The following is a 144179-nucleotide window of genomic DNA, read 5'->3' as shown; positions in this document are numbered from 1 at the left end:
CTAGCTGGCCTGTCAGTGACCCTTAGTGACCCTCGCGGCCCTGCCATCTACAGTGCACCATCTGTGTGTGGCTGAGTCTGACTGACTCACTGTGTGCCACTGCCGCCTACTGTGTGTGTGTGCCAGCTGTCTACTCTGTGTGTGCACACGGCCTGGGGCCAGAGCCAGATTAAGGTCTAAATGGGCCTGGAGCTGAAAATTATCAAGGGCCTATTATGCGCAATAATAGGGGTTGTGGCCAGCACCTAATAATGTGGGGGGCGTGGCCAGTGTTCTGGTTGGGTGGTCTGCTCATGGGTGTGTCTCTATTTGTGTAACTACTTTCAACTAATTACATATGCCTGGAAAAGGCAGGGGGCTGGCATAGGAAAAATGCAGGGAGATATATTGGTGGGTGCCCTCCAAAGGTGCACCCGCAGGATGCTGATGTCCTAAGATCCTAAGATACTTGCGGGGTGAGTCGGCACTCCAGTCATAAAAAAAATACTGAAAGCCAAAACTTGGTAGACAACATTTCAGCACCTTTTATGTGGTCACCCAAGTTTACCACACCATATAATATGTCGGCGGTCGGAATCCCGACGGTCGAAATACTGATGCAGGAATCCTGCCCGCCGCAATGCCAGCACTTTGTCCCTCTTTGGGTGTCCACGACACCCATAGAGGGAGAATAAAATAGTGTGCCGAGCACAGCGAGGCACCGGGCTTGCTGCGTGGCCAGCATAGTGTGCCTGCAAGGGGGAGCAATCCACAGCCCCTCCTTGTCGGCATTGCGGCTGCCAGGATTCCAGCGTCGATATTTCGACCGCATGGATTCCAACCACCGGCATATCATACCGGACCTCATATACTCCTTATACAAATCATGCAACAAATTAGTAACCCCTTTATACTGTTTATACGGCTCAGAGTCAAGATGTGGCATCACCGTTGCAGCTCAGAGTCAAGCTGTTACATCACCGTTGCGGCTTCGAGTCAAGCCATTGCATCACCCTTGCGGCTCTGGGTCAAGCCGTTGCAGCTCAGAGTCCAGCGTTTCATTGCCGTTGCAGCTCAGAGTCAAGCTGTTGCATCGCCGTTGCATCTCAGAGTCCAGCCGTTGATTCTCAGAGTCAAGCCGTTGAATCTCAGAGAAAAAACAATATAGTCACCGGTTTTCCTTTCTTCTTCCTTCTCCCTAACCCGGAGGGCAATCAACTAATGGCCACCACCGAGGTTCACCCCCACCCCCCATGCCTGTTGTTACTCTGTGTCACATGAATTTTCAAAGCTTATCTCCCCCTACCTCCACGTACTACCCGCCCTTCATATTCACCCCATAAAGATAGAGATATCACAACATCCTTAAGGAATCTCTTATTCAACATATCCCAATAGTGACAGATACACATATGACCTCAATAGTGCTGTCCGTGATGCCCATTATACATATGCCACACACATGTTGTCCATTATACATATGCCCCACATTATGATGCTCCATTATACATATGCCCCACACCGTGATGCTCCATTATACATATGCTACACAACGTGATGCTCCATTATCCATATGCCTCACACCGTGATGCTCCATTATACATATGTCACACACCCTGATGCCCATTATACATATGCCACACACCGTGATGCTCCATTATACATATGCCCACACCGTGATGTCCATTATACATATACCACACACCGTGATGCTCCATTATACATATGCCACACACCGTGATACTCCATTATACATATGCCACACACACCGTGATGCTCCATTATACATATGCTACACAACGTGATGCTCCATTATCCATATGCCTCACACCGTGATGCTCCATTATACATATGTCGCACACCCTGATGCCCATTATACATATGCCACACACCGTGATGCTCCATTATACATATGCTACACACCGTGATTCTCCATTATACATATGCCCCACACCGTGATGCTCCATTATACATATGTCACACACCCTGATGCCCATTATACATATGCCACACACACCGTGATGCCCATTATACATATGCCACACACCGTGATGCTCCATTATACATATGCTACACAACGTGATGCTCCATTATACATATGCCCCACACCGTGATGCTCCATTATACATATGTCACACACCCTGATGCCCATTATACATATGCCACACACACCCTGATGCCCATTATACATATGCCACACACACCGTGATGCCCATTATACATATGCTACACAACGTGATGCTCCATTATACATATGCCCCACACCGTGATGTTCCATTATAGATATGCCACACACCCTGATGCCCATTATACATATGCTGGACACTGTGATGCCCATTATACATATGCCACACACATGATGCTCCATTATACATATGCCCCACAACTTGATGCTCCATTGTACACGTGAGGTTACGGGGGTCCCTAATCACTCAGAAATGCAAGGGGGAGCAATCCACAGCCCCCCCTTGTCGGCATTGCGGCTGCCGGGATTCCAGCGTCGATATTTCGACCGCAAGGATTCCAACCACCGGCATATCATACCGGACCTCATATACTCCTTATACAAATCATGCAACAAATTAGTAACCCCTTTATACTGTACTTGCCTCTTACACATTATGCCACATGGAATGAGCAAAAATTCACACAGACTGAGCCGAAATTCACACTATGGCACACGGATTGAGTCAAAATTCACGTTATGCCACACAGATTAAGGCAAAATTCCCATTTTGCCACATGGATTGAGCCAAAATACACACTATACCAAACAGATTGAGCAATAATGCACAATATGCTTCATAAACAGGGGCATTGCGCGCCAAAGGTGCACATTCAAAATTTACACCATAATGCCCATTGCATGTTAAAACTACCCCCCCCCCCCCCAGCCCCTTTAAACAATTAGGTGTATCTTCGGAACCAACTGACCCATTTACAGGTGGGCTTCAAATGATTTTCATATTATTTTGGTCCTGTGAAACTGGGCCATTTGGTTCCAGAGAAATCTGTCCTCAAACAACACGAACAGCCATAAAATTACATTTCAGAAATGAAAAAATCGTTTTACCCGCAATATCTCTGGAACCAATGAACCCATATGGAGCAACCTGGTATCAGATTGAAGGTCCAGCAATTTGGGTTAGACAGAGATCAACCTCGAGCTTCTGTGATGCCGTTGGAACCAGATGGGGGTCGGAATTAGCAGGTCTCATGTTATCCTATGGGGGAAATGTTCCAGATTTGCCTGGCCGTATCTCCAGTTCCCAGGGGGCTAGCAACGTGTGACTGGGCTTGTTGGAAAGCCCTGACCCTCAGCTACAAAATGGGCCTATTTGGAAAGTGGGCCTGGAGCTGTAGCTCCATCAGGCCCATTGTTAATCCGGCCCTGCCTGGGGCCACAGATGCACAGCCATACTTGTCGCTGCTGTGGGCTCTGGCTCCTGTACTTTTACAGTGCATGCGTGGGTTATCTGTTTCGCACTCTGCGAACAACCTTCCTATCAGGGGCGGGCTGGGCCAGGGGGCAGGGTGCCATGTGTCCCCTGGGCCGCTCAATCTATTTGTGTGTGGGTCGCCTGTTTGCTTCTGAGGCTGCTGCTGCAGCCACGGCTGACCAGTCTCCGACTGGTCTTCAGAAACATGGCCGCCGGCCTTCTGCACTGAGGATGTCTAGTGCAGAAGGCTGCTACAGAGAGTGGGGCTGTGGACTCGCTCAGTCCTCTGTGGCTGTCAGCAGCTGATGCTCCTGTGTCACACTGCATTACAGGCAGCAGCACGGACAGCACAGAGGATCCCTCCCTGCTCCTGGTCAGCGTCGCTGCAGGGACCGAAAAAGGGGCGGGCTACACTGCTTTCTATTGGAAAAATAAGGAGAAGATGAGCTGCCAGCCTGAAGTGCCCTGAACCAGTTACTGTAAGTAAAATGTGAGTGTACTTTAACTGGTGTCAGCATGTGTACAAGCAGCGCTTTTAGTGTCGGCAACTGGTGTGGGCATATGTACAAGCAGCGGTACTAGTGTCGGCAACTGGTGGGGGCATATGTATAATCAGCGCTACTAGTGTCGGCAACTGGTGTGGACATATGTACAGGTAGCATTACTAGTGTCTGCAACTGGTGTGGGCATATGTATAATCAGCGCTACTAGTGTTGGCAACTGGTGTGGGCATATGTACATGCATCGCTACTAGTGTCGGCAACTGGTGTGGGCATGTGTACAGGCAGCGTTACTAGTGTCGGCAACTGGTGTGGACATATGTACAAGCAGCGCTACTAGCGTCGTCAACTGGTGTGAGCATATGTACAGGCAGCGCTACTAGCGTCGGCAACTGGTGTGGGCATGTGTACAAGCAGTGCTACTAGTGTAGGCAACTGGTGTGGGGATATGTACAGGCAGCGTTACTAGTGTCGGCAACTGGTGTCGACATATGCACAAGCAGCGCTACTAGTGTCGTCAACTGGTGTGGGTATATGTACAGGCAGCTTTACTAGTGTCGGCAACGGGTGTGGGCATATGTATAATCAGTGCTACTAGTGTCGGCAGCTGGTGTGGACATATGTTCAGGCAGCGTTACTAGTGTCGGCAACTGGTGTGGACATATGTACAGGCAGCGTTACTAGTGTCGGCAACTGGTGGGGGCATATGTATAATCAGCTGTCAGAAACTGGTGCGGGTGTTATGTATTGGCAACGCTACTATTGTCGGCAACTGGTGTGGGTGTTACGTATAAGCAGCGCTACTACTGTCAGCAACTGGTGTGGGGATTATGTATAAGTTGTGATACTACTACTGTCGGCAACTGATGTGGACGTTATGTACAGTATAAGTTGCCCTGCTACTGTCGGTAACTGTGTGCGTTATATATATATATATATATATATATCTTCAATGGCAGTTAGCACACTACATTCACATCATCCAGGGAAATGCTGAAGCCACATAAATGTGTTGTAATGGATAATTAGAGGCCAGCATAACAAAATGAAAATAGCAAAGGATAGAAAAAAAGCCAAAAGGCTGTGTTTAATCATAAAGGTGGACACACCAGCGTATCAAAAAAATTAGTCCATATACAAATTACCAAATCCAAATGACAGCATGGCAAGTACAGCATGGTGGTCCACCTAGAGAGTCACTGATGCCCGACGGCCGTTTCGGTGTGTTATCACCGTCCTCAGGAGCATAAGTGACCCTTCTAGGAGACCGGATATATGTAGCGTGTATCATTAGTAAAATACCTGACACCTGTGCAATCATCTGTCACTGATCCCCGGCAGCTACCCGTGTCCAGGCAACGCGTCAAACAACTTGGAGGTGCGGCCAGGAACTGACATGACGTTGTTTCCGGCTTTCGCCGTACACAGCGTCGTCTCTGTGGCAACCTCCTAACATACAGCAAGAGACACCGACGTCACAACCACGTCGTCGGGCTGGGTGGAAACCAGCCTCGGCGTCAGTCGTCATGGAAACGGGTCTCGCTAAGCTGTAAATGCATCACGCTGATGAAATGCAGGCGTCCCCAACTGAGAGCCGGGTAACGCTGCAATCACCAGCGGTGCAAAGAATATGTGCTGTCCACATGAGAAGCTTGGCAGGCTTGGAAGCCTGTTTAACCTCTCGTCAACGAGCACAGTATAAATGGACAATTTGGACAGAGCTGCGGGTTAGATCCAGATTTGCACTAAAAGTCATGAATGAAAATAATAATGAAACAAAAATAAATACACACAAAATATAATCCAAATCTAGCACCAAAAGGTATCAGAGGACACCATCATGTGAATAATCATAAAAATGTAGATTTTTATCAAAGAAAACAATGTAATGATTGTTCTTCATTCAGTCCATTGGGTGAAGTGCAACCAAGCAGATTAATCCAATAGCACTCTCTCCGAAGTAACAAATTGCCACGGTCCCCCCCCCTCCTCAACGGGGGTATGTGATCCAGAGGTTGAAAACGGAAGTCCTTTAAAGTATGTCCAAAATTATGAAAATGCTTTGCGACTGGTGGAGTACTGTTATCGATGGAACTCATAGCTTTCTTTATAGATGACCGATGCATACCAATTCTTTCTTTGGCAGTCCTGATAGTCTTGCCGATATAAATCATTTTACATGGACAAATTATCGCGTAAACCACAAATCGACTGTCACAGTCCAGATGGAAATGTATAGGATAAGTCCTGGATGTCTTAGGTTCTGTAAAGACAGGTGAGGTTATCATATGTTGACAATTGACGCATTTAGTACATCTGAAGCTACCATTCACCGGGCTAAGCCACCCAACTTTCTTGATGGGTAACAGATCAGATTTAGCAACAAGGTTTTTGACATTATTACTCTTCTTGTAACAAAACATAGGAAACTTGTCACAGAATTTACTCATGGTGTCATCAGCTTGTAAAATATGCCAATGATCATATATAACTTCTCTAATCTTTTTAGAGGCTATGGAATAAGTGCTTACAAAGGTAAGTCTATCATTAATATTGCTTTTAGTGGTAGACACCAGAGATTCATCCTGTGACAAGTTTTTACAATGAGCAATAGCATCCTGTATTTCATGTTCAGGGTAACCCCTGTTAATAAACCTGTCACCCATCTCATCAAAAGCTGCGGCTAGTGTACTGTCGTCTGATGTAATCCGTCTCACCCTAAGGAGTTGTGACAGTGGCAAACCCCTTTTCAATGGCATTGGATGAAAGCTATCTGCCATTAATAAAGTATTTTTATCTGTCGGTTTTCTGTAAACCTGAGTCGACAATTTACCACCTGTCAAGGTCACGCCAACGTCAAGAAAGCTAATGTACCGGTCGCTATAAGCCATAGTGAAACGTATAGTAGTCTCCAACGAGTTTAAGTAATCCACAAAGGACGTCAGGCGATCCTCACCACCAGTCCACACCATGAAGAGGTCATCAATATATCTCACATAAAAAAACACAAAAGGTGAAAATTGATCATGTGACATAATGTGTTGGTTCTCATACATGTGCATATACAGATTGGCATAGGCTGGGGCCATGTTCGACCCCATAGCCGTGCCCTGCAGCTGTAAAAAAAAATTATTTTCAAATAAAAAATAATTTTTGGTCAACACAATTTCCATGAGTAAAAGTAAAAAATTGATATTGGGACCCCCATAGTGTGGACTGGCGGTGATCAAGGCCCTAACAGCATCTAATCCTTCCTTATGTATAATATTAGTGTAAAGGCTGGATACGTCCAATGTCACTAACATGGCATTAGATGGTATATTTTTCAAATTTTTTAATTTTAATAAGAAATCCGTAGTATCGCGTAAATAATACGCGGTATTCTGGACCACTGGCTGAAGCCAAAAATCAATGTATTGGGACAACGGCTGGCAAATGGAACCACATGATGAGACTATAGGTCGGCCAGGAGGTTTGGTTAAGGTCTTGTGAATTTTAGGTAATATATACAGGATGGGGATGCGGGGATGGGTTTGAGTCAAAAAATACGCAGTGGTCTCATCCAACCAGTTGTTGCCTAAGCCCAAGGAGATTATAGAATCTATCTCTTTTTTATAGTTATACGTGGGATCGTAGGTCAAGCATTTATAGCAACTGGAATCTGATAACTGTCTTTGTATTTCTGATACATAATCACATCTATTTAAGATAACCACCCCGCCCCCCTTATCGGCAGGGCGGATGGTTATCTCCTGATTGGCACCTAGACTACGGAGAGCTAGATTTTGTTGTTTAGATAAATTGGAATATGAGATTTTTTGGTGACTAATATACTCAAGGGTATCCCTTTTAACTAAATTAATGAAGATCTCAATAGAGGGATTAGAATAGGGTGGCTCAAAGGTACTTTTAGACTTAAATTGATTGATGGATTTATCTGATGGGGGGGTTTTAGCAAAAAAGTTTTTTAATTTCAATAGTCTATGGAATCGATATAGTTCGACTTCGAAATCAAAGGGTCTCTGTTTAAAGGTCCTAACATAGGATAAACCTTTACCAAGTACTTCCAACTCGTCAGTGCTGGGAGTGTAGTTAGATAGATTAAAAACTACTGTTTCCCTTTGTTCCGTCCTTGCTGTCTTTTTCCTAAGCTTAACTCCTCCCCTCCTAGTAGTTCTCCTCCTTGGCCCTTGTACTTGGACCGGGTGACGCTGCCCTTTGGAAAAACCCGTTTCCCTGAGTCTGAGTCACTGGCAGAAGTATGTGTGTCTACATCCGTAAAATCCCTATCCTGGCGTCCTGTCCGTCTGCGTCTCGTCCTAAAGTATGATTTCGAAGTCGAACTATATCGATTCCATAGACTATTGAAATTAAAAAACTTTTTTGCTAAAACCCCCCCATCAGATAAATCCATCAATCAATTTAAGTCTAAAAGTACCTTTGAGCCACCCTATTCTAATCCCTCTATTGAGATCTTCATTAATTTAGTTAAAAGGGATACCCTTGAGTATATTAGTCACCAAAAAATCTCATATTCCAATTTATCTAAACAACAAAATCTAGCTCTCCGTAGTCTAGGTGCCAATCAGGAGATAACCATCCGCCCTGCCGATAAGGGGGGCGGGGTGGTTATCTTAAATAGATGTGATTATGTATCAGAAATACAAAGACAGTTATCAGATTCCAGTTGCTATAAATGCTTGACCTACGATCCCACGTATAACTATAAAAAAGAGATAGATTCTATAATCTCCTTGGGCTTAGGCAACAACTGGTTGGATGAGACCACTGCGTATTTTTTGACTCAAACCCATCCCCGCATCCCCATCCTGTATATATTACCTAAAATTCACAAGACCTTAACCAAACCTCCTGGCCGACCTATAGTCTCATCATGTGGTTCCATTTGCCAGCCGTTGTCCCAATACATTGATTTTTGGCTTCAGCCAGTGGTCCAGAATACCGCGTATTATTTACGCGATACTACGGATTTCTTATTAAAATTAAAAAATTTGAAAAATATACCATCTAATGCCATGTTAGTGACATTGGACGTATCCAGCCTTTACACTAATATTATACATAAGGAAGGATTAGATGCTGTTAGGGCCTTGATCACCGCCAGTCCACACTATGGGGGTCCCAATATCAATTTTTTACTTTTACTCATGGAAATTGTGTTGACCAAAAATTATTTTTTATTTGAAAATAAATTTTTTTTACAGCTGCAGGGCACGGCTATGGGGTCGAACATGGCCCCAGCCTATGCCAATCTGTATATGCACATGTATGAGAACCAACACATTATGTCACATGATCAATTTTCACCTTTTGTGTTTTTTTATGTGAGATATATTGATGACCTCTTCATGGTGTGGACTGGTGGTGAGGATCGCCTGACGTCCTTTGTGGATTACTTAAACTCGTTGGAGACTACTATACGTTTCACTATGGCTTATAGCGACCGGTACATTAGCTTTCTTGACGTTGGCGTGACCTTGACAGGTGGTAAATTGTCGACTCAGGTTTACAGAAAACCGACAGATAAAAATACTTTATTAATGGCAGATAGCTTTCATCCAATGCCATTGAAAAGGGGTTTGCCACTGTCACAACTCCTTAGGGTGAGACGGATTACATCAGACGACAGTACACTAGCCGCAGCTTTTGATGAGATGGGTGACAGGTTTATTAACAGGGGTTACCCTGAACATGAAATACAGGATGCTATTGCTCATTGTAAAAACTTGTCACAGGATGAATCTCTGGTGTCTACCACTAAAAGCAATATTAATGATAGACTTACCTTTGTAAGCACTTATTCCATAGCCTCTAAAAAGATTAGAGAAGTTATATATGATCATTGGCATATTTTACAAGCTGATGACACCATGAGTAAATTCTGTGACAAGTTTCCTATGTTTTGTTACAAGAAGAGTAATAATGTCAAAAACCTTGTTGCTAAATCTGATCTGTTACCCATCAAGAAAGTTGGGTGGCTTAGCCCGGTGAATGGTAGCTTCAGATGTACTAAATGCGTCAATTGTCAACATATGATAACCTCACCTGTCTTTACAGAACCTAAGACATCCAGGACTTATCCTATACATTTCCATCTGGACTGTGACAGTCGATTTGTGGTTTACGCGATAATTTGTCCATGTAAAATGATTTATATCGGCAAGACTATCAGGACTGCCAAAGAAAGAATTGGTATGCATCGGTCATCTATAAAGAAAGCTATGAGTTCCATCGATAACAGTACTCCACCAGTCGCAAAGCATTTTCATAATTTTGGACATACTTTAAAGGACTTCCGTTTTCAACCTCTGGATCACATACCCCCGTTGAGGAGGGGGGGGGACCGTGGCAATTTGTTACTTCGGAGAGAGTGCTATTGGATTAATCTGCTTGGTTGCACTTCACCCAATGGACTGAATGAAGAACAATCATTACATTGTTTTCTTTGATAAAAATCTACATTTTTATGATTATTCACATGATGGTGTCCTCTGATACCTTTTGGTGCTAGATTTGGATTATATTTTGTGTGTATTTATTTTTGTTTCATTATTATTTTCATTCATGACTTTTAGTGCAAATCTGGATCTAACCCGCAGCTCTGTCCAAATTGTCCATTTATACTGTGCTCGTTGACGAGAGGTTAAACAGGCTTCCAAGCCTGCCAAGCTTCTCATGTGGACAGCACATATTCTTTGCACCGCTGGTGATTGCAGCGTTACCCGGCTCTCAGTTGGGGACGCCTGCATTTCATCAGCGTGATGCATTTACAGCTTAGCGAGACCCGTTTCCATGACGACTGACGCCGAGGCTGGTTTCCACCCAGCCCGACGACGTGGTTGTGACGTCGGTGTCTCTTGCTGTATGTTAGGAGGTTGCCACAGAGACGACGCTGTGTACGGCGAAAGCCGGAAACAACGTCATGTCAGTTCCTGGCCGCACCTCCAAGTTGTTTGACGCGTTGCCTGGACACGGGTAGCTGCCGGGGATCAGTGACAGATGATTGCACAGGTGTCAGGTATTTTACTAATGATACACGCTACATATATCCGGTCTCCTAGAAGGGTCACTTATGCTCCTGAGGACGGTGATAACACACCGAAACGGCCGTCGGGCATCAGTGACTCTCTAGGTGGACCACCATGCTGTACTTGCCATGCTGTCATTTGGATTTGGTAATTTGTATATGGACTAATTTTTTTGATACGCTGGTGTGTCCACCTTTATGATTAAACACAGCCTTTTGGCTTTTTTTCTATCCTTTGCTATTTTCATTTTGTTATGCTGGCCTCTAATTATCCATTATATATATATATATATATATATATATGCAGCGCTACTACTGTCGGTAACGCTGGGCCATTATGTAGTCATATGCAGGTGTACTCGGGGCATTGTGTGGAGCATAATGTGGGTCGTAATATCATACTGTATGGGCATTATGGTGTGCGGCATATTGTGTAAGGGGCATTACGCTGTGTGGTATAATACATAATGGGCATTACTGTGTGTGGTATGTGTTATGGGCATTATGATGTTATTAGTACTTTTATATGGCCACGCCTCTTCCCCATGAAGTATCGCTCCTACATTTTGCCCTATCCTATTTTTAGTGTGGTGGTGGGGCATGCACCAATTTCCTTTCTGGCACAGTGTACCAAAGTGGCTAGTTATGCCACTGGTTCTGGCATAACTAGCCAGGGGGAGCATCCTGTGGGGCTCGTGATATTATACAGGACAGCAGCCTGTGGTGTCCTATTATTGTTGTTGTTTTTTTTTATTAATACATATACGAAAAACCTCCATTTAACGATACGCTGTTACTTATGGGCTGGTGCTCTGGACTTGCCCCCCAGGCTAAAAGTTTCCAGCCAGCCCCTGCTTCCTATGCCTGTTCTTAGTGCTTGGCATTCTTTTGACACAGGCCAGCAGGATGCAGCAGCCAGGAGCGAAGTCCGCACCTGAAAGCAGGATCTGGAGCAGCGAAAGTTTAAATGAGGCTCAAGCAAAAGAGGGTTGTGTGGATTTGGGATTAGGTGGGGGGCCCCAGAAATATCATTGTACAGGGCCCCAAGAATTCTGTTGCCGGCCCTGGATACAATACGGTGACAAAGAACTGGAACACTTTGGAGTATGATGTGGATGATCTAGTGATGAAGAACTGGATGACTTTGGCATATGATTTGGAGTGTGGGAGACATATAAGAGAGGTGAATCTGCAACTCTCCCGGCTGGTTAGCACAGAGCTGAGAGACGACAGCTGGGTGGAAACAGATTGGTTGAATATAATAGCTGGACAGCAAACCAACAGCAAGTAAGGCCTGAAATACTAAAGATGACCAGCAGTGGGGGGGCTGGGCCAGAGGGCAGGCCGTCATGAGCCCTCCTGGCTGGTTCACTTTTCAGCAATTTAGGCCAGCCGGTCAGAGAAAAGGCCATCTGTCCCAGGTATGGGTAAAATCCGGACCCAGACAAGACCCCAGACTGCCGGACCAGACATCAAAATCTGCAGTCCGGAGTTTGCAGTGTCCGGTCCAGGGGGTGTCCTGTCCAGGGGGCTTCACGTGACAGCTCTCACCTGGGAGAGGAGGAGGAGTATGGTCCGGACATGTAGTGTAAACCGGAGCAGTCCAGACCACACAGGGAGGCTGTAATCTCCCCTTCCCCATGTCCCTGGTGAAAGCTATCACAGGCATTCCCCCGGACAAGACACCCCCAGGACGGGACACCCCCCGAACTGGACACTACAAGCTCCGGACTGCAGATTTTGATGTTTGGTTCAGTGGTCCATGGTCTTGTCCAGGTCTGGTTTTTACATAGTGCCGAAGTCAGGTTGCATCCACGCCACACTGGCATGGTATGGCTGCCATTTTGGTTTACAGAGATACGTAAATATAGTATAGAAACCAGTAGGAATAATTGTGCGAACCCTGTGCGCAGCCATACTAATACACATAAACTCATCCTCCACAATCTGTTTGAACCAGATGCACAGCAGGAACCCCTAGACGATGACGAAGCCTCTGAACAAAGAACCAGCTGTGCATCTTTACTGTACCAATCAGGAGAAGCAAAACCTGACCTCTTGACCAATGAAGAACTTTATTGTATCCCTTTGTCTGGACCCTATATAATGATGCGCACGGAGTCAGGACAGTCTATTTGCTTGATCTATCCCACTGTGCACAATATAGTGCCCCAGCCCGGGGCGGTGGGGTGCCAGTGTGTGAGACGGTAATCTGTGCCTTTTTGTATTGTGTGTACTTGTATTTGAGCTGATCTGTACTTGCATCTGTTTTTACCCTTTTCATTAGATATTGTTTGTATTGTATAGTGATTTGTATATTCTGTTATTGCTTTCTTATTTCCATTACCCCCTTTTGTCCATTAGGGACTCAATATACGTTAAGGACTTTGTACCCTTATTCCGGAATTTATACCAAGTCTCGTGTAATTATTCTCAATAATCGGAAAGGGTTTAAAGGAAATTATAGTTGGTGTATTTACATGTGTTTAAGTACTAAGTACTGCGAAACTATACCGCCATTAGGGTATCGGTTTAGTGTGAGAGATACGCTGATAAGGTTCACTACGTGGTGCTACGCATTAGTTAGGAATAAAGGTTATAAGTTTATGGACACAGTACGTAAAGTGTGCACTTCACTTATTATCCATCGGTTTGGTATTAATTGGACATTAACAATAGTCCCATCTGTCCCTGCCTGACTCCACACAATTAGTTGCATACCCTACGCAGCCTGACACTGCGGTCACACTGCGCTGCAGCCTTTTAGGAAGAAAAGTCCAGCCAGTGTGATGCCCAGATAGCAGCAAGCTAATACAGTCGCTAATACAGCCTGGCGATGCGAACTGAGCTCTGGCCACTGACAGTGATGCACCCGGCTGTGCTGTCTTTGGCTCCTCTATTGGCGCACTAGAGTGACAAACCGCTGTCACACTAAAGCACCAATAGAGGATATGGCGCAGCCTGGTGCACCGCTCATGTCAGTGGTGAGTCTGGAGCTCAAGTCACCAGGCTGTATTAGCGGCTGTAATAACCTGCTGCTAGCTGGGCGTCACATTGGTGGGACTTCTCTTCCTAAAATGCTGCAGTCAGAATGCGCATGATGCGTGACAATGTAATTCTCCCATGGCAATGATCGTGTAATCCCTCATGGCAACAAGCATGAAACTCCTGGAAAGGAGCATGTAATCCCCTGACAAAGAGCATGTAATTCCCTGTGGCAATGAGCATATAATCCACCATGGAAATGAGCATGTAAACTCCTATGGCAATGAGCATGTAATCCCCTGACAAACAGCATGTAATCTCCCATGGCAACAAGCATGTAACACTCCCCCCCCCATGACAATAAGCTTGTAAACCCCAGACATTGAGCAATAAACCCCTGGCAACGAGCATGTAACCCCTGGAAATGAGAATGTAACCCCTTGCAACTAGCATATAACTCCTGGCAATGAGCACATGTAAGAAAGCGTCACCTGTGTTGCATAATATGTAATAGGCATTACAGTGGTTAGTATAATATGTAATAGGCATTATGGCGTGTAGTATAATGGGTGACAGGCATTACAGCGTGTGGTATCATATGTAATAAGCATTATGGCATTTTGTAAAATATGTAATAGGCATTATGGTGTGTGGCATAATGTAAAATGGGCATTATGGCAGGTGGCATAAAGTGTAATGGGCATTACGGTGTGTTTCATAATGTGTAATGGGCATTATGGTGTGTGGTATAATGTGTAATGGACATTATGGTGTGTGGTATAATGTGTAATGGGCATTAGGGTGTGTGGCATAATGTGTAGGGGCCATTACAGTAAGTGGGACAATGTGTAATAGGCATTACAGTGTAAAAATTTGATGCGCAGTGTGTGTGGGTGGGGGGCACCAATTATTTTTCTGGCACAGGGCAACATTCACCCCCATGTTGTATTTATTTATTTATTTATTTACAGTTTCTTATATAGCGCAGCATAATCCGTTGCGCTTTACAATTGGATACATCCCATGGTATGTAGAATTCTAATCGTATGCTTGACTGTTTGTCCGGTTCATGCCCATTTTTTCATTGTGGAAAGACAGGTCCACTAGCTTGAAATCCTCCCCCCCCAGTCTAAAAGTTGCCAGCCAGCCCCAGTCAACCAGGCTTGAAGGCTGGCTGGCCTGACAAAGCAGTAAGACCAAGAACCTAGAGCCACACAACCACGCTGCAAAGAAGACTTTTGCACTGACAGCCAAATTGCTAAGGTACTGTAGCCCCTAATACTCTGATTCCAACAAGCATAGGCTGTCAGCAAGGAAGAGGCAACCCTGGACTCCTACTGGCTAAAAAAATAGTTGACCATATCCAAGATGGCAGCGCAGCTAATCAACTAGCCTTCTTTGGCCATCCAAACTCCTCCGGCCTCTGCCAGACCCCACCATAGCCTGCCATTCCCGACATCCTGGCTGCCATAACGGGAGCCGTTGAAGCACACGGACGGGGTCCTCCATGCATCAAGGCTGTGTCCTGTGACAAGAAGACTGAATCATTACTTATTACTAATGCAGTAATTTGTGCATATGCAGCTGTAAACATTAGTATTTGCAGCAGCCCAATGATAATTACAAGAGCTCAGACAGAAATAGGCTTCCCTTAATTATATGCCAACTGATAGACTAAACTCAGTTGATTTTTTTTTTTATACAGAACACAACTTAAATGAAATATCTTCTATTCCAAAAAAATCCTGAATCATTGTGAATATATCTGAAAGTGATTTTAGCAGCAATTTCATAAACCAAGGGCTACTGTAAGGAAAATGTCACTTTAGGTTAGATTTTGCTGTTATCCTTCGTAGGGGTAGGGATGGCCATCAACCATCGATGATTCAAAATCATCAATGGTTTATGGCCGATGAAGAATAGTTTTGCTATCGATGGGAGAGAACCAGATGATGCCAAGCATAAACTGATAGTTTTTTTTCCCCCAAGAGGCCGGGACATAGAGCATACAGTAGCTCCACCCCCGACACCCGTGAAGCCCCACCCCCATGTTTTGATCGACCCACATGCCAATCAGTCAAAGAAAATGGATGACCATCCATAGGTAAACACATCGATGGTCATCCATTGAATAGTATGACAATACTGATGGCCAGTTGCACTTTTACCATAGATGGCAACCATTGTTGGCATTGGCAATGATGGCCATTTCTATGCAGGGGTGGATTACTAGAGGAGGTTGTATCCTGTGCTGACGGGGGATCCGGGAACATGTCCTTATACGAAGCAAAGCTGTAGCGCTACACATGGGAGCTGGATGTGGGGTGTTGGGCCCTGGCCTGGGGTTACTAGATCATTCTTTTAATAAGGCATGCATATGAATTACACAGATTCTGTGGCTGACTTCAAGTATCCATTTCACCTGATTCCAATCAGGCACAGACCCTGTGTAATTCATATGTATCCATTAGTAAAGGAATGATCTGGCAATCTCCTTGGATCCAGGAGTCTATGTACACAGCACAACCTGCACCATTATAGATACACCCAGGGCCGGCACCACCACTATGCAGCTCTAGGCATTTGCCTAGGGTGCCGGCCACTGGAGGGAGCCAGTTTGCAGCAGGTCCCCCCCATGGAGGTGAGTGGCACAGGCGGACGCCGCAAATCCCCCCCCCTCCGGATTGACTAGGTGGCCGCCGCCGCATCACCTGATCCCCCTCCCTACCCCTGGAGATACTTAGCAGCGGTCGCCATGTTTTCCGGGAGTGCCGCGCCATGTTGTCGGCCATTCGGAGGGCACCTAACCCGCCAGGGCTATCACGGGGGTTGGGGGGAAATGCATTCGATGATGTGTGATTGCTAAATGTTTGCTGTGCACAGGGGCAGGATTTAATTCTGGCAGGGAGGTAGCTGAACGCTGGGCTGCAAAAAGTAGCAGCCCAGCGATAATGTCTGAATCGGGCCCATAGTCTTAGAAGGTTTTTGCCCTGAATTGCAGCAATAAGCACTGGACACATGTATTAATCGATATGCCCCATAATGCTTTGCCATCATGTTTGAAGGTGCAAACGTGACACTGTTAAAATGCTTTACATTCCATTAATAGCAGGTTCTGAGTGCTTACAATTTGTCAAATTTTCATACCCAATGTCTACAAGTAACAAGAATGTGCCCGGGAGGAGGATTTTCTATTGGCTAAAAGCCCAGATACCTTCTGCTGACAGGAGAGGTACCTAAACCCCCGCAGGCAATAGGAATACACCCCTCCTAGTAGTATGGCCCTGCATCTGCAATTCATTGTCAGTTATCTACCACAGCTATACAGTATGTAGCATAACTCCCAACATGATCCAATCCAGGAGGGGCAAGATGCTCTGGGTGACATGTCGCACCTTTTCGCACCATATCGCACTTTTTCAATTTGCATTTTTTCCTCCAAAACCGATTATTTAATGGTATGCGAGAATGCGCCCAAAAAGTACGGTGAAGTGCGAAGAGATGCGATGTGTTGTGCGATTTTATGACACAGTAATGTGCGATTTCTGCCGCCGTTCATGTGAGATTTTCTGACCAACCGGAATGTGAAATACAACACTGCCTCCGCATGCCAAATAACCCCCTAACCCAGGGGTTCCCAATCTTTTTCCAATCACGGTACCCTAGAGTATAATAATTTTCCCACAGCACCCCTAGGCCCAAAAAAAAATATATAAAATTAAGTAGATTGTGTTTATATGTGCTTCTTAGGTTCAGTTATGTGTTAAAAGGCAGGATCTGCTTCTGATTGTACAGATATTTAATTATTCGCAGCCGTCAGCACTGGTTTTGTCCAAAAGTAATTGATCATAATAAATTTCAATTGGTCCAGGACCACCAACCTGTGGCACCCCTGCAAGTGTCCCGAGGTACCCCAGGGAGCCACGGCAGACAGTTTGAGAGCCACTGCCCTAACCTATTGGACCACCTAAGCAGGGCCGTAACTAGGGGGGCTGGGGGGTTTACGCGCACCGGGCGCTGCATGGGGGGAACGCTGTCAGGGCTGGGCATCGGGGGTCCCGGGACAGGCAGCGGGGGTCCCGGGACAGGCAGCGGGGGTCTGGGGACGGGCGTAGCGGCAGCTGGAAGCAAGCTACGCTATTTGCCCGACGGGAAGCAGATTTTGAAAAGACTTGCCGGATGCTGATTGGCTGAATTCTCTCAAGTCTTTTCAAAATCAGCAGCGCTTCCCGCCGCCATGCAAATAGCATAGCATAGCTTACTACAAGTGAAAGCCACCATGGCGCTGCCCGTCCCCGCTGCCCGGACCGGAACCCCCACTGCCCGTCCCCGGACCCCGCTGCACAACAGTGGTATGTGGGCGTAGGGTTCGCTCCGCCTCCGGAACCAGGGGCAAGGCATTCATTTGGTCCCCCCCAGTCAGGGGGGAGGGGGGCGACCAAATGACTGAAACCCTAGTGAAGCACGCATTACTCCGGGTACCTGGATCTGGTGCGCAGCTTCCTCCCTCCTCCTGCGCAGCTCCTCCAAACGCTCAAAATCACAAACAGCCAGCTCCACACCACTCTGCGCAATCTCCATCTTTCAAACCCTCACAGGTGACCTTACTGTTGTTGGGGTATATGTAGGGGAGTTTATGATGAAAAATTAAGACACCTGTGAGAAAATTAACCATTTCTGCACTTGGCCAAAGTTGCTTTTGGGTCAGTTCGCCCATCAGGACCTGGCAGCTGGTACGCCATACCGCCCGTCCCACAGCTGCATTGAAAACATTGAAAACTTTAAAATTAGTAACCACGGCATAACAGCCGCTGGTTGGCTGAGAATGGCTGTCTCTCAGCCAACAAGCTACCATGGTAACGACCGGTGATGAGGTGGGGAAGCAGCAATGTTCCTGACTGTGCCTGTCCTCTGCGCCCGGCCCCAGCATGTTCTCTCTTCACCGCTGCGCCTCGTACATAGATGTGACGAGCAGGCAGGGCTAATTAGTGTGCACCTTCCGGCTACCGTAGCCCCAGCTCCCCCAGTCCCCCTCTGGGCATTGATAGTACAGCGTCGCCATGGCCGTGTGTCGGTCTTTGCTGCTACTGGTGAAGAGGAGCCACCCAGCGCCCAGAGAGGGCCAGACCTGGGAGAGAAATCATGACAGTATCAGGTACCCCAGCATCAGCTTAATAATGGTAAGAGACCCCAAACATATGTCATCTACCATGTTTGGTAAGGTGATAAATGTATCCACTTCAAAGACACAGACTGTAACAGCACATTGGAATTTCATACATGGAAATGCTGAATTAGCAAAAGGATGGCCTCATGTTTGAAGAAAGTAATGTGCACACTCTGCTCCCTGTGTGCCCCACTCTCCCCCTGTGGCCCCACTGTGTCCCCTACTCTCCCCTCTGTAGTCTCACTGTCCTCCCTGTGCCCCCATTCTCCCCACTGTGGTCTCACTGTCCTCCCTGTGCCCCCACTCTCCCGACTGTGGTCTAACTCACCTCCCTGTGCACCCACTCTCCCCACTGTGTACCCTACTCTCCCCTCTGTGGCTGATATGCCCCTATTTCCCATGACCACGCCCACTTTTCAGTGCGCAACTTCGGCGCGTGCACACAGTACCACTAAGAATTTTTTCGCACTTGCACCACTAGTCCTGCTCCATTATTTATCATTTCTGATTATTCTGTATCAGTTCTTTATATGTCTATCTGTTCTCATAGAATCTAAAGGGTACAAAAGAGGAGATGTTGCCGATAGCAACCAATCAGATTCTAGCTATTATCTTCTAAATGGTGCTAGATAAATGATAAGTAGAATCTGATTGCTGTGGAAAACATCTCCACTTCAATAATCCCACACTTTACTAAATATTTCTGTCCATGTGTCTGTCCATCCTCACAGTAACCAAATATACTGTATATTTTTTGTGTCTGTCTATTCTATTAGTATCCGTGTATCTTTGTCCTTAAAGTGTATCTGATATTAAAAACCCTAGATCATACTTGCAGATTCTGGCTGGGAGACTCCCAAAAATCGAGTGGTCCTACCGCTACCATGGAAGAGTGGGCAAGTCTCACAATTTCTTCTGTACCCTGTACTCTTAATACTAGCTGAACTGCAGCATCATAGCCATGCCTCCTGCTATACAATGGCATTAATGTTGGCATTCTATAGCGGGGGTGGCCACCTCCCCCCCCCCCCTTTGTGGTGTCATACCACCGCTCCGGCGTCTACCTGCTGCGACAACCTGGCTGTTCTCTCCTGGAACGAGCAGTCAAGGTCCAGAAGACAGGAACTAAGCCCTAGTTCTCTCCTTTATTTCCAATACAACATCTGGGTGGGAATTTTCTCAAATGCATAGAGCTACAGATATTTGCAGCCTGCACATCGTTTAGCTATCAGTCCTTGCACACTGCCATATTAATAAGGCAATTTATTAATCAGCCTTATTAATCATTCACATTATGATTCCTATTGGCTACCATGACAGCGGCTGCTGCCTGCAATCACTTAATGAAGATTCAGGCAATCAGATGTAGATGAGTAACAGGAGGAAATTTAGGATTACTGAAGACTCTCTGAGAGCTAGAACTATGGGCAATCTATAGTTGTGTACTGGTTGTTATACAGTGTGATGTGCATGTTAGTGCTAATGTAATGGGCATGGGGCGTAGTGAGGGTGGAGCATGAGCTCCAGGCGCCAAAAGTTTATAGGCCGCCAGAGCTGTGAACTGCAAACAGCATCCCTGCCCTGTCTGCCATCCGCCCGCTGTCTTCTGTTCTGTGTCCTGACTTCTGCGCTGCCTGGCGTTGCCTCATACAATATTGGCTGCGTGAGTCAAGGCTGGGCGGCGCCGGAGTCAGGACACACCCCCTCCATGGTCCACTTACCGGGTCTCGATCCCGCTGCACACACGCCACAGTTAAAGGGAAAAAAAGGTACATTGATGGGGTGGCTTGTCGATCCCGGGGAGGGGGGGGGGGGGGGGGGGGGGCACCATGCCAGCTAGCTACGCTGCTGATAATTTGCTTTGTACAGTATCCTAAAATTAGTTGTTGGAGTAAAACAGTGTTGTCCTCATTAGAGAAATATCAATGTTATATTATGAATGCACCCTCCGGCCATGCTGATGCTATTCAGCAAGAATCGCATCATGAGTCCCCTGCCAAACTGCGTACACTGTGGGGGACTTCAATGGCCTGTACCTAGCTAGGAGACTTGGCAACTCTGCCAGGAGGCCAAGATTTGTAGCTGATTATCACACAGTAGGGTTCACTCCATTGATCTTTATAGTGCTTCATCATTCTAAGCTATTCACCAAGCATAAAATGTTAAACTTTTTAAGGTACTTTATATAGCATTGGCTTTATATAGGGGTGAGCGGGTTCGGATTTCCGGAATCCGAATACAATGGAACACCCCTGATCCCAGTACAGGGCCGAGAACTGTTCGGGGATTAACGCCAGGCTCGGGACGCACCAAAACATCATCATCCCACCATCGCAACTGGGGAGCGGTGGAGAGGCGGCGGAGAACTCCGTCAGGAGGGGACGCACGCATGTCCCCTTCTGGCGGATGGCAGGCAGTTGGCGATTCCATCGCCAGCCACCGACAAGAAAAGAGTTGCTCCATCTGTAGGCTTTATATTTATTTCATTATTTATGAACAGTTTCTTATGTAATGTAATATGCCCAAAAAAAGTGAAAACCCCATGTCGACCTTTTGACCCTCAACCTTCCCAATGTCGACCTAATGCTTGTGCCGACCTTATATATTTTTCATGTGTTGAGCTAAGCCCAGTTGACCTTCAGTGGTTGACCCAATATATTTTGACCTGACTAGTGTCTAGCCAATGACCCATACCCCAGCACACTGGGTGTGGATGACCTCTACTTTTGGAAAACTAAAACCTTTGAATGCTCTACTATCTCTATTGGTTCATGTCGCTGACACCTTTCTCATATTTAATCTTTGATGTTCTGTTGCCACTTGAAGCTCATTTACGATAAAAAACCATAGACGCATCTGCAGATACTCCATTGAGGAGACTCATATCCTGTATGGGAGGACTGGTGAAACAATACACAGTGATGATGATAATGGAGAGGGCTACCAGCAGAACTACTTCTTGTGGGCTGATTACTCATTCTCTCCCCCGTTCAGTACGGCAATCTTCTTGGGTTTAGCCAACGCCAATTTCTAGCAGGTTCGCGTCTGAAAAAATGTGTTACAAGGTCATTGTGCATTACCTTTTATGATTAAATAGCATTCAATTGTTCAACGATGTTTCTCGCGCATCTGATTGGCTGCAGCAGTGCAGTAGCCTTGCAGAAAAATTTATCCTTTTAAATGTTCTTTTATACAATCTGCCATGAATAGAGAAAAGGGTTAAGACCTCTTTTTTTACTTTTGTACTTGTGCTGAAGGGCTAATTGCTGGCTGTGATGTACATTAGCCGAGGTGTGTGAAAGTAACAATTGGCTGAATTCTATTCTGTAGTCATACAGCTCTTAGATTAATAAAATGCCAATTAGGTCCCAGCATACTCTAAATGTTATTGTACTCATTCACATGGGTTACCTTTCTGTGTGCGGTGTCTGTGACACGGTGATTATTCACTGAATATACACTGATTATTCCCATTAGTGTCTATTATATTTAATCTGTGCTCTTGTCTGCTGTACGTGTGTGGGTTTGAGACTAGTCTTATATTGTGGTAACAATACCTCTATCATCGTAGGTCTCTTTATCAAACCTTACTGACTAATTTGCTAAATAGGTCAGCACTTACTCGCTGTATGAAGTTACGCACACGTATGACCTTTTTTTATATTGTGCCAGGAAACATTTTAAAGTGTAATGTATTTTCTTAAGGTGCACATACGTGGTGCCGCGGTGCTGCGCAGTGCGATGCGCGCTCCCGTGGGCATCCCATCACACAGCACATAGAGGGGCAGATGTATTAAGCCTTAACAAGAGATACATTCAAGTGTGATAAGGAGAGATAAACGTCCAGCCAATCACCTTCTAACTGACTTTTTTCAAACACAGGCTGTAACATGGCAGTTAGCAGTTGATTGGATGGACGTTTATCACACGCATTTATCTCTTGTTAAGGCTTAATACATCTGCCCCAAAGTCTGTCCATGCTTTTGGAACTAGCTTCAGATCGCATTGCACGCAAATCACATGCAAATCGCATGCGATTTGCGTGCGATGCGATCTAGTTAAAAACGCACGGAAATATTGTACCGTGTATGGGCACCTTTATGCTTTTAAAAATTATTCACCATTGTGTATTTAATGGGACTGCAATCTCAAGAAGTGTACTTGCTTAGTTGTAAGAAGTAGGGGAAAGGGGGTCAGACCACGCTTACATGTGCGCATTGGCGTAGCTATAGCTTCGCAGCCCCCACGGTGGCGGGGAGGCGCAGAGACTATGTGGGCGCCAGGGGACTGTGGGGCTATAGTTACCCGCTGCTGTCTTGCCTGCCGTCATGGTCCCGTCTCTCGGCACCGGCTCCTGCTGCTATAATGAAAACAGACTCTTAGAAAATGGCTGCCCCCATACTGCAGACAGTTTTCTGTCTGCAGTATGGGGGCAGCCATTTTCTAAGAGTCCGTTTTCATTATAGCAGCAGGAGCCGGCGACGAGACCGTGACTGCAGATTCGGCCGGGCAGGTACGAGCATCAGGGGGTGCGCCGAGGGGAGGGCAAGGGGGGGGGGGCGCCGAAAATTTTGTGGTGGGGGGCGCATAATAGGTAGTTATGCCACTGCATGTGCGTGTAGAATTGCAGGGAATTGGGCGGGCAGCTGACATCCGGTTATGTCAGCTGTCCGCCCCCCACATTTGCGTCACGGACACATTAGCATGTGTATGCCCAGCGTTTTCATGGGAACACCCATGAAACGCTGGGCGTTCACATATGTTAATGGCCCAGACTGGCACCCCACGCCCCTCCCCACCCCCTGCTCGCAAAGACGCACGCACCCAGCGTATACACATGTGCAGAAATGCTGCTGCGCATGCGCATACACAAAACATCGGTCCCCGCGTGAATTTGCGGCCGAATGAGTCAACCAGAATAAGGGCCTAAGGAGGCAGCAGACGAGCAAGAGATGAATACTGGAGAAGTAGGGTACTCAGTCCCCAGCGAAATGCACCTTCAAAGCGATGAAGATATTTGTGTTGTGTATTTATTTTGTTCACTGAATCCTTTTGGTACATATTGTGCTCGGTAAATGGATTGCATGTCCTTTATTGACTGTACTAAATAACATAAAGAAAGAAAGAAAATGCTGCACTATTAAACAGGAAAAAATGCAATAGAAGACATTCCAGTTCCTAGTAGATAGGCTTATATCTACGCGTGATACAATACAATGCTAGCACAAATCTATACTGACCCCCTGTGGAAGTTATGTCAGCCTTTACATAAGAGTACAAGTGAATATGCAGTTATTGCTAAGAACAATCAGTAAATCAGGAATAAAGAGTTGTAAAAAAAGAAAACAACAAAAACGGAATTCAGCCGACATAAAAACTAGAATACATATAGGGGGTTATTCTAGTTCAATCATTACCACGTGCGTTCGCACAGGGGAGCGATGTTTGGTGTCTGCACATACGCATTTATGCGCATGTACAGACACTGCTAGATTGCCATCCCATTTGCACCTAGCAGTGCGGGTGGGGTGTGGCAGTGACAGGCTGCGCCCATGGGAACGCATTTTGCATGCCACTTAACCCCACTCCCAAGGTTGATGCTAGGGTGCTCGGTGCCCCCCTGCAGACTATAAATTTATGCCCTTTCCTTAATAGACATTAAAAGGAATGATGTGTGCCGTAGGCGGGTGCTGCAAATAACGCCACATTTTAGCAGAATCTAATTCACATTACACCACATAGTAGTGTCATTATTACATTTACGACACACAATAGTACATATACACAGCACTAACAGTGGCGGCAGATGCCTAACAGCATTGATGGCAGTAATCTTGATCAGGTTGGTGGGTACTACTGGGGCCATTAAGTGTATAAGCAGTATACTGGAGGCATTATGTGCATTATGCATTATGTGCATTTTGTGTGTAAGAGGCACACCTGTGTGGCATAATGTGTATATGCCTATTGTATGCCAGCAATGTACAAGCCAGCAATGTATATATTACTGGTCCCACTGGCCACCGATGAATATCTATTAGCCAGTGAATATATACATTGCTGGCACAGACCAGCAATGTATATATTATTGGCACTACTGGGCACCAATGATAATTTATTAGCCAGTAATATATACATTGCTGGCACAGACAGCAATGTATGTATTATTGGCACCACTGGGCACCAATGAATATCTATTAGCCAGTGATATATACATTGCTGACATGTGCCAGCAATGTATATATTATCGGCACCACTGAGCACCAATGAATATATATTAGCCAGTAATATATACTGTATATATATTGAAATAGCTGCGCCGCACACTGTGCATGTAAGCCCCTGGCACCCTGCATGAAGCCCCTGGCAAAGAGCAAGAAACCCCTAGCAATGAGCATGTAGGTAAGCCACTTATGTGGCATATTGTGTAATGGGCATTACCTTGTGTGGCATATTGTGTAATGGGCGTTACGGTGATTGGCATAATGTATAATGGGCATTACAGTGTGTGACATAATACGTAATTACATTGTGCATAATCCCCTGTCCCAAAAAGTCATGCACACAATGTTCAATTTTTATTAGGTGTTGGACTGTTTTGCACTGTGCTATTATGTGGCCCACATTATTCTTTTCATAGGTGTGTGTGATAGGACCACTTTAAACACCACCAATACAAGCCGTAACGTAAGCAATGTATGTGTTACCTCCACCATGGCCCCCTAAGGTATATTTTTTATGGCGGTTACATATACATTGCTGGCGCAGGTGAATATATTTCTCCCTACGTTATCGGCTGCAAATGAAATCGTAGCTATGCACATGGACGGGATTTTTCCAGTCGGGGCAGTGTGAGGGGAGGGCGTTTACCTGATTACTGGGCTCCGACTATACACAGTCCAGCAATCAGTTCTAATCAGGCCTCAAGAACAGAAATGCACTGAATAAAATGGCCGCTGCTCCCATCCTTGGGATTCAAACCCAGCTATGTAAATAACCATAATGAAAGCTTTTCAGCAAAGTCTTTTGCCTCCTGAAAATCTCTTGTTCTTTGGGAAAGTGCCTCAGTGTGTACGCAGTACTTTGGTGAAAGATATATCTTTCAGAGATTTTGGCAAAGTCTTTTGAAATGAAAATGTTCTAGTGTGTATGGGCCTTTAGAGGAGATATGATTACCATACACAAATACATTAAGGGTTAATACAGTGTACTTTCAGGGGAACTTTTTACCCCAAGAACTGTACTAAGGACACACGGTAACCAACTACGTTAGAGAAGAGGACGTTTTGCAACCAGCAAAGGAAGGGTTTCTTTACAGTAAGGGCAGTTAAGATATGGAATACTCTGCCAGGGAAGGATGTCATGGCAGACTCATTTACTATGTTTAAGAAAGGGTTAGACAAATTTTTAGCAAAAAAATAGTATCCAGGGTTACAACTTTTAATTAAATGTATAGTAGTGGACTAGGACTGCCATCTTAGGTCATGTGGGATTTCTGGAATGGAATAGATTGATGATTGCTTCATATGAGCCATTTACACATATAAGATGGGGACTACAGGAGATCCAATATAGGTTGTACTTGATGGAGTCCTTTTTTCACCCTCATCAACTATACTATACTATGAGCCAATCGGAGCTCACAGCTTGGCAGCCAATCACTGCTGCAGATACGTGAGCTCTTATTGGCTAGTGGCCATTGCATCATTCTATTGCTAGTTTTATTAAAGGGGGACTGGAGTTAGTGGACTAAAGGCCAGATTCTCTAAGCTTCAAAAGTGATAAAATGGAGAGTGATAAACAGACAGCCAATCAGCTCCTACCTGCCATGTCACAGGCTGTGTTTGAAAAATGTCAGACAGGAGCTGATTGGCTGGACGTTTATCACTCTGCATTTTATCACTTTTGAAGCTTAGAGAACCTGGCCCCAAGAGAGAAACTAGTGCCGCCTGACCACCTAATTTATTAAAGTGGTAGGCATGGCATACAATGCAGCACTGCCTATCCAGAGATCTGGCTTGGCACGGTGGGCTGTCGAAGGAAGAAGGCGTTCCACCTACAAATACAACTGAAAGAGCGCAGTTCCACCCCGTTCCAGCCCACTTGACCCCTGATGTCCACCAATACATGGGCATATCTATAATTAATGCAGCGTGTGTAAAGGGGGGCCGATACTGCACATTCAGCACGCATTTGCAATTCTAACCTTTCTGTCTGTGCTGCAGATATCAGCGGGAACATTATGCAGGGGTCAAGTTTCCAGAGATTGGTGCACCCATGGGGAGGGGGACGACGACACTATGATAAGCACTGATTTCTGTGGAATTGTATTATCGAGGGATATGGGAAGCTTATATCTGGGCCAAACTGAGGCATACTGTGCCTGCTGTAGCATGCTCCCATGTTCCCATGTTCCTCCTTTCGCCCATTTGATTGACCAGCAGTGTCCTTTTCTTCCCGTGGACAATGTAGCAGTGCATCTCCACTGACTTGGACTTCTTGGTTCTCAGTCACAGAGTCAACTAGTCTCTCAGTCCACAAGGTTTCTCTGCTCTCCAACTGGAGGTGATCTTGGGTGGCTTGGTGCAGTGTAGTGGGAGGTGCACCCATTGAGATGATAGGGTAATACACTGTACTGACCGGCAGTGCCCCCTTCCAGGTCTGCCACGGCACCCAGTGTGTATGCTACAGCTCATCTCTTGCATCTTGTCTATATGAGCCTCTACCAGTATAAGGGTGAATTCATTAGCGATTATGGCTATTTAACCAATCATATGGATAGAGGCATAAGCATAGCTATTATTAATCCAGGAGTTGTGGCTGCCTGTCCCAATCAGTCCTCCCAAAGCTTGTCTCTCCCCCTGCACTAATCACGCAGCACCATGTATGGCCTGCTGGGAGAAAGTGACAACCATGAGCAGCACCAGACACACTCCTCCTCCCAGCAACAGATAATTAGACCGTGCCAGGAAGCTCCCTTCACAGAGCATCACAGATGCTTCATTCATAAAGCAGATTTGGTTTGCTAATAGACAAAATCATGTGCACTGCAGGTGGGGCAGAGAGTTAGATTTGGGTGGGGTTTTACTTCAAACTGATGTCTATATTGCAGTGTAAAAATAAAGCAGCCAGTATTTACCCTGCATAGAAACAAAATAACTCAACCAAATCTAATACCCCTTTCAGACATACTACCCGCCATTTGCCTGGGATGATTAGGTATTTTCAACCCGGTACGATTGCGGGACTTTAGTCAAAGCCATTTCATACTATACCTCAGACCAGGGAAAATCCCGGGTAGACCCCCTTTAACACATAAGTTGGGTTTTTCAAGTATTTCCTTATTTCATCTTTAAAATAGGACACTTTGCTGGCTCACAAAAATGATTTGATGTCATACAAAAAGTGGGGGCTGACAACAAAAGGGCCTGTGTGGAGTTCCCACAATACATTGCTGTTATGGCTGCTGAGGACATGTGGAGCCTGGAGAGTTTGGGCCAGATTCTCTAAGCTCTAAAAGTGATAAAATGGAGAGTGATAAACTGCCAGCCAATCAGCTCCTACCTGCCATGTCACAGGCTGTGTTTGAAAAATGTCAGGTAGGAGCTGATTGGCTGGTTGTTTATCACTTTCCATTTTATCACTTTTGAAGCTTAGAGAATCTGGCCCTTTGTATGCTCTTGTGGATTTAATATACTATGCACCTCAGCTGCCAAAAAAAACACAGGCTTAAGAGTGAAAAAACTTTATTACATTCAGAGCCCATACATTTAAACTCACCTGACTTGATTGAAGATCGGTCCCCTTGTCCAGTAGAATCCATGGGGGGTGTACCTGTGGAAGCAAATTACCACAGTCATCTTCGGGACTTCTCCGGCCCCCGGCAATGCTGTCCGGTATCTGGGGGCGTGTTTGTTTACATCTGGAGCGCCGCCCCAAGACTGGGAGTTAACCCCACCCACCAGCCAATCATGGTCCAGGAAAATCCCGATGCTGGACCATGATTGACTGGTGGTTTGGGCTAACTCCCGGTCTGGGGGCGGAGCTCCAGATGTAAACAAACCCACCCCCAGATATCGGACAGCATTGCCGGGGTCTGGAGAAATCCCGAAGATGACCGTGGTGAGTTTAATTTGCTTCCACAGGTACACCCCCATGGATTATACTGGACAAGGGGACCGATCTTTAATCAAGTCAGGTGAGTTTGCATGTATGGGCTCTGTATGTAATAATATTTTACTGTAAGTGTGTGTGTATATAATTTTTTTTTTAAACTATTTGCACTGCTAAGGGACTACTAGTCCCAGCGGGCCCTTTGTTGCCCCACATGCTGGGACTTGTGGTTCTCCAAGTCCCTGCATGCGGTGCTGGCTTGCTGGGACTTGTAGTGCCACAGCACTACACAATAGTTTTTCCTTTTTTTTACACTTTAATCAGCTCGATGCCCACCACCCAAGGGCATAGAGGACAGCCCCGGGCTTCAGCATGGGCAGGTAAGTTCTGGAGGGGGGACCCCTTTATTGGGGGGTCCCCACTTCCCAAGGATCCCTGCCCATGCTGTCACAGGGAGAATGGTTTGGCTGTAGGAACTTGTATAAAAAGTCTCCCCCCGGCTGTGGCATTACCCTGCTGGCTGTTTAGGCCCGGTGCTGGTTCTTGAAATACAGGGGACCCCTACTCATTTTGTCCCCCGTATTTTGGGAACCAGGACCAGCCTTTGAGCCTGGTGCTGGTTTTGTAAAATCAAGGGAAACCCAACTTGTTTGTCCCTGTGGTTTTATGAAACCAGGACCGGCTCTTTGAGCCCGGGGCTGGTTATGCTCAGGAGGGGGGACCCCATGACATTTTTTTTTTTTTAACATTTTCCACCCCACACCACGGCACACAAATCGCACTTTTACACTAAATTGCACTTTTTTATGCTGTTTTTTTTGCACTTTTTCATGCCTTAAATTCACACCACATCGCACCACATCGCATTTTTTACCCGAGAATTCGCATTTCATTTTCTCGGAAACTTTATAAAGTGCGATACGGTGCAATTTGCAGCGATTTAGAAAAGTGTGAAATAATCACACTTCATTAAATCTCGCTCATATACATTCAATAGCCAGTTGTCTGCCTGTGAGAAATTACAAAGGGGGTAATTACTCTTAAAAGAACAGTTAAATATGGACTGATCATCTGTTTTTCTCTCTCCATCCCAGGTATGTGAAGTGCATGTCAGCACTACAAGTTTCAGCATTCTGCTCTGCATTAACTCCTATGAGCCCTGTGCAGTATACTCAATGTATGTGAATTGTATTGATATCCTGAAATCTCTATAACTCATGGGGGTCGTTCCTATTACACCAGAAGGGTGTGGATGATTTGCGAGTTGCGAATCATCACGACACCAGGCGCACTTTACGGGGGGCCAAATTCGATGAAAAGTGCTCGCACCTCAATAGGGGTGCAAGCAATCTTCATTGAATTTGGCCCTGCGAAGGGTGCGAGCTAGGGTTATTTGGGTGTCGTTTTCCGCATTAAACGGCACCCGAACGGCAACTTGTACCCTTCGGGTGTAATAGGATCGACCCCTTAATCCTTATTATCCCTACCACATAACCACTGGCAAATTGCATCATTTAGTCCCACCCCCCTCCTCAAAGACCCGCAAATTGTGGGATTTGCCATACCGGGGGAGGGGCTTGATTATATCTACATCAGGCCGCATCCCCTGAAGTGCTGCTTACTCCGGCTTCTCCCCGAGAGGAGACTTTAAAAGCAGGCAACCCTGAACCACCGTTGTATTGATAAGGATGTGTTTTAGTGTTTTACCTCTTTGAAGCTGTTGTTCAGTGAGGTATAATTTATTGGAGTATATTTGGCCTAATGTTTATTTAACATAGGCTAATTTATGTCCTTTGATTATGTGGTCATGTGACCTCAGCTATAGGATATCCTATACCTGGAATACATCTGCATTTAGTTAATGGGCAGTTGTAGTTAGAAAAATACAAAGTGAGAAATTACAAAGTGGGAATTACTCTTTGTTAAAAAAAACTGGTAAAAAACATTGAACAACATCAAGCAAGGTAAATACAATACTTGATAAACTTCATTACTATACAGTACAGTACATATCCTTTCTACTTAACACTGACTCTAACATACACACAATCACATCATGCTCACCAAAATTCTACGGCTCATTTCATTATTCACTCCCCTCTTCTAAACACTCATGAGCTCTTTACTTACTTCTCTACATGTACTTTCACATCCACATCTCACCACCAATTAAAAAAAAAACCACAAGCATCCACCTATATCTACAGCAGGCTTGCCTAACCTCCCGGAATGGCCGGGAGCCTCCCGGAAATCGGGTTCGCCTCCCGCATTCTTGTAATTTCCCCCGCTCCCCCCATGCCTGCTGGTTTAATTACCTGAAATCGCGGGTCGCCGGAAAAGGGGCGGGGCTAAAATGACGCGATAGCAGCATTCCGCGTCATTTAATCGCCACCCCATCTCCGGTGCCCGTGAATCACGGAGTTTTCCGGCATGGGGGCGGCGTCAAGTGATGTCAGCTTTGCTCCCGCGCCCCTGACGTGTTGCCTCTCCAGGCATCTCCCGTAGAGGTGAATTTGAAAGTAGGCAAGTATGATCTACAGTACCTCTCCTTTCCAATCTCTTATTAGCTGGTGAATGCACGCTCTGTTCAGTGGCGTAACTATAGCACCGCAGCCCCCGCGGTCGCGGGGGGGGCGCTGTGCATATGGGGGCGCCGGGGGGCTGCGGTGCTATAGTAATCCTCCCGCCCCCCATCCCCAGCATGCTTCAATCAATGCTATGGAGACGGACCATGATAAAATGTCCGCCCCATAAAGCAGACTGTTCTCTGAAACTGTCTGCGGTATGGGGGCTGCAATTTTATTGTGGTCCGTCTGCATAGAATTTATTGAAGCCAGGAGGGGAGCCGGAACGGACAGGTAAGCATGCGGCAATGGGGGGAGGGGGCACGGTGGGCCGGGCAGACGGACGGGCAGACAGGTGGACGGGCGCCCCCCATTAACTGCGGGGGGGGTGCCCGCAACAAAACTACGCCGCTGGCTCTGTTTGCTACAAATTAACATCCATCCACAACCTCTTCGTCTCTCACAACTTCAACCTGCTGGCTATTACAGAAACCCGGCTCACACAATCAGACATGGCCTCGCCTGCAGCACTGTCACATGGTGGTTTCCACTTCACTCACACCTCCAGGCCTGGTAACTATAAAGGAGGTGGGTAGGTATATTACTGTCCCAAGCCTTCACATGCTCAGTTCTACCACCAGTTTCCTCACTGATGTATGGCCAGCTTCAGTCCATACTTGCCTACTTTTGAAAACTAGTTTCAGGGAGATTATAGTTGGTAGTAGAATTTTGCACAGTGCCCCATTGATGGGGCGTGTCATGCTCCACCCAAAGGGCATGTCTAGTTCCATATATGGAGAGATCATGAAAAGAGATTGTGAACCTGGCACCTAGAAGCGTGGGTGTGTCCTGCTACATCTGAGAGGAATCTTTTTAAATGACTTACGGTATATCCAAATGTAGATGAGCCCCAAAGCAGTTAGTAAGAGCTACTATACTTGGTAAAGTGCTAGGAAATGGTGCTTATGATTCAATGTAAATGTATCTCTCTCTCATTCCTCTTTTCCCCCCAAAAAATGTAACAGTGTAATGTGGGCTATGTGACATGTGGGAGGTTGCTAGACTAATGAGGGAGAGAGGGAGATTGCTGCTATTTCAGGGAGTCTCCTGCAGAATGCAGCAGGGTAGGCGACTATGCTTCAGTCTTTATATAGTAAGTGGTCTTATGTAGCAAACCTATATTACTGAGCCTGAACCAGGACAACTATGTATGCTTTTATATCTCTAAAGAAACTGATGTTTCCAAGTACAGTAATTTGTGTCCCATAAGTGAAAGCTGGTTTGTGAATGTCTAATGCTTAGCAACATGTTATTGTCTTGTCTCCAACGCACTGAGTTACTATAGTGACACTAAAATCGTGCAGCAGTTTAAACAAAGAGTTTATTAGTAGTATCATATACTCCTAATATGAAACTTCCTTTTCCTTGAATTAAAAAAAAAAGGCTGTATAACTGCGGCAACAGCAGTAATGGAAGCCGACAACGTAAGATCACAGCTTAGCCTCAGTGCTTTATGAGAGTTATAGGAATACTTATACAGTCATTTTGTCACAATTACTCTTCATTCTCTTCTTATGAAAAGAAAGTCAGTGTCTGCACTTAAAGAAAATAATACAAAGCGGTACATAGAATGCTTCTCAATGCCAGTGCCCAGTGCCTAACACATGTATAAGCATTGATTCATTTCAAGAAGGGATGATAGTGTAGGGTGTGCACAGCCACTGTGTTCTGGACACACCCACACAGTGCTGGTCACAGCTCCTTACCATCTCAGCAGCTGATAGTGTAGGGGCAGGGGCGGATTGGCCCACCGGGAAACCGGGTCATTTCCTGGTGGGCCGGCCCAAAGCTCTTTAAAAAGGGGCCAGCCACGATCCCCCCTGGGCTGGCTGGGCCACGGGTAGCGGCCGCAGCACTTTGCCCAAATCCGAAATGGCTGCGGGAGGCTGCTGCGCATGCGCGCACAGCACCTCCCAGGGCCTTCAAGTGCTCCCAGCACCAGGCTCCCAGAAAGAAGCAGCAGCAGGTAAACCCCCCTCCGCGCATTACATACCGCTGCACACACACACATGCGCGTTACATAAGGAAGCCCCCCCGCTCCCAGGCCGGAATGAAGACTCAATCCGCCCCTGTGTTCTGGACACACCCACACAGCGCTGTTCACAGCTCCTCGCCATCTCAGTAGCTGATAGTGTAGGGGTACCCACCCACGGTGTTCTGGACACACCCACACTGCGCTGGTCACAGCTCCTCACCATCTCAGTAGCTGATAGTGTAGGGAGTACCCACCCACAGTGTTCTGGACACACCCACACAGCACTGGTCACAGCTCCTCACCATCTCAGTAGCTGATAGTGTAGGGGTACCCACCCATGGTGCTCTGGACACACCCACACAGTGCTGGTCACAATGGCTCACCATCTCAGTAGCTGATAGTGTAGGGGTACCCACCCACGGTGTTCTGGACACACCCACACAGCTCTGGTCACAGCTCCTCACCATCTCAGTAGCTGATAGTGTAAGGGTACCCACCCACAGTGTTCTGGACACACCCACACAGCTCTGGTCACAGCTCCTCACCATCTCAGTAGCTGATAGTGTAGGGGTACCCACCCATGGTGCTCTGGACACACCCACACAGTGCTGGTCACAATGGCTCACCATCTCAGTAGCTGATAGTGTAGGGGTACCCACCCACGGTGTTCTGGAAACGCCCACACAGTGCTGGTCACAATGGCTCACCATCTCAGTAGCTGATAGTGTAGGAGTACCCACCCACGGTGTTCTGGAAACGCCCACACAGTGCTGGTCACAGCACCTCACCATCTCAGTATATGCCCTTGAATATTTGCAGCCTCTGGGACACATGGGCAATTCAGACCTGATTGCATGACTGCGAATGTGCAGCAGCCAGCTCTAGTGAAATACTGCCTTGGGAATTAATGTGTACGCCCTAAGAATGGATGTGTACGACTAGCAAAAACTTTACAGCTGAGTGAAAATGTCTAAATACATTTGTAAGACGCTCACTGACTATTTTTCACTGGTCACCACTCATTGCAGGCTGAGTAGCCAGAGACTTACACACACTTCGTCGCGCCCACATTTGCATGGGACTATTCGTTATTGCAGAACCACAATAATTAAACATCAAACTTGCCATGAGCTGCAGTGGTGGAAACGAAAACACTGGAGCAATTTAATATTGCTGGAGATAGGGGGACAGCTGCTCCGAAAAGTAGCAGTACCGCCCGCAAATCGTATCTAACTGCACGTACAGCAGCACCTGTGTGGATCACAGCGGGATCAAGGTGTACTGTTAATTGGCTCTATCACATGAGATCTGCTAACACCTGTAATAGAAAAGAGGATGGCTTCCTGCCTATTACCAATCTACCTGGTACCGCCTCAGGAAGCGACTTAGCACCCACCACTGCTGCTGCTGGGAGGTGGGACCCACCAGTGAACACCGATTCTGCTGGCCATTGTCACACAGGAAAGCTGGTGCCAGAGCTGGTGCAAGGTTTCTAGACGCCCTAGGCAAAGCTAGACAATACTGTGCCCCCCCCCCTCTGCCCAACTACTCACATACGTAATTAACTCCTTTAAATGTTATTGTACAAGCTGAGTATCCCTTAAATGATTGGGACCAGAAGCATTTTGGATATCGGATTATTCCGTAATTTATTTATTATTTATTTACAGTTTCTTATATAGCGCAGCATATTCCGTTGCGCTTTACAATTGGAAACAACAGGGATTAAACAGACTGGGTAGATACAAACCGACATGGATATTTTTATATTTCAATGAGTTATTTTGAGGTATTTTGCATTTTTGTTGTATATACATATCAAAAGCATGAAATACTATCTCAGGTACTGAATTTGAATGCCAAGCAATCATTTTCTTGCACATATTTAGTTCTAGTTACATATGTGCCAGTAGTGCCAGTTACATATCATGTCTCCAGTAGTGCCAGTTACATACATATCATGTCCCCAGTAGTGCCAGTTACATATCATGTCCTCAGTAGTACCAGTTACATATCATGTCCCCAGTAGTGCCAGTTACATATCATGTCTCCAGTAGTGCCAGTTACATACATATCATGTCCCCAGTAGTGCCAGTTACATATCATGTCCCCAGTAGTGCCAGTTACATATCATGTCCTCAGTAGTGCCAGTTACATATCATGTCCCCAGTAGTGCCAGTTACATATCATGTCTCCAGTAGTGCCTATTACAGATGTCACCAGTAGTGCCAGTTACAGATGTCACCAGTAGTGCCAGTCACATATCATGTCCCCAGTAGTGCCAGTCAGATATCATGTCCCAAGTAGTGCTAGTTACATATCATGTCCCCAGTAGTGCCAGTTACATATCATGTCCCCAGTAGTGCCAGTTACATATCATGTCCTCAGTAGTGCCAGTTACATATCATGTCCCCAGTAGTGCCAGTTACATATCATGTCCCCAGTAGTGCCAGTTACATATCATGTCCCCAGTAGTGCCAGTTAGAGATCATGTCCCAAGTAGTGCCAGTAAGATATCATGTCCTTAGTAGTGCCAGTTACATATCATGTCCCCAGTAGTGCCAGTTACACAAGAGAACACTTACCCGCCGAGCTGCACAGCGCCTAGGCAGCCATCAGCGGTGCCACTGGTTGCCGCAACAGCCAGATAGGTAACAATTAAGCATTATTTGTATGAGACAGGGGAGGCAGCAGCAGAAGGGCTCAACATATAATCTCAGGGCCCTGGCTGGAGCTGCGGCTGGGGGGAGAGCCAGCACGCAAGGAGAGGGGGAAACAGTCAGTGAGGAGAAACTCAGTTAGTGAGGCTGGGGGCAGGACACTGGGCTGGGGACCCCATCGATGCAGGAGCTATACCTTTCCTCCAAGGCCTCCTCCTTGTACCCAGAGAGCGTGGGGGGGAGGGGGGTGGTTGGGCTCCCTCAGATTTCGGCCCTCCTTTGCACACCAAACAGGGCATGCTGGGTGTCCTTCGCTACCGGCATCCCAGCTCTACGCGGGTGTCCTCCGGGTGGATGGGAGGCCCACATCCTTCCGCTGGGGCCACAGACGTCTGCACTGCTGCCTGTCTCCAGGCCGGGGAGCTGCCGCATTTGTCTATAGGCCGGGGGGCTGCTGCACCTGTCTACAGGCCAGGGGTGGGCTGCTGCACCGGGGGCCATCCGCCTCCCTCTCCACCATCCACTGTCGTTACCTCCAGGCTGGGGGGGCGCCACGCTGGAGAAGCTGCCACGCCGTGGTGGGGGTCATCTGCTTCCCTCCACCGTCCTCACTTCTGTCCTCTTCCCTCCTCTGGCCACCCTCTCAGGCCGTGCGATGGATGCATCCCACAGGGCCAGGGATGGGAGCTCCGGCGATGGGATCCGGGCGCTCCACATGCGTGCGACCATCCCCGGCCCTACCATATGTCCCCAGTAGTGCCAGTTACATATCATGACCCCAGTAGTGCCAGTTTTATTTGTCCCCAGTAGTGCTAGTAACAGGTGTCTCCAGGGGAGTGGTTCTAAATCCCTGCTGTCAGAATCCTGGTGTTAAAAATCATGACCCCGGAATCCCGACCGCTGAAATCCTGACAAGGGGGGGCCTGGATCGCGCACCCCCCCCCCCCCCCTGCGGGCTCGCTGCGCTGGATTTTGGCGGTCGGGATTTTGAACGCCGGGATTGTAACTGCATCCCATCAGGTGTAGACTGGCTTCTTACCTGGCACCGCACCCTCTTACATTCAGGCCATGAAAACAACCAATGGTCCTGGTGGTACACCGCCTGGACTTGGGCACGATGTCTTATGGGGAAGGAGATGAAGTGAATGCTGTCCTTCCTTTACACTTTGCACAACATCCTGAGACAGATCCCCAAATAGGAGCTTCGGGTGATAGTCATCCACGGCACTCTTGGCCTCAGAACTCTAATTGTCACCTATTGGTACTCACGCACTGGACTGCAAGGTCCACTGTCTGCGCAGAAGAGACAAACAACAGAGCTAATACTCAGCATCGCTTACTGTGTCAGCTTCTCCGCTTACTCGTCCCTGAAAGAAGACAAAGACCACCGCCATGCAGGGCATAAGGTTAAGCACATACACCTGGGGAAATTCTTCAATTAATGGCCCTAGCACCTGTCTAGACAGAGTGATCTGGGCCTAGCACCCAGAGTCACCGAACATCCAGAAGGCTCAGGCCTGTGCACCTGCCTAAATTGGGCCAATTAGAGCGACCTGGGCCTAGTGCCCAGATTACTATTTTCACCTGGGGGGCACCTACAGTGAGCCTTGAATGGCACAAAATTTGAAATGCTGTATTGTCTACCGTCTCTTCCTTTCCGGCACTGGGAACTAATAGATGGTCCTCGCCCCAGACACCCAACAACACAGCACAGCCAGTGCTGGTATCGAACACTTGGGGTGAGATGTATTAAGCTGAAAAAACGGGTTTTACCGCATTTTCCTATGTATTAAAACCCGGCCGCACCAATACTGTATAGTAGGGTATCGCCACCTTTGGGTGGCGATACCCTATAGAAGCCTATGGGCTTCTTTTCGCCACCCTCCGCCTCGCCAACCTCCTCTCCCCCTCCCTCCAGCTTACCTTCTTGCAGGTCCTCCTGGACCCCGGAAGGTAAGCCCTTCCTCCCCCTAGCAACGCAGCCGGACGTCCTTCTGGCTGCAGGCGGGGAGGACGAGGCGCCGGGGACAGCCACACTGAGCTGTCCCGGCTGCAGGGAAGCAGTAGGCGGCTGGGAGTTGACGGATACCCCCCCCCCCCCCGCACACCACAGTACAGGTATCGCGGGGGGCCTCCGTCACCGCACTGCGGTGCCAGCAGCATATGTTAGTACATATGCGCTGGCATCGTGGCGGGGGCATGACGAAGGGTGGCGATGTATATTAATACATTCCGTCCTGTATGTAGCTGTGTCCTGCTGGGGGGTACATCTCCACACAAGTATACTGTAGATAATATCCAACTGCCTGGGATACAGGCTCAATGTTCCTCAGTAGGTAATATATAGAGAACGTCTCATAGCAGAAAGCAGAGTGCACTCACCATGGGCTGTGCAAAAAAGAGTGTCAAGTTTATTACTCACGAAGAGCAGTCACCAGAAATCATGACCATTAAAATAACGATTGTAATGTAATGGTGATTGTAAAAACCATTGAGCATCGAACCAATCGATTAGAAATCCTCGATATTCAGGTTCCGATCATTTTGTGCTGGAAGCAGCAATTTTTTGTACCTAAACATGGGCAAAAATTCAGAATTAGGTGCATTGATTGTAGATGTATGGGCCCTTTAAGGAGCATGACTACTGATTAGACATATTGTTATGAGACCTATTGTTACTGTGAAATAAATCTAATTAAAACTATGTAATTCAAATAATCATTTTTTTTCCTCTGCCAAAACCATAAGAACCAGCAAAGTCTCAGAAGAAACTGTTCATTTACATTTGAATAGTGAGTGTTCATTTATATAGTAAAATGAATTCAATTATCTATATTTCTGTACAAACAATGAGGTTCCATTGCTCTCTGCTGTATAGAATATGCTTCACTACATCACTTCAGATGTGTCAAGGACTAATTGCTGGTGCTAAGTAGCTCCATATTGAGCTGTGCAATTATCTTCCTATAATTACACACCCTGCCGTGTTTTATTACCTACTTTATTACCCAAGCAATTAATATGTAGCAATGCCAATAATTAAAGGTTAAGGATATAGAAGTTCTTTCCTGAATAGCACAGGAGCTGGAACGGACTCAGCAGACACTGAGCTGTACTGTTCGCAGGAATTATCAGGCATGCAGGACTTCAGCTGTTACTGAACTGGCAGTCCAGGTTTAGGCCACAGAGCACAATAGCTAATCCTTCCCTGGCAGGGCATAGTGTTCTTGTGCACTGGAGAATTAAGAGCACAGGAGAGCAAGCGTTCATATGGCCTACTCAGGAGGCTCAGACCCTGTTGAGGTCCGGTGGGTATGCCCAGAACTTCTCAGCAGGACGGTGCCGCCACACTGGCGTTAAGCAGTTCAATAGCAAAGAAATTACTGAAAAGGAACATTTAAGTGAAAAGCGGCCTACACACGGGGTGATCTTACTAAATCGCTTAGAACAGCAGTTCTCAAACTGTGGGTCCTGACCAACAAAGTGGTCCGCGATCATATCAGCATGGGGTTGCGACCCCATGTTGCTGATCATCACACTGATGACCTCTCTAATCTCTCAGTCAGTGATCCAATCAGTCTGAAAAATCACATTGCATTGTCTGCTACTTCAGACTCCTCGCATCATTTTGTGCCTCCACAATGCTGCCATGCATGTGCGGTCTGCTGAGGTGTGGTAACCATTCTGTGGTAACTTGCTGGGGTCCTGTAATAATTATTATTGTCTGATGGGGTCCCAGAGCAAAATAGTTTGAGGAACCCTGCCCTAATAGGTGGTTTAGAATAAGGATCATGTTTGCATAGGGCAAACCCAGTTGTATGGTTTTCATACATTGCACACATACATTTCCACTTACCACCCATGTGCTGGAATAGTACAATCCATTTGCTAGCTGTATATTTCCAGCCCCCTGCTATTTACATATCCTCACATTACTGCCTGAGGTGGGTATTTAATCGGTACCTGCCTGCAATGTCTGTGCGCTCCTGCGCAGGCAGCTTTCTGGGTCTGCAGTGACAGTGGTGCATTGCTAAACCTGCAACTTGAATTTATGTCCACATATTGGATGTTGATCTAAGATCCATGTTGAGTTTCAGAACCTGTTGACCCCCTGAATGTCAACTCGTTGGCCAGATACCATCTCACATATGAATTAGTTATTAGAACCGAAAAAAAAATATATATATATACAGGTCGAGTATCCCGTATCCGAATTATTCCGAAATACGGACATTCCAGAAAGTGAAAAAATTTTTTTTTTTTGCTAAAAACTCACTGGGGACATATGTAACAGCATCACTGGGGACATGATATGTAACTGGCACTATATATGTACAAGACAATGATTGCTTGGCATTCAAATTCAGTGCTGAGATAGTACACACATTTTGTTTCACGTTTTGAAACCTTGTTTTTTGAACAATTAAAATATGTTTGTGTGTATTTTATGTGGTAATAAAATATATTTGTGTGTATATTATGTGTTTATACAGCATAAATGCAAGATACTTCAAAATACATCATTGAAATATTAAAATATTCCGAAATACGGAATAATCCGTTATCCAAAATTCTCCTGGTCCCGAGCATTTTGGATACGGGATACTCAACCTGTATTTGTATCTGTGCTTAAGAAAGCAATAAAAAATTAGCAAAACAATTTGAAAAAAATGTAAGGATTTCTTTAAAAAAAAAAAAACACATACTGGGAGAGGTACAAATCCGTGCGATGTGTTAAAAGTGATGTGATTACTGCAAGACAGGTGGTAAGAGTTAGAGTTAACAGGGAGGTAGGGTTACAAACTAAAACACATTTAAGATAAGGTTGGACAAGTATTTCTTGGAGAACAAGATTCATGGTTATGACAATCACAATATGGTTTTCTAGAAGGATTAAGGCGCAAATGAATGTAATCATAAAAAAAAAAAAGTTGAACTCAATGAATGTACGTCTTTATTTAATCTTACTTACTAAGTTACAATGGGCGGGAATACTCACCTTCAATTTGAAGTATAGGGTGACTGGTATAGATGGTTCAAGTTTAAGATCCCATGCACATCCTGTTTCTTTCAACTTATAAGCAGTGGAAACTGTATTTATCCCTTTCAAGTAGCTAAATGAATCTAATGAATTAGCAAAGGAAACCAAAAGCAATGATCATGAACAACAATGAGGGTAATTAAATATACTGGTGAAAAAATGGGAGAACGTTGCAAGTACTGGGCGTCTAGTTCCCTGGAGCCATCAATACCACAATGTTCTGTAACCTACCAGCAGGGATGACACTTTCTACTAAAGTAGCTTTCAGGCCATTCATTATTATTTTACTTCCGTAGGTTATAGTTCTCTAGAGACACCATCTAGCAACCTAGTAAGTGCATTATGGTTGGTTGATGAGAGTATGAATATTTTATTAATTCTAATAAAGAAGAAAAAAAATGAACAATTCTGATGACTTTTTTTCTGACATAAGTTTATGGTTTCTCTTCGTCATGTAATTGAGCAAAAAGGGCACTTGAGGTATTTAAAATAAGATACTATTTTTTTTTTATTTCAGATAAATTAGCACTGTCTGAGAGGACTTGACAGAAGAAGCTTCAGGCTCCGCAGGAGCCTGAGGAAGAGACCTATGTCTCGAAACATGTTTGTCCTGGACTAGTGTTTTCATTACCAGAGAAGTAGGTAAGTGTAAGATTGGAGGCCCACACAGGTTCCAGGTCCGGACCCTTGGGTACCTGAGTGCTGTCTCCAGTATTGACACTGCCCGCATCCTGGATTTTATTATTACTTTTTTAATGTCTTGTATTGTGGAATAAAAATCGTTTGATCTGAATTCCCTGGAAAAGATACCTTTTTATGTGTTGCACAGCTGACCTCACCGTGAGTACGGGTATGCTACCCAAATCTAAAGATACCATGATAAGTGTGTAAAGCTGTTTTTTCAAGTGAGTTGGGTACGCATTTAAGTAAACCTACTTCTGAGAAAACTCTGTCAAATTTCCCTAAATATTGCTGTAAACGAATCTACACATTGGATCGTGTATGTGTTCTTGTCTCCCCACTTTATATATCAACTGAGGAGCCATACAAATGATCACTCCTAAAGGGTAAAGGAGAAAAAAAGAAAGGAACCAAAATCGATTGGAAGGGGAGTATATATATATTTTCTTCTTACCTGACAATATAAGTCTATAAATAATTCACCCATACACATCATAAAATAATCCAAGTAGAAACCTTTTAAGTCCGTGAGGAAAGCGCCTATATCCCGAGTATACTTTTAAAAAATCATAATTAAGGCCAACATAGGCCCACTAACCGATATCACTGGAAAAAGTTTTACAGAGGATAAGGGAAAAGCAGAACTGTTAAATGAGTTCTTCTCATCAGTGTTTACGAAGGGAGAGCAGACTGTGGAACGCACACATACCACAAATGGGATGAACAATCCGGACCTCAATATTGATTTCTCTACCGAGGAAATAATATTGAGGCTCAGCAAAATCAAAACAAATAAATCACCTGGCCCAGATGGGATTCATCCTAGGGTACTAATGGAATTAAGGGAGGAATTAGCTTCCCCTCTACATTATATCTTTGATAATTCACTATCATCAGGAAAGGTACCAAAAAGATTGGAGAATAGCAGAGGTAGTGCCACTATTCAAAAAAGGAAAAAAGGAGGATCCCACTAATTACAGACCTGTTAGTTTAACATCAATAGTGGGTAAACTATTTGAAGGATTTGTAAGAGATGGTATCCAGGAATATTTAGACCAGGCATGTCCAACGTTGGCCCTCCAGATGTTGTGAAACTACACATCCCAGCATGCTTTGCACTAGTTTTAGCATTCTCTAATAGCAAAACTGTGGCAAAGCATGTTGGGATGTGTAGTTTCACAACATCTGGAGGGCCAACGTTGGACATGCCTGATTTAGACCTTCAAAGTTTACTCAGTAATAACCAGCATGGGTTCGTGAAAAATCGTTCATGCCAAACTAATCTATTTGGTTTCTAGGAAGAGGTTACCAAAAACCTTCAAAATGGAAACGCTGTAGATGTGATTTTCCTAGATTTTGCTAAAGCCTTCTACACAGTACCACACAAGAGGTTGATAAATAAAATGGATTGATGGGTAGGGTACTGGCTGTGTAATAGAGAACAAAGAGTGGTTGTGAACAATGCCGTATCAAATATGATACCAGTTCTAGTACTAGTTCTAGGGCCCATTTTATTTAACATTTTTATTAACGATATTGGGATGGGATTACTCAGCAATGTATCCATCTTTGCGGACAATACAAAACTGAGCAGAGTTATTAAATCATCAAAAGATGTCACCACGGTTCAAAATAATCTTGACAATCTACATGAGTGGGCAAAAAAGTGGAAGATGAGGTTCAATGTGGACAAATGCAAGGTCATGCACCTTGGCAGACATAACCAGTGTGCTAGTTATAACCTAAGCGGGAATGAATTGGGTAATTCAGTACTGGAAAATGATCTAGGAGTCCAAATATACAACAAACTGGGGTGTAGTGCTCAATGTAATATAGCAACAAAATTCTAGCATGTATTAAAAGGGCATGGAAACTAGGGACTCAAAAAAGTAATTATGATTCTGTACAACTCATTGGTTAGACCGTACCTCGAATACGGAGTACAATTCTGGGCCCCACACTATAAAAAGGACATAATAGAATTATAAAAAATCCAAAGAAGAGCAACAAAGCTTATTAGGGGAATGGAGAATTTAAGCTACGAGGAAAGATTAAGTAATTTGGGACTATTTACACTAGAGAAGAGGCGTTTAAGGGGGGACATGCTCAACATGTATAAATATATTAGGGACCAATATAAGGTACTGTCAAACACCCTTTTTTCTGCTAGAATCTAGGACACGAGTTTAGATTAGAAGAAAAAAGATTTGTTCATCTAGAAGAAAATAGTCAAACTTTGGAACTCTCTTCCTGGAAAAGTGGTGTTGGCAGACACTATAAATACATAAGGTTGGATAAACATTATTGGTTAAAAATATCCATGGGTACGAATAAGTAACATAATCGGTCTTTAAAATATCAGAACATACTATACAACAAGGGATAAACTATTATAAACATAGGTTGAACTAGATGGATGCAAGTCTTTATTCAGCCTCCCCTATTATGTAACTATGTAACAAATAAGAATAAAAAAAATTACATAAAAAATTATATAAAAAAACAAAACCTCACCAGGTGTGCCGATGGAGAAGCTTATGTGCTTAGGGCCTACATCAGACCTGATGGCTGCTGAACCAATTTGCCACACACATCCCGCCTTGTGAAAAACTCATGTCGACATTTTGACTGTAGACCTTCCCATTGTCGACCTAATGGTTGTATCAACCTTCCAACCCTGTCAAACTTAGCCATGTCGAACCTAGTTCAGTGGCCAACCTAAATAGGGTCGACCCAATGACCCATGCCCAACTAATTGTTGTCAACTTATTGAATGTCGAGCTAATGGCATGTTGACCCAAAGTCCGGATCTATAGGAATAGATTGACGGCATCACTGCCATAAAGAAAGAACCAGATTCTAGTACATAATTGTCTGAAGTACTTTACACAAGAAATCAAATAATTCTACCTAGAAGCATCAAGGGGATAAATAATCCCCAAAAAACATGGAAGGGTTCCTTCCTTTGAGCATAGGCACAATTTCAAGCAGTAAGGCCACATTTTCTGCAAATTACAGAAAGTAAGATACAAGTGGCTTGAAATGCATCTCAATATGATTAGTGCATCTAGATGTATAGAATAAATCGGTATAAATATGTTCCCACTGTAGCGGGGTGAAAGCGTACACTGTAAGTCTGATTCCTGATAAAGTTGCACAATTGAAAGAGATTGTGTATACAAATACCAGAACCCCTTAAGGCTTGCAAGGGTAGTTTACTCAAGGGCAATGGTGAAGGCAGGGTCAGGTCTTGGGGCACTTTACTGTACCAAGGTCAATGGGCTATTTGGAGATAGGGGTAGTAGGCCATATCTGGAACCCCAACTGCTACTGAAGTTGAGAGAAAGTCAATAAAATATCTCCAGAGAGAAGATCACTAGGACACACCCCAAGACATCCACACATGAACCTGTAGATATAGAATCAGGAAAGCCAGTGCCTTAACAGATACGTTTCTAGAGGCCAATCCCCAGTCTACTATAGAGATGACATTAGTGTCCTGAATCTGCAATAGTCAAGTGACAAAACTTAGGAAAGGGGCAGGTCATTTTCAGAAGCCTCAACATGTTGCCTATGGGAATCCTATGGAGAATACAGCTAGGTAATGGGACTGCAGATCTACTCAACATGAAGCCCTAGGGAGCAGGAACCAATTACAGTTTTGAGCTAAGAGACATGCCGATTGATAGAGGGGAAGGTCAGTGAGATTAAGCCAACCAAACAAAGGCCTTTATTCAGATCTGATTGCAGTACAAATTTGTTTGGAAAATGGGCAAAACCATGTGCACTGCAGGCGGGGCAGATGTAACATGTGCAGAGAGAGTTAGATTTGTGTGAATTATTTTGTTTCTGTGCAGGGTAAATACTGGATTACTGCATTATTTTTACACTGCAATTTAGATTTCAGTTTCAACACACCCCACCCAAATTTAACTCTCTCTGCACATGTATGTGTCGCCAAATTTGGATACTTTTTTTTTTTTTTTTTTCAAAATATAGGATACCATAAGCTTCTTAACCTTCCCTATGTAGCAGGTAGGGTGGTGGTAAAATACACCCCAACACATACATTAGTTTATGGAACAATGTCATTTGGAAGGCAGCGACAGTATGTGGCCCAGCCTGGAGATATGTAAGGAACCCCAGGAATTAATGTGTGTAGACCATTGTGTACACAAGGGGGATAAGTTAACTTCAAAAACATCTTTAATGAGAGGTAGGACCTGAACACCTTGATAAATAAGACAAGTGGTTTCCAGGTGTAGGGGAAAGAGCGTTTGATAAGGGATAGAGAGGGTGGATAAACACGGCAATATTTATTTAAGGTTTATAAAAGAGGCTGAGCTAAAGTAACTTAAGATGTTATGTAAAGCAGGTAAGGAGGTCAAAGGTTTGGTGACGAAGAACAGGACATCACCAGCAAAGACATGATTTATGTGGGCCAATGGGGGTGGAGTAGCAGAGAAATATTGGGAGACTAGGGTACATTTATTAAGCTTGGTGGAGTTATAAAGGGGGACATTTACTAAAGGAAATTTGTAAAAAATAGGTGTATTTATATCCAGAAATACACCTATTTTTTACATTTACTATCCCGAAAATACGGCAATTCGTATTCGTATTGATAGCACATCAATACGACTACGAATTGCCATATTTTCGGGATAGTAAATGTCAAAAATAAGTGTATTTCTGGATACAAATACACCTATTTTTTTCCAAATTTCCTTTGGTAAATTTCCCCCAAAGTGTCTGGGGTCTGTATCACCGGCCAATCAGCTTTTACCTGATTCACATTCACATTATCACTTCACCAAGCTTAATAAATCTGCCCCACAGAGTCTAATTTCTGAAGCCAATGGGGTAAATCTACTAAAATTGGAGTTCTATTGAATATGGGGCACTTCCCATAGCAACCAGATTTGACTATTTATTTATTTATTTGGCGCCTATTAGAACAGGCATAGGCAACCTGTGGCTCTCCAGCTGTTGTGAAACTACAAGTACCAGCATACCACAGTTCTGAAATTAGGTAGTGCTAAAATAGTGGCACAGCATGCTTGTACTTGTAGTTTCACAACAGCTGGAGGGCCACAGATTGCCAAAACCATACATTGCAGAAAGTGACATTTTTTTTGCTAAAAGCATTACTGGGGACATCTGTAACAGCATTACTGGGGACATCTGTAACAGCATTACTGGGGACATGATATGTAACTGGCACTACTGAGGACATGATATGTAACTGGCACTACTGGGGACATGATATGTAACTGGCACTACTGGGGACATGATATGTAACTGGCACTACTGAGGACATGATATGTAACTGGCACTACTGGGGACATGATATGTAACTGGCACTACTGGGGACATGATATGTAACTGGCACTACTAAGAACATGATATGTAACTGGCACTACTGGGGACATGATATGTAACTGGCACTACTGAGGACATGATATGTAACTGGCACTACTGAGGACATGATATGTAACTGGCACTACTGGGGACATGATATGTAACTGGCACTACTGGGGACATGATATGTAACTGGCACTACTGAGGACATGATATGTAACTGGCACTACTGAGGACATGATATGTAACTGGCACTACTGAGGACATGATATGTAACTGGCACTACTGAGGACATGATATGTAACTGGCACTACTGGGGACATGATATGTAACTGGCACTACTGGGGACATGATATGTAACTGGCACTACTGAGGACATGATATGTAACTGGCACTACTGAGGACATGATATGTAACTGGCACTACTGGGGACATGATATGTAACTGGCACTACTGAGGACATGATATGTAACTGGCACTACTGAGGACATGATATGTAACTGGCACTACTGAGGGAATGATATGTAACTGGTACTATATATGTGCAAGACAATGATTGCTTGGCATTTAAATTCAGTATCTGAGATAGGACACAAACTTTTTCATGTTTTGTAACCTTGTTTTATGCACAAATAAAATATATTTGTGTGTATTTCATGTGTTTGACGTGTTTGTACAACATAAACGCAAGATACCTCATTGAAATATAAAAATATTCTGAAATACGGAATAATCCATTATCCAAAATTCTTTCGGTCCTGAGCATTTTGGAGAAGGGATACTCAACCTGTACTTGGCCTTCTAATCATTCTGGAGGCACACGGCCAAGCGTGGTATCGTCATTGAGAAGATTCACTAGGATAGGGGCCAAGAGAGTGGAAAAGGAAATGTAAAAAGGAATAATAAAGCCATCAGGTGGAAAACCTGCACATGGATTATAGGCAGTTAATACTGCAAGGCATATTTACTCTGTTTACTATAACATGGTTCGTTATACATGTTGTTGTGGTGTCTACATAATACTTTCTGCCTTTTCAGACTAAAACACAATTTTCAGTAATAATAAGCTGTACATCTCTATGACTGACCCCTTCAACTGCCTGCCACCGTCACCATGGTAACTAAATAAAAGTACGTGGAAAGGGTCATGCATCAGTTTACATGGTAACAGATGGGAGGCATGACTGCATTACAATATACAGAGTATTTAGCAATTACATAAAGCTAGTGTGGTCAGATACACAGGAGATACTGCTACACCACATAGCATTTGCCACATTAATATGTCTCTCGTTAAAAATCGCATTATATCCAGAGTGGGCATTTTATTCTACTGACACATGCAGATTCTCTAGAAATATAAAATATTATTCACCATGTAAGTGGATGTAATTATATGTGTGTATGCCGAGTGGGTCTTCATGTAGAGAGCCTCTATTGTTGCAGGATGGTTATGTTCATTGTTCACTTCCTGCGTTATCTCAATGTTGCTGAGTTTTTAATTTTGCTTCTGCAATTCTAATTTATCACTGGCCAATCATCTCCTAACTGTTCCTTTTTAAACCCAGCCTGGAGTCAGGAGCTGATTGGCTGGCGATGAAGTACCAGGCACTTTATCACCTCTTCTCCCTTATCGCTGCTTCCTACATCTACCCCTTTGTTACTTGGGCACCACTTGACTGCTGAGCTTATGATAACCAAAGTGAAAGGAGGGTGTATTAAGAGACTGAACTGTATAGGAAGAATTATATTAATGATTCAGTCTCGTAAAGGAGGACACAGCTCCTATCAGTAGCGCACGCAGGGGGGCTTTCTGAGTACCCAGAAACCCCCCAGGAGTCTGAGGATGCTAAAGATCCCCTCTTTCCATGGGTACAAGAATTGTAAAAATCGGCCTTTGGGAACCGGAGATATCTGACTTCAAAGCAGTGGTCCCCATCCAAGCCTGTTAATTGCTTTACCCAGTCAGATATTTCAGGTTCTTTCTGACAGAGTTTTTCTGAGGGTATATTCCAAAAACTAGGACTCCCCCTTAATGGACACTGGTAGCTTATCTCTACTGTTCCCAGAACCAGAGATATCAGCCTTCCAGCAGCTGGTTACTACTCTAGCTCCACACACCTGGTATATAGTTTTATATTCTCATTGGCAGATTTCTCTGCCTCCTGAACTCCGATCACCTAGTCCTCAATAGCATTTGGTAGGTGGGATTATCTTGTTTTTAATTCCAATAAAATCTAAGAAATCTATTTTCTGGAACTGGAGATATCTGCAGTCAAGCAAGCTGTCCTCCCACCAGAAAATTATGATTAATAAGCCCACTCCACTATACACCCCTCCTCTGCATATTAAACATCTTCTACCAGCCTGGAAGTTATGTATCAGGGCCCCTTCATTCAGCCCAATGCCCCCTTCTCCCACCATCTGTGCAGTAAAGGGGTAATTAGTGGAAATCACTGATCCAGGCCCTACATGCTGAGCGGTTGATATAATACCCCCCCACCCCTACCGCTGGAGGATCAGTAGGGGCCCCAATACAATGATATTCCCAGGGGTCTACACTGCTGTTGGTGCCCCTGTATGTGTATATATATATTTTAATTGATATATTTTTTTTAATTGATTATTATTTATATAAATTTGGTCTATCTATAACACTTTAACTGACCCGGCATATACTGGGTCACCTAAGTGTCCATCTCCGTGCTTTGCTCCGCCCCTCTGGAAACCCCCTTCTGAAAATCCTGCGTTTGCCCCTGCCTATATCTTCTGATCTCCTCACTCCCACTCCACCCCCTGTAATGATGTCATCATGGTAGAAAGTTATTTACTAAAGTGCTCATGGCCACATACACCCACATATACACTACAGACAATGGTGTATAACATGTTATCACATCAAGCACCCATGGACAAGAAGGATGATATACAGATGTTCATTGGTGGGAAAGTAATGATTGGTGAATGAGATTGCATGTACAAAGAGGAGAGAGGTTGTTCATGCAAGTGTAAAGGAGCACTGCCATTGAAAGGGTCATTTTACAAACAGAACAGACCAGTCGATAGTGGCAACATACCATCAATGCCAATAGCATTTGCCATCAGACAGATACCATTGATGGTTATGAAACATCGACCATCTTACTACAGTGCTGCCTGGTCTTTTTTCCACCTGGATGGGGAGAAAGAAGGAATACAAATATTTCTCCTCTGACCCTTCACTTCCTTCCACCAATTGAATAGTCTACTCAGAAACATGCCTTCTGTTGAAAGAAAGCAATCATATGTTATCTATGGAACACCAGGGAGGGCACACGGATTTCCTTCTGAATTGCTCCTATCTCACTATGGGAGTGGTTTTTGGGACTCCATGATGCCTGTTGAATCGCTGCTGTACAAGAGGTGGCACTATCATTGGTGCAGAAGGTGCATTGCACTGGGCCCACTGCTACCTGGCATATTGTGAACTTGGTTCAGACTGGAGAAGGGGGCCCAAATGATATTTTTGCACTTTTACTAACCGCTCACAAGTTCCGCCACTGTAAAATGCGGCTGCACATTGTAAGCTACAAAATTACAGATAGAAAAATATCCACAATTAACATGGAGTGAGATTCTAGGCACTTTTGGCCAAAAATGTAGGCCCATCTACCATGTCAAGGTAAACCCCTATCTGCAGCAGTAAACACAGGGGTTTGGAGTATCCAAGCAACCTCAAATGTATCTGAAATATAAACATTCTGTGTCACAACAGTTTAATTCTGCTATGTACAAATGTTACCTTGCTGGGACAGTGAAAGCGATAACCGTTGTCCTTGCAAGTTACATTACTGGCATATTGGAGGACTCTTTCTCCTTTGTATAAACCTCTGCATGGGCATAAAGTGAGTAACCCCACCAGAGCAGCGATGTGCGGTGAGGATACCAGACACAGATTTACACACACTGTACATGAGGACAAGGGTTCATGTTAGCATTATACACAGATGCAGCAGTATATACTACTGAATATTTGAGGTGTTTTTGACCACAGACGTGTGGAAAAGGTGTGCAGGGGAGGCAGTGTTTCACCTCTCAGACTTTTTACTTGACTATAAAAGTAATTGTAATACTACAAATGCATACCTCCCAGCACTCACAATTTCAGCGGGACAGTCCCGATTACCGGGTCCTGTCCCGCTGTCCCACCCGCGGCCGGAGGTGCCCCCCCAATTTAACAGAATAGACGCTGTGCGCATGCGAACAGCGTCTATTCCCGGCCGAAAACGGGGACGCGGCTCATTTGCATAAGCCACGCCCCTCGTTTACATAAGCCGCGCCCCTGCACGAGTGTCCCTATTTCTGCAGCTACAAAGTTGGGAGGTATGCAAATGATATTTATAATAAATGAGTATATTTTCATAAACTTTAGTTAAAACTCTCCTCACGTCGCCGCATCTGCGGCACTAATTATCCCTTTGAGTGTCAACGTTGCGGTGAGAGACCTGCAAAAATAACCGCTAAAAATTCCAGGGCCGTAGACGAGGAAAAGGAATCAATTTATTTATTGCCGGCAAATGATCTGAAGTCAAATTCATTGAAGTTTAGTTAAATATTGCTTCCATTAAAATTTTTTAAAAAGAAACCGTCGCTGTCAACGAAACTGGCATTTGTAGCAGGTATTTTTTCACATCTCTCACAGCAACGTTGGCACTCAAAAAGTTAATCTTCTGCAGGTGGTTTCGGTGAAATCTCCTGCACTAGGCTTTTAATATATATTGCAAAAATACAGTCATACAGAAACTGCTGTTCAAAATGCTATCATTTTATGAATGGGCTTGTCAAATAGGGCGACGCAGTTTTTCATTTCATACATAATACTGTACATTCCCTGTGTCAGTAAAGATGGCATGCTCAAATGTCGTGCAAAAGGGATAGGCGGTCAAAGTTGGCTAGAATCACGTGCAGAAATGGTCCGCTAAGTGTGCGTCAGTGATATTGTCTGCATACGAAGAGGCCTGGTTGCAGGCTGGGACTTGTACATCAAACCAGCTTTACCATTTTCATACAGTACCTCCAGCATGAAGTGTTTGACTGTGGTACATGAGGATGGCAGTTCTTTTATAAAATATAAGATTGGAAACCCGAGTCCTCTTACCTATGTGATTGTCTGTTAAATCCAAATCTTGTTTTATTTTGAATTATAAAGTGCACTACAAGATAACATTTACATATTCTAAATAAGTTCCACTAGGGCAGGCAACAGATGTATACGATTAAATAGTCTCTGAAAAGTACTGTGGAATACGTGCCATAAAAATACTGTAATACTGCTTTCACATCGCAAAATGCAGGGTCGCATCGGGACTTTGAAATGATTCAGTACCGATGCGACACCGCATTTTGCGCTTTCTGGACCCTTCAAGGAAGGGGTGGGTTAGAGCAGCGGAGCGTCATCGGGGGCGGGGGAGGAGGCAGAGCTTACAGCTGGCGCTGTTCCAAGCACTGCCTCCTCCATTAGTGTGAAGGGGAAACAGGTTGCACTACCCGATTAACCCGTTCACACTGCACAGCTACAAACTGGTAAGAACCCTTCTTTTTTTACTGGTTCGTAATGCCATGTTGCTGCCGGGTAACCCCTTTCAGATCGCACCAATTACCGGGTCAAATCGGCAGCAAATCAGCATGAACCTGGTAATTAGGTTTGATCTGAAAGGGTTATTAGTGTTGATAAACAGGGTAAAACAGACAAGTAAATACATGTATGTTTAAAAAAAACCTACACCTCCCCTCGCCCAGCCAGGGCTACAGTACACGCCCACCATCGCTCCACAGCCACCATTACTCCCGCACCCCCCCCCCCCTTGCCAGCAAACCCCCCCTGCACACCCACGACCCCCCTCCCGCTATTCGCGACCCCCCCCGACCCCCATTCGCGGGACCCCCGCAATCCCCCATTCGCGGGACCCACGCCCGCGATTAGCGGGACCCCCGTGACCCACCCCTCCCCCCCCATTCGCGGGACCCCCACTCCTGCGAATCGCGGCACCCCCCGCGACCCCCCTACAGCGATTCACGGCGCCCCACCTCCCGTGATTTGCGGACCCAAGCCCCCCCTCCCGCTATTCACAGCACCCCCCACGTACCCCCTCCCGCGATTTGCAGCCCCACACGACACCCCCTCCCATGATTCGTGGCACCCCCGCGATTCACCGCACCACCGCGCCCCCTCCCGCGATTCGCTGCGCCCCCCACCCCTCCCGCGATTCGTGGCACCACCGCGCCCCCCCGTGATCCGCTGCACCCCCCTCCCGCAATTCACAGCACCCCCCCTGTGATTCTAGCCCCCCCGCGATTCAACTTTTATCAATGTCTTGCCCACATACCACTATTATACAGCCTCCTGCTCTCATACACCCCCTTACTCCCTCCCAGTGCGAGGAGACGCTCACCCACTGCCGGGAGCTGCATACTGTCCCCCACCCTCCTCCAGTTCTAGGGATGCCCATCGACCATCAATGATTTCAAATCATCGATGGTTTATGGCCGATGTTGAATACTTTTGCCATCGATGTGACCAGATGGTTTCCCTACATCAATGGCAAAGGAGAACCAATCAAGTTTCAATTTTTTTTAAGGTGCCGGGACACGGTGCATAGCTCCACCCTCCCCACACCCGGAAGTCCCGCCACCGAGTTCCGATTGACCCACGGCCTATTCAGTCATATATATTGGATGACTATCGATAGCTACAACAATCGATGGTTATCCAAGTAATATGTTACTACTATCGATGGCATGATGCAAAATTGCCATCAATGACAACCATCGATGGCGTCTGCACCAATGCCCATCCCTACTCTGCAACAACCAAAAACCTTTACTACCCCTCATGCCCACACACCTCTATAACTTCCCTGCCTCCTGTTCTCCTGCCCCGTAACTTCCGCCAGTGGGGAGCCGCTCACCCTGTGTTGCCCACATTCCCCTATCATGCTTTACCACCCAGCCTCCTGCTCTCATGCACCCTTACTCCCACCCAGTAGGAGGAGACACTGACTCAGGGCCACCGTCCTGTACTGCTGTGCTGCCACGCTGGACCCTCACCCACTGGCAGAAGCTGCATAGTGTCCCCCCACCCTCCTCTTTAGTCCGCCTTATGCCCACACACCCCTATCACTACCCAGCCTCCTGTTTTCCTGTGTCATGAGTGGGGAGCCGCTGACTCAAAAACACCCTACTATACTATTGCACACACACACACACACCTAAACAACACGCACACACACCCCCCCCACACCCACAAATGTCACTGTACCCTCCACACTATCAATGTACATCTTACTCTGTAACCGCTTTTTAATTAAACAAAACAATACACACCCCCTTCCAAATCATATGCTCACTATTTAACACATTTCACCTATAGCTCAACTTGCAATACAGGCCATCTTTCATACAATTCTAACCATATTTCTCACAATATAAACATTCACAAATTAAGGGGGCGCAGCCCCTTACAACGGTGTGAAGAGCGCCCGCAGGGCGCGATGAATCACCTAGTACTATGTATATCCTTAAAGTTATGAGTACTGACAAAAAATAAATTACAGGATATAACAACTAAGCTGGCCATACACTTGTCCGATCTGGCCAGTTTTTACCCGATTCCGACAGAATTTGCAGGTTCAACATGGCAGGGAATGGGATTGAATGCGATATATCGCATGCAAAAGGACTGCATTCCCTTGAACCGCCCGGAAGCTCCAGGGCGGTTCAAGGGAATTCTTATGCAACTTCTCTCTCTGTGGGCCTTTACTATTGAAGACCGTGATAGTTTAAAAAAAAAATAGTCCACAATTGCAGCACACACAATTTATAAAAATTCCTTATGAGCATATATTGCCCATTTATAAACTCTAGTAGTATTAACACAGCAGATGTAACCCTGCTCCTAGCACTGCAAAATTACTGGCAGAGATGTTAACTTGTCTGACTAGATCTTCTCATTTTAAAATAAAATAAAAGCTGTGCCTTAAAGCCACATACTATATATTGCCAAGTTCAATTACTATAGTCTATAGAAACCATCTCCTAGACAATTTTATATATCCAGAGGCTAATCTTTGTTGTGCAGAACATTAATTATCTATAAATTGCAGTCAAACAGGTGTAGTCACTGTACATCGCAATACAGTATATAAACAAAAATGCAATAGCTATACAGGAATTAATGTAAACATTATGGGCGGTATTCAATGAGGCTGATTCGCCAGGTTTTTATGGCGATTTTGTGCTGTAAGGCGAATTTTTGACTAAAACGAATCACCCTATTCAATGACCAGATGGCGAATACATTTCAAGGTTTTTTTTGCCATGATTCACTGAGTAGCAATCGCTATCTTTTTATGGTGAAGTGGAAGGTGAACTTTTAAAATAAAGTGTTGTGTGTTTTACAATTGGTGTCAAAAAATCTGGAATTTTATTCTGAGGAGGGGCATGCTATTTTTATTCATGTGCTGTAAGCACATGAATATATATTTAATTTTAAAATATATATATATATTTTTTTTTTTACACAGACCAGCCAGCAGGGGGCCGGAGCCGAGCCGCTCATTAGATATTCATATATTCACTTCACCCGATCATTACATATTCATGATCGGGTGTAGTGAATATACCCGGTCCCCTGCTGGCACCCCCAGGGGGCAGCCTGTGCTGCCTGGCACCCGGGGAGCCCACCTCCCCCCCACAAACGTTCTGGGGCAGGCAGAGAGACTTCCATCTCCCTGCCTGCCACCGTCCTCAGGCTCCCTGCGGTGTCTGCCGCAGGAGCACTAATTCGCCGGTCAGGGGCAGCGAGCCCCTGACTCGTTGAATACCGGAGCCGGCGAGGCTCCGGAACACAGCGAGCAGTGGCGAATGTGCAGCGAATCCTAAACAGGATTCGCTGCACGTCGCAGTATTCACATTGAATACCGCCCTATGAGTGACAGGTTCAATAACTAATCCTCAACATTTCCATTCAATATATAATAGCACCCGCAAGGGTCCAGTGGCATCACCTACAGCCACCGGACCCTTGCTGTGCCATTATATATTGAATCGATGGATACAGTATGGTGTGACTCCTGAAGAAGATCCTGAGGGGATCACTTATGGACACAGCACTGAAGAAAAATGTGCGACTTGTCACCTCCTTCGATTCCTGCCTGAATGATCGCTAAGGCTGCAACGTTCTAGTAGAGTATCTATTAATGTTCAGATCAAGAAAGCATACCATATTCACTTCTCAACCATTGCCTCTAATAACACTGTAATGCTCCACAATCTACTACTTCTATACTCTATTTAGTTTCATCTGTGTGGTTGGGTGACCTAGCACTTATTAGAAAATTAGGCAGCTAATCCATTGCGCAAAACATGCTCTTCCACCGGTTTGTACTGAAATATTATTTAAATAAGCTAAAATCATGTCTATGGTTCGTTTCTTAGGTCTTAAATTTGGTTCTGTAATGGATAGTAGTTTTACCTCCCCCTGTTCAAAGGGGTTGGGATCATTTGGTCTATTGCATTATGGTCGAAAGTCATTAGGTCGAATCCATTAGGTCGACATGCTAAAAGGTCGACATGACTCTAGGTCGACATGGGAAAAGGTCGACATGATTCTAGGTCGAAAGGTCATTAGTTCGACAGGTCATTAGTTCGACAAGGTCATTAGTTCGACATTGTCTATGTCGACATTCACAAGGTCGACATGGGGGTTTTCACTGTTTTTTTACCTGAATGTCAACACAGTCGACATGGACACAGTTTAAAGTGCACTGCATCCGCTCGCTATGCGTCGGGCACGGTGCCTCGCTACGCTCGGCACACTATTTTATTCTCCCACCACGCCCTAGTGGATGGTAGGGCATGAAATACCGCCTGTCGGCACATGTTGGCTCAAAAAACAGTGAAAAACTCCATGTCGACCTTGTGAATGTCGACATAGACAATGTCGAACTAATGACCTTGTCGAACTAATGACCTGTCGAACTAATGACCTTTCGAACTAGAATCATGTCGACCTTTTCCCATGTCGACCTAGAGTCATGTCGACCTTTTAGCATGTCGACCTAATGGATTCGACCTAATGACTGTCGACCATAATGCAGTAGACCAAATGACCGCATCCCGTTCAAAGAGGCACGATTTTCTACTGTTTTATAAAAATAGGATTTTAATACCTACCGGTAAATCCTTTTCACGGAGTTCATATGGGGTACTGAGGTCTTATAACCTTGGGGGAATAGAGGGTATCCGACAGAAGACAGGCACATAACATTTTCTTCAACCAGGGTGTGCTGGCTCCTCCCCTCTACTTCCCACTTATTAGCCAGTTAAGAAACTGTGCCCGAAGGAAGGATAACGTATGTGAGGTAGGAATTAGCATTAAAAAGTATTGTGGTGAGAGTCGCACCAGCACACCACAACAAACACAACAACACTCTCAACTAAACTTAGTTAACCCCGTCATTGTGTTATATAACATATAACAAATAATCTCTTAACATTTGTGGGGGTCAATTAGTCCCCAAAACTCAGATGCTCTATAATAGGTCAACGGACCTGTAATGTACACGAGTACAAACTCCACTGTCTTGCAACTACCAAGAAGGCAGAATACAGGATCACAACTTGTGCAATCAGAGCACCGCACTGAGGTCGGCGCTCAGTACCCCATATGAACTCCGAGAAAAGGATTTACCGGTAGGTATTAAAATCCTATTTTCACTATCATTCATATGGGGCAGGGCCGTCTTAACAAACTAGAAGGCCCCTGGGCAAAATAATTTTTACCCCCCTCAACCCACCTATGTGCAGCAGCAGGGGGAGGGGGCTGGGAGCTTGAAGTAGCTACCTGGGCAGCGTGTGACGGGGATCCGGGCACAACTGTCAGCGGCATCTGTTCAGGCAGAGGCAGCGGCGACTCAGCGGTGTCCAGGCAGCGAGGGGGCTGGAAGCTTGATTTAGCTATCAAAGAGGCGTGTAGCGGGGATCCGGGCAGCCGCTGTCACCGGTCGTCCAGGCAGCTCGCATAGACCTTGATGTAGCGCTTCCCGCCCGGCGACAAATAGATTTTGAAAAGACTGGTCGGACACGGATTGGCTGAGCGTCCGGCCAATCAGCGTCCGGCCAGACTTTTCAAAATCAGCAGCGCTTCCCGCTCAGCAAATAGCGCTACGGCAATTCAAGGTCTGCGTCACCGCTGCCTGGACGGCCGCTGCCTGGATCCCCGACACAAGCCGCCCAGATTGCTACATCAAGCCTGGATCATCGCCGCGGACAGCCGCTGCCCAGATCCCCACCACCTGCCGCCATTCCCCAGTGCAGTCTTCCTCATTGGGGTGGGCCCCTACATTCCTTGGGCCCCTGGGCAACTGCCCATTAAGCCCAATGGGAAAGACGGCCCAGATATGGGGTACTGAGGTCTTAAAACCTTGGGGAGGTCCCAAAGCTTCCAGAAAAGGCGGGAACGTGCAGAGCCTGTTGCAACACCGCCTGCCCAAACTGGGTATCATCCCTGGCCACAGTGTCAAATTTATAAAATTTGACGAAGGTATGCTGACCTGACCAGGTGGCAGCTCTACATAGCTGCAATGCTGACACACCCCGAGCAGCCGCCCAGAATGCGCCCACAGCTCTAGTGGAGTGAGCTCTCACAGAGGCCGGAATAGTCAAATGGGCTGCCACATATGCTTGCTGTATAGTGGAACGTATCCATCTAGCAATCAATTGTTTTGATGCCGGGCAGCCTTTCTTGTGTTAAAAAGAGGAAAGTGTGTGGTGCGCTATCAACAGCTGCTGGCACAGGGTTGTCAGGCCACAATATTATTGAGAAAAAAAGAGAAAGATGTGCAAGCGCTAGCGGTGAAGGATATTGGAAAAACACGGTTCTCAAAATATAATAAACAATTTATTAATATGAATAAAAAATGAATATAAAAAAGGTGAATCACTTTAGAACATATAGTCCATGACACACAATCATCAAATGCTATCACAGGTATAATAGGCATGTATTTTGGCTTTTGAGCGGTTTAAAAACAAATTTGATAAATGGAGCTGTACATATTACCATCCCATTAGTGCCTGGTAGGTTTGTGTCCAGGATCCGTGACGGTAATGTCCTGAGTTGTCCTATAATTGCAAGGACTCAAGGTTCCCAGTAGACTGTCCTCTTGGATTGCTGGAATGTAATTAGAGATCGAGCAATATCCCAAAAGATTTTGTAACTAGGTGGATTTGAGGGTCGTCTGTGGGGTGGTGGACACGTCACTTTGGGTGGATGGATGTAGACAGCGGGTTTTACAGGTGCTCAACGCGTTTCCCCGGAATCAAAACCTCCGGCTTCATCAGCATTTGATGAGTGTGTGTCATGGACTATATGTTCTAAAGTGATTCACCTTTTTATATTCATTTTTTATTCATATTAATAAATTGTTTATTATATTTTGAGAACCGTGTTTTTCCAATATCCTTCACAGCCAGCGCTGGCACATCTTTCTCTTTTTTTTCAGCCTTTCTTGTGTGCGTCATACAGCACAAAAAGACACTCTGTCTTACGGACCCGTGATGTTCTCTTGACATAGATCTGCAAGAGCCTAACCACATCAAGAGACTCAGGGATATCTTGATGTCCTGAAGGAGAAGGAACCACAATCGGCTGGTTCATATGGAACGTCGAGACCACTTTCGGCAGGAACTGCTGTCTTGTCCTAAGTTCCGCCCTGTCCTGATGGAAGATCAGGAATGGACTCTTACAAGAGAGAGCACTAAGCTCAGAAACTCTTCTGGCCAGAGCCAGTAGCGTCACCATCTTCCAGGTGAGGTAGTTCAGGTCAATGGTATCCACTGGTTCAAGCCAGGATGACTGAAGGTACGTCAGGACTATATCTAGATCCCAAGGCGCCGTCGGCGCTACAAATGGAGGCTGTATTCTCAAGACTCCTTGCAAGAAGGTCTGGATTTCAAGATAAACCGTTAACCTTTTCTGGAAAACGATAGACAGGACCGACACTTGAACTTTTAAAGACCCCAGCCAGAGTCCTTTATCAAGGCCCACCTGCAAGAAATGCAGAAAGCGGTCCAATTTAAAGTCCGCTGGCGGAAAACTCATGTGCTCGCACCAAGACACATATCTTCGCCAAATCTTATGGTAGTGCAAGGCCGTCACTGCCTTCCTGGCCCGGGTCATGGTGTTAAACGAAGACGCCCTAAGTCCTGATAGACGAAGAGGCCTTGTACCAGAAGCTCTCTTCTTAGAGGCAGCCGCAACGGTTCTTCTACCAGCATGTTTTGCAGACTTGCATACCATGCTCTCCGGGGCCAATCCGGTGCTATTAGGATTGCCTGCACCCTTTGATGTCCGATCGTCTGTAACACTCTCCCCATGAGGGTAAGGGGCGGGAACAGGTACACTAGTTCGTAGGACCACTCCGTGGTCAGAGCATCTGTTGCCTCTGCTTGAGGATCCCTTGTCCTTGAGCAATACCTTTCCACCTTGTGGTTGGTCCTTGAGGCCATCAAGTCTGTCTGTGGGAGCCCCCACAGATCTACGATGCTTCCGAAAACCTGAGGATGTAATCCCCATTCCCCGGGGTGAAGGTTTTGCTGGCTGAGAAAGTCCGCCTCCCAGTTGTCCACCCCGGGGATGAAGATGGCAGAGATTGCCACTGCATGCATCTGTCCAGACCAGAATCTCTCATGCCTGCTCTGCTCTTCGTACCTCCTTGGCGGTTTATATAAGCAACTGTCGTTGCATTGTCCGACTGGATTTGTATCGCCTGATGATCCAGGAGGAAGTGAGCCTCCAGAAGAGCATAGTAGACTGCTCTCAGCTCCAAGTTGTTTATATGGAGCTGTGCTTCCAGGGATGACCACCGGCCCTGGAACCGCATCCCCTGGGTTACTGGCCCCCAGCCTTTTAGGCTGGCATCTGTGGTCAGTAAGATCCAGTCCTGGATCCCAAATCATCTCCCTGCAAGGAGATTTGGAGTGTGTAGCCACCACTGCAGGGACTGTCTTGCCTTTACAGACAAGCAAATCAACCTGTGCATGTGGATGTGTGAGCCTGACCACTTGCTCAATAGGTCCCACTGGAATGTTCGAGTGGAATCTCCCTGAAGAGCCTCGAACGAGGCCACCATAGTTCCCATCAGCCTGATGCAGAGACTCTCTCCGGAGCCAGCACTTCCAGCAGCAGTTGTTGTAGTGCAGTAATTTTCTCCAATGGGAGAAACACCCTTCTTTCTACTGTGTCCAAAACCATTCCCAAGAACTGGAGACGTTGGGATGGTATCAGTGAAGATTTGGGTATATTCAGTACCCATCCATGATTTGACAGAAGATGTCTGGTCGTCTCTATGGCCCCCAGCAACTTGGACACTGACTCCGCTTTTAACAGCAGGTCGTCCAAGTATGGGATAATGTTTATCCCCTGAGTCCTTAACAGGGACATCATCTCCGCCATTACTTTGGTGTAGACTCGTGGGGCCGTGGAAAGTCCAAACGGTAGAGCTTGAAATTGAAATTGTTCGTCCAGGATTGCAAATTTCAGGATGGCCTGGTGTGGAGCCCACACCGGTATGTGAAGGTATGTGTCCTTCACATCGATGGACGCTAGGTATTCTCCTTCTTCTAGTCCTGCAATCACTGCCCTCAGAGATTCCATCTGGAATTTGAACACCCTCAGATAGGGGTTCAGGGACTTTAAGTTTAAGATGGGTCGAACTGACCCGTCTGGTTTTGGAACCACAAATAGGTTATAAAGTAACCCTTGTTCCTTTCTGAAGGGGGCACTGGTATAATAACCTGTGCTAGCACCAACTTCTGTACAGCGGGTCTGAGGATACAGTGATCCTCCGCTGCTGTTGGGAGTCCCTACCTGAAGTATCTTTGAGGGGGCGGTCTTTCGAACTTCAGCTTGTAACCGTGTGAAACATCCCACACGTGACTGACATACTTCAGTCTGGCCCCCACCGCGAGAGTATCCCGAGGTGGGAGGAGCCCGTCATGCGGCGGTCTTAGGGGTAGCTGCACCTGCGCTACGGTCTCTTGTAGCAGCAGCCGCTGCCTTTCTGGGTTTACCTCTAGCGCCTCTATTGGCGTTGGAACCTCCTCTGGCCTTGGGCCTAAATTTAGAGGTCCGAAAGGACTGCTGTGAACCCCCTGTAAAAGGGTGTCTCACCGGAGTGGACGCTGACGGGAGGAAGGTCGACCAGCCGTAGCTTTTGATATTAAATCATCCAATTCACTCCCAAAAAGCCTGTCCCCTGAGAAGGGGAGGCTTTCCACGCTGCATTTGGAGTCTGCGTCAGCGACCCATTGACGCAGCCACAGGGCCCTGCGGGCCGACACAGCCATGGCCAAGTTATGGGCATTAATGGCACCTAACTCCTTTTGTGCTTCACACATCATTTTTGCCGTGTCTTGGATGTGACGTAGCTTTTCAGCCACAGTAGGTACATCCATGTCACCCAGCAAGCCTTCTTGTATCTAGAAAGCACCGGGCGTTGTGATGCCCCACTGGCTGTATACATAGCCTTTACCGTGCCATCTAGTTAAAAGGCAGGACACCGAAGCATCCACTATAGGGGGCTCCTCCCACACCTTCCTGCCCATGGGGTCAAAAGGGAAGGCAGACTTAAAACGCTTGGATAAGGAGAAGCGTTTCTCTGGATTTTTCCAGGCAGCTTTGAATACATCTTCTAAATCAGACTGTTCAGGAAAGACAATATCTTGTCTCCTATGGGACACAAAGAATGGGTCCCCCTCAACATGTGTTGCTAGAGGCACATCTAGTACCTCTCTAACAGCTAGGATAAGGTTTTCAGTGCCCTGTATGCAAGACTGTGACGCCTGTGAATCAACATCATCATCTGCGTCACCATCGCCATCACCATCGTCAGGTGCAACGGCATTGAGTGTCCTTTTGCGGGACACCCCTGGCATGGGTGTTAAAATATCCACCCTTGCTGAAAGCACTTTTAAATCCTGCTGTACCTGCTTTGTCTGCAAAGTATTAGTTGCCAGCTGTGATGAAACATTCTCCAACATGGCTTTCATACCAGTGGCCCATGAGGGTTCCTGGGAATCAGCCTGCGAACTGCTGCTCTGCGTTGGTGACATACATTGCTCACATGCAACCTGTGATGTAGAGCTAGGAGCAAACTTGTTGCTGCAAATCATGCAAGTTATTTTTCTCACCATGCTGGAGAAAATAAAACCCCCTTAAACACACTGAACACACAAGCAGTTGAATGTACAGTAATATATACTACAGTATGTGTAGTTTATCACATATGGATAGAACAGTGTGTAAAACTGCTTAACTAGCAGTGGGGGAACTCAGAGGAATATGGGGGACACCAGCACCCTGTAACCTGGTCTACCGATTAGATAGACCGGCCTCAATGCACAGACACCAATATTATAAATACTGTGTACTGCTATAAGTGGCTTATAGCACACTTAAAGCGCTATCAAGCGCTATACTTGCTGTCTCTGCTGACTGATCTCTCTCTCTTCAAGGCTGCGCTGAGGAGTGATCTCTGCTCTGCTGTAATGGCGCCCACAGCATGAGAAGAAGCAGTGTACAGGCACGCTCAGGTTCCGCTCTGAGCTAAGCCCCGCCCCTTGAAATGGCGCCAGGGCTATACTAATTTTTATACTGGTGCCTTGGAAACCTTGCAATAAGGATTACCCACATAGCGATATATGCCCTGGTGGTCCAGTGCCAATGCCTGGCATCCAGTCTGTCCGCATGGCTGCAGTGTAAAAACAGCTGTGCGCGATCCCTGTGCAGGGCCACCGCGCCGCCATTGCCATTATGCCGCACATAAAACCGGCGTACCCCACTGAGGGGACCCGGTTATTACTCACCACCGATGTTTTCAGGCTGAGCCAGGGGTGTGCAGCAGCTGGGGGTGTCCTGCAGCAGGGATCAGTTTGGTTCCTTGAAAGGCCTGCAACTGTCCCTTCCCCCGGCTTCCCTCGTCGCAGGGAAGCTGTTAAGCCCAAACAGCAACCCGAAAATAGCAAACTAAAATCCTGAGGGCACATTTTCTAAAACTATCTAGTAAGGGGAAGTAGAGGGGAGGAGCTAGCACACCCTGGTTGAAGAAAATGTTATGTGCCTGTCTCCTGTCGGATACCCTCAATTCCCCCAAGGTTATAAGACCTCAGTACCCCATATGAATGATAGTGAAATTTATATTAATAGACCTTTACTGGGAACATCACAATCCTTGGGAGATCAGACTCCCAACCAACAAAATGGTCCAGCATTGGACAAAATTGTACCCAGGTTCAGAGTCACACTCAATTGTCCACAATAATTTTATTTTTCCGCTGCAAATGGTGGTCGGCAGTAGACTTTGGAACACTCTACCTTCATAATTAGAAATTGGGCCACTAAAGGTACGGATTATTGGGATGACACTACTTAGGTCGACAGTCACTAGGTTGATCCATTATGGTCAAAATAACTTAGGTGATCAGGGACAAAAGGTCAACAGGGTTATGAAGTTGACATGGAAAAGGTAGGGGAGGGGAGAATGTCAACAGGTACAAATGGGTGACAGTCAAAATGTCAACATGAAAATGTTGGACATCAAATCAGACACTTTTTTTGTTTTTGTTTTTTTGGGTGTCATTTACCACTTTAAAGCCACATGTAACCCCAATTAGTGAACCACTTCACTTGCCATGTTTCGGGCAAGGTGCCTCACTCCATTACCACTGCACTTAGATGGCAAATGATAAAAAAGTGGGAAAATTTTTTTTAAAAAATTATGTCACCCATGGTCATGCCGACCATTTGAACCCATCAAACTTTTGTACTTTTCGCCCTTAAGTACCTTCAACCTTTACATATCTAGCTTTTGACCATGTTCAACTATCATCTGTATAGCAGTTGTTAATTGCATTCATTTTGGGGCGATATTTTGGCAAGTGCAGAATAATCTGGTAAAAGAGGTGTGGCAGGTATTTGAGGTTGTTTTAGGATGGGACAGGTATTTTAAACATTACAAGTTGCAGCTAAGTGTATTTTTTTTTTAAACTGGTCCCAAAATCATAATATTTTTTTTCATATGTATTTTAAAAAATAAAATAAAAATATATCAAGGTGTGCTTCTTCAGTCGGACCCACCTATCAGCATGAAGACGTGTATACCTTGGGAAATCCGGATGCTACAGTACATTGGGATTTCCCCTTCATCCAGTTACTGCTTGTTTATATAAAAACATTAAAAAAAGGACTTTATCTTTAAATATGGACTTTATTAAACAATGTACATTTAAAATTTTAGCATATCATTCAGCATAATCCACATGTAAAACACTTTCTCCAAGTGTCAAAGTTCAGCAAGTTACAAAATTCTGAGTGACAAGGGAAACAGCTTGGTGCTAAGTGTTTACTTTCCGCTCAGTTGAGGTAGACTTCACATTCTCTCAGAAGATCCTCTTTTTGGTGGAAGTAATCCTTGTACCAATCTATGTGATCCTTCTTTTGTTGGACAGTAAGGTAGGGGTTTTTAGACAGGCCACAAATTACCAGCTCCATGAAATGTCGTATTGGCCCTTGCTTTGGAAAGTCTTCTAAGTACTTGTCAAGGAAGACGTGCTCATGAAACTCCACCTTCTGCTCCTCATCAAGACCTGAAACACAGTACAGACACCGTTCACCCATCATTTACAAGTACCAGCATCATAAATGTCAAAAACTAAAAAAAGAGGAGTCCATGTCGGTCAGAAATCATATTAAAGGACATTGACATACTTCCCATAATTTACAAGTCAGGACAGTTTAGGCCACACCCCAATCATCTGTAGCCTTGCCCTAAAGTGTGAAGCTCCGCCCTAACATTTCTGACTCTTAAGGGCCCCATACACTACAATGATATGTCTGACCCTGAAGTCAGATGCAATTTCTCTTGAACAACCCCCTGGACCTTCCCGGGGGGGGGATTCTATCCAATTTTGTCCTTTGGTTTCTTTTTTTTGCATAATATATATCTCATGCGATTGATCAAACCAAGATAAATCACATGAGATATCTTATAGTATACAATTTACCATAAGATATATCTGATGGGCTGGATTTGGGGCAAAAGGGACTGGAAACATCAGTCAAACTTCCTGCGACATACCACATGCACAAAACACTCCATTTTCCATCTGATTCCATGAAATTCTGATAAATCAATGGTCCAGCACGAGCGATCTAGGGGCTCCTATTCGATACTCATGGGACCGCTCATCAGATCGGATGGAAAACACATGCGATTTTCCACCTTGCAAACGATATATCGGCCCGATATGATGTGCAATATCAAAGGCAATATAATAAAAATCAAGGCCTAAACGTAATGCCCTGCAAGAATCCTCCGGCTTCAAACAAGATAATACATTGAGCCCTGAATCTATTTTTGGGCACATAAACACATTCTAATAAACTACAAGTAGAGATGGTTTGGGTCTTACCAGACCCCTCTCTTGAAAGTAGACCTCTTAGTTAGGTCATTGGTTATTCCTACTATGTCTAGGTTCCAATATGCTGTCCAGGATGGGATAAGGTCAGCATACCGGCAGTCAGGATGTGGGCACTCAGTATACCGACGATGGCATTTTGGCTACAGTCAGCACACAGTTGAAGAAACCTCAAACAGATCAGGATGCCAATGACAGAATACTGACAGTTGGCACTGCTATCGTACGACCAGAAGGAGAGGGGGTTACGTTCAGGCACTAGTGGGGAGACTTACGGTTCGGCTGCGGGGAGGGTTAGGCACTTGGGTTGGGGGGGTCACATTCAGGCAGCAGGGGGGGTAATGGTTTAGGCACTAGTGGGGAGGGTTAGGATTAGGCACTAGCGGGAAGGGTAAGGTTTAGGAGTCCCCACCACAGAGATATGTATTCTGTCCAGAGCACCCAATATTTCATAAGGAGAGTTATGAAACTATGGAGAGGATCAACCAATCAGCTTCTGTCATTTTACAGAGGGTGTCCACCACTCACAGTTTGTAGAGGGTTCAGCATTGCCCCGGTGCTCGTCCAAAGAGGTAGATATACGAGTTGTAGGTGGAGGGTACTCCGAGTCCAAATAAAGAAGAATACACGGAGTCCACAATTTGGACTCTCAGTGCCCTCCAACCTACATCTTGTACACACACACACACACATATACATACATTTATTTATTTTTTCTAAAAGCAAGTTTCTCTCTTCAGTGGCTACCCTTCATTCTGAATTCATTATGATTTTTGACTTAAATGTGCTTTTTCCAGAATCTACCCTGACCACTTGCCTAAATAAATCCATTACTGTATGTATTGGTGTATGGGCTTAATTACAGCAACATGGACAGTCTGTAAATCTGGATTAAAAAGTGGCCAAGTACGACTGTACCTGTATATAACAGGGTCTCAAAAAAGCACACTTGACATCACATCTGGGGCATAAGACCTAAGGTGGAAGTTTAGCGGTCATGACACACAACTGTTTTACACCACCAATCTTTACAAAATATACACAAATGTAAAATGACCTGCAGTTATATTCCAGAGCAATAACCACCTAAGCCTCAAGAGCAGCAGGAAATGCATTATCCACTAAAAATCATCTTTACGCACTCTCGCAATTCTTTAGCACAAAAAATCTTAAATGCAGCAAACACAAGCTTTTCTTGCCTTTGTGCCTTATGCTGTGTGCATAACTGATGTGATTATTAGAACATAGAATAATATAAAACTTCAATAGTGGACAGATTTTCTTTTTAGTGTTCCCAATCAACGTAAAACCATGTTTACGGGCTCTGAAAGATTTTCCTTCTACAAACGATTCTTGTTACTTTAATTTATTGTATTATTGTCCCTTGCCAGGAAGTTTTACGTCATATTATCCTCTCTTGTTTGCTGTGATGTCTCCCACCAAGAAACTCCCCAGGCTCTGCCTTTCTCCGAGTCCTTGAGAACCAATTGGCACAGCCTGCAAATGAGCCTTCTGACATGTTGGTAATTGGATGTGGACCACTGACCTAGCACAAGCTTTATACCCTGAATGATCCCTGCTGCTATAAGAGAATGGATGTAATAAACAGCCACAAACGCGCGCACACACATTCCAGATGATTGTGGAGTTCTCTATAATTTTCTAGTCTCATTTATCTTTTTCTTTACGAACAGTCTTACATGGCAGAATAATGGCGTGTGCGACAATATTCTGGAGCAATACCCTGGGAATGTATAGAGACCAAGTTCTGCACACTAGAACTCAACTGATCAGGGAACCTCTGTCCTGATATTTGGGAAAAACAGCCGCACAAACGGATTTATCAAAATGATTGGAATCAAGGGAAATAAACTTAATTAGCCCAAAAGATCTGTTTTATCAAAATGAATGCAGTTATTTTATGGAGGATGTAGGGAAATGTAGGGATAACTTTGGGCAAAATCATCGGTCTATTTGCATTACAATCATTTACATAGTTACATTCATAGTTACATAGTAGGTAAGGTTGAAAAAAAGAATTGCGTCCATCAAGTTCAACCTAGGTTTTAATAGCTTATCCCTTGCTGTATAGTATGTTGTTAAAGACAAATTATGATTATTAATTGTACCCATGGATGTTATTAACCAATAAATGTTCAGCCAACCTTAATTTGAACGTATTATATTGTCTCTGCTGAAACCACCTCCCCAGGGAGATCGTTCCAAAGTTTGACTGCTCTGACCGAAAATAAGTTTTTTTAAGGGAACCAGTAAATGTTTGTCCAACTTTGCCTTGAACGCATTTAATGAGCCAGCCGTTACCACCTCTCTGGGAAGAGAGTTCCAGAGTTTGACTGTTCTGACCGTAAAGAAATTCTTTCTACTAGCTGAATGAAATCTTTTTTCTTCTAATCTAAACTCGTGCCCTAGATTCCTTTCTAGCAGTAAAAAGGGTGTTTGACAGTTCCTTATATTGGCCCCTGATATATTTGTACATGTTGAGCATGTCCCCCCTTAAACGTCTCTTCTCTAGTGTAAATAGTCCCAAATTTCTCAATCTCTCCTCGTAGCTTAAATTCTCCATTCCCCTAATTAGTTTTGTTGCTCTTCTTTGGATTTTTTCTAATTCTATGATATCCTTTTTATAGTGTGGGGCCCAGAATTGTACTCCATATTCAAGGTGAGGTCTAACCAAAGCTTTGTACAGTGGCATAATTACTTTTGAGTCTCTAGTTTCCATGCCCCTGTGTCAAGAGAATTTTGAAGCACAGCGACATCCTCGGGTGATTTAATAACTCTGCTCAATTTTGTGTCGTCTGCAAAGATGGATACATTGCTGAGTAACTCCATCCCAATATCGTTCATAAAAATGTTAAACAAGACGGGCCCAAGGACCGAACCCTGTGGCACCCCACTTAATACCGGGATCATATTTGATTCAGCGCTGTTAACAACCACTCTTTGTTCTCTATTACACAGCCAGTTCCCTACCCATCTATTTACTTATATTCAGGGGCGAATTGGCCATAGACCTTACAGGGAAGAGCGCCCCCCCCCCCCCCCTGTTTCCCACATAAACATCCTTTGCTTTTGTGCAGAGTTCCTGATGCTGCCAAAAACTCATCTAAGGCAGGTGCCTATCTATGTCCATTGTGAAAGGGACAGGAGCAGGTGCTATCCGGGTGTATAACAATTGCTGGGGTCTTGCAGGGCTCCACTGGGGGTAGGGTGTGGATATTATGGTATTGAGTTGTTTGTCTGCCTGATGGAGGTTTGGCATATGTAGTCATTGATAGTGGAGGGGATATTATCTGAAATGATTTATTATAAGTTATTTATATATCAAGCACGCATAAACCATAGCACCTTACAAAGAATATTTGAACATTCAGATCTGTCTGAAATGTTGAGGTGTGTGGTTTGTCACCACAGCTTAAAGATCTGGGGGCCACTAGACTGCTAACCACTTCCACGCTTGTAGTTATGTATTAATCCCGCCTTTTTTAATTTGGCGCCGCCCACATAAGGCCACTTCTAGACATTTTTCCAGGGCCACATACAGTTCCCAATCTGCCCGTTTTTATTATTTACTGACATTCATCTTTCAAACGTACTGCCATTTTACCATCACGTGTAACCCATATCTCTATTGATGATTTTATTTCATATAGCTGCACTTTTTTAATGTAAAGTTACTGTTGCTTAATCCTGACTTTCACATTCCTTGCATCTAACAACTATTACCTGGATCTGATACCAAATCGATAAAGCTTTGAGGAAATGGCCACTGCATCTCCAGTGGTAGCAGTCTAGATTACTATTTAAATCAGTGGTCATCAAACTTGGTGCTCAGGACCCCACACAGTTCCCGTTTTCCAGGTCACCCGACAAGTGCATTCATTACTGACTAACACATTACAAAAAGATCCACAGGTGGAGCTAATGGTTTCACTTGATTCTGTGAGGAGACCTGCAAAACATGCACTGTGTGGGGTCCTGAGGACCGACTTTGAGAACCTTTGGTTTAAATTGTGCTGTTATCACAACCTCATATCATAATTCCTACTGTGAGATCTGTCATTAATCAAATAGTATAGATGTCTATCAATCAGATCTGTGTCTACTAAAGGCAATTGTACATCTATGGAAATGAGCAACGTGAGTGGATGAGCAATTTGGTAATCACCTGTGCTCATTCCTTATAAGATCACTATAAACATTTCATTTAACTCATTAAGGGAATTAGTAGATTCACTGCTTAATAACAATGCTGCCTAGTAGGATTCAACATCTATAATTATGATGTAAGGAACAGCTGAATGTCAATGAAGTTATAAATACTTTGTAGAAAAAAAAGAAGAGACAAGTATTCGTGAAAGCGAAATATGTATTACTAAATAAGAACAAATGTAATTATATCTGGGACTGTAAAAATATATATACATTATACTTTTAGAACATGTTGTTGCTCTTTGTGCAAATGTTATACTTTTTTTTATTTATCCTAACATACATTTTATTCAATATATCTTAATAAAAAAAAAAAAAAAAAATATATATATATATATATATATATATATATATATATATATATATATATATATATATATATATATATATATATATATATATATATATATATATATATATATATATATATATAGCTGTAGAGGAAAAAACAGCACTCCCAAAAATCTTCAAACAACTGCTGGGGTGTCCATGTAACTCAGACCACAATCCAAAGAGGCCATATATATCCAAGGAGATAAAGAGCGCACTCACCAGACTTGAATTAAAACTTCAAACTTTTATTTGATCCATTAAAAATTCCACAAGGCAAGGTCGACGTTTCGGGTCATCGCATGACCCTTTTTCAAGACAACAGACGCCTGGATCCCTGAAGCAGTGTGACAGACACTATCCCCTCTCCAACTCATATACCATGGGACACCTCCCCCTAAGTTAACATCCACCAATCACAGTTAGAAGTCATAAATCAGACTCACCTGTTGATCTTTATACCAGGTGCATTCATGTTGTTCACAGCCTTGTTACTTGGCGTGCGTTCCATATAATCAGAAGAAGCTGTTATGCTTACTTCCTATCAGCGCATGTAATGCGTGTCACCAAGTTTAATACATGTGATAGGCTTACTATCGCTGACGCGCACAGCGTGCGTCACCGGGTTTTAAGTCCCAAATCTCACAGCGTCTACAGCACAGCGGTGATTGGACCATATTAGGTCACGTGGACATGGTCCGGCCTGTTTGTGTATTCCACAATACTAGGCAACGGCCACTACGTTACTCTTATAGGTCTGTATGTAGTCACGTGTGCGCAGCATTAGGACTGCGCTATTGGTCACTTGTCATTGGTGTCAGATGATGCATATAGCTATCATCCAATTAGGAGCGCAATATAGCGCTGTCAGGGACATTAGGATTCCAAGGGATATTTGTCAGATTTAGGAGATAGTGTCAACACATTTAGCATTAGTACACATATTTATTAACAATAAAAATTTAGATTAAAAAAGGAGAGGCGGTGTCAAACGGACCATAAGGCGACAGTACAGAAACTGCATGTCGACCAGGCGATCAGTGGACACCATCTCACCTCAGACGCACATCAGTCTATAAATTCATATCTACTGGAACAAATTGTAGCTAGCCCATACAGCCTAGTAGTCCTGTAGACAGAACAGTGGTTATCATAAACAAAGCATTCATAGAGCAAATGTTTAAACATCATAAGAGAATCATTAATAAACTATTCTACGACCTCTTCCTCTTCCAGCCCCCCCGCCTGGTTTGCCGACGCCTCTTGGCCTTGTGCCTTCCCGATAAAGGCCCAAATTTTGGCCTAAAAAAGCAGACGTCGAGGATGAGGATGGGCCTGTTGGAGGTAGGGTATAAGATACCCTACCTCCAACAGGCCCATCCTCATCCTCGACGTCTGCTTTTTTAGGCAAGAGGAATGCCAGGAGTTAATTTTTAATTTATCTTCTCATAAACTAACCCCAGCGGAGGAATCCCTTCTAACTAAAGGGTTATCCTTCATTCCCACAACAAGACACGACCCATTTAGATGGTCAGTTGACCATTATAAGAATGGATGCAAACTAAGGTTGCGTGAGTTCTTTGATAATAAATCCACACCTGTGACTCAGTGTGGTACTGCCAGACCATTTAAACAACCTAGCACTTTCGACCCCACATCCACGAACCCTAGTTTGAAAACTTTCCTAAGGGTAGTGGAATATGAAAGTAGAATCCAATCCCAAACAGCAAAAATACAATTTGATAACCTAAGTCCTGCAGAAAGACAAGCTTTAAAGAACCTGAAAAGTAACAGCAAACTAGTGATCCGCAACGCCGACAAAGGCGGAGCGGTGGTTTTGCAAGATTTTAATATGTATAATAAAGAGATTATGCGACAATTGGCAGACAAGAATACTTACAAAAAGGTGGACACAAACCCTATGGTGTCGACTAAAAAGAAAGTTGACACTTTGATTAGTATGGCCTATAGCCAAGGGTGGTTGGATGATGATGAGAAAAGTTTTTTGACAGTAGACTACCCGGTGTGCCCAGTGTTGTATACACTACCGAAAATACATAAGACACTAGTGAAGCCACCGGGTCGTCCCATTATATCAGCAAGGGGATCTGAGCTACAACCCTTGGCTCGTTTTCTCGATCATCATCTCCAACCCCTGGTACAAAAACCCCCCACATATTTGAAGGACACTGGTCACCTTTTGAGAGATTTGGACCAACTAGGTCCTCTGATGGAGTATGATTTGTTGGGCACACTTGATGTGTGTTCATTATACACAATCATCCCACACATTGAAGGCATCCAGGTGATCAGAGAAGCCTTACAAAAACGAATTGATAAATGTCCGCCCACTGAATTTTTGGTCTCTCTTTTACAACTAGTGTTGGGTGACAATCACTTCATGTATGAAGGAGAACACTATGTACAGTTGGCTGGCACGGCTATGGGGTCCAATGTGGCCCCGAGCTACGCCAACTTGTACATGGACCACTATGAGCGGAACTATATCTTTCCAAAATATGGTGATTTTTTGATTTACTTTAAGCAATATATCGATGATATTGTCATTATTTGGCGGGGAGGTATAGCACTTTTCAATGAAATGGTTATGTGTCTTAATGCATTGCCTTTGCCGGTGAAGTTCACAGCAACAATTGACTCCAAAAAGATTGACTTTCTGGATGTAACAATCTATCGAACAGGGGGGCGTTTGCAGTATACCCTCTTCAGAAAAATAACAGATAGAAACACGTTGCTCTGGGCAAGCAGCCATCATCCGTGCCATTTAAAATCCAACCTGCCAGTTTCACAATTCTTACGGGTGTTACGGAACAACTCTGACCCGATACAAGCCGATAGACAATTAGAGGAATGCACTGAAAGATTCTTGTCCAGGGGATACAAGCCACAAGACATTACAAAATGTCTAATCAAAGCAAGAGCCACTCACCAGGCTATTCCACCATGCACAAGAAGCAAGACAGAAGATCGTATGGTACTTACTACCCACTGTGACACACAGCTAACAACAACACAAAGGTCGCTAAAGAAGAATTGGCATCTAATCACCACAGATCCTGCCTTTAGACGACTTCAGAAAAAACCTCCATTGATTAGCGTCACACGTGGAAGAAACCTGAAGGATGAGTTGTACCGTACTTCAGTAAAGCATGTAGAGTCGACAGAGACACAATGGATACCCAAGAGAAAGGGCTGCTTTCGATGTATTGGCTGTATGACCTGTCGGGGCCTTATCACAGGTCCATATTTTTGTCATCCACACAGTGGAAAAAAGATTTTTTTACGACACAAATTACATTGTAAACTCGACCATATCGTCTATTACTTGACTTGCCCATGCGGCTTAATGTATGTCGGGAAGACAATTTGTTCTCTGCGCATCAGAATGGGCCAACACAGGTCCTCGATCAAATTGGCGCTAGAGACAGGCAGGACAGACAAACCTGTAGCAGCACACTTTCTTGCAGCTAAGCATCAAGTGTCCTGCTTACGCTATATGATTATAGACTGGATAATGCCATCATCCAGAGGTGGTGACAGAGGGCTGGCCTTGTTGCGTAAGGAGGCCTTCTGGATTAATCATCTGGACACTGTGGCCCCTAGAGGGCTGAATGAGAAGAATTCTTTGGCTATGTTTCTCTGACAAAAACCTTTGTGCATCAATATGACCTATGGACTGAGTTTTCTGAGAAAATTGATGAGGTTTGAATCTAACTGATTATCAGTTATGTACCTAAAGGAGTCCCCCCTTTTTTGAAAATTTTCTCTTCCATAAAACTGGTGCTCATCAATTCAAAGAATTTTTTCTTACAAGAACAACCTTTTTATAAGGAATTTTTTCTGGGGATTTTTTCAGGAAATTTCTTTGTAGAATAGTTTATTAATGATTCTCTTATGATGTTTAAACATTTGCTCTATGAATGCTTTGTTTATGATAACCACTGTTCTGTCTACAGGACTACTAGGCTGTATGGGCTAGCTACAATTTGTTCCAGTAGATATGAATTTATAGACTGATGTGCGTCTGAGGTGAGATGGTGTCCACTGATCGCCTGGTCGACATGCAGTTTCTGTACTGTCGCCTTATGGTCCGTTTGACACCGCCTCTCCTTTTTTAATCTAAATTTTTATTGTTAATAAATATGTGTACTAATGCTAAATGTGTTGACACTATCTCCTAAATCTGACAAATATCCCTTGGAATCCTAATGTCCCTGACAGCGCTATATTGCGCTCCTAATTGGATGATAGCTATATGCATCATCTGACACCAATGACAAGTGATCAATAGCGCAGTCCTAATGCTGCGCACACGTGTCTACATACAGACCTATAAGAGTAACGTAGTGGCCGTTGCCTAGTATTGTGGAATACACAAACAGGCCGGACCATGTCCACTTGACCTAATATGGTCCAATCACCGCTGTGCTGTAGACGCTGTGAGATTTGTGACTTAAAACCCGGTGACGCACGCTGTGCGCGTCAGCGATAGTAAGCCTATCACATGTATTAAACTTGGTGACACGCATTACATGCGCTGATAGGAAGTAAGCATAACAGCTTCTTCTGATTATATGGAACGCACGCCAAGTAACAAGGCTGTGAACAACATGAATGCACCTGGTATAAAGATCAACAGGTGAGTCTGATTTATGACTTCTAACTGTGATTGGTGGATGTTAATTTAGGGGGAGGTGTCCCATGGTATATGAGTTGGAGAGGGGATAGTGTCACACTGCTTCAGGGATCCAGGCGTCTGTTGTCTTGAAAAAGGGTCATGCGATGACCCGAAACGTCGACCTTGCCTTGTGGAATTTTTAATGGATCAAATAAAAGTTTGAAGTTTTAATTCAAGTCTGGTGAGTGCGCTCTTTATCTCCTTGGATATATATATATATATATATATATATATATATATATATATATATATATTTATTTCTATTGGAGAAAAGGCACTATATAAATAAAATTATCAGTAGTAGGTTTCAGTTACATAATTTTGCAGTTAATATAGATCACTTGTTCTAAATACTGTATTACATTGTATTGAAACGTCCTTTTCTTTTCATAAACCACAATCGCATCTACCACCTGCCAACCTCCTGCGCAAAAGTTTCCCCAAATCTGTAACTGCCGTCTAATGATATGACTCATAACCTCATACACTGGTCACATCCTCATACAGGGCCTTATTCTACTTCACTCTTTCTGACAAAATAAGATGTGGGGCAGATGTAACATGTGCAGCGAGAATTAGATTTGGGTGGGGTTTTACTTCAAAGTGAGATCTATATTGCAGTGTAAAAATAAAGCAGCCAGTAGTTACCCTGCACAGAAACAAAATAACTCACCCAAATCTAATTCTTTCTGCACATTTTACATCTGCCCCCCTGCAGTGCACATGGTTATGTCCATCTAAGAAGGATTTTGTCAGAAAGAGTGAGCTAGAATAAGGCCCACAATATGAATCATTTTTTCACACGCATTTATTCACCTAATCCACTCCATTCTCTCCTTACACTGACACTTTGCACAATTCAATCTTTAGTTACATAATCCTATCGTCTGTCTCCATACATCTACTCATAATGGATACCAGCGCTGATTCCTCACCGCATTGTTGCTTTGCTCAGAAAACCTAGACGACCACCATATTAATATCATCATCAAAAAAGTAAAATGATGTTTGTTCTAAATGAGTTATTTCTATGATGCCACTGTCTGTGCAGGGCGCACCATTTGCCAAATTAAAGCTCTTGAGGCCCATTTAACAATGATAGCATTTTCAATGTGTTCTGGGCATGATATAACCCAGGATCGCGCTGCTGAATGCGATTATTTTGGATGAATGTAAGAGCCCATCTCTGTGAGGTACCGAGGGTCCTCGCTGACTGCCCTGCAGCGGCCATTTCTGGAGCCAACAAACTTTTTCCTCAGGGATTGTTGATCTTAGCAATAAATACAAATGCTCACACATTAGAGCTTTCTCGAAGACCCAAAGCCCTCTAATTATCTTGCTTGAACAAACTTATTAAGGACAGGCCTCCCTAAAGGCCCAGGAGCACTTACGCGTCTTCTCGGAGGTAGACGTCGGATAGGATTTCCCTTGAACTCGCAGGAAGCTTCGCATATGATACACCATATGTAGTCCTGTTGCTTGCGATGCATCGTCTGCGATCCCAGTAAGGGCTGCTGGATCTGACAAATCTTGATGGCAGCCATCGTGATATAAGACTCGCATGGGACCATGCATCATATCGGAATCAGACATGCGTTTTGACACTTTTCACCCAGTTTCTCATCCCGAAGCATCAGAATCAGGTGAAAAGTGCCCAAACGGCACTAGTGTATGGGGGTCTTTACTTCTTTCATAGTGTCGCTGAGATGGGTAAAACTACTGAATATGGGGATTTATACTCACCAGCTTCATTATCAATTGGAAACGTCCACAGCTTCCCCTCTTTTGTCCATTGTATCATCTCCTCAAATCCATTTCTTGGCGGCTGGTGACACATGGAAGCAATATCCGTAGCCAGCTCTAGATCCCATAGGTTAGGAGACAGCTCTGAAAACCAACAAGACGCTTTCATTAAGAAGACAAATAAACACATTCATAAAACCCACATAAAAAAGTATTTCTTTGTATCTCTATGATATGACTATCATTGATGAAGGAGTTACAAAAGCTGTGTACACGCTATACTGGACAATGTTGCAATCCATTGTACAGTGTACACCGTCAAATCCACCCAATTCATGGTGTGATGAATTGTATGGTCGCAACTTACCACTGGATGCTCTGCATATCCAATGGGATGATTCCACAAACAATGCAGTGTTGTTACAGGAAGCAAGTAACCCTATACTGGGTGGTTGTCGTACATGGTTCATGTAGTGTCTTACATCACATCGCCATGCCATTTAGGTGTGAACCCAGCTCAAGTCTGCTTACAGAGCAAAACTTTACTAGAATACTTCTCTCCTCATCTCAGTATTATAATCTACAGAGAAGGATTCTGGGCCTGTGAATGTACCGAGGCAGATGCCTTCTCCTATACACATGTGCAATTGCCTACATATTCTGGAGACCACTGGATGTGGGACGAGGCTTACAACATTTGCTACTGCATATTGCATTATCTGTCTAATCAGTATCACACTATTTAGCATTTCTGTAATTTTGGGTATCCATTTGGGAAGAACATTTAAGGAACTTCCCATTATCTGCGTGGTTAAGGACTACCCTTAAAAAGAAATATGCAGTCCCTGTGTTGACAATGTCTGGTTCCACAGTGACTAGGTCGGCACCTAAGAATGGTCGATATTGACAGAAGTCCGACACAAGTTAAAGGTTGACTTGAATAAGGTCAATATGAGTTTTTCACGGTTTTTTTTTTAAACGTTCTTCATACTTTACTATCCAAGTGGGCATAGAGTGAGGATATAATAGTGTGCTGAGTGCAGCGAGGCACCTTGCCCCGGAGCATGGCGATGGTGTGCGGTACCCTTATATGCCCATGTTGTCAGACACCAAACATGTTGTCAGACACCAAAAAAACCTGTGAAAAACTCATGTTGACCTTATTCATGTCGTCCATGTCCACCTAAAGCTTGTGTCGAATTTCTGTCAAGGACATGTTCTGGTATGTTTAGAAAAAATCGTATTGTTAGCTGTTGTGTAAAAGTACAAGCTACTATAGACGAGATGTACTAAACCACAAACCAATCAGCTCCTACCTGTCATTTTTCAAACCCATTTTTCAGTTTTATCATTGCAATCAGGAGCTGATTGGCTGGTGGGTTATCACTCTCCATTTTATCACTTTTGAAGCTTAGTACATCTGGCCCAAGGTTCTCTAATCAGGAATCTATGCTTTAGGAATCTTATAATCTGTACAATTACAGATTGGGAGTCTGGTTTTCAGAGGTAAAATTAATAAAAGGACAGCACCCGCTATCTTTGAAAACCCATACAGTTCCTCTTCCCTGCCTGGGGTGTCGCTGTCTGCTGTGGTGTTTCTAGCACAGGTCTGGTTTGCATATCAGTGCTGATATACAGACCACACTGTGCTAGAAGCACTACAGCAGACAGCGACACCCCAGGCAGGGAAGAGGAACTGCATGGGTTTTCAAAGATAGAGGGTGCTGGAATGAACACTAAACGGTATTCCAAATGCATTCAGTGCAACAAACTTCATGCTATTATAGACTACAATCACTACACTTACTGAATAATAAAAACTGTATTTTAGAGATAAGGGTTGTGTACACACGGTTCGATCCCTTTTCTATTTAATCCTGATTCGATCAGGATCGAATCGCATGGCGTACACATTCGATTAAGACTATATAGTACAGATCTGTACTATATAGTCTTGCCTACAGAGTCTATTTTTCTACTTGTTTCAATGGAAAACATTAGATTATTGTTCGATTTCGCTTATATAAGCAAAATCAAATAGAAATATAGAGGAAATCTAACCGTGTATACACCCTATTAGTCTAACTATAATAAAAATAGTTTCCAAATTATTTTAACTACAAAAAAAAAAAAAAAAAAACACAATATTTCTTAATAATGACTGGAAACATTCCTCAGAGAGTTTGACAGAAGTCACAGCCCTGCACCCATTTTCTTTTAACTTTCAGAATTCTTCCACTGCTGGGATTCAAGCTTCCACTGTCAGACTGTGTGACGCTATGAATTCCACAGAACAATGCACAATTGTAGCCAGCATTTTACAGATGCAAAATCTTAGTCTCATCTACAAAGCTGCCCGTGTGATACAGAGCAGTGGGGAAACAGACAGGCAGAAACGGACACCGTTCTTTCCTTCAAAATAATAATTTTGGAAGAGGAAAGCTGTGCTGTCAAGGGGTCAACCTTATTCCAGCTGCTGTTGGGATAGGTGCCCAGCCAGTTGGCAGAGAACATTTTTGTATAAGAGATACAAGTAGAACACTCTACTGTTTGAAAACGCACCTACAATATGCAAGGTTGGGAAAGTTGGGTTAACGTGTGTGTATTATGGCTTTGCATTACAAGGTGGTGTGTTGGGTCTCTTCTGAAACCAGCTGTTTCTCTAATGTGCCCCCCAAGTTCGCAAAAGTAATGGATCACCAATAATAAAATCTAACTTTTATTTATTATAGTTAAAATATATGGTACATGTGTAATAGCACGGCGCCCGGCTACGCTACGTTTTCAGCGTAGGCTCAGCATTGCCCAACAGCTGCCTAGCGTACTTAACGTAGTGACTCCGCAGCAGTCCGGCTGTCCCCGGCATCCATGGCGTGGACGCCGGCGGAGAGGGGATCATGCGGGCGCCGACGGGGAGGTGATCATGTGGGCGCAGACGGAGAGGCGCTCCAGCTGTCTGAGACACAGGTGCGTCTCAGTAATCATAGCGGCAGGGTATGGCAACCCTGGCCGTGTCCGCTTCAGGGAGAGCCACTACCCACGCCAGCCCGAAGCGAGCCCCTTGAGGGGACGCATAACGCATCCCCCCGACCTGTTCATACCCCCACTATCCACGTCGGCGTGGATTTGATTTTATAAAGTGTGGTGAGCGCAGCAAGCCCCGCGAGGGGACGCGGATTACTTTACATGTATTCCGCTCGCCACGCTTCGGGCACGATGGCTCACTGCGCTCGCCACACTTTATAAAAATCAACTCCACACCGACGTGGATAGTGGGGGTATGAACAGGTCGGGGGGGGGGGGGCGCGTAACGCGTCCGCTCACCACGCTTCGGGCTGGCGTGGATAGTGGGGGTGTTTCAGGAACACATATCTGACAGGGACACTGACTACGCTAGCCGCGCGAACACTACTCTAATTCTGACAGGGCAGCTACGCTAACTACGTAATGGGCGCCGTGCTATTACACAAGTACCAAATATATTAGTCTTTCATATACAGCAAAATTATATTAAAATGCAGTACACAATATACGGCCCTTATTCTGGTTGACTCACTCGGGCGCGAATTGCGAGTCAAACACACCCCCCCCTTCGCACACTGGGATTGTTCACCTGGCATGCAAATGGATGTTTAACAAATATCCATTCGCATGCCAGTGGGAACCTCCCCCAACTTTCGATAGCTGCTGACCATCCAATGATGTTTAAGGCGCACGCTTATGTACAGGTGGTCCAAACCACTCATATATATGCGTGTAGAAATCCAGGGAATTGGGCGGGCAGCTGACATCAGGTTATATGAGCTGTGTCCCCCCCCCCCCCCCCCATACGTGAGCCACGAACGCATTAGCACATGTACGCCCAGCGGTTTCATGGGAACGGCTATGAAACGCAGTGCGTACACATATGCTAATGAGCCTGCCCGGCACCCCACGCCCCTCTCCACCCCCCACTCAAAAGGCAGGGAGCGCCCACTCGCCGAGTTCACATGCACCCAGCATATACACATGCGCAGAAATGCTGCTGCACAGGTGCAAAAAAATCATTCCACCTTGCGAATTCGCGCAAGAGCTAGTCAACCAGAATAAGGGCCATAATGTACAGATTGTTAGAAATAGGAATTAAAAGATTAATTAAAACATATGGTCATCTGTGTGCTTTTAAAGCCATCTTCTGGTATTAGGTTGAATTACTATACAGCAGGGGAAGGGAACCTTTTGGGGTCCAAGGGCCGTTTGCATTGAGGCATAATGCCTCGGGGGCCATTTAAAAAAAAAAAAAACAACTTACAAATAGTCCCACGCTCCGGCGGCAGCCGCAGGTTACAAGTCACCGGTCTGTGTGGTCCGGCAGCTGTGCAGGGAGTCTCATACAAGTTGAAATCTCGCGAGAGGTCGGTAACTCTCGCAGTATTTCCCCTGTACTTGACTCGCTCTACAGCCGTCGGGTGGGCCACAAACACCGGCTCCGGGGGCCGGAGGTTCCCCACCGCTGCTATACAGAATGTATTCAAATGTGCTCCAAAATTAAAGGTAACCAGGTTACTTTATAGTAGTAGTATGGATTATGTTTGTACAGAGCAATCTCCTTAAATGTTTTGTAATAAAAAAAATGGCAATGTCAAGGTTTTCTCATAAAAATAAACACCATTTGTTTATATAATATACAGTAATCACCCAATAAACTGGTTACATTTGTGGTCTAAAAAGGTTGGACTGAAGCAGATATTGGAGAGATCTGCCACAATCTTTTCATCGTATGTCTGGAGGAAACCTTATATTTGTATCCTTAAATATAGATTAATAAATAAATCCAAAGTACATCTGCCAGTCACCAATTCAGAAATCCCTAGCATCAATAGCTCTTTATAATAAATGTAAAGGGGCAATTAGCAGCAAGTGATATATTTTAGACATTTAAATCGGACAATAATTCAATTTGAAACATCAACTTGCAGCCATCATGTGGTTGCGCAGTCCATGTGAAGTGTGCAGAAGCACTGAGAATTCATCTGGAATCCAATAAAAGTGTCAAATAAGATAGCCAATATCCATAAGGACAGTGTAGGAGAAGCCAAAATAAAAAAAAAGACAGATTGTAATAAGGGGTCTGAATGTGTAGGTTGAGTCATGATAGGATGTGGATAATAGGGTCAAAATGTCAACAAGGTCATAAAGGTAGAGCATTCTTAAAACGGACAAAAACAAAATGTTAAACAAAATGGCACCCAAAAACAAAAAGTAAAAGAAAAATGTTGACCATTATCATGTGACTTAATGACTATCTAGACCAGCGGTCTCGAACCTGTAGCTTACGTGCTACCGGTAACTCCCAGTCATAATTTGGGTAGCTCACCTACAGTAGCTGCAGTACTGCTGAGACAGCAAGGAGGAAGTGACCCAGTGTCAGTGTCCTAGAACAGACAGGTGGCTGCATCGGAACCCACAAATAGCATCACCACCAGCGGGAGGCAGAATGGCAATGTCCTAGCCAGTCGGTGGGACCCTGCCCGTCTCCGCTTTAGGAAGACTAAGCAGGGTTAAGGGGGGGGGTGCGGGGAGGTGGGGTCAAGTGTCAGGGACCGGTGGCAGAAAACCAGGGGAAGCTCCTTCTCATGCGCCCCCTTCTGACGGCTGGCGGGGCCTGGCGGTTCTATTGCCAGCCCCTGCAAGCATGACAGGCACTCCATCTGTAGGTTATTTGGCTCCAAACTAAATTAGCCCAGGAATGAATGTGTGTGTGTACATGTGGTAGGGAATATAGATTGTAAGCTCATTTATTTTTAGATGGAAAAACCGTGTGCACTGCAGGGTGGCAGATGTAAAATGTGCAGAGAGAATTAGATTTGGGTGAGTTATTTTGTTTCTGTACAGGGTAAATACTGACTGCTTTATTTTTACACTGCAATATAGATCTCACTTTGATGTAAAACCCCACCCAAAGTTACATCTATCCCACCTGCAGTGCGCATGGTTTTGTCCATCTAAGAAGGAATTTGCAAGAAGGAGTGAACCAGAATAAGGACCTAGGTGTTCAGGACAAAGCCCCGGTTCTCTTGCTACCCAATTTCTCTTTCAGTGTACACTTCTCTGAAAACACCTTCTCTTTTCTATTTCTGTAAGTTGGAGTACCGCAAGTCTTATGTCCTCTGTGCTTTTCTCAATCTATCACACATCTCTTGGTAAACTAATGAGCTCTTTCCGATTTCCGCATTATCCCTATGAGGATTACAATGGAATCTACCCCTCCTCCCAGATGTGTCACCATCTGTATTGGTCCACATCACTGAATAACTTTTTGCCATTTTACCTTGGATGTCATCTCTCCACCTCAAACTTGTTATTTCCAAAACAGAATTAAAAATATTTCGGTACTTATGTAATATCTGGACTCCCGTTTTTCTTATGAGACCGCGTGCACTCGCCACGCTTCAGGCACGGTGGCTCGCTGCGCTCGCCACACTATATACAATCAACTCCATGCGTAGTTGGATAGTAGGGGTATGAAAAAATGGGGTGCATTTAACATGGGAGTCCAGATAATACATAAGTACCAATATTTCCACCAGCCAATAACAGTTACCAAACTGTTGAGGTAGCAACTGTGATAAGACATATAAAATCAACCCTACCCCACAAGCTTGCTGTCTATGTCATCCTAAGTTAAATACATTTAAACAACATATGCAAACACTGCAAAAACTCAGTATACCATGTTCGATATAACTTACACAAAAGGCTATTAAGCAAAAAAAATGCTCACTACTCAAGGGCAGCAGCAAGTCCTGACTCCCCACTCCTGTCACCCCCCACCCCATTCCTGACCTCAGCCCTCCTGCATTCTTACGCTGGAGCTCCCCGCCGCCATTCGCACTACATCAGTGACCAGGTGGCAGGCCAGGTTTGGGGTAGTCCTGGGCGACTCGGGCGCCTGGACTCCCAAGCCCACCCGAGCAGGGCCTGCCACCTGGTCACTGAGGCAGTGCGAATGGCGGCGGGAGCAGGGGCAAGGGAGCTCCGGCGTAGGATCTCCAGAGCGCGGAGGTCAGGGGGGAGCAATGGGAGGGGGCCGCTAGAGGTGGTGTGCCAGTGGTGCACAGCTGGAGGCACCACTGGCGCATAACTACCTCAGATGTTATGCCCAGAATTTTTCCGGGCACACTACTGAAGTGGTTAAACTACCTTTCTTTTAATAATAATAAAAAATAAAAAAACAGGCACTACGGGGGCGATTCTCTTTCACAGAAATGCGGTAAAAAATCAGTTAACGGGGGTTTTACCGCATTTCTGTATGCTGTAATGTGCCTTCGCAGTGACACCGCTGCGGAGGGAATCGCCAGCAAAAGCTGGCGATTCCCTGCAGAAGCCTATGGGCTTCTTACCGTAGCGCTGTTTGAGGGATCCGTCACGGATCCCTCCCAGCATGCCCTGCGGCCGGCGCGTCACTCTGCGCATGCGCAGATGGACTCCCGGGTCACAGACCCGGAAGTCCAGTGCCGGCACCGCATCGCAAGTGACAGCTCTTATCGCAAGAGCTGTCCCTTGTTTTACAGCATATGCTGTTATTAATAATGCGATGCCTGGCGAAGGGGGGCTGCCGATGTTACAACATCCCGCTCTACGTGTACAGTTTTCACACTAAAACAAAATCTGCATCCCAACAGAGATTATTTTTAAACTATAAAAACTACATTAAACACTGGACCCCAACCCCTTTTTTTGGGTATGGGTCACAGGGTCGACTGTTTGAAGGTCAACATACATTAGGTCGATGAGTGAAGGTCGACAATGGGAAGGTCAAAAAGTCAACAAAGGTTTTTCGCAATTTTTTGTCCCATATGTGGGCATAGTTGACATGGACACTGTCTAAATTTGCTGCATCCACTCGCCATTACTCAAGCATGGCTATTATATTCTCCCACCACACCGTAGTGGATGTTATGGTATGAAAACCCGCCTGTTGGCAAAAAAAAAACATGAAAAACTTATGTCAACCTAATGTTTGTGTCGACCTAGTGGCCGTATCCCCTTTTTTGTGCACACAATGTGGATCCTATGGATTTTAGATCTCCGCTAATTTGAAAAAGATTAATTAGCTTTTTGTCCTGTGAGTGGCTGTCCCCCTCCCCCCCAGGAGCAGATTTCAGTACATTATCTCTCTCCAAGCTTTGATACATACTCCCCTTAGTTTTCATGCATATATTTAGAGGACGAATCCCACTCAGTATTGATGCACTCACACCTTAAACACACATTTTTTGGAAACTCCTCTCCTGCGTCCGTCTTTTATTACAACAAAGGCATATAGTCAGGCTAATGTCATATAAAGGGAATACAGCGGCAGCTTTGCATATGACAGGGAGCACAGGAGGAACAGAATACGAAGGTTTCGCACCGTGAAATTCTTCCAGAACAGAACAGTCTGAAATGATGTGTCTAGACTTCTGTATTTAAGCTTGGTCAAATTATATTACCAGTTAAAAATGTTTATCTCCCCTACATTTTCTGAGAACACAAAATACCTCCAAGCCCTTTACCAGCAGTCTGAAGGATGTTCCTGCCAGACACTAAAATTTGAGCCCATCACGTCCAGACCATTAAAATCACCTCTAGCTTTCCCTAGAACTGTGTCCGTATTGGACACTGGAGTCAAGTTGAACATTTAACATATTGTTCAGACTAGGGTTCTCTCGGGCAGGGTGCGGACCACAGAGGAGGACACAATTTTACATTCTGAAGGGCAACATTTATGGCAATATGCTGTGAAGCTGAAACAGTTGAGACCATTCTTCAAATACATTTATATACAGAGAGCTACTGTATATATTTTCAGGTCTTTTGTATTTAATAAAGTCTACTTCACTATTCCCAAACCAGTTAAATCCCAATCTTTGGCTGCAAATTTTAGACCCATTGCCCTTCTTAATTCAGATTTGAAGCCATATACTAAATTAGTTGCAAACCGTATATGTCCCCTTCTCCCATCACTTATTAAAAGAGATCAGGTTGGATTTGTATTAAACAGGCAGGCTCCGGATAACACACGAAGGGTGATTTGATAGACTCCATTGGGGGTTTATGCAAGCAACTCTAGAAAAATGTGGCTTTATTTTGGATTCCATGCGTGAAGACAGAGAAGTGGTCAAAGAGGTAGGACAGCCAGAAGTAAGGCAGACTGGTTTGATATCAATGATCCTAAGCCGTGGGTTGCCCTAGAGAACACTTATTCCTATTCTGTATTCCTCCCAGACTTATTATGGTTGCCACCTCCTGTCACACACAAATTATTTAGCTCTTGTAAATCTACTAAAATTACATTAGACGCCTGGCGTACACTGGTTTCATCTAGTAAGGACCTACATTTACCATCCCCCTTTTTGTCATTAAAATACATAATGTCCTTGGATTCCTAATGTAGCCTTAGGCAATTGGATTAAAAATGGGATGAAATCTTTGGAATACTTGTATATAGGTAACCTTCTAATGTCCTTCTCCCAACTGCAGGAATTATGTAATATTCAGAAACAAGATTTTATTTATTTGCAACTGAGAAGTTGGATTCAGTCTTTCCTAGCCCCTCCGGGTAATAAATCTGCCTTTCCAGCCTATATTAAGGCGCGGTTTCACATGTCATCCCAGAAGGGGGGAATCTCCTGGTGGTATCACTTTTTGATCTCAGATAGCAAGAAAAGCAAACTAAAATCCCAGATTGCCAGGGAGAAGGATCTGGGTAGACTCCTTAGGGATGAGGTTTGGGAATGTATTTTTAGCTATTGCTTTAACATTTCTAGGTGTGTCAATCACTCGGAAATGTTTTTTAAGCTTATACATAGGGCATATTTCACTCCTGAACGGTTACATAAAATCTGGCCATCTGTACCTGACTCATGTAGGAGGAAATGCGGGAATAGAGGGAATATTTTTCACATATTTTGGACATGCCCCATCATTCAGCCACTTTGGGCCAAAGTGTTCCAAATGTTGAGGTTAATTCTAGGGCGACAGATCCCCCCCCTTACCCCGCTATAGCACTTTTCCACCTAAACCCAGGATATGGAGCAGTACGGACGGTGTAATGGTTAGCATTACTGCCTCACAGTGCTGAGGTCATGAGTTCGATTCCCACCATGGCTCTAACTGGGCGGAGTTTGTATATTCTCCCCGTGTTTGCGTGGGTTTCCTCTGGGTACTCCAGTTTCCTCCCACATTCCAAAAATATACTGATAGGTCAATTGGGTTCCAACAACATTAACCCTAAAATGTCTGTGTGTGCATATACATGTGGTAGGGAATATAGATTGTAAGCTCCACTGCGATTTTTTGGGCAATTATCTAATATCTAATTTTTAGATGGCGTTATTTTGCAATTTACTCCAATATTGCCTTGTTTTACCCTAGTTCTTCTTTCTGTAATTCCCCCTGAAAAAATTGAAATAAAAAACTAAATGTTTAAAAAAAAAAAAAAAATTACTTCAAAGCAGGGACCCATATGTATAATGTCTCATACAAGAGTAACTTCAACCCAAAATATGTATTGCAGCAGTGCAGCATAACTCTGCTCCAATGGGAAGTACAGAGGGGTAAAACTGTACAAAATGCGTACACAACAGGTCTCGCCGGTTTTGACCACAATTCCTGTGATGATGATTGGGTGAAAGAGAGTGGTATCACCATTGGTGGTAATACCCTCAGTGGCTTCTCCCTGATGGGGACTATCAGCCCCATTATGCATTTTGCGCCCGCACATGACCTGCTCAGTCAGTGTTTGACAGTCTGGTGTCGGTTTGCTGGCAGTCATGGCGGGAGCTTTTCGCTGTGGTTTAGGGAAGGCAGGAGGCGATGGCTCTCCATTGTTGGAAGATTCCCTGACTTCGCCGATGGGCAACTTACATGTTTCCCATGGACACAAGTCAGATCACTAGAGACACCTCCTGCTGCATTAACATACAGCACTATCACTGCTGCATTCAAGGAAGCAGCAGCAACAGCCACTGCAACCAAATTTGAATCAGGACCAGTGAACTGGTGCAATGTCCACAGAGAAAAGGCCACACAGTCTGCTGCACAAAGAACATCAGGAAAGTAAAGGAACCTTGGAGGACACCTACTTTCAGGGGAAATGCGAGAGAGGTTGAGTCATGCATGAAGACAGAAAAGTGGTCAGAGAGGTAGTATCACACAGACCAGTGGAGTGAAGGATTTGTATTACAAGGGGGTGGTCCCTAGTGTCAAAAGCAGTGGAGAAGTCAAGGAGAATAAGCCGAAAGTAGGATTTGGCAGCAAGGAGATCATTGCAGACTTTGGGGAGGGCACCTTCAGTGGAGTGGACGGAAGCCAGACTGTAATGGGTCAAGCAATGAGTAGGAAGAAAAGAAAGACAATAAGGCAGTCAGGTTGCTGCTATTTGGTAAGCTTACAAAGCCATTCCCCATAAAGATTTCCTCCTACAGTAACCATACACAGTAAGGCTAAACAATTTACTGATGCGGATGGAGAATGGCAGGAGGAGTGTGGGGAAACACTTTATATGTTTTAGGTTTGTTGCGTTAAACTAAGGCAAGATCCTTTCACCAGAACACCATAAGCTTTCTGCATATTAGCTCCTATACAGCTAAGCAAGTCTTACAATGAAAGCTGTAGATGTCAACCTTATGCAGAGTATTGCACAAGCCCCTTACCCAGACTGGCCCATTGGTCACTTTCTCTACATCGTGAAATGCAACAGTTCCCGTGCCGATTGGTACTAAAGACCTCTAGTGGATGCTTTGTGTACTGCTGTAGCAGGAGTGGAGGAGGAGCGGGGAGCCGGCTATCACTTAAGCCCCTACACTGCATCCGTCCTTTCATAAAGCAGGGGAGCGGAGTCTCTACAACCCACACCCCAGGGGAAAGAGCCCCATTATAAAGTTGTCAACTCAGAGCAATGAGAAGAGGCAGATTATATGATACAGATTATCACTCAGCAAATACGTGATAAAATGTCAGCACATATGGTCCCTAATTACTTTCAAAGACGTGACAGTACTTTTCTACCAAACAGTAAAGCATGCAGTCCTTGTTATTTGAATTATCCTTGTTCTATGAACTCATCTTTCAGACGTTGTGCCATAACATATGTTGCCAAAGAGAGAGAAAAAAAAAAGAGAAGAAAAATAATTTTCCAGCCTTCCAAATAATTATGGCACAAGTTAAACGCATTCATTTTCAAAGCGACACGCTAATTTTTAATTTCGGGACAGCAAGGAAGCAAGCAAGCCTCAGATCACGCAGGAGACGCCGAGGATCAAATATCTCATGGTATTTCCTGCTCCATGGAGATGTATTTTGCAATCCTTATTCTAGCCGAGGAACACAGAAACTGACTTCACTGAAGGGCGCTTAGGATCCACCCAAAAACATTCCATAGGAAACTCTATACTACATGGGCATCGCCTCACACCCAGCAAGTGCACCCAGTCAGATCTTAATCTTTTGCTGCTTGTGAATCAAGTTTCAAGACACTTAACAGTTTAGATGCTGTGAGAATTAGCGAGGTTCAACCAGACTACACAACGCACTTTTATTAAACCATTTGCTCTCCGGCTCCGGACCACTACGTGTCCTTGCCGAGATCACCTGTCATTTAACTGTTGCTGGGCAGATTAAAAGAACATTTGCCTCTAACATATGAGTATCCTAAACAATTATGGTTAGCTGATATAGAGAATGATGAACTAGCAAAACTGCTCGGTGTACTCCAAAAATTCATAAGTGGCTTGTTGCAAGTTGTCAAGTTCCCATTAAGGTTCATCACAAGGGGACTGCCCAGCTGCTTCACCCATTTTATATATAGTATTGGTAGTTCTGGTTACAGATGTGTCCCGCTGCTTCAGTCACGCCAAACAGGCGATCTTGGAAAGCCAGGTCCGGAATGACACAACCTTGCCACGTGTCCGCTTCGCTCAGAATGTGCATCTTATTCAGTTAAATAATTTGCAGAGACAAATATTAGACGCACACAATATTTTGATACACAAACTCTTGACAAGGCTGCTGGAGAAGAAATATTAGTACAGAGTGAATTCAGAGAAGTTTAACAAACTACAATTAATGTTTCTACCCAGAATACAATCCGCCCTCACTACCACAAGTTCATCCATCCCATCTGTACCGTACGTGAAGGACTGACATATAGAAAGTGTATTGGGTGTTGTGTAATGTTAAAAGGGGCAGTACACACCGCAGTGCAGAGCTTAATCCAAGTGTGGAGAGGAATTCAGCAAAGCGGAGCCTATTTTCTGCAGCTACACGCCTGATCGTGGGGTTGGAACAGTCATTCATACACGCTGATACACGATGCTTCTGTTTTATGAGCTGAAATGCTGGTTAATTTGATGGGCATGTAAGTCCAATAAAACTAGATCTTGTCTTAATAACTGACAAGGCACCTGGCGTTTTCTCACCTTTCTTCTGAGAGTCCCAGGGGGATTATGGAGAGACTGACATGTCTCAAGTGCTCAGTATGTACTATAGCATAAGTCAGTGGTTCCCAAACAAGGGTACTACTACTCCTTTGGGTATTCTGTAGACCAGTTGGGGGTACTTGAAAATAATATTGGTAATGGTGGCAGAAGAAAAAGAATCCCGATGGATGAAGGTCTCCCATTGCCATGGAGACAAACCACGTTGCGTCACTTCCGGTTCCGCATGCGGCATCAGAAGCGCCTCCTCTACTTTTGCTCAATCAGCAATCCACTGTGAACTACCTGCGCTGCCTTCAGTCATCAGTGACCATCTGCCCTGTGCTGACACGAGCGGAGGAAGTAGTGACTTTAATCCTACAGGTGTTAGCATGAACCCTCAGAAAAAGTGCACAGACAGCGACCAGACACAAAGGGACCAGATTACTGATATATAAGCATATGTAAACCATTCACTTTCAATCCACTCGTAAGTACTGTGGATATTTCAAATTGAGAGAAGAGGGTACTCATAAATGAAAAACCTAATCAAGGGGCACGGGAAAGAAAAAAGGTTGGGAACCACTGACATAAGTCCTCAACAGGACAGTCAATACAACTAAAGGGCAAAACACATAGATGAGTGCATGCCCTTTGTTTCATGCTGTGGGTCATGGTGGCCCAATGGAGATGTGTTCAATTTCAACCAGGGCACCACCGGCGTTGAGTTGCGTTTTCTCATACACACCACAACACAGTGTTGTGGTGTGTATGAGACAGTGTATTGCTTGTGGACAGCGTATTGCTTGTGAGGCATGTGCCCAGAGGCTGCCCACTGCCATGGAGTGCTGGACCAGTACAGGATAGCCAGAGGTTTAAGGTTTCCACTTAGTAAGTTGTTACTGTAATTGTAAAATATAAATATTGGGACGTCAACACAATTTTCATATTTTGAGCTCTATACACCACCACAATAGATTTGAAATGAACTAAACACAATGTTCTGTAACTGCAGACTTGCACCTTTAATTTGAGGATATTTACATCCAAATCAGGTAAACGGTGTAGGAATTACAACGGTTTCTATATGTGCCTCCCACTTTTTAAGGGACCAAAAGTAATCGGAAAATTTACTTAAAAGCTATTTCATGGACAGGTGTGGGCTATTCCCTGGTTATTTCATCACCAATTAAGCAGGTAAAAGGTATGTAATTGATTCCAGGTGTGACATTGCATTTGGAATCTGTTGCGGTCGACTCTCAATATGAGATCTAAAGAGCTATCAGTGAGGCAAGCCAGCATTAGGCTGAAATATAAAACAAACCCATCAGAGAGAAAGCAAAAACATTAGGTGTGGCCACATCAACTGTTTGGAAAATTCTTAAAAAGAAAGAACGCACTGGAGAGCTCAGCAACACCAAAAGACCCGGAAGACCATGGAAAACAACTGTGGTGGATGACAGAAGAATTACTTCCCTGGTGAAGAAAAACCCCTTCACAACAGTTGACCAGATCAATAACACTCTCCAAGAGGTAGATGTATATGTGTCAGTCTATAATCAAGAGAAGACTTTACAAGACTGAATATAGAGAATTCACCACAAGATGTGACCATTGGTGAACCTCAAAAAAAGGAAGACCAGATTAGAGTTTGCCAAATACCATCTAAAAAAAGCCTTTACAGTTCTGGAACAACATCCTGTGGATAGCTGTGAATAAGATCAACTTGTACCAAAGTGATGGGAAGAGAAGAGCATGGAAAAGAAAAGGAACTTCTCATGATCCAAAATATACCACCTCATCAGTGAAGCATGGTAGTGGTAGTGTAATGGCGTGGGCATGTATGGCTGCCAATGGAACTGGTTCCCTTGTATTTATTGATAATGTGACTGCTGACAAAAGCAGGATGAATTCTGAAGTATTTCGGGCAATATTATCTGCTCATATTCAGTCAAATGCTTCAAATCTCATTGGATGGAGCTTCACAGTGTAGATTAACAATGACTCGGAGCATACTGCAAAAGCAACCAAAGACTTTTTTAAGGCAAATAAGTGGAATGTTATGCAATCACCTGACCTGTATCTGATTGAGCGTGCATTTCACTTGATGAAGACAAAACTGAAGGGAAAATGCCCCAAGCAGGAACTAAAGGCATTTGCAGTAGAGGCCTGGCAGAGCACCACCAGGGATGAAACCCAGCGTCTGGTGATGTCTATGCAGTCCAGACTTCAGGCTCTAATTGACTGCAAAGAATTTGCAACAAAGTATTAAAAAGTGAAAGTTTGATTTAGGATTGTTTAGTTTGTCCCATTACTTTTGGTCCCTTAAAAAGCGGTAGGGACACATATAGAAACCATTGTAATTCCAAAACCATTCTACTGATTTGGATGTAAATATCCTCAAATTACAACTGAAAGGCTGCAGTTAAAGTTTGTTTCAAATTCCTTGTGGGGGTGTAGAGAGCCCAAAATATGAGAATGGTGTCGATGTCCCAATATTTATGGACAATATTTAGAACAATCCTACTACTGTATTCCTCAAAGTGGTAGATTTTACAAGGTACTGTAGACCAGCAAACTAATACCCCTTTCACATCGCACTTTTAAAACGGTATATTGCCGTTTTTTTTTCCATTTTAAAACGTTTAACCCCTTCCCGACATTTGACGTACATTTACGTCATGGCCGGGATGTACTTCCCGACACATGGCATAAATGTACGTCATGGCTTTAAACTGTCACCGCGTCTATAGACGCGGTGACAGTTTAAACATGTCTGCTGTCCCTGACAGCAGACATGTCCCTGCATGCCCAGGGGGGGCTGCGATGCCGCCCTCCCGTCGGCGATCGCTGTGATTGGCTGTTCAGTGTGAACAGCCATTCACAGCGTTTTCCTGTGTACCGGCGAATAACGTTCGCCGGTGACACAGGGATCGGTGGTGATTGGTGCTGTAAAGTACAGCACCAATCACCACGGGGTGTAAGGGTGACACTGGTGTCACCCCACCTCACCCCACCCGCCCCCAAAGGCCGTGATTGGTTCGTCGGACCGACGAACCAATCACAGCCATGGAGGGTGATTTAAACTAACGGTGACTGCACTGCAGACGCCATTCCGGTCTGGAATTGCGTGCAGTGCGGTCACCGTGCCTATCTGCCGCGATATACTGACCTGATCCTTGCAAATACTTACCTGATCACTGCTTGTAGCGTTCCTGGATCTTGTTACTTCTTGTGACTTCCTGTGTTGTGCTGTGCTGTGTTGTGCTGCTGCAGTGTGATAGATTTATAGATAGAGAGATAGAGAGAGAGAGATAGAGAGATAGAGAGAGCTAGTGACAGAGTGCTATATTTTGTGCTGCTGCAGTGTGATAGAGTTATAGATAGAGAGATAGAGAGAGATAGAGAGAGATAGAGAGATAGTGACAGATTGTGCTATATATTTTTTATATATATACAGCTGTACTGCGTGTGCAACTGACTGCTGCCCCCCCCTTTTGTGCTGATCAGTATAAATTAACTGATCAGCAACTTTTTGGGGGCGCAGGGTTTTTTTTATATATATATACCTGTCAGTGCTGCTGCTGCAGTGTCATAGAGTGATAGATAGTGAGAGATAGAGAGAGAGAGAGAGATAGTGATAGAAAGTGCTATATTTTGTGTCTGCTGCCCCCCTTTTGTGCACCCCCAGCAACTTTTTGGGGGTGCAGGGGTTATTTTTTATATATATAACTGTCAGTGCTGCTGCTGCAGTGTCATAGAGTGATAGATAGAGAGAGATAGAGAGATAGAGAGAGATAGAGAGAGATAGTGACAGAGAGTGCTATATTTTGTGTCTGCTGCCCCCCTTTTGTGCACCCCCAGCAACTTTTTGGGGGTGCAGGGGTTATTTTTTATATATATAACTGTCAGTGCTGCTGCTGCAGTGTCATAGAGTGATAGATAGTGAGAGATAGTGAGAGATAGAGAGAGATAGAGACAGAGAGTGATAGAGAGTGATAGAGAGTGCTATATTTTGTGTCTGCTGCCCCCGCCTTTTGTGCTGATCACTATATCTGAGGTGATCAGCAACTTTTTGGGGGTGCAGAGGTTTTTTTTTTTTATATATACCTGTCAGTTGCTGCCAGTTGCACTGTCAGTTGCACCAAAGGTTGTGCACCTGCTGCCCCTCACTGGTAATCAGTGTCGCATCACTGATCACCTTTTTTTTTTTTTTTTTTTGAGGGTGCTGTGGGGTCTTTTTTTAATTTTTTTTTTTTTGATCAAATTCCTGTTGCCTTTGAGCGCTGTTCAGTGACGGACGTTACTGACCAACATCTGTGCTCAATTTTTGGCGCAGGACCTTTTTTTTTTTTTTCTGCACTACATACACACTACACACTACATACTACATTGAAATAAAGTTTGTACCCCCCTACACTATACACGTGTTGAAACATTTCACTACCAGAAACACAAAAATAAAAATGGCATCCCAAATGTCATCCCAGTCATCCAGAAGAATGTATTCAGCGGAGGAGGCATATGCCATGCTTGCCTCTGACTCCTGACACAGCCAGTGAGGCAAGCGGGGAATTTGAAGGATTCATCTTAAGCTCCTCTTCCTCCTCTAGTGATGAGGGACCCCCTCAAAGACGCCCCCGTAGAGCAGCTGAGACCCCCCCCCCCCCCCAATAATTGATCTCGTATGGACCCCACCACCAGACAATTTTGAGCCCCAGGTTCCTGAGTTTTTGGCCATCCCAGGAATCCAATTTGATTCCACAGGTCTCAGAGAAATTGACTTTTTCAAATTATTTTTCTCTGATGATTTTATAAATTTAATGGTGGACCAAACTAATTTATATGCCCAGCAGTTTATTGCTCAAAATCATTTGCTAGGTGGACCCCTGTAGATGCAGTAGAGATGATGACGTTTTGGGGTCTGGTGTTTCATATGGGCATAGTAAAAAAGCCAGAAATTAGGCAATATCGGAGTACAGATGTTCTGTACAGCACCCCACTTTACCGTATGGCCATGACCCGGACTCGTTTTGAGTTAATCCTTAAATTTTTGCATTACAACGATAATGCACAGTGCCCACCCAGAGATGATCCCACCTTTGACCGGCTATTCAAAGTCAGGCCGGTCATTGATCATTTCAGTGCCAAATTTGAAGAGATGTACATCCCAGATAAATTCATTTGCATAGACGAGTCCCTTATACATTTTAAAGGAAGGGTTAAATTCCGCCAGTACCTTCCCAGTAAGAGGGCAAGGTATGGCATAAAAATGTATAAGCTGTGTGAAAGCACCTCAGGGTACATTCACAGGTTTAGGGTATATGAAGGGAAGGATTCAAGAATTGAACCGCCAGAATGCCCGCCCTCCCTCGTAGGTGTTAGTGGAAAAATTGTCTGGGATTTAGTGCACCCCTTCCTGGATAAAGGTTATCACCTCTATGTGGATAACTTTTACACTAGCATCCCCCTGTTTAAGGCCCTTGGTTCAAGAGGTACAGCAGCTTGTGGTACTGTGCACAAGAACCAAAGAGGCCTCCCAAAAACGCACATTGCCCAAGTAATGAGAAGGGGTGAAAGCAGGGGAATATGCACCGAAAATATGTTGTTGGTCAAATATAAGGACAAGAGGGATGTCCTTATACTGACAACAATTCACGGAGACAGTACCACCTCCGTCCCTGTACGAGGTACCAGTACCCACACCTCAAAACCTAATTGTATCCTGGATTACAATAGGTACATGGGCGGAGTGGATCTTTCAGATCAGGTACTGAAGCCGTACAGTGCCCTGCGGAAAACAAAAATCTGGTACAAGAAGCTGGCCGTGTATATCATCCAGATGGCACTGTATAACGCTTACGTGCTATTCCGTTCTACCAGCCAGAGGGGGACATTTATGCACTTTCAAGAGGAAGTCATAAAGGGCCTAATATTTGGGAACCAGCAGGCAGAGGGCCCCAGTACTTCTAGTACTGGCCCCCGTATTGTACCAGGGCAGCATTTTCCTGATGAAATCCCCTCCACTGGAAAAAAGGGCAGAACACAAAAAAGGTGCAAAGTTTGCTATAAAAAGGGAATAAGAAAGCAAACTATTTTCCAGTGTGACACTTTCCCCGACAAACCCGGCCTATGTATAAAGGAGTGTTTTAAAATATACCACACATCTATGGATTATTAGGTTCATAATTTCACCGTGCTTCGGGGGTCTTGCTAATGCCACATAGCACCCACCATTCATTCCACCAGAATCTGAGCCGCAAAATCCAAAAATCACTCCTTCCCTTCTGAGTCCTGCCATGCACCCAACTGGTATTTTTTGGTCACATGTAAGGCATTGCCGTACTCGGGAGAAATTGGGGCACAGATTTTGGGGTGCTTTTTCTCCTTCATACCTTCTGAAAATGAAAAATTTTGAGCCAGAACTGCATTTTTGTGTAAAAAAATGTAATTTTTCATTTTCACTGCCCAGTTGTATCAAAATTGGTGAAACCCCTGGGGGTTTGAAATGTACACTATACCCCTAGATGAATTCCCTGAGGGGTGTAGTTTGCAAAATGGGGTCATTTGTGGGGGGGTTCCACTGTATTGGTGCTTTGGGGGTCTTGCTAATGCGACATAGCACCCACCAACATTCCACCAGAATCTGTGCTGCAAAATCCAAATATCACTCCTTCCCTTCTGAGTCCTGCCACTTTTTGGTCACACATGAGGCATTGCCGTACTCGGGAGAAATTGGGGCACAGATTTTGGGATGCTTTTTCTCCTTCATACCTTCTGAAAATGAAAAATTTTGAGCCAGAACTGCATTTTTGTGTAAAAAAATGTAATTTTTCATTTTCACTGCCCAGTTGTATCAAAATTGGTGAAACCCCTGGGGGTTTGAAATGTACACTATACCCCTAGATGAATTCCCTGAGGGGTGTAGTTTGCAAAATGGGGTCACTTGTGGGGGGCTTCCACTGTATTGGTGCTTTGGGGGTCTTGCTAATGCGACATAGCACCCACCAACATTCCACCAGAATCTGAGCTGCAAAATCCAAAAATCACTCCTTCCCTTCTGAGTCCTGCCATGCACCCAAATGGTATTTTTTGGTCACATGTGAGGCATTGCCGTACTCGGGAGAAATTGGGGCACAGATTTTGGGGTGCTTTGTCTCCTTCATTCCTTGTGAAAATGAAAAATTTTGAGCCAGAACTGCATTTTTGTGTAAAAAATGTAATTTTTCATTTGCACAGCCCAGTTGTATCAAAATTGGTGAAACCCCTGGGGGTTTGAAATGTACACTATACCCCTAGATGAATTCCCTGAGGGGTGTAGTTTGCAAAATGGGGTCACTTGTGGGGGGGTTCCTAAATTTTAGCATCTTATGGTGCCTAGAAACCTACATGGTGCCTAAAAAATAATCTCATAAAAAGGAGGCTCCAAAATCAAGTAGGTGCTCCTTCTATTATGAAGCCTGTGGTTTGGTCAACGTGCACACTAGGGCCACATATAGGATATTTATGAAAACAAAAGAATTGGGGGAATCAATTTTTAGTCACATTTCTCTAGTAAAATCTACTGTGTTCCTTAGAAAAATGTATTAAAATTGCAAATCTGCAAAAAAAATGAAATTTTGAAATTTCACCTACACTTTGTTTTAATTCCTGTGAAACACCTAAAGGGTTAACAAACTTCCAAAATGCTGTTTTGAATACTGTGAGGGGTGCAGTTTTTGAAATGGCATCATTTATGGGGTGTCTCACATACAAGTCCCTCAAAGTCACATCAGAACTGAACTGGTCCCTAAAAAAATCAGTGTTTGAAATTTTCTTGAAAATTTGAGAATTTGCTATTCATATTGTAAGCCTCCTAGTGTACAAAAAAATTAAAAGGAAGTTGAAATAATGATGGAAACATAAAGTAGACATATGGTCTATGTTAGTTATTAACTATTTTGAGTGGTATGATTATTTGTCTCACAAGCAGAAAATTTAACATTTTGCAACTTGCTACATTTTCCATTTTTTTACGACATTTTGGTATTTTTCACAAAAAAACACAGACTGTATCGACGTAAATTTACCACTAATTTGAAGTACAATGTGTCACGAGAAAACAATCTCAAAATCACTGGGATAAGTAAAAGCAAAAAAAAGTTATCCCCACTTAAGTGATACATGTCAGATTTGAAAAAAAGGGCTCTGTCAGGAAGGCAAAAACTGGCTGTGTCAGGAAGGGGTTAAGGCTTCAGTGTGAAAGTGCCAAAGTTGATTTACAGGTTAAAGTTATCCAGTATTTCAACACGGTTAAAAAGCAGAGTCCTACACGTTTTAAAGCCGTTTTTTTGGCAGTTTGAACAGCTCTATTTCAATGGCTTGAAACGTGTCCCTTGGGGGTTAAACGGGTTGAATGTTTGAATGGTATTAAATGATTTTTAAAACGGTTTTCACCTGCAATGTGAAAGGTCTCAAGGCTCAGACCCGTTTTAAAGTCCCATTTAAGAATACAGGGTCAATACCCGTTTCTGCAATGTGAAAGCAGTATTAGGAAATCAAATATAATTTGTTTTAGCGGACTGGTTCAGTATTCGCAGCTCTCACATAGCCACAAGGTTTTAGCACATCAGAAGAGAACATCATTTGGATAAAGCGGAGACACATCTAGTTCATAAGATCACTGAGGAACATGGCAGCAGCTTAGTAATAGCATTTATGGAGGAGAATGGCTCGTTTCTGATGAACTGACCTGATTCAAGTGACTTTTCTGTAGTGACAGCTGGGACAGGAAAGATCATCAACCGACTTCCAATGTTCAGTCTCGATCTGCAAGAAAACACACATCAGCGATGGCTGGCCTCTAATATTCCGACAGGCATGAGGCAGGACAGGGCAGGGAAATACAATGGTGTCTAGGGCAGTACAGAGAGGCTGTCAGTGTCAAGTAAAATGGTTTATTGGAAACTACGTAAAAACCCATACAGTACTGTACAAAAAAGTACATTATGGAGATAGGATATCAGACATACTAAACTCTGCTCAATCCATGGTGGCCTGCTTCATTTACTCCCTCTGCCTTGTAGCGACCCACCCAGTTGTGAGCACAAGGCAATATAAGCCCAAAGCTGAAGCTAAATCCAGGTATACATAACATAAATTGGCTTTCTAGGAGCGTGGAAAACGTCCTTTATGTATACATAATGTAAAAGGTTAATGCTACTACAAATATACAATTTGCTTTACATTCCACGTGAACATAAGAAACATCTGGCTGGATGCTATGTATTACAGCAACTTCTCCCAGTGCCCCGGTTTCATAAAACATCTCTGTACACTTTGAGACCAGGGGGAGAATTTACTAAGATGGGAGTTCTGTTTCACATGAAATGTTGCTATGGGCAACTAAACAGATACAATCTGTTATCTTCTAGAAGGTGTAGATTCTGATTGATTTCCCATAGCAACATCCCATGTGAAATAGAACTCCCATCTTAGTTAATTGTTTGAAAACCAGCAACAAAACAGATAAATTAATAGATTATTTATGTGGATATTCAAATGAGATATTCCTAATACACAGTGGCGACACTTTTGGCACACTCCATATATATGTACTAGTGATGGACTGGTCAGTTACGCAGCCCTGGAATGTAATTGTGTGCATGCAAGAAAAGAGGGTATAGTCACCGGGTGGTGTCCCGTGAGTCACGGAGGTCTGGTCTCATGACATTCTCCCATCATTCTATGCTGGGTGGCCGAGTAGAGCGCTAGAACGCTGAGTTGCTCTGCAAGCCCATGTTAATTAGCATGCGTCTACACATTGTTTTAGCAGGATGCAGTTGAACAGGATCCTGTTTAGCAGGATGCAGTTTGTTGTGTCTACACATTACGTTTTAGCAGGATGCAACAGGTTTGTGTATATATCCTCTTGTGTAAGCATCCTGCTAAACAGATCCTGTTCCACTGCATCCTGCTCAAAGGCAATGTGTAGATGCAGCCATAGATTTAAATGTACAGGCTCCTTCCTGCCAAAAGGGACCTGTCAAAACGCAATGTGCAGCCTTGGGACTAAGCTGAATGCCAGAAGGCTGAGCTGCCCTGCAAGCCCATGTCTTTTTGCGTGGCCGAATCGGCCAATCCACTCTCCTGGCTGGCAGCAGGTACGTGCAGTTAGCCCTGATTCATAGTTGTCCGAATCTCTGTACATGGGCTTCAGCATGGAGATTTTACATACAGCGCATATGCCGCTGCAAATATATGCATGTTGTACAAGTCTCATCTGATTCAGAGGGAACTTGTCTAGACCATTTGGAGGGAACTGGAGAGAGCAATGAAAAGGTGTGATGGGGGAGATATGGGGGGGAGGTAGGAGGTTAGAGTTAACAGAGGCATATTTTGTATTTATTTATGTTTGGAGGGGGCAGAGAATAATGTGCCTAAGATCAGCCTGTCCCCCGAATCAGTCTCTGCCCGCGCTATGCATGTTGGCACACTAACCAGAATTCCCTCTGAAGAGATGAACAACTTTGGATCTAATATGATGGCATTATATTGACAGAAGTGACATAAAAATGTCCGGAAATGGAATTACAGATATATAATAGCAGCAATTAAGCTTTGCAGGGCAATCTCCAGTATGCTTCCCATAAAATGGATAACAGCAGTACTCATTACTTTAGATATGATTGCTTGTAATTGAAAAGCTCAGAGGGGGGAAAAATATGATTTCATGGGGGAGCTACTAATTGGGTACAGCAGAAGGGGTGAGTCACCTCTGCATAAACCCTGCATCGTCTTTTCCCCTCGCACTGCTAATGGTAAGAAGCGAAGCGTTGTGAAAAAATACAAACACAAACACGTGAAGAATGAGTTTCCTTGGCGTGTGTTTATGCATCCACCCACTCCCTTCTTTCCAAATACCTCATATTTAGTAAGCTAAATGCAGGCAATTCATTTCGTTCCTAGGTTACATGTGCTGCTGGATTTAAAGTCACAGGTGCCCAGTAGCAGGCACTGTGTGTGCTGTCATTATCACTATAAACACTTCTTTTATACATTTATGGGCAGATGTATCAAGCTTCAGAAAGTGATATAATGGAGAGTGATAAACAGCCAGCCAATCAGCTTTTAACTGCCATGTTGCAGGCTGGGTTTGAAAAATGAGGTAGGTGCTGATTGGCTGGTTGTTTATCACGATCGACTTCATCACTTTTTGAAGCTTGATACATCTGACCCTTCACCTCAAACCTAAATCTATGGAAAGTGGCAAACATTCTGCCAAAAAGCAAATTGAACGTCTTATTTATTTGTTCCACTAGTTTACACTGCCCACATTCCACCTGCATGCTGGGAATGACTGGCAATAGACGTTTGTTTCTTTTAAATTGTGCCATTAAATTAAACTTTTTGAAGTTCAGAGCAATAATATTAAGAAAGAGGGAAGGTTTCCACAAGACTGTTGTTTATCTATTCTCCTAAAATAATAACCAAATGAAAGCCGGTCTTGGTTATCGGTCTCCCATATTAACATCAGAACGCAGCCTCATTATTATTTTCCAAATAAGATGACCCAAACAAGTGAAGGTTTTCCTGGATATGCAAAGGGGTGTATTTAATGCCGCGGCGAGCGGGTTAAACAGCGAGGATTGCAGAAAACCAGTGATCCTCGCTGTTTAGCCCCCGCGCCGGCCGCTCGCTCTATTCAATGTTTTGGGGAAATCCTCGCCGTCACAGGACGGAGAGAATTCCCCAAAACAGCGAGACCCGCGGCTAATGCAGGAAACTCGCTGTATCTAGCCGCAAGTCTCGCTGGTTCAGGAGCCGCATACGCCAATTCCCCCTCGCTCAAAAAATGGAGCGAAGGGGAATTGGCGTATAAAGGGGGGTTGCGTTGAATACTGTCAGGGTGAGTGGTGACAGCGATCAGGAAGCTCTGCTTGCTGTCACCACTCGCCCACAGCATTGAATACCTCTGAAAGCCTCCAACTTGAAGGCCGGAGTTGACTTCATCATGATGCAACGTTGCCCATTGCCATTACAATGGCTATTCCCATTACTGTCTCTTATGGTAGAACATCTTCGCTATATTTCTGCACCCGCTTAGGGGTGAAGATACTAAGTGAAGGCAATGCATAGAATTAAATCCCTCCAATAACTGTGGGTTTTAATACAATGTAAAGCATCTAAAAATAGACTTGCATTACCTACAGTTTTTTACTTTCTTGATTTATGCATAGATGTCACTGCATTATATAATTTGATATAATTATATAATTTGATAGCATTGTTGCAGATATTTTGAATGGGCCGAAGATCAATTTTAGTAAATGACAAAAGCGACTATTACCCATGTGATATAATAGCGGCTTTACCTGGCATAGTGTAAAATATTGAATAACCCCCATATTGGATAACTGTCAAACTGTGACGAGAGGCAAAATGAGTAAAGGTTCCCACACACGGTGCTATTTTACCTTGCGATGCAACACCTCATATCGCAAGGTATAAAAATTATGTGCAGCACATCATTTCAGGACTAGATCGCATTTTGAAAACACACACTGCTTTAGCATATCGCATGCGTTGTGAATTAGATGCGATGCTATCTAGTCCAAAACGCACTGTGCGCATCACACCGTGTATGGGCACCTTGAGGTCTGGAGGAATAAGACTCTAAGAAGTAGGGCATACATGTCCAGATCTTTAGGGGTTAAGTGATGCACGCTGCCCGGAGCCTCAACAAGCCATTGGAAGCACTTGCTGCATTCTATGTGTGAAGTCTCTGCTAAGAGCCCGGATTCTTCCAGTTTTGGATAAGCCGATTACAAAACAGGGGTTTCATTTTTTTTTCTTTCTGCTGCCTGTGAATGCAACTTTTGTTTCATTTCCCATCACACGCATGCTTTCTGAATTTTTCAAGAGTTCATGCCGCTCTTGTCCAAAGAGGATGAAGGCTGTATATATATATATATATATATATATATATATATATATATATATATATATATATATATATATATATATATATATATATATATATATATATATATATATATACATACATATATACACACACACACACACACACACACACACACACACACACATACATATATATATACACACACACATACATATATATATATACACATACATACATATACACATACACATACATAGTGTATGTATATATATATATATATATATATATATATATATATATCCAGGGGGTAAGGTGACACTCGCTATTGATGTCCATTCCTGCTGGGGTGCACACTCAGTCCTCTTCAGAGGTAAATGTAAACGTGGGTACAGTAAAGTATGAGGCCACTCTCCAGACTGTGATTGAAATTTTCAAATACTTCTTTATTAAATACGCTGCCACATTTTAGGTCAACGTTTCGGCTCCCATTTGAGCCTTTTTCAAGACTTGTAGACAGCTCTCAGTGTATACATCATAGAAAAAACACCTATAAAATATATATAAGACATACATGTGTTGGTCAACAGGAGATTTCAAGGCTACAACAAATATATATTAACTATCACATGTGGCAACCTACAAATCCACTTAAATAAGTGGTGATATTCCTTACATATAGACACTTAACTAGCGATATCATATTACAATATCAAATCAATCTCCGTTTGGTCAATAATAACCACAATACAAATAGTGCAACTAATGTTCCTATACAGTGTGAGAGTAGACTATCGCCCAGAGAGACATCCATATTTCTTACCTGCTCAGTGTAACTGCCGGGTGTACGCCATTCCGCACATGGTAGTGCGGCGTGTGTATTGCCCGGGCGCTTCCGTTTAAATCACTGTCCATGAACCGCATCACGTGTCTCCTGGACCGCGTGCGTCACTTCCGGTACGCAAGTGCACTCCGGCTGTGGAGCGCAAGTGGACCGCATCACTTACTTCCTGCTTTTACGTAACCTAGTTACCAATTAACTGTTTCTATTAATTTCTATTCGCTAAGGGACTGTTAGCCTCTTAAATGTCATTAGTGCAGACATGCAACACGGTACCACCACTAATCAACTACATTTCAACTGCTGTCCAGTGATTTTATATCATTACTCGGCTATGGCATAAGTATCTCTCATTTAAATATAGTCTCCAAGGGCAAAAGCCATCCCCCACACCGTACAGTGAACACAAAAATATACAAAAACTTCATACTCTACTGACACAACACATGTCAGACAAAAAACATTTTTACAAAACATGTATAAAACATATTAGTACAAAAAGAGTATATTATATACTTTACAACAAACATTGTGTCACCGCTTAAGTCTTTCCCAGTATATCCTTCTCACATATTTTATAGAAATACCGATAGAGAATTATACTCATTAAGACCTTTCGGTGCTACAGTCTCCAATTTAGCTATATAAAGAAGTAAAAGTATGACAAACTGCTCTGACACTACTAATGATTTTTTTCAACATTAGCATTAGAGGCAGTAAAGGCCCATACACACTGGGTGATTTTGAGATGAAAGCAGCTCAGTTTTGTTGTTTGAGTTGATTTCAGCTCAAGAGCCGCCCAGTGTCTACTGCCCCTCGATGAGCGGGGATGCGTGCTCCCGCATCATCACCGCCAGCCGCCACTCATGTGCTGGTATTACCAGAAGTCAAGTGATATGGTGGACGGCTTTCCATTGCATCCTGATATGGAAAGCCATCCTCCCTCAAGGCTCATTGATTCGGGGAGTCCAGGCTAAGCAGACAGGTCCTTTCTCACAGAAGAAATACTGTAGCACTAACTGCTGATAAAGTTAATACTGACTATGATAGAACACACACACAGCTACAGCATAGCTTGCTGCATATGGGGCTGTGTAGCTGCAGACGGGTCAGAGTGTCTATCAGAGCAATTTTGGCAGCACAAGGGTGACCTATACACCGTTAGGTCCATATACTGTACAGTGACTTCAAAAAGTCTTCCCAAGGACAATGTGTGTTAAGTAATCGGATGACATAATAGTTTTTAAACACTCTTAAATAAAATAAAATCATTTCTTACATATACCTATTTAGTTTTCATTCCAACATCCTGCACCTTTCAAAACCCATGCAGTTCCTTTTTCCAGCCTGGGGTGTCGCTCTATGCGGTGTTGTCCCGGTCACATTGTGGCCTGTATCTCAATACAGAGCAGACTGCACTAGAAGCACCAAAGCAGACAGTGACACTACAGGCAGGAAGTGGAACTGCATGGTGCAGGGTTCTAGAATGAACACTACTGCGGTTGCTCTTTGGCCTCGTTCGGCTGTAGAGAAGACAGCGCTCCCTACAGGGGAGAACTTACTTGTATAATTGGACACTAAAACATAGTTTGTTATTTCCGCTGCGAACGAAAATATATTGAGTTTAAAGTTATATAATGCAAATGGAATATGATTCTTTGGATAGATAAAACGAAGAGAACCTGTACCAGAATAATGGGAAGAAAACAAAAAAAATCTAGGATTGGATTAGCTCATGATCCGAATCATATCTCATCATCTGTAAAACACAGTATAGGCAAGGTAATGGCATGGACATGCATGGATTACAATCGCACTGGGTCACTGGTGTTTACTGCTAATGTGTGTATAGGGATAAACGGTGTGCTCAGATTCAGCACAGATGGAATGGACGGTGCTTCACTGCATAAATGGACAATGACCCAAAACATACGGCATAAGCCACCCAGGAGTTTTATGGGTTTTTAAATGCAATGAAGTGGAATATTCCGCAATGGGCAGCCAATCACCTCATCCAGCATGCATTTTACTTGCTGCAAACAATCTAAAAGGCAGAAAGACCCACAAACAAATATCAAATGCAGTGAAGACCTGGCAAAGCCTAACAGAGGAAAAACTCAGCAATTTGGGTTATGCATGCGCCCCAGACTTGGCATCATACTTCAAACGGCCATGCTACAACATCATAAGATGACGCAGATTATCATCAACCGACGTGCATCGATGGTAGTATCTTTATACACAAGCAGCTTCTCAACACAAATCCCGACAAAAGAGACTTACATACAGCGGATGCATACAGGATTGCAGATGTAAAGACATTTTCCATCCATCCCTGAAAAGACCCTAAGAGCAAGATGTATCAAGCTCCAAAAAGTGATAAAATGGAGAACGATAAACAGCCAGCCAATCAGCTCCTACCTGTCATTTTTCAAATCCAGCTTGTAACATGGCAGTTACAGATGGAGCGCCTCTCATACATCTCCAGCTCTCGCCAGATCCCCTCAGCTGATGGAGAGACGCCCCATCTGACGGGGACGCACGTCCCCATCGCTCAAAGGAATCCCTGCCCGTCTCCACTTCAGGGAGACGTGCAGGGTTAGAAGGGGTGCAGGGAGGTGGCGTCTCATGAGTGAGCCCCCTTCCAGCGGATGGCGGAGGCTGGTGGCCGGCGGTTCTATCGCCAGCTGACAATGAGTCGGCCTCCATCTGTAGGAGCTGATTGGCTGGTTGTTTATCTCCATTTTAATCACTTTTTGAAGCCTAAGACATCTGGCACTAAGAGACAATACTGGCCTCAATCGTATATCCAAATGAGGCAACCAAGAACCTACTAGGTCTGACAAGTATGGTCTACTCTACAGCATTTCTACGGGTTCAACCTGTAGCGAAACCAGTGACTTCATCAGAAGTGATACGCAGGATTGACAAATGATCCGTTTATATATAGTATAACCATTTACAAAAAATATATATACATACAGATGGAGCCGGCTCATCTTTGCAGGGGCTAGCGAAATTATCGCCAGCCACCAGCTCCCGCCAGGGGACGCGCGCACGATACGCTCACGCGCCCCATGATGACAGAGCTCCCCCCTGGGCCTCTGCCACCTTGCCGCCCCGTTCTAAGGCTTCCCTTCACCTTCCCGCGCCCACCCAAGCGGAGCCCGGCAGGGTTTAAGCGCCCAGCCGCTGAGAGACTGGGATGTGCATCCCAGTTTAATGGCGTCCCTGTCCACCGGCGCTCGCCAGAGGGGGGTATTCTGGTGGGCGCCGAGCAAGGACAAGGGGCACTACATCTGTATATATAAAACATCCAAAACCACCATCGCCAGATAACCTGTGTACCAAGAATCCAAAATGAATATGTAAATATATATATGGAAAAAAGTTAACAAAAAACTTTAGAAAATATAGTATAGTCCCAAAAAAACTGATCTTAACAAAGCTAATTTGTTATAAAACAGCATTCCTTTACCATGTCCCTTTAAATAATCTTGTACACAGAGCCACCAGGGTAGCAGATGTCAGAAACGGAGCATGCACAGTTACATAATCCATTATTTTGTCGACAGTAGAGAATCGCATTACGTAGTTAGGAAATTTTGTTGTGCTGGGGCCACCTTAACACTTCAGCAATGGAACAGCACCAATGAGAAAAAAGTAAAATAAAAATAAAACATTCAAATTAAATTTCTTTTTGAAGCCCAAGCAAATATCCTGAGCCACGCACATCCTGTCCAGCCTGTACGATCATTGTACATTTCCACTGAAACTTCTTGTGGTTCTCTTCTCATCCTAACATATTCTGTCGTCGCCACGGCAACATGTCCCCTCCCTGCCCCGAGCGTCGCTTCCCCCGCTGTTTTGAATTCTGACTTGGCAAAAGGGTTGCAGCTGCCATTTGAAATATCCAAGAGCATGCCAGCATCTCTGACCTATTTTAATTTAGTTTACATCTTAACTCAAGTGGAGAATGGCAAGGAAAATAAAATACTATTAAGCTAGACAGATGAAATAATGCTGTGTCACCGTCTGAGCTCACACCTAGAGCTTACATTAAGACTCTTGTATCAAAATAAAAACTCAAATGGCTCTACAAAGTACCCGACGGACGTTGGTTTCATTTTGTCTTCTACTTTCTATACCAGGCATGTCCAACCTGTGGCCCTCCAGCTGTTGTGAAACTACAAATCCCATCATGCCTTGTCACAGTTTTGCTATTAGGGAATCCTAAATCTATGGCATGGCATGCTGGGATGTGTAGTTTCACAACAGCTGGAGGGCCATAGGTTGGACATGTCTGGTCTAGACGGTAAGTAGAGGGAGAGGAAAATAACAACGGTACTTGTGTATTATCACGGCGCCGGCCTACTCTATGTTTTCAGCGTAGGCTAAGCACCTCTCACACAACGCCGGTAACTGCCAGATCCCCTGCACTGGCGGATGCCGGCAGAGAGGCGATCATGCGAGCACCGGCGTAGAGGCGCTCGTGCATCTCAGTAATTCTTGCGGCATGGTACGGCAACCCTGCCCGTGTACGCTTCAGGGAGATGGACAGGGTTAGGGGTTCGGTAGCGCGTGCGTCTCCTGCACAAAGAGGGGATGCGGTGGCGCAAGTGCGTCTCATGCACAATAAAGGATGCATTTGCCAGTGCTCCATGATACATACTGACAAATGCCTCCATTTCAAACCCCCATTATCCACGCCAGCCCCGCGAGGTAACGCGTCCTCAGGACCTGTTCATACCCCCACTATCCAAATCGACGTGGAGTTGACTTTATAAAGTGTGGCGAGTGCAGCGAGACTTGACGTGTAATCCGCGTCCGGTTCAGGCTCAGTAGCTCACGCCGCTCCCCACACTTTATAGAATCAACTCCACACCGACGTGGATAGTGGGGGTATGAACAGGTCGGGAGGATGCATACTACGTGTGCTCGGTACGCTTCGGGCAGACGTGGATATTGGGGGTGTTTCAGGAACACATTCACACCTGTCACACAATGTAATAAGCTCTGACTGACTACACTAACTTCGTAACGCTGAATGACTAGGCCAACTACGTAAACTCTGGCTAGCCGCGAACATACGGACTGCGCCGGTTGCGGGAACACGACGATGATACAGACAGGGACGCTGACTACACTAACTATGCTGGCTGTGTGAACACGATGCTGATACTGATGGGGACGCTGATTCTGACAGAGACACTACGCTAACTACGTAACGGGCGCCGTGATAATACACAAGTACCAAAAAAAAACATTAAACTAGAGGAAAACAGTGTCCAGTGTAATATAGAGCAGGATTATCGCAGATCCAGAATCATCAGGTTACAGCAGTCAAGTTCTTGCCTAGTATTTAATTACAGAGGAAAACCAAAAGGTACAGTAGGTAAATGTGAGTTCTGTAATAGTTTGTAGACTTCATCCCCATTGATAATAGCAACATTAACACAAATAGAAAGATCTTATTCCTGACTACCTTACTAATCTATTGCTTAGTTGGACTTAGCCAGGTGGAACCTTCAATAGCCAGAGGAGTATCGATGTTGGCACCCCCTAATTTCCAAGTTTTTTGATCCTTCGACAATGGAGTGTAATGGTAAGTAATAAGCAAGGTTTTTGTTTATTCAGATGCGATTTAAGAATGCACATCCTTTACCTGGGCTGCCTATACCTCAGGGGATGTTCAAATGATGTCACAATGTCCCCTCCCCCTATATCTAGCAGGGCTGTGGGAGCCTCCCCGTATAAAGAAGTGAAGAGGAAGTGAAATTTGTGCAACGTTAGCTTCTATCATAGACAAAAAGAAAAAGATGACAGCCCGTCCAATCAGTGCCTGCGTTACAAATGACCATTGTTCAAATTTTTCAGGTTATCAACACAGACAATGGATCTATAGTAGTACTGGTGGGGGGTGTATTCCCTAAACATGGAGGGTCCATGTCATGGGGCCCCCCCACAATTTTACCCATGGGGGGGGGGTAATGTTGACATGAAAGCGGGGGTTCACCAGACAATGCCTATACTACAGAGAATGTTGCTAAATAGGAAGAGTTGGCCAAATCTCACCGCTCCCCATCACATCACCCATCATGGCATCATTAAGCACAGAGATTCTTCATTGATGCTATTGTTCCAACAAAATTTGGGCCTAATTCAGAGTTGCACATAATTAAGACTATGGGAGGTATTCAATGATGGCCTATGTTTCCACCGAGAGAAATAGTCGCCTCTGCCTATCCAATGCTGCTGTTTCCAACAGCATCGAAGGCTGATTCCGGCAAAATATCTGACCTTAAAACAAGTCGCATCTGTTTTGTCGGAAACGGACGCAGATTGTCAAATCCCCAACCTTTTTCAACAATCTTTGGCCGCCTTTGCTGACACGCCCACTTTCCAACACTCGAAAGCCAGAACACTGATACTGGATGCCGACATTCTGTGGAGTTGGGCAAAAAACGTCCCAAGATTCCATCAGAATCCCAAATTGGATGGAAGTGCAAGAAACTATAAAATCTTATAAGAGAGCCAAAGTAGAACACGTCCGATTTATAGAATTAAGGCTTAGCGAGCGGCTTATTGCCCCACCACCCTCCCCCACCATCAAAATGTACCATACAAGGGGATGTGTACAGTAACTCATCCCCTCGCATGCAGCTCAAGGGTAAATAAATAATTCAACGGTCGCTGACCATCAAATGATTTCTCGGTACTTGTTTCCTAGAACGGCCACAATCGGGGCTAATCGTGTACCTTAACTTAAGGTACACGATTACCCCCGATGGACCCGATTTCCTTTGAAATCAGGTCCATTTTGCCGGCAAAGGCAAAATCGGGTCCATCGCGTCGGTCGGGTGCATTAACATGGCACGCGACGCGACCGACGCGATGGACCCGATTTTGCCATAGGGTTCAATGTTAAAATATTTTTAACATTGTAATCCAGGAAAAAATGGGAAATGGCCCAATATGGGCCATTTCTCATTGTATATGCCACCCCCCCCCCCCCCATTGTGAACGTCACCCCACGATTGACGGCAACCCGAAGCGTGGTGAGCGGCGGCGGCAGTACGCGGCCTCCGACCTTTTCATACCCCTACTATCCACGTTGGCGTGGAGATGAGAATACACAGTGTGGCGAGCGCAGCGAGCCACCGCGAGGGGACGCGTATACCTGTGAAGTTATACGTGTCCGCTCGCCACGCTTCGGGTCTCGGTGGCTCGCCACACTTTATATTCTCAACTCCACACCGACGTGGATAGTAGGGTTATGAAAAGGTCGGAGGACGCGTTCCGCCGCCCCTCGCGGGCTCACCGCGCTTCGGGTTGGCGTCAATCGTGGGGTGCCGTTGAGGGGGTTAAAATTGGGGTCTGGGAAGAATTTTACATTGAATCCAATGTAAAATAGGGTCCCAGGGACCCTATTCACATTTCAATCAATGTAAAAATCGGGACCATCGCGTCGGTCGCATCGCATGCGATTTGGTCGCATGCGATGGACGCGATGCGACCGACCCGATCAAAATCGGTGTGGCCGTTCTAGTAAATAAGTACCGATTTCTCTCACCTTCGGAAGTAAAAGTCAATCTAAAGTGACTTCTTTCCATCGATGTCCGCCGAAGAGGGGAACACCTCGTTTTTATGGGTAGCCCCTTTAAATGCTAAGCATTCCCCTGCTACTGCGCCTGGCCCTCCCCCCCACAGCAAAAGGTCCGGTGAGTGTGTAATTTGCCAAAGCTGTTCACTGCTGGGATTTGCACACACAATCCTGAATTGGCTCCTGAGTGTAACCAGCGTAGGGCCATACAGATGTTAAACCAGTCTTAAAAGCACTCATCATATAGTTTACATTTTGTCGATTCGTTAATTCTGATCCAAATATTTTAGCAATTGGCGAGACTGGAAATTTTAACATGCTGCATTTTGCAGACCCCCCAAGAAATTGCAGATGATTGACATCAGGAGTCACCCCATATAGCGTGGATTACTCACACCATCCCGTGGCTCGGCCAGGGTAGAAAGCATACCTTATGCCGAACTTGTATAGTTCCACAACCAGTCACCAGACTGTAAAGGTGGTAAGACTAAAGTCCACAAAGCCAGGGACTTCTATCAAGATGAACCGAGTCCCGTGGCTTGGGAGACTTTAGATGCCCATAAACGGTACAGTAATTGCATGCATTTTAATTAGATCACATTGCGTGCATTTTGCATGTGAAGCGATCTAGTTCAAAAAGTTCATGTACAGCACATATTTTTTGAGCTATGGGATGTCCGCGGGAATGCGCGTCTCCCCGCACACATCAATTGCACAGTGTATGGGCACCGTTCGGTCTTGCCACCGTTATACTGTTTTTTTTTACCTATGCATCATGTTATTTATATAGAGCTTTAAAAATGCTACAACATTTAGTAACACAACCTACAGTAGCAATGTCTGAATAGAAATGCTCAGACAACAAATGTAAATGCAAAGCCTACTACAAGGGAGTACCTATAACAAACAGCTCCTTGTACACAGCACTAGAGGAAGTCACAAAGCTAAACAACATCATGCGAGTGCAGCTTTGGTTCGAGCTATGCAAAATTCAAACGGTTATATATCCGCGCATCAGCAGGTACATCTGCCGTTACCCAACCTCTCTCCCTAGAGTGTATTATTCAGTGGCGGGCAGTGACAAGAAGTGAAAGTATGAACAATTCTCCAGCATACAAACCAAAGGAGAAATAAATACTACAGACCGCATTCTGAGACGTGCCTTCTGTTAGAGACGCCAAAGGAGAGTTTTACTGTACAGGTCATGAGCAGAAGCAAGCTTACTGGTGGTTTCTGATACAGGCCGATCATAATCCGTGTAACACAGACTAAAACTGGGCCGCAACATGCAAGAGATTAGATGGATGCAGTCTTGCATTAGCATACAGTAGTGACTGCACCTCTAATCCAGTTTATACACCTATGTGTATCGCTAGTGCGAATAATACATTCCCAAACTGCCCTGCAACAGCAACTGGATACAGTCGTAATATTCATAATGTGGAAACCACAATGTCATCAGTCGTGACGTCGACAGGCAATATGCCGACATGCTCAGAGTTTCAACATGTTCACAACGTGAGATTGTTTAAATCCCAACAGTCCCAGAATGTGAACTTAGGGTTGGCTGTGGGATGAGAGTTTAAAGCACTAGGGGGAGGGCTTAGGCTATAGGGGCTACCTACTGGAAATGCCACACACACGACAGATGCAACATGGCCCTCTTTCCGATATAGCAGCAATAGACTCTGCTGCATAGCCGAATTCTACTTTTGATCCCGATGCAGCACTTGACTACTAAAATAGCGCAGTCCTGGATGGGCTTATTACTCCAATCTAGTGGTGCACTACAAACCCCTGTGCTACAACTCACTATCGTTTTAGACCTCCATTAGGCCTGTACACACACAAAGATGTGTTACCAACGACACATCATTAACTACCATCGTTCATTTTCTCCCTTGAAGTGAAAATGAACGACCTCAGCGTTGCAGGTGCTCGCTGGTGCACGACGGATGACAAACGACCACAAACGATGCAGGTCCTTTTCTATTAAAAAAACAAACAATGTTAACGACCATAGCCAAATTGACCTGCATGCATGGACAATGGCTATGGTCTTTAACGACCCACGGGTACGCGCATCGTTGGTAGTCGTCCATCATTCACAGCATAAACACTAGACGATGTTAAAAGATTCACCTCCTAAACGACCCTGAAGGAAGTCGTTCTGGGTTGTTCAGGAGGTGATTTATAATGGGGTCATTCATCATCATAAGAAGATGACCTCGTAGTATGCGTCATAAGAAGACCTCGTAGTATGCGTCATAAGAAGACCTCGTAGTATGCGTCATAAGAAGACCTCGTAGTATGCGTACGGGGCCTTTAGTCCAACGATTCATCCCTCCATTGATCTCCGAGTGTTCCTTTCCTGTTCTTCCTCTTTCTGTCTTGTTTATGGTTTTCTTTGTTTCCTTTACTGTACCTATTTGTCATTGTTTTTATTATTTATGTATATTCATGACTGAACAAACAATAAATTCTACCAATAAAAATGTGCAAATCTATTAAAACGGTTCGCAAAGCTCACCATCCACAACAGTCCCCATTGTTCCTCTTGACCCCCCTCCACCACCAGAACTCAGTTTTTTTTTACAGTGGGGCAGATGTATTAAGACCTGAGATAAATGCAAGGGTGATAAAGAGAGATAAACGTGTATCCCACAATAAAAGCAAGGTATATATGTGATAACACTGGAGTGTGGCCAAGTCTAAGCCAGTATCAAACAAAAATATAGAAGATACAATGCAATAAACAGATCATAGTATGTAGTGTACCAATGGATACATATATGGTATAGCTTACATGTATGACATATGGATTCATGATGCAGGAACAACAGGTCAGATCTGAGTGTTAGAACCCCCCTGATCCTGTACATCAGCCTGGTATATATATTTTATCCCTGTTTGGGATCTCTCCATAGTAAAACTAGATGTTTATGCCTCCACTATGTCACACCCTTTTGTAGTAGAACTGACTTAAGGTGTACACTTATAACATGTTTATCCAGACAGAAACGTTTTGCATTGATTAAAATATTAGCCTTGAGTATTATTTATATGACATTTATTTTTCTAGCTGGTGTGAACAGAGTAAAGTCTGTTTCTATGTACCAGCTAACGCTGCAGAATGAACCCAGGGACAAGGCCGACTGTGTCTTATAATTAGCTTTAATAGGTTAGAACTGAAACAACCCAAAAATTATACCATACCCACCGCTGAGAATCCTGTCTCCTGCATTTATAGTGAGTAAATAATTACCTTCACTTGACTTATTTTAAAGATTCTTCCAGGCAGGTCCTGGACGGGTTTGTAGTGTGTGACTGCCACCAACAGGGGGAAGTTGTATTCCCATAAACGACTGTCATACAAGCCAGCGAGAAGAATGATAGAACAGAGCACATAACACTCAATGATTTGTAGCTTAAAGGTGTTATCCCCCCCTCACGTGACTAATCTGCCATCCTGTACTCACCCACTAGCAACCTTTCCTTGCTTTTGTTTTGCTGCTTCCTAGGTCTTCCATCAAACAAGCGCAAGACAAACAGCAGTCATTGGAAGGTGGAAACCCACTTTAGATTTTAGGTTTAACCGTCTTCTGACTGCAGTGGCGGAAGCCTTTGAGTGGGTTATACCACTAGACATAATGGGGGCGATTAATGGACAAAACCACGAGCACTGCACGTGTGGCTGATGTAATATTTGCAGAGAGTTAGATTTGGGTGAGTTTTTTTATTTCTGTGCAGAGTAAATACTGGCTGCTTTATTCTTACACTGCAATTTAGATTCCAGTTTGAACACACCCCACCCAAATCTAGCTCTCTGCACATGTTACATCTGCCCCACCTGCAGTGCACATGGTTTTGTCCATTAAAGAAGGAGTTTGCTTTTGCAAACCAACCCCAATGTGCAGCCCACGGATTTCCCAGAAACTAGTGCTTCATAAATATTTAACAAAAACATCAATGGACCATTTTAATACAGAATGTAGTGCGGCACAGTCATCTTAAATCAAATTGGGGCAATTCCCCATTTTGATGATAACTGGGTCGGGTCACTGTCAAAGTCCAGCATCCTGGAAACAGATTCTCAGATTCCGACCCAAATTTTTATAACATGTTGTATTTTGCAGATTCTCTAACAAGTCACATATCAGATCGGCATTGGGTACAGAGAATTAAAGGGGAGATACTGTATATAGCCAACAACCGCCTACAAGCAGGGTCCTCCCACTAGAGTCTGATTAATACTTGGGAATCTAGTTTCAGGGCTTAATTCGGCTTCAAAGGAGGATTCGCAAAACTTCATTCCGCAGCAGTAGGCTGCCTAGCACAGGGAAAGGCAACACCGCAATGCAAACATTTTACAATGGGATTGTTGAAGTGTTCTCACAATACTGACTGCATAGCCAGACGCAGTCCGGCCATCCCTTGGGTCTCAGTGGCTGCATGTTGTCACGCAGCGCCACGCAACCCTGGAGCCAGCCAACTTCAGCCAATTTTGACTTGATATGATTCTTTTTTGTTTTCACTGAAGATCGCTAGCTAATTCGTTTAAAAGAAGCAAATGATTGTTTCCTAATCTGCCCTGGTAGGTTTGTCCTGCCCCAAAAAAAAACACAACTAAAGGGGTTAAAAAGGAGTGTTTTTTTTTCCATTTAGCCTATGTTTATTTTACATTATGTCAGGTGCTAAATCTGAGAATTAATATAACTCCCAATTTGACTGCAAATCATTCAATTCAATAGAGGAAGGTCTCCCCCTAGTGGCTGTAATGGTTTAAAATCACTATGTAAATATGTGTTATGCAACTTATAAAAAATTAAATATGAGGGTTATGTACACTACCAGCCAATAATTTCAATATACCCCCATATTTGTAACTTTTTCCAATGAGGGACGCAAGTAAAAAGCTATTTTGTGATAAAACAAATTTTATTGAAGTGGAGTAATCACATTTTAATTAATTGACAGGGTTTTCACACAATTGGTAAGATGATTTACTTAAATTTTGCTTTAATTAAAGTACGTCCCCCTTAGCAGCGCACACAGGAGTGCACACTTGGTGCATTCCAGATACCAATTTCTCCAAAGTTTCAGCTCCATTTGCCCTCCACTTCTCTTGCAGAACCCCCCCCCCCCCCCCTCCGATTATTTTTACTCATAATTCACTCTTCTCGAATGCAGCTGTCAAGGTAGTCCCACACGAGTTCAATTGGGTTACAATCTGGACTGTGGGGTAGCAATCCATGTTTTTCATCACATTTTTGCATTCTTTGGACACTACATAATTTTTCCAAAGACGCAAGAAATGTTTGTGGTCATTATCTTGCTGTAGGGTGAACCCACGGCCGATAAGGCGCATGAGAGAGGGAATGACGTGACGCTGTAAAATGATGTGATAGTGCTTCAAGTCCATGTTTCCTTCTATTTTCACCAAATCACCAATGGATCCATTTCCGAAACAACCCCAGACCATGATAGAACCTCCTCCATGCTTCACTGTAGGCTCAATGAATGCTCTGAGAATGTGCTCGCCTGGTACACGATGGACAAACTGGCACCTCTTTGATCCAAACAGCGCAGACTTCAATTTGTCCATGAAAACAACCTTCTTCCAGTACTCAGACAACTAGTCTTTGTGCACTAGCCCAGAGTAACCTCTTCTTTTTGTTATTGGGCCTCAGCAATGGTTTACGAGCTGCTACATACCCCTTTAACATTGCAGCTTTGAGACAGCGCTTGACAGTAGTGACTGACATGCTCTTCTCTCATGTTCTCATAAGATCAGTGCGGATCTGTGGGGCAATCTGGAAACTTTCCTGTCTACTACTAACATACAGATAGTGGTAGATGCTCAATTAGTTCAGCAATACCACTCAGGTGCATGACGGAGGGGTTAATACTAAGTAAAAAAAGACATCGTTTCCCCCGGCACACTGAGTGGTATTACTAACCAATCTAGAACACTACATGATAATAGAATTCAGAGATATTGGTTACATATACCTGCGCAGGTGTATGCTATGCCCCCAAACCAAGTCAAGGCTTCTCTGTATATTGGGGGTCCCTAGTGCTATATCTAGGTGCGGCACCCCAAAAACTATCATAAGCTAGGAAGCCCAGTGCGGCACACCAGTGAGATATTATAGTGTTAATAATTATTAGTGATAAGAAGCCGAAGCTATATATAAAAAGAGAGATAAAATAATGAAATGTAATTAAAATAGGAGAGAGATAGTGTTAGTGAGTGAGAAGTGTTAATAGAATGTAAGGGCATGCCGCACTAAAGCCACCCAGCCCATCCAGTCCAGGGGCACCGCAGCCCACACCTCCGTTACCCTAAATTGGGTCTACAGTTAGCCAGCAAGGAGCCACATGATAATGGCTCCTTACTTGGTATATCTGAACTAAGAGCTACCTACCTTGGAGCAACCCCAGACTACTCCATGTGGCATATCAGGACCTGCATCTCCGCCTAATACAAGCTCCTCTCTGCCTCTAACAATATACATACAGATAGTGGTAGATGCTCAATTAGTTCAGCAATACCATTCAGGTGCATGAGGGAGGGGTTAATAGTAGTAGTAGTATTGCCATGCGTTTGGTACTGAAAGAGGCGATATGGCGGTGCCATATAAAATCCTGCAGAAGTAGGATGTAGGAGGGGACCTTTTTCGGGCTGCCGTCTCCCTTTCCTCACTTTAGTGAGATTTATCTACTTTTGGGCACAAGAGCTCACATCGATTACTTTTTGTGAGCGTGAGCTGCACCTGTCAAATAAGACAGTAGTGCAGTACAATGGATGGATACGGGAGGCCTGTACCGCAGACCTGATGGCCCAGCCGCAGCGATGCATTGTTGGGCCTGGAAAAATCGTTGAGGTCGTTGAGACCCTTTACGTCAAAAGAAAGTACAATGTTGGTCGTGTATTGCCCCAACAATTGGTCTTTGGAGGGATATGTCGAGAAACTGGCCTCTGCTTCCTTGTGCAAGTAGCAACCCGGGATGCAACAATGCAGATGTCGGTCATTAGAGACAATATAGAGCCGGGCACAACAATTTTCTCGGACTGTTGGCGAGGGTACAGTTCTACCCAATTGGAGCAGGCAGGTAATACGCATGCCCGCGTCAATCATCACTACAACTTTGTAGACCCTGATACCGGTGCCCACACACAGACAATAGGACGCCTATGGGGCACCTGCAAATGGCGAAACAAGCGCCAACGGGGGACTGCACGGCACCATCTGTAGTCCTACTTGGAGGAATTTCTGTGGAGTAAGTGCTTGGCAGGAGAGAAGCCATTCGAAAGAATCCTTCATGCACTCAAACTGATTTAATGTGCATTTTCATTGTTTTCTCTCTGTTTTACTGTTTTTAATCATACATTTGTTCTTATTACAAGTTCATAATTGTTATTCTTCTTCTTGTTAATGAATTTCTAATCACTGTAATCATTATGCTCATTCTTAATTTTGTTATCACTAAATTTCACCAGTTAATCGTTAAACGCATTGTTGTTACTGTGTCAGATGAATGTTATTGAAGGTGTGAATGTGTCCCAAAAACAGCAACACTATCCATGTTATCCCGAAGCGTGGCAAGTGGGCCGGCGGAACGCATCCTCTGACCTTTTCATACCCCCACTATGCACACATCTCATGCCATGGGTACTTATACAATGCAATATCGCATCGCATCTCATTAGGTGCCATGCGATCCTATGCGATATTTCATTGTATAAGCACTCCTGTGAAGTTAACATGCATATCGCATCACATCGCACAGCACTATAGACGGTACGCGATGCGATTTTCCTAAGCAGAATAGCACACCAAGCTATTTGCTTAGTGGGCGTCGTGATAATACACAAGTACAGGTTGAGTATCCCGTATCCAAAATGCTCGGGACCAGGAGAATTTTGGATAACGGATTATTCCGTATTTCGGAATATTTTAATATTTCAATGATGTATTTTGAAGTATCTTGCATGTATGCTGTATAAACACATAATATACACACAAATATATTTTATTACCACATAAAATACACACAAATATATTTTAATTGTTCAAAAAACAAGGTTTCAAAACGTGAAACAAAATGTGTGTACTATCTCAGCACTGAATTTGAATGCCAAGCAATCATTGTCTTGCACATATATAGTGCCAGTTACATATCATGTCCCCAGTGATGCTGTGACATATGTCCCCAGTGAGTTTTTAGCAAAAAAAAAAAATTTTTTTCACTTTCTGGAATGTCCGTATTTCGGAATAATTCGGATAACGGATATTCGGATACGGGATACTCGACCTGTACCCGATATGCTGATAGGATATGAATGAATGAATGCATGCAGCGGCAACCATTAATTACTTTCATCTTTCCTTAAAAAAAAAAATATCACATATATGGTTGTGTATTTAAATTAATTAAAATGAATAGCCGGTAGTGTATATGGTATGTGTGCACTATTTAGAAAATGCTTGTCCCCTTGCACAGTGGGTTTTGCGCAGTACTGTATGTCTGCCACAAGAAACTTGGATACAGGTTAGTACAGACACTAATTAAGTTGATCATAATGAAAATAAAGGTTAAGCGCGCATGGTATCCCCTCTTCCCAATGCTAATGGTGCATGGACTGTAAAGTATATATAGGTATTTTAAGCTTTCCATATCACAGATGAGTCCTGTATGTGTCATTAGTTAGTCTGCATCTTCCAGATGCTGCTAAGGTTCTAGCAATAAAACAATGTTTTCGCACTCACAGGCTATTTTCCCCTGGATTTCATTCTGAGAAATGCATAATGACTGAGTGATGGTATCACACTTGTAGATGCACCAGGGTTAACTCCTTCATTGCTAGCTGGCAGAGGAGCACTTCCAGCATGACTGGCTGGTTTACAAGAAGCCGACCTTGTCTAGCAGTAGTGCCTATCTCCCTTGTGGTCAGTCTGTGCTTGGACACTACTTAGCAGGCCAGGATTTATGCAGACAAAGCAAATATCAATAGATATCTTTTAATAGATACAGTAAGGTAAATGTAATTGGGAATATCCTAAAGGAAATGACTATTCCAGAGCGCACTTCTCCTGCAACCAGGGGGGGGGGGGGGAATAAGCACTTGAGACGGTCTATCAAGTTAAGCTCATGTTTCCTGGTAGTAGATAATGAGGAATATTCAATGCCGCCGGCGAGGGGGTTTGAACGGCGAGAATGGCTTGTTTTCAGTGAGGATCGCTGAAAACAAGCCATCTTCGCCGTGAAACACCCTCTTCTAATGCTGCTTGCCGTATTCATTGTTCTGGCAAAATCCGCAACGTCAGAGGATTTTAAACTGGGAGGTTCACCACAAATGCAGCGAGCCCACTGAATTTAGTGACGAGCCCGGCCATTTTGATGGCCGCACTTGCTGTTACCACCTCGCTTAAAAGAACCGGTGAGGAAGAAACGGCGAGTAAAGGGGGTGGCATTGAATACTCGCACTACTCGCCGCCCACATTGATCTTACCCCTTTATCTTATTCATCATAAAAGTAGACACACTGTAAAAGCCACTTGATGACGCACCGCCCTTCTACAGAAACAAACATGCTATTCCCGTATTTAAAAGAGTTTTCACAATGAACAGCGGTAATAAAATACATGAAAAAAGTGGTTTTAGGCAGTAAGAAGGGGAAAGAGCAAAACAATAACTTCCTGTCCATTATACAATTGCAGAGCACTGCAGCTACCTTTGGACCATTGAGAACAGAAAAAAGTAAAGCAGAAATCTCTGGTACAGAACCACCTGTAGCTTACGTGCCACTGACATTTAAGCATTAGCATAGCTAAATATGTGTAACATATACATGTTCCTGACTTTGCCAACAGCAAAGATTGTTTCACTTCTAAATCAAAAGCAAATCAGATGAATGTATACTTGACGGTGTAACCCGCAGCAGTTGAAGTGTAAGCTCTTGTAGCAGTTTTCATTATTTATATTGAGCATTGAGAAACAGCTTTTTTTTTATTTAGTGTTCACTGCGATATATGGTCATGAAGGCGACATGCATTGGTTCGACCATTGAAGGTCGACATGGGCATAAGTCAACACCTCAGAAGGTAGACATGGGGTTAGGTCAACAGAGTCATTAGGTTGACACAAGCTTTAGGTCAACATGGGCAAGGTCGACAGTCAAAAGGTCGACATGGGGTTTTTCATGGTTTTTTTTGTTTTGAGCGGATGTGTCCCGACAGGCGGTATTTCATGCCCTATCATCCACTAGGGCGTGGAGGGAGAATAAAATAGTGTGTCCGAAGAATGGCGAATGCGAGAGGATGCGGTGCACTGATACAGTGTCCATGTCGACATTTTGGACAAAAAAAAACGCTTTTGGCTGTCTACCTTGCCCATGTTGACATTCTGAGGTGTCGACCTAAGCCCATGTCGACCTTCAACTCATGCTTTGCACCTTATTTTGGGAACCAGGACTGGGCTAAGAGCCTCGTACTGGTTATAGATATACAGCGGGACCCCAATTTTTTTTTTCTTTTCTTTTTTACAGAGAATCATCACGTAGATCTGACTGATCTGTGCGATGCTTTGTGCTCATTTGTATTTGACTGCCGGGAAATGCGACAGCTAAATACGAACCACTTCACCATCGGAAAATACGAAACCGGAGAATATGGCAGCAGTGAAAATTAGCCATATTCTCCGTTCGTATTTTTGGACCGATAACAGCCGATCTCGGTCATACACGGGATCAGCCATCCTAGTAAGTTTCAGACATATTATCTAATATCTGGGATAATAAGTCAGATAACCGCCAGTAAGTGGATAAAATAAATTATATAAAAACACATTACCCCTTTTCATCCCATTTGTGCCGAAAAATGCTGAAATAAATTTTGAGGCACTAAAATTGGTAGCATTTGTGGGCAAAAAAAACTAAATCTCATCTGGATTAAGAGATGATGAAGAATTTATAAAAAAAAAAAACATTTACCCCTTTTCACTCCTTTGCGGGTGGAATTTTGTGAAATCACCCAATAACAAAAACAAAGTTACTTTCATAAATTCATAAAGGTTATAAGGTGCCCATACACGTGCCAATTCGGCCATGCGTTTTGGGCTTAAATAGCATCGCATTGCATTGCATGCCTTGTGCATGCAATGCGATGCGATAAAAAGCAAGTACAAAAAGTATGGGCAGCACATACTTTTTGTACTGTGCGATGAGAGCACAAATCGCAGCGCCGGAATCGGCACCTATAATGAAGAAGTGAAGAAGTTAGTACCTTGTGGGGTCTTTGCTGTTGAACTCTGACGCTTGTCTGGCAGTTTTAGGCCTATTTTTCACAATCTTCATCCCGGAGAGGACTGTGCTGGAGAACAAAAACACTATAATGTCAAAGTTGCTGGGAAATGGACATTTGTGTAGCCACCATCTATGTATAATATATATATATATATATATATGAAATCAATTTTTGGGGGGCGTGGTCTGGCACTCTGGATGAATTTAGGCAGCCACCGGGGGGCCATCCTGAGAGGAAATAGAAATGGCGTTGGATCACAATGAATTGAATCACGAGGCCTGAGAGTGCCGCCTCGTGATTCACTTCATTGTTATCCAACGCCATTTCTATATATTCACCAAATAAAAAAATACAAGTAAGTAAAGTTGTCAGTTTTTCTTAAGATTCCGATTTCTGATCCAACAGTCTGAGAGCAAGGACACAGACTGGATGGTACTTGTTTCCTATCTGGGCGCCCTCTACGTTAATTGCGCACCATGCTATTCTCCGTATAAAAATCGGATCGCATCGGATACCACAAATGCACATACACGATATTGAACGATGCGATCCGATTTCTTTCCCGCTTTTATGGTTGGCCCATAGGATATATAGGAAACCCCCCCCCTGATGGTTTAAAATGCGCCTCCATTGTTAACGCCACCCCAGTATTGACGTCAACCCGAAGCGTGGCGAGCGCAGCGAGCCCCGCGAGGGGCGGCGGTACGCGTCCTCCGACTTTTTCATACCCCCACTATCCACGTCGGCGTGGAGTTGAGAATAGAATAGTGTGGCGAGCGCAGCGAGCCACCGAGCCCGAAGCGTGGCGAGCCCCGCGAGGGGACGCGGATACTTCACAGGTATCCGTGTCCCCTCGCGGGCTTCACAGGTATCCGCGTGCGCTCGCCACACTATTCTATTCTCAACTCCACGCCGACGTGGATAGTGGGGGTATGAAAAAGTCGGAGGATGCGTACCGCCGCCGCTCGCCACGCTTCGGGTTGACGTCAATACTGGGGTGGCGTTAACAATAGAGGCGCATTTTAAACCATCAGGGGGGGGTTTCCTATACAAATCGTGGGTTTGCGACATTGAAATCAATGTAAAATCGGGTCTCAGGGACCATTTAACATTGATTCCAATGTAAAAATCGGGGTTGATCGCGTCACCGCATGCGATGCGATCCGATTTAAAATGAAATCGGATCGGATAGCATCGTATGCCATCGTACATCATCGCGTACCGAATCCGATGCGATGCGATACGATTTAATTACGGTGCCGTACGTTGAAAACCTGGGCGCCCAGATAGGAAACAAGTACCGACTGGATATACCGATTACTTCCATCTCCTGAACGTACCTCTGGGTACAAGCTGTCTGGAGGAAAAACTCCTAGCTAAAAATAACTTGAGTTAATAACCATTTTCTGGCACTAGGAGCAATTTCTTCAATTTTATAGCAATATATGCCACACCCTGCTACTAAGACCATCAGTTACCATTCCTGAATTTGAGAAAACCCGATCACCCCTGATGAAGTCTATTTTGGACGAAACGCGTAGGGTCTACTCTATGAATTGATATCATTCAGGTGTTGGATCAGAAATCGGAATCTTAAGAAAAACTGACAACTTTACTTGTTGAAAAATGGAAAAAAAACTTTTTTTTTTTTTATTTGTCCAAATTTTATTTACTATTCCATAATTATTCATTAATTTATTCGGTGAATATATAGAGTGCACTTCTATACGCTTCTTTCTTTCATCTATCTACTCAATCCTCTATTGACAGCGAGGTTCCATAAAAGTGCTGCCATTTTAAATGCGCAATAAAAAGGGTCACACTCTCTGTGTGATAGATAGATATATCGATAGATAGATACACACACAAAGAATAGATTGGAACCCCATTAAAAAAAAATTTAACGGAAAAGAAACCCATATAGCATTTGTCACCTGTCATAAGGAAGAATCGTGTATACTAAGAAAATCAGTGTGTAAATTCTGACCAGTGCCAAACTTGCTTTGTTCTAAATTAATTATGTCAATTAATTTTGACATCGTTATGACTGGTATATGGTTTAGAAAACAGTAAATCAAGTTGTTGTATTTTTACAACTGTAAATAAGAGAAGAGGAGAGTTTGGATAAGAGAGTGATCCAGCAGGAAAGAGGGAGCCACTGACACAGAGAGTGGAACGCATAAGATAGAAAGAGTCAAGTTGTTGCTTCAATCAGGTTGGAAAGCACTGACACAGGCATGCTGCAACCAGTATCTTTACTAGGGACAATTAGCAAATATTTATTTGTGTAATAGGCTATAATGAGCATAGCCAGATATATCTACATGTTGTGATGCCGATCTGCAAACAGGAGACAGGAATCACAGTGGTCAGCAGGGCATCACTTTTCTATTATTAATATCTTTATTTGGGAAGGTGTCTCAACAGTTGCCATACAAAGTTTTGATCAAATAGAATAAAAAATAAGTCAAAGTATAAATATTATACACAACTATAACTATAGCCTAAAGGTGACTAGACATGATTATTGCTAATGATATGCATGAAAATTATATCGTTAATGCATAGTGGGCCTTATTCACTCTTAGAGGCAAATTCCTTCTCAGATGGACAAAACCATGTGCACTGCAGGGGGGCAGATGTAATTTGATTTGAGTGTTATTTTGTTTCTGTGCAGGGACAATACTGACTGCTTTATTTTTACACTGCAATATAGATCTCACTTTGAAGAAAAACCCCACACAAATCTAACTCTCTCTGCACAAGTAACATCTGCCCCACCTGCAGTGCACATGCACATGGTTTTGTCCATTTCAGAAGGAATTTGCCTCTAAGGGGGGAATTTACTAAAGGAAATTTGTAAAAAATAGGTGTATTTGTATCCAGAAATATACTTATTTTTGACATTTACTATCCCGAAAATACGGCAATTCGTATTCGTATTGATGTTCTATCAATACGAATTGCCGTATTTTCGGGATAGTAAATGTCAAAAATAAGTATATTTCTGGATACAAATACACCTATTTTTTACAAATTTCCTTTAGTAAATTTCCCCCTAAGAGTCAACTAGAATAAGGGCCAGTGTGTTCGTATTTTGTTGTTGTATTCCATGGGTCTTCAAACTGTGGCCCTCCAGATGTTGTGAAACTACATGTTCCAACATGTTAGCAAGTGGAATGGGAACCGGTCTGCAGCGCTGGACAATATGAATAAATTTACTGGAAATCCCAAAGAGAAGCAGTCCACTCCGTAGTTTCAAGGTAAAAAAAAGTACTGAATGCTTTATTAAATAAAAAGTCACATAAAAGGAAGAAAATTTCCTTAAAAAATCACACAAAAACAGTCTAAAAGTATATAAAAAAGGATTCACTCTCTTCTTTGCATAGGAGAGAAAACAATTTAAAGGTAGCTCACCAGATTCTTGGAGACGCAAGTATCCCTGTATACTCCAGACTGCACTATAGGTCCTTATGGTGGGTACACCTATCTGGGTGTATGGGGTGTTTCAGGGCTGGGAGGCCGTTCTGCCACTACGGTTACCTCTCTAGTCCTTATGGATTCCCCAGATCTCAGCTCCACCCGGACTCACGGTATTGCGCTTTGGGTTCTGGAAGCCGCACTGCCACTACGGTTATTCCTTCCTCCTTCTGCGCTCACCTGCAGATCTTTACTGTGTAGTGTATCTGGATGGGTACTTTCAGGACAAAAGGGACCGTACTGCCACTTGGGTCCTAAGTCCTTACTCTTCCCCAAAAGGAATCCCCGGTGTCTGGTATAACACGGAATGGAGGGCCGCACTGCCACTGCGGTTTATTTCCCTTGCGTGGTTCCCCGTCCCGGGTCCCGTTTAAAGAGTGTCCGGCTTTGATGTAAAGTGCAGGCACACTCCTCCGCCTCTGCTGCCTGCGCTTGCAGCGTTTGGCGGGCACACAGGTCCAAAAGTTCTTAGCTGGATACTGTGTGATAATACAGGGGACTCTGGTCTGTTTGGAGTCTGGTCTTTTCTCCTTCTCTCCACAAGCAATATCCTCCAGCTGCTCACCAACTAGTTTCTACCAATTATGGTCTTTGTCAAGGTGCACCTTGACAAAGACCATAATTGGTAGAAACTAGTTGGTGAGTCCGGGTGGAGCTGAGATCTGGGGAATCCATAAGGACTAGAGAGGTAACCGTAGTGGCAGAACGGCCTCCCAGCCCTGAAACACCCCATACACCCAGATAGGTGTACCCACCATAAGGACCTATAGTGCAGTCTGGAGTATACAGGGATACTTGCGTCTCCAAGAATCTGGTGAGCTACCTTTAAATTGTTTTCTCTCCTATGCAAAGAAGAGAGTGAATCCTTTTTTATATACTTTTAGACTGTTTTTGTGTGATTTTTTAAGGAAATTTTCTTCCTTTTATGTGACTTTTTATTTAATAAAGCATTCAGTACTTTTTTTTACCTTGAAACTACGGAGTGGACTGCTTCTCTTTGGGATTTCCAGTAAATTTATTCATATTGTCCAGCGCTGCAGACCGGTTCCCATTCCACTTGCTAACATTTGTACCTTTTTTGGGTGTTATTGAGATTGAAACACCATTTGAGAACCACTGCAGCAGAGGGATTAAGGAGCGCTAGAGAATTCCCGGAACTCTGCTTTTTTCACATGTTCCAACATGCATTGCCACATTTTTTTCTATAAGAGTATGCCAAAACTGTCAGGGCATGCTGGGACATGTAGTTCCACAACATCTGGAGGGCCACAGTTTGAAGACCCAATGTTGTATTCGCTGCCCTCAGTCGTCTGTACATGCAGTAAAATCCAGGCTATTTCATCATCAACAACAGCATGCTCCTGGATGTGGACATGGAAAAATATCGTTTGAGGTGTATGCACTATGGGGGTTATTCAGTCCTGATCATTGTTGTGTGAATTCACAAGCCGGTAGATAATTGTACGATTGCGCATGCATACGGTTTGTAGAGCGCATGCACTAAGCCAAACAGCGACAAAAATTAGCAATTGCTTTTTTCAGAATTCCCTCAGCTACTTATGTATTAGCAGGGCGCCCATTACGTAGTTTGCGTAGTGGTGTATTGAGAATACCAATACGCCACTATGCTGGCTACGGAAACTACGTAACTTACGCAAACTATGTAATTTACGTACTTGGAGCTGTGCTAATACATAATGGTTCATATCCCCACTATCCACGGCATACCCCCAGTATCCACGTGGGTGTGGAGTTAATCTTATAAAGTGTGGTGAGCGCAGCAAGCCACTGAGCCCGAACCGTGGCGAGGGTACGCGGACACGCGTGCACTCCCACGCTTTATAAAATTAACTCCACGCCCACGTGGACAATGGGTGTATGACGTGGATAGTGGGGATATGATTGTGTTAGTGTGTGTGTGTGTAGTATACTTACCCTCAACGACGTCCCCTCCGGCACTCGGCTCCTCGTCCTCCATAACAGTAACCACCGGCAGCAATGTACACAATAAGCATAGTGCCGCTGGGGGGAGCAGGGAAACCATGTGATGCTCCCCGAGCGGCAGTACGATGAATTACTAACATTGCTGCCGCCCAGTCAGGACACATCTTGAAGGTCAGTGAATTGAATCTTGCAGCCGATCAGCGTTCCATTTGCAAGTCATTGGCGGCTATCTGATCGCAGGGCTCTGCAAATTCGCACAGCTGTGATCAGGTCTGAATTAGGCCCTCTCTCATTCGTACTCTCAGCAGTTCCAGGCAGTTCAAGGGAATTAGTTATTAATATTTTATTGTTTGCACTGTCCTCTAATGCAGGAATGTCCAAACTATGGCCCTCCAGCTGTTGTGAAACTACAAATCCCAGTATGCTGTGCAATAGTTTTAGCATTCCCTAATAGCAAAACTGTGGCAAGGCATGATGGGACTTGTAGTTTCACAACAAATGGAGGGCCGTAGTTTGGACATGCCTGCTCTAATGTGTACCCAACTTAAGTACATAGCAGAAGTGTACTAGAAAATCACAGAAAGGGCAAGACACATAACGGGAAAGGGGAAGGCAACGTGCTGTTGCTCAAAAGAGGGGTATGGTATAACAGACATACAGGGGGAAATTTACTAAGAATATGATGTATCGTATTCTTAATACGACTTCATACGGCTGTTTCAGCCGTATGCAATTTTGTGTTCCGGAGGGTAATTTACAAAGCAGTCAAATAAGATGGCGTATTGATTCGTATTAGCGGCCATATATACGGCCGCTAATACGAATTTGTATAGGCAGTCTGCACGGATCAGTCACATCCATGCTGGCTGCAGTGTGTCAAAAAAATAGAAAAATAAATTTAAAAAACAGCGTGGGGTCCCCCCCACGGCCGTAACCAGCACCAGGCTGAAAGAGCCGGGGCTGGTTATAACAAAAAAAAAATAAAAAAAAAATAAATAAATAAAAACAGGAAACTTGGCAAATAGGGGTTCCCCGATTTTTTTAAAACCAGCCACAGGCTCCAGGGCCGGGCTGGTTCCCAAAATATGGGGGACAACATGACTAGGGGTCCCCCGTATTTTAAGAACCAGCCCCAGACCCAACCAGCCAGCAGGGTAATGTCACAGCTGGGGGACACTTATTATATAAGGTCCCGTGGCCAAAACATTCACCCTACTGACCAGTCAGCGTGGCCAGGGGGACCCCCCAATAAAGGCCCCCCCCTCCAGGACTTACCTGACCAGGCTGAAGCCTGGTGCTGTCTCCGGTGACCCTGGGCTGTGGTCACCGGGCTAATTAGCTGGTGTAAAAAAAATAAAAAAAGAGAAGAATAAACTATTGTTTAATACTGTGGAACTATGAGTCCCAGCAAACCTCCCCCGCATGCTGGGACTTGGAGAGCCACAAGTCCCAGCATGCCAGGCATTAAAGGGCCCGCTGGCACTTGTAGTTCCACAGTATTAAAAATAGTAAAATAAACACACACCGACAGATGAAAAATAAAACTTTAATACATCCAAAGCCCGTTCATACTGATACTTACCTATCTTGAGCCTATAGGTAGGTCCTGGGTCCAGGATCCGAATAAATCCATAGGGGTACGTGTGGAAGAAAATCCTACTCACAAAGGTCCTCCAGCGAAGATCATGTCCTCTTCTGTCCGACGTAGTCCAGGTCTTCTTAAAAAAAAAAAAAACACAACACCCGACTATTCGGGCCGGTACCCGCGATGGACTGAGGAGAGACGCTGATGTTTCATCTTCAGCACCTCTCCTCCGAATGATTCTATTAGCCGCCTAGCGGCCAATCAGGAGCCGAGAAAGTTCTATTAGGTTTGTATATTTATTTATTATGGTATGTTTAACCTTTTCCTGACCACTTATTTATGTTATTTAAACGTTTGATACAGCCTATACTATAGACCATCTATATAATGTTAAATATTAATACTGCATTCCCATACAGTATCAAGTGTATAAAACACCAAGGTGTACATTAATGTCCAGGGTCGTTACTAGTTCACTACTGCTCCCGCAGATTCCCACCCATGCTGTAATGTTCTGTAGAATGGGAGATTGTGGATTGCATTTGCAAAACAGGGCAACCAAAAATAAAAACAATTGAATTACCCACACAGAGAGAAGCCAAGCTGTAAATCAATGTGCTGTATTCTCAACAAAAAGTGAATGTAAAGCCACTTAAATTTGTTAATTTGAACAGTGGTAATGAAGCCCGCTGCATCTGTAATAGCAGGTAAGCCTATATCCTGTGAAAACAGATATCCAGCAAATGCCAATCACTCAAACACACTGATGACTAACCTGATGTTCGGCTCCACTTTCCTCTGTGCCTCAGCCATCTGTTTGTGTATGCGCAGCTGCCGGAGAAGTTCAGATTCCACTTGATTTTTCTGTGACGGAAAAGCTGAAGCGACAGCGGATGCTGCGGCCTCTAATTCCGGGCTCACCGGCGTCTCTCTAAAACAGAAATGTACGGTTATGAGCACGGAAATCTAACAAGCGTAACAGGACCTAGCACCTGACAACCTCACTTAGATCTTGTTCAAACACTTCTAATAACATAATTATAAAGATAGATAGATACAATGTAATAATATGATCTCACACAGGAAACAAATACATTTATAGCTTTATCTCAAAAAAGTCACAATATCGAGTCATTAGACTAGGATTTCATTGAATAAAGCTACATTTATTATTCTGCACTAACACAAGCTCATGATTATAAATAACCCAAGTTAGAAGCAGGAATCTTATTGCGCATTCTAGCACCCTGTATCCATCAGAGCCCATGCAGTTCTTCTCTCCTGCCTGGGGTGTCACGGTCTGCTGTGGTATCTCTATAGTATTGTAGCCTTTATCTCAATATAGAACAAACTGCATTGGAAGCACCAAAGCAGATAGAGACACCCCAGCCTGGAAAGATGAAAAGGTTTTGAAAGGTGTAGGAATGAACACTATAGGCCCATACATACTGGGCGACTGAGCTGAAAGTCGCTCAAAACAACAGGTTTGAGCAGCTTTCAGCTCAAAGCCGCCCAGTGTGTATGCCCCGGTGATGAGCGGTGAGCGCTGCTGCGCGCTCCCGCATCATCGCCGGGAAAGCCGTTCATCTGCTGGTTATACCAGCAGATGAGCAGCTTTCAGGACGGCTTTGCATAGCGCTCCGCTATGCAATGCCGTCCTCCCCCCCTCCGTTGGCGTCGGGCAGTGGAAAAGCCGCTCAGTGTATATGCACTGAGCGGCTTTCCCCGCAGCGATGACAGCAGTCATCGCTGTCCATACACGCTGGGCATAGTCAGTGTGTATGGACAGCGTGTATGGACCTTATGAGTCTAAAGCATGGATGGACAGACAAGTTGTTTTAACACCAAAGCAATAACCGTGTAAAAGCAATTAATTGATACTGTCCTGCTAATGCCCCTGGCGAAGAGTGGGTACAGATAGCGAGCAGCAGACTTGAAGACTCAAGCTAGGTACATAACGGAACAATGTTGGCACGATATGCCGTTTTGTAAGGATATATTGCCTACATCGCTCAGTGTGTATTGGTTCCTAGGTGTCGGAAGTGATGTGTAAACAATCTGTAAGGGCAATCCCATAGCGATATGGTTCTATACCAATTTCATCAACACTGGGTATTATTAATCCCCCTTTAAGTAACCATAATTGTGTTTATATTTAGCGATGGATAATCATATCACATGAATCCCCCACTTGATCACCTCTTAACAGCCATTTACAAAAAGTAAATACACAAAAATAAACACAATATATGAGGATAATAGGTATAAGAAAGGAGAGAATGTCTTGGGCATGGGTCCTCAAACTGCAGCCCTCCAGATGTTGTGAAACTACAAATCCCAGCATGCCTTGCCACAGTTTTAACACTCCCTTATAGCAAAACTGTGGCAAGGCATGCTGGGATTTGTAGTTTCACAACATCTGGAGGGCCGCAGTTTGAGGACCCATGGTCTTGGGAATACATCCAATCACATCTCATAGAGCTCATATAACATATTTACAGCACTGACTGGCTCCATCTATCCTATCTAGAGAAAATTATAGTGAAATGAAGTTCCTCATAAAGGCCACTGGGAGGCATTGAATTTAATTTGTAGATCCAGTTGCTCTGTTTCAGTGTCTCATGACAATTCCCTCCTCTTCTAAGGGGGGGATACAGTCGAAGGGTAAGAACTTAAAACCTTTCAGTTGGTGTCCAGCAATTCGAAGTGTTTCGTTATGGGGGGTAGACCGGTGCAAACCAATCCGCTCCTTTAGCATATGTATGGTCTTTCCCACATAAATCTTATTGCAGGGACATTGGATTAGATCATTTGGTTTCACAATCCATACGATATCGGATCGGATGTTTGCGTCCAGTCTGTGGATATTGCCAGCTGCTACCTGACATGATGAATTTACAATTAACGCATCAAGTGCATTTTTCCACTCCTACACCTGTATCCAACCAGGTATTCTTCTTCACCATCGTGTACCCAATATCATTGTAGATCACTTTTTGTTTAACATTGACACCCCTTATAACAAAAGAGTGGTGTTTTATCGCACTGTTGGCGTATTATAGGATCTGTGCGTAATATCTGCCAGTGTTTTAATATAGCCGCCCTGAGAAGGTTGGAATTAATGGAATAGGTGTTGGAGAATATTAGCCGATCATCTCCTGCTTTCTTCGGATGGCATGCAAGTAGGTCCTCTCTCCTCAGACTGAGGGGCAGATTTATTAATCTCGGTGAAGTGATAAAGTGTCTGGTTTTTATCACCGGACTGAGAAATTACAGGCTTGGTTTGAAAAGCAACAGGTAGGAGCTGATTGGCTGGTGATAAAAACCAGACACTTTATCACTTCACCGAGCTTAATAAATCTACCCTTTAGGCATCTATTTTTGGCCTCCGCTGCCTCCCCTGGGTCAAATCCTCTATCCACAAAGCATTGACCCATTTAGTTCAAAGTGTCCATCAACACTTGCCTATCAGTAGTGATTCTCACAGCCCTCACCAGCTGTAAGAAGAGAAAACCCCTCTTCAAAGGTAGAGGATGAAAACTAGTTGCTATATACAAACTATTTTTGTCCAAGGCTTCTTGAAAAATTTAATTAAGAGCCAATTTAGCTTAGTCACAAATCTATCAAGCTCACTCGGGTTCCAATCCACTCCATGAATAGATAATCTATAAAACATACGTACATTGATATGATGCCTGAAAATTCATCATCTGCCATAATATATTTCTTTTCATAAATAAATTAGCTTAGGATGGGGCCATTTTTGACCCCATAGCTGTTCCCTTAAGCTGTAAATAAAAGGTATTAGAAGCAACAACAAAAACTCAATTGGTGGACCGACATAGTGTGGACTGGAACCAATGCATGATTTAACTGCGTTACTACCCTCTGAATGTTCAATATTGATGTACAAATTTGTGACGTAAAATGTCACTAGTATAAAATCAGTTGAAGGCTGGCCAAACTGTTCCAATTTGTTTAGGACAAACACATATACAAGTTATCTATGTCTTACTCTTCTGGTTGAACTTCTTCTGCCACCATCTGGAACATTTTACTTGCGCTCTCTATAGGTTGACGTTCTGTTAAAATTTGCTGCTTGATCCTCTTTTCCTTGATTGCTTGGAACTTCTGCTTTGAGCTTACTTCAACCTTCATGCCACTAATCAAGTCCAACAAGTTTTCTTTCTTTGATGGCACTGCAGTCTCTTCCTTGACTTGCCCCGATATTTTATTCTCGGCTTCTCCAGGTGGTTTAGTTGCACCATCATCGGCAGAGGATTTTTCACAGTGGAGAACACTACCAAGAGTGAACCTTCTAAGGACCTGATCTGCATACCTACAGGAACAATACATTAACAGGTTATAAAGCGTTACACACAACAGTATCATAGGATAATATATTTGTATATGCAGGCATCTCATGAGAAAATATCTTCTACATTTTTACAATTATTGTATACAATATCGCATCTCAGTTTTGCGATGAGATCTAGTACAAAAAGTATGTGCAGCACATACTTTTTGTACTAGGTCTCATCGCAAAACCGAGATGGGATCAGATGCGATATTGTGTACAATATTGTATACAATAATTGTAACGTGTATGGGCACCTTAAGAATGGTATGGGATTACCTATTCCTTGAGCGGTTGTTGTTTTCAGTCAAAATATTTTTTGTAAACAGAGATAAAGTGCAGCAGTCATAGGCCAAGTTAATGGTATACTTTTGTATATAAAGTAAAGTTATTTGCTCATTAAGGGCCAGATGGATCAAGCTTCAAAAAGTGATAAAGTTGAGAGTGATAAACAACCAGCCAATTTGCTCCTACCTGCCATTTTTCAAACCCAGTCTGTAACATGGCAGTTAGGAGCCGATTGGCTGGTTGTTTGTCACTCTCCATTTTATCACTTTTTGAAGCTCGATACATCTGGCCCTAATTGTGATATGACAATAAAAAAGAAACCATATCAATGAGACAAAAGATTAAGAAGACATCATCCATCACGGCCATATAGGGCACACTGTGCCCCTGACACATGTCACATCATGACATAGCAGAATAAGTGCAGGTAACAGGAACTAGGCACCTGGTGTGTCTTAAAGACAACTCTCCATAAAGCAGCATGTATTTCAGGCACCTCCGCAAACTGCATACAGGTGCAGTCAAGGCTACACCTGTACCATTCCATTGGCCTTGGGTCCTGGTTTCCACTAATGTCATATATTCATGAATTCCATCCATGCTCAGTGCAATTAAAACAGCAGATTAAAAATAATACCCGTACACACGGGGCGACAGGAGCCCCATGCTGAGGGAGGTGCTTAAGCACACATCGCTGGCAATTTAAATAGATTTTGACTGCATGCAGTCAAAATCTAGTCCGGTGACGCACGGCACCGTGCATCGCTGTCCCTATGGCCTGTACACACGTGCAATCCGTGCTTAAGCCATCTAAACAAGTCTGTTATAAAATGGCGCAAATATTTTTCTTTAAAAAGAGAAAATAAAGCAAGCAGTTAAATAAAATGTACAACAGTAATTACAAGTGTAATGAGTACTTAAGCAACTGCTCACTTGAATAAATCAATGAATTTCAACATGAATAACAATTTATTTTGAATGCAAAATGCCCAGATCTCCCAAGTTGTAAGTTCGCCAATGTCACAATCACCTCTTACCAGGGGGACACACACTAGTGACACCATCACCACCTGAGCTCGTTGGAACACTCACTAACAACACCATCACAGTGACACCCCCCCCCCCCCCCCCCCTCCCTCAGGCTGTCACACACCAGTGACACCATTGACCATTCCTGCCTCCCCCAGTCACACAGATACCAGTGACATGGTCAGTCACACACCCCGATACAGGCTGTGACACCATTGCCACCTCCCCCAGTCACACAGACACCAGTGACACCATCACCTCTTTCCACCACCTTCCCCAGTCACAGACACCACACCAGTGACACCATCACCTCCTTCCCCAGTCACGCACACACCACACAACAGTGACATCATATTATAATGAAGCACCTGCTGCCGGGCAAGGGACGAGTTCCTCCGCACAGAGACAGCAGGGCTCTCTGGTACATCTTTGCAGCCAGCGTGACCCTTACAAGGGGGAGAGCAAAACGAGGACACAACGCGCTGCAGTGTGAGGCTTCCGGCCAGAAACTAGAGTAACGAGAAAAGGTTCCTACACAAAAGGTGCCGCTCAGCGTCAGGGATTGCGAATAGCCAATCTGTATACAGGGAGCTGTTACGCCGTAGTGTCTGCCATGGCAGTGTCACCAGCAGGGCATGTCCTGTATGCAGAATGACCGAACACAGAATATGACAGGTTTCTTGAACAATAGAAATATAACCCGTTACGGTTGTTCCCCCAAAGGAAGCGGACACTAAGTCTACTTAATAAAGGTCGACCACTAGAGGTCGACAGTGCTTAGGTCAACACCTGAAATAGTCGACATGGCTAAGGTTGACAGAGTCAAAAGGTTGACAAGCATTTGGTCGCCAATGGGAAGGTTGACAGTCAATTTGCCGACATGTGCTATATCATACCCTACCATCCTCAGCGCTTTACAGAGTATAGCTGAACATTCACATCAGTCCCTGCCCCAGTGGAGCTTACAATCTATATTCCCTACCACACATATACACGCACACAGACATTCTAGGGTTAATTTATTTTTTTGTTTTGGAGCCAATTAACCTACCTATATATTTTTGGATTGTGGGAGGAAACAGGAGTACCCACGCAAACATGGGGAGATTATACAAACTCCACACAGTAAGAGCCATGGTGGGGATCAAACCCATGACCTCAGCGCTGTGCGGCAGTAATGCTAACCATTACACCATCCGTGCTGCCACTTACACTCTTTATACACTGCCACTAATACCCAGGTTATTGCTGTGATAACCCAGGTGACGACTCAGTGGAAAAGAGTCGTCACCCCAATAAAAAAATAGATAAAACCTGGTCCAGTGACCCAGGTAGTGACTAGGGTTGGACACGGGAAGGCAGGCAGTGTAAATGGGTAACCTGGGTCATCTCTACCTGCCTGTCTCCACAGTGACAGACACCCTCCCGGACGGGACACCCCAACCCACTTTAGGTCACAGGTTCAGCGCTCCTGGATCTGTACAAGGAACAGTTGAAATTTTGACCTAATCTCTGGGAGATCTGGATTTACCGGTGCTTTGAGATGAAGGAGTAAATTTACTAAAATGGGAGTTCTATTGAAGATGGGATGTTGCCCATTACAACAAATCAGATTCTACTTATTTATTTAGCACCTTTTAAAAGATAAAATATAGAATCTGATTGTTTGCTCTGGGCAACATCCCATCTTCAATAGAACTCACATCTTAGTGAATTTACCCCAATGTTGGCCAAAGAGAGACCCGGGAATAAAAGGGTCTGGCCCGGATTGCAACCGTGTTCCAAATCCTGGGTTGGACCTAGGATTTTGGTGGAAAAGGTGTATTAACCATCCAGTGTTTTATCACCAAATGTCCTTGTGTGACCTTGACAAAAGGATGGTGTGCTGTACCATGATACATACAGATGCTTGCTGCATAAGATTACCGCAGAGTGCCACCTACTTTCTTTGAATTCATCCAGGCTGTCACATAATGATGAGACAGATTTTAAACAGAAATATCTAGGACTGGAACTAGCACACTTATTTAAGACTATAGGCCAGATGCACTAAGCTTCAAAAGTGATAAAATGGAGAGTGATAAACAGCCAGCCAATCAGCTCCTGTCTGACATTTTTCAAACACAGTCTGTGGCATGGCAGGTAGGAGCTGATTGGCTGGCTGTTTATCACTCTCCACTTTATCACTTTTGAAGTTTAGAGAATCTGGCCCTATGTGTAATACATAACCATGTTACAGGAGTTCATAGATAGCACTGTTCAATGTTTGAATATCACATCCTTTAGATGGTCATCACCTCACGCCTGTGCTGCCCGCTGATGTAGAATAGAGGCCGTGCTGTCAGGCTCGCAGTAAGTTTTTATTCAATGGTAAAAATATCCAGAATGATCACGTTTCCCTGCCTGTCCTGTGCTGGGGTGTGGTATAGGGTTCCGACAGTCGGGATACCGACAGTCATTAGCCGACGTCGGGATCCCGACTGCCCCGACTCAGACAGCATGGTGAACACACGGTGACTCGCTACGCTCGCCACCTATTCTATTCTCCCTCTATGGGGGTCGTGGACCCCCACGAGGGAAAATAGCGGGTGGCCATCGGGCACCTGTCTGACGGCGTTTTAACAGTCGGTATCCCGACGTCGGGTAAATAACTGTCGGGACCGCGTCCAGCACCCCTGTGCTGTAGTGTGCAGTACATGGCAGAGAGGAGCACTGAATGAATTTCCTGTCAGAGTGTGACCCGTTGGGTTTTGGCCTTGCAGCCATTTAAGTTTGAAGTGAGGCATCACCTGGGGAAACAGCACCTCAATGCTGATACCCTTTACAGGAGGTTTGTAGGTCCTGATCCTCCAAGCAACCTTATGGTGAAGCTAGGAGATGAGGAAGAAGGCGAGGTGGGCGATCTCTGGAAGGTGGTGGAGGGCCTCACCTGAAAATTGTGTAGCTTGCACCGGCTTTCCCTAGATCGCAGGGCTTTGCCAGCACAAAACATTGCAGGCGCACCACAGTGCCTGGTGTGGATCATAGGGTTGACAGTGTCTAAGTCGACAGTCAATAAGTCGACCATAAAAGGTTGACAGACACAAGGTTGACATGAGAAAAAGGCCAGCATGGCATAGGTCGCTTTTGATCCAAGCAATAGGTCGACATGTGAAGGGGTCACCATGATTTTTTCACTTTTTTATGTCAATGTCGACCCCAGTTGATGTAGCATGAACCCTCGCAGTGCTTGCTTTACTCGCTATGCCCCAGGCATGATGTCTCGCTCTTTCTGCGCTTAGCACACAAAAGAATTGTGAAATTGTGTGGACCAATGCCATGTCAACCCATTTGCTTGTGTCGGCCTTTTGGCTATGTCAAGCTATTCCATGTCAACATTTTGTCTATGTCAACATAGTGCCTGTCATGGCCGACCTATTTACTGTTGACCTATCAAATGGATATCATACAGCCAGCCCCATAAAAGGAGAGCAGGGGGCAGGACATAGCATTTTGTGATGTCACAATAGTACAGGGTTCAGGAGATCTGTACACTACAGGCAGCTGTGAGGACTGCTTTAGTATTGTGCTGACCCTCACATGATCTCCTAATCTAACCCAGGTTTAGCAATGTGAAAAAAGTGCTGAAAGAAATCTGCTGAGTAAAGACTTCTCCTGTATGTGCTGCCAACTGAGGTAGAATAGAGGCCGTGCTGTCAGGCTCGCAGTAAGTTTTTATTCAATGGTAAAACTATCCCGAATGATCACGGTTTCCCTGCCTGTCCTGTGCTGTAGTGTGCAGTACATGGCAGAGAGGAACATTTCCTGTCAGAGCGTGACATTTAACTCAATGGCTGCTCCTCAAACCTTTCATACAATGCTGTAACAGATTTATACATAACATGGATTGTAGCTCGCTACAGTATACATTACTTACATACAGTATATTGGGCCTGCTTATTTATATTTAACCCCTTTTATACTGAAATAAGGGGTTTGTCACTGCTTTTTCCTATTTAAAAGGAGACAACAACAGAGAAATCACAGGTGTATGGGTCATTGGGTCGACCCAATTTAGGTCAACATGCATTGAGTCCACCACTGAATGTCAACAAGGCTTAGGTCGACACTAGAGGTAGGTCGACGTGTCTAAGGTCGACAGGGTTGGAAGGTTGACACAATTATTAGGTCGACAATGGCAAGGTCGACAGTCAAAAGGGCGACATGAGTTTTCCCCAAAAAAAATTGTCCCGAATGCCGACATAGTCGACATAGACACCATCAAAGTGTACTACATCCCCTCTCATGGCTCGCTGAGCTTGCTTTGGGCGTGGTGCCTCGCTACGCTCAACACACCATTTTATTATCCCACCACACCAAAGTGGATGGTAGGGCATGAAATGCCGCCTGTCGACACATGTCGGCTCCAAAAAAAACGTGAAAACTCATTTTGACCTTTTGACTTTCGATCTTGCCATTGTCAGCCTATTTCAGGGGTCGAACTAAACCCTTTAGATCCTAAGGCATGTCGACCTCAATGGTTTGACCTACAGTACAGTAGTGACAGTATTCAGATGCTTCTGAATCAGTAAGGTTATGTTTATTATACTTTGCAGCCAGCTCATGAAGAATCTTTATCGCAGCAATAAGGATTTGATCTCGGCAATACTTTTTTCTTTCTTTCAGTTGAATGTATTAACTTAAATTGCCAGAACATACTCTGCTATAAGAGTCCATCACACTTATATGTAAGAAGTACAGTTATCACATATGTGCAACGGAATTAGCAGCAGCCCATTGGAGGATAGCAAGTGCCCCTCCCCGGCAGGGCCGCTCCAGTGAAGGTAACAGGCTAGTAATGCCACCCACGCATGCGTTATAAATATTGTTCCATATTAAAAAAAAACTATGGCGACAGCTGCTGCATTTTTACATTATAATTATAGGGCCATTTCATTCTGCTGTTTATGCATGTTTTAAGTGCAAAATTGATTAATAAATAAAATAAGCTCATTTGCCTTGTGCTGTCCAAGTCGCCAGCTAAAGGAACGGGTTCCGGTCATTTGGTCTACAACAACTAGGTCAACAAGCATTGGGTCGACACCACTTGGTCGACATGCAGCACGGTCAACACTGGTCTAGGTCGACATGGGCACGGTCGATAGTCAAAAGGTCGACATGGGTTTTTTCAATGTTTTTTGAGCCGACATGTGCCGACAGGCGGTATTTCATGAACTACCATCCACTAGGGTATGGTGGGAGAATAAAATAGTGTGCCGAGCGTATCGAGGCACCCAAAGCATTGCGAGCGCAGCATTTTTGCATATTCAGTGTGATCTAGACGGGATCCTAGTGCCCAGGATTGCATTGCAATATGCCATCATATCAGTGGTATGTATTACTGAGCACAGGCATGTACAGGGGCTGCGAAAGGACCCCATCCCTGCGCTGTGGTCTGATAACAGGGAGGGGGTGGGGTCTACGCATGTGTGGTGAGCAACGACCACACTGCACAGTGACCACTCCCGGGAGGGGATATGCCCAAATTCTTCCCTAACGTATGAGGAACAATGTAACTTGGACACTTTTTCATAGGGGCAAAACTATGCGTTTTAAGTGATTTCCCTTTCTAAAAAGTTGTTTTTTTTGGGCCAAATTTCAGCAGAAATATAAAAAATTCTGGGTACTTGTGTAGTTTCACGGCGCCAGTATGGCGCCGTGCGTCTGAGTCCCCTTGCGGGGCTCGCTTCGCTCGCCCAAGCTGCGGGCTCGGTGGCTCGCTACGCTCGCCACGCTATTTAAAATCAACTCCATGCCAACATGGATAGTGGGGGTATGAACTATCCATGTTGGCATGGAGTTAAGTTACTTTTTTTGACTTATTTCGTGGCGAGCGTAGAACCCGGAAGTAGCACGGCGCCATGATGGCGCCATGAAACTACACAAGTACCAAATTCTGAAGGGTTCACAAACATTCAAGTACCACTGTTTTTAAAGGGAACCATGAAATGACAACAAAGAGTTCTAGCAATTGGCAAATCTAACTTGACCGGATACACGGATGCCTCCACCATTGGACTCGCAGAAAGCAATCATCTGTAAAACTTTATTCACATAAGGCAGAAAAGCAGATGCACGTCAGAAGGTTACATGGTTGAGACAGCTTTTAGCCAAGGTGGGATAATAACTCTTTAACAATAATCATTGATGCCTTACACTGCCAAAGACAGAAAAAGTTGACCCGAGAACTAGCCAAACTAATGTGAAATATCATGTCTTTTATGTTCCACAAGAACAAGTTCTTCTTGACTTGCAGTACTATCCAAGAGAGGACATGATTGCAGACATACTAACAAATTCTGAGGCCAATTCAGCCCCGTTCCGATAGTGGGGGGTCTGTGCATGCACGTTTTTGCACATGTTCAGACCCCGAAAGCAAACGGTTTCGACAACCCTTTTGGCTGCATACGAGGGGAGGTGTTTGCACACATCCCCTCGCATGTCACCGAGGGAATTTGTCGGGGGGGGCGGGGGAGGGCGCGGACATTCGGCCGATTATCAGAAGGTTATCAAAAGATATTGGGGCAGATGTATTAAGCCTTAACAAGAGATAAATGCAAGTGTGATAAAGAAAGATAAATGTCCAGCCAATCAGCTCCTTACTGACTTTTTTCAAACTCAGCCTGTAACATGGCAGTTAGCAGGTGATTGGCTTGGATTTTTCTCTTGTTAAAGCTTAATACATTTGCCCCAATGCCACAAATGGACTATGCTTCAGCTTTTGAGAAAGCTGTGCTTTAAAGACAGCAGGTGGCGCTGTATCACCTGTAATGTTTACCCTATATAGGAAATATTGGGTGACATTTAATAGAATGCGATTTTATGGCTTTTTCCGAAATCACACATTATCTCACTTTTTAAAATCGCATTTTTTCCCCAGAATGCGCATAATTAATGTGATGCAAATTCCGGGCAAAAAAGTGTGATAAAGTGTGATTTTTAGTGCAAATTTGAGGACATGTGCGATTTTGTGTTAAAAAAATGAAAAGCTGTTAGCGTGGTTGGCTCTATGCATCTTCATAGAGACGCTTTCAGCCAATCAGGGCTGAGCTATGCGTCTCCATGGAGACGCATAGAGACAACCACGCTAATAGCTTGTATTGCGCTGTGACAGCGCTATAGAAGCTGTCAGCAGGGACGGAGGAAGCCGGCTCACCCTGCTGTCAGTGAGGGGTGAGCCTGCAGTGGAAAGGACGGAGTCAGCGATGGAGCCTGGTGTTGTAAGTATACAGGTGTAAAATGAAGGTGTGTTTAATAAACTTTTACTTCTGTG

At 44.2% G+C, this 144179-nt stretch overlaps 2 protein-coding genes across 2 annotated transcripts in view; one reads left to right on the top strand and one right to left on the bottom strand.

Annotated features, from left to right (window-relative positions):
- Positions 1-65865: 65865 nt before the first annotated feature.
- MRPS31 (mitochondrial ribosomal protein S31) lies at positions 65866-137406 on the bottom strand. Its single transcript, XM_083169739.1, has 7 exons — positions 137236-137406; positions 135209-135532; positions 131969-132124; positions 124164-124250; positions 100262-100338; positions 78092-78235; positions 65866-66258 (listed from the first exon to the last, which is right to left on the bottom strand). The coding sequence occupies exons 1-7, from the start codon at positions 137292-137294 to the stop codon at positions 66026-66028; spliced, it is 1080 nt and encodes a 359-aa protein (XP_083025865.1). The 5' UTR covers positions 137295-137406; the 3' UTR covers positions 65866-66025.
- Positions 137407-140448: 3042 nt separating this feature from the next.
- LOC146057911 (mitochondrial ornithine transporter 1-like) overlaps positions 140449-144179 on the top strand; it is a 58318-nt gene continuing 54587 nt past the window's right edge. The window contains exon 1 of the mRNA XM_083169741.1: positions 140449-140573. The gene's annotated coding sequence lies outside the window, so the exon portion shown is untranslated. The remainder of the gene's footprint in view (positions 140574-144179) is intronic.

Source organism: Crinia signifera, chromosome 2, assembly GCF_055691185.1.
Source record: "Crinia signifera chromosome 2, ASM5569118v1, whole genome shotgun sequence".
Lineage (NCBI taxonomy): Eukaryota > Metazoa > Chordata > Amphibia > Anura > Myobatrachidae > Crinia > Crinia signifera.
The sequence above is the reverse complement of the archived record's forward strand: the minus strand, read 5'-3'. Positions and strand labels throughout refer to the sequence as shown.

Bases quoted from the DNA above. Each gene is read 5' to 3' on its own strand.
- MRPS31 (XM_083169739.1), bottom strand. From the start codon at position 137,294: ATGTACCAGAGAGCCCTGCTGTCTCTGTGCGGAGGAACTCGTCCCTTG. The intron at 78,236-100,261 runs GTCAGTTCATCA...GTTGGTTTTCAG, and splicing joins AGAAAAGTCACTTGAATCAG to AGCTGTCTCCTAACCTATGG. The intron at 66,259-78,091 runs GTGAGTATAAAT...ACTGTGTTTCAG, and splicing joins TCCAATTGATAATGAAGCTG to GTCTTGATGAGGAGCAGAAG.